The sequence below is a fragment of the Thunnus albacares genome, chromosome 2 (genome assembly GCF_914725855.1).
Source record: "Thunnus albacares chromosome 2, fThuAlb1.1, whole genome shotgun sequence".
Lineage (NCBI taxonomy): Eukaryota > Metazoa > Chordata > Actinopteri > Scombriformes > Scombridae > Thunnus > Thunnus albacares.
The window spans coordinates 13,440,036-13,552,387 of record NC_058107.1 but is presented as its reverse complement, the minus strand read 5'-3'; the positions used below and the strand labels follow the sequence as shown (position 1 = coordinate 13,552,387).

Below are 112,352 nucleotides of genomic sequence, written 5' to 3'. Positions count from 1 at the left end.
AAAACACTTAATCCCAGCGGCAAATGTTGGCAAATTCCTCAATACCTCAACTTAATGTAATACTATGAAAATAACTGTATAAGAAAAATAATCATCTATTATACAGTGGAAAATATCACAGATTAATATTAAGAAAGCAGAAGTATAACTGTTTAAATGATGTAACATCCTGTGTAGTGATTAACAACATATTCAGGCCTCCAACAATAACAGTGGATTTTATGCCTTTTTTAATTGGTCTCTTTCATCTAATATATTTACCAGTGATTGCTGACCACCTGAATACAAACACCTGGCAAATACAACATGCTCACATGATATTTCCACATTTAACAAGTTGATGGGGATCATATAAACACACCATTAAACAAGTGACTGGCATGCAGTGGATTTTGGGTTCGATGCACAATCTGAACAAAAGGGGCCAGCATTTCTAGGCTGCGTCTCTCTGAGCATGGGGAATTGGACAAGTTTGTTCTGTAACGATATATTAGTTCATGAAATTCAGATTTCAAATGAAGCATGATGCACAAGTAAAGTTTTGAGCCATGCTAGCAGCATGGTTTTATGGATAGTAGTTGGCCTATTTGAATTGAATGGATTGCCATGAAATTTTGTATAGACATTCATGGTTGCCAGAGGTTGAATCCTAATGATTTTATCACAGTTTTTCTGCTGCGTCACCATGAGGTTGGCTTAACAACTATGGATTTGTTAGGCTACAGATATTCATGTCCCCCTTAGGATGAGGGGGGTCTTTTGCAATCACCTGACTTTTCACCTAGCATTATCATCAGGTCAAAGTTTAATTTTGTACACAACTTTGGTTTAAGACTAAATATTTGCTAAACTAATCACATTCCCATTGGAAGAAGGCTCTGGGACGAAACGCGTAAGCGTTTTTCTATTGTGATGTGAGCTAAATAAACAAGTGAAATGTTATTATTTTGTCCTCCTTGAAAAGAAAATTTGAGATGTGCTACCTTTTTATATTTTTGGAACATGCTCACTGGATCTTGGGTTTAGCACTCCACTGATAATCTCATTGTTGAAGCGCAACCTCCTTCTCCAATTCAGACATTCCCATTAGCTTTGGCTGTACTAGTGCTAATTAGCAATATTAGCATGCTAACATCCTAAACTAAGATGGTAAACATCACCATGTTAGCATTGTCATTGTGAGCTTGTTAGCATGCTCGTTAGCGACATTAGCATTGAGCTCAAGTCACTCTCTCTACAGGCACATAGAGCCACTAGCATGGCTGTAGACTCTCATTGTAATTCACATCTACAATATGGTAGTTTGACCTCAAATGATAGACAAATAGTTGATTTAGTCCTAGCACTGTCAATTCTGTATGAATGTAATTCATTGGTAAGAGCAATGGAATCCCTCCCGGATGAAATTTGCTGTAAAATGCTCAATGCTCAATAAATTCCTTTGATCCTGAAATCCTAAAACTGGCAGTTGGTCATACACCAGTTAAGGTTAAGTTGTTAATATGAGACTCTATGACTGAGTATTCCTGTTTCTATGACTAAGCTAATGTTCATAACATTCTTGTTCCAAGTATGGTATCCCTCTCAGACTGAATGAGCAACCTGCATCAATTTACAGAAGGCTCAGCTGCCAGCTACCTTCACTGCATGTGCAAATGGTCCTTTTGATATAGTAGAGGGAAAACAAACTCAATACTGGCACTAAAAAATAGCCATTTTTGCTGACATCAAAATGCAATCTTAACTATGCATTTAATTTTGGAATAAGTGATGTCTTAATTAAGTTTTGAGGTAGACTTCAAGTTTATCCAAGTTATTCTAACCAGGTTATAATATTGACATGCATCAACATGCTTCTTGCAGTAACCGTCCAAGAATTATTCATGCATGGACACCCGGCCAGCATTTTTGTTCAGTATTATTTGTGAATCAAGTGACCTAAATGTTCAGCGTACTTTAGAAGGCCGTATGTAAGAGCTTTTATGAGTATAATATGGTTACATAGGGAGAAACAGACCACACAGCCAGTAGGGCTATACTTTGAAGCTTCAGACTGTTTGTCTTGGATCCTTCTTGCTCAAATAAGCAAAGTTTTGTTTTAGTACTTTTCTGCCACCTTAGTGCACAGTAGCTTCCTAAAATAGGCCTACCAGAACCAGACTTCCCTCATATGCAGATTTGCAGCACAAATCACCTCTGTTAAACTTGTAAGGACCTTCGTGACTGTGCCACTTCCACAAATATGCAAACAATCAACTGGCATTCAATAATTTCCATGAAGACATTAAAGACGGGACTGTTTTGAATTGTTTTGTAGTACAACTTTCCACCGTCAGTAGCCTCACCTTTTTTATGAGGTGTTTTACATAATTCATCTCAGTAGGAAGAGAATGCAGATTAGATGTTCCATTTACTGTCCCTGAGGTGATCTTTGTTAGACAACAGCTTACAAATCATTTGTTATGGTTTCCTCTGTGAAAACAGTAGTTAATCAGGTGCCGGAGGGCTTTGGCTGTCTCAATGTCAAAAACAGAAGGGAATCATTCTGCTTTGAAGGAAGACCTACTTGCTCCATTTGCCTCTGTGTTTTGATTACTTCTCCATGTGTGAAGAGGAAGTCCTTGACTGACCACGGGGCTTTCCATGCAGGACGGCAAAACCTCATAACACACCAGTGTCATCTATTACAACTCTGCTGGTAGAAGGATGGTAGAATCACCTGAAGGCTCAAAGCTGAATGAACATTCATCTTTGAAACGACTGCAAAGCCAAGTTATTGTAGTGCTGAATTCCCAAACTGTTACCTGATGGATTAGCCCTTTTCCTGTGCCGCTTTCCAGTCATTCTACTTCATGGGTCACCCCCAGACAAAAACCCCACTTTACAGGGAGGTGGAAAAAGAGTAGCAGAAAATGGGGGCCAAGCGGGTAGTTGTGGTGAGCTAAAATTGCAGACTAAAGCATATCTCCCAATAACAGAGCCCAGAGGATGGAAGAGGATTCCTCCTTGTGTTATTGTTTCCCATGTTCTTCCACCCCCAGTAATATTTTCCAGATTAAAGCATGCTCCCTGCCCTTACTCCAAAGACAGACCCCCAATTTCACAGGAGAAAACCAAAGGAACCACAGAATGGGAGTTGTATTTTCCACTGCACGAGATAATGTGTTGCAAATTGTGTTGCGCCTGCATTCAGCTGCCAAAGTAGAGAATTATTTCGATCTTCACGGATCATTCATTAAAAGAATCAATGTCTGCTGGAGACTGAAATAATAATTAAATATCATCAGACTTTCAGAAATGATCTATTGATGGAGAACTGACGATATCTTCCTTAGTTTATTAGATTCTACAGCTTACAGTGACGTTATATGATTTCAAGTTATATAGTTAATGAGTAGATGCCTTCGGAAAGATTTTTATAAGGGTCTTATACCATCTGGCTGCAAAATGTTTACAGCTATAACCTAAACATGGCTTAAGTGGAGCAGTGAGGCATTTCCTGGACCACATCAGAAAACTAGACAAGCTTAATAGTCCCACACTTCTGAACAAACACATGTGTACAGTTAGTATCCTCTCAGCGCAAGCTGCTCACAGAGGCCAGTGTTGAGCTCATAATTTGGCAGAGTGTCTGCAGGCTCTTTGTACTGTAAGGTCAGACTACAACAGAAGACCAGCTCTGCACTCCCACTTTGAACACCAGCAATCTTTGTCTGTTTAGTTTGGAAATGTACCTTGGAAACTTTCTGTACACGTAAGCTGGTCTTTCAGTTCCACCTCTTCGGTTCCAGCCATGATTATGAAAGAGATGACCCTTGGATTTTATTTACCTGGTTAGATCATTGAGCTAAATAGAGAAGATGCATGGACAAAACTACAGCAATAATTGATTGTTTGGGTTCCACTTGAATGAAGGCCTGGGAAAGTTATTCTGATTCCCCCCAACTTTCCTGGTTGGAGCCCCTGGCAAATGCATGTTCATCTGTGTAAGACATAATGTGAAACTGGGGTCAAATCTGAAGTGTGCACTGTTCACTACTGAAACCTCTGTGCCACTGGCTCCCTGCAGATGGATGTGTGCAGCGCCCATTTGAGAGTGTCAATTGTTTAATTTCCTCCACGTGGCAGAGCACTTAGTCATAATTATTGTCCATTTGACAGATCGTTAATGTCACATGTCATTGGTGAGGACTCGACGATGGGACATAAAATGCCTGCTGAAACTATTCAAAAGTTACATTCATCCGGTAACACCATTCAAATGAAACATTTTATTGGTTTCCCTTCGTAAAACTGGCAGCCAGTTTCACTTTGGAACAATAGGGTGCCTGTCGATTGAATTGTCTCATCAGTAAAACTTTATAACATTAGCTGTTCCTCCAGCGCAATCAGGCAGATTTCTTTTCCAAAAGCCCCGTTCCTGTACCCCTGCCTGGATGATCTTAAGGTAGTGGTTTGCTAAATATTCACTCAAAAGCTTTTTTGTTCTGCACATTGCTGTAGTCAGACACTTAATCAAGCCTTAGCTCTCATTTGTGTGGCTATTTATGGTAGATGCCATACTTGATTATAGCCCCATTTGTAGAGAAGAAGAACACAGTCTGTTAATTACCGAGTTACTCAATTACAGAGAAAACAACTGGAGACCCTTTACCTTGAAGATTATGTTAAGTTCTGAGCATTATGCTCATTTTAAATTACCTCTCTGTCTAAATACCTCAAATAAAAAGAGAATAACAACAGTTACCTAATGTTTGTCTGTCATAACGTCCATGTACCTCAAGCAAATATTTAGTCTTGACAGTTTTGCCAGTATTTAGTCAGCTATTTCCACTGGCCGGGCTAAGCATTACATATTAAAAGGCCAAAGCCCCAGACAGACATTATTACACTAGTCTGTCTGTCCAGTCTGCCCAGATGATGTAAATGGTGTTGAGTCTTATATCAACATACAACCTTAAATGTTTACAGCAGATTTATCTTTAATGTGATTAGGCACAAGGCCAGATTGGCTAATTTACTGACTCTAGATTCAGTCCAAAGTTTGCATCCTCTCTGCTTATGTCTATATATTACGCAGATAATGTTGGACCTCTGCCATCAAACCTTACACAATCCTCTACACTGGCTGAATATCCCTATTGTGATGTAAGTGAATTATTATCTACTGTATGTTTTACAGCTACTTCACAAACCACAGTCAGTGTATTTCCAGGCACTTAAATAACCTGTTATTGCCAACTCTCTGTAGCAACCTGATTTATTAAGCATTCTTAAACCCAGCTTCCTCTTTTCCTTTGAGGTAAGGATTCTTACACATCAAGCTGACAGTCAGTTTGGCCACATTTGACTGACAATCACTTGTAGTTTTTGTAGTCTGTCCAACATTGTTGGCTTTAGATGGTCCCTATCAGTAGCTGTTTGACATATTCAGCATGCTGAGTTAGAGTCAGAGGAAATCGCTGAGAATGAGCTGTCTGACTGGCTGTTCCTTTTCCTTTGCATGTGCCTTTTCTTCTTCCACATGCAAAACACCATGGACTGACACACCAGTCCAAAGCAAAGCAAACCTCAGTGAGGAAGCGTTTCAGACACTACCCAGAGCAGAAGAAAAACACTGTTCAGTGTGGAAAAAACTACTTTTCCCTCCACCACATGTGTCTGGTTAAAAAAAAATTGTTTGACTTATGACATTGTGATCTTACATCAGATTCCTAAAATAATGCTAGAATTTAACTTTCAGTGAAAGCAAGAGAAATAAACAAAAGTGCTCCTAGTGATATTCAGTAGAGTTAGTGCATTTATAATATAGAATTTACACAGCCTGAAAGTCAACATTAGTATAAAGGCAAACATAAATGTAAATACATACAGTAAACAGCAATCACATGTTTTTTTCTTTCTTTTTTCCTGTGGTAAAAGAATCCCTGACTTCACTGTGTTCCCCCCACATTTGAAACCAGACCTACACTCATGCATTGTAAACATGTCAGTGGCAGTTGTTAATGTCAATGTATTTTGTGAATAAGCAAACAGGCAAAAAAATATGTCTCAAGTTCTACTTTCTGTTTGTTTAAAGGTAGGCAAGAAAAAATACATGTGGTCCATGCACACTATGCTGTGATATATCAGTTTTGGTCAATACAGTGGCAGTAGGTTGCAGGGATAATATAGACATTTTTGTAGATAAAAAAATTTAAAATGCCTAAAAATTCTCAAGAACAGAATGTTCTTGCCGGTCTGTGTAAAGTTAACAAAGGCTAGTACTAGAAATATGCTATGTCTGTGCCATGAGATTTTGATTTGAAGCCTGACGTTTTTTGTGCCTGCTTTTAATACTTCTTGCTCACAAAAGTTAACAAAAAACACTTAATACGCTTTATAGGAAATGTTGTTTTTGAGAGTGATTCTTGCATTCCCATTCTCAATATTCTTTTGACAGATAACAGCCTCACTGCTTTGTAATCGTCTCTCTTTTCCTGTGCATCTAAACTGTTGGCATGTGGTAGCTAATCTTTAACCTGTAGAGCGCTGTAAAGTTAGCCCGCAGTGACTATAATGTTATGAGTATAAAATGTGAGAGTTTATACCTACAGTAAGTAGTGTAAGTTGTTACGACCTATTGCCCCTATCCTTGGAGTTGCCATAGGGGTCACAGACAGCACGTTTGAACCTCGGCCCTGAACAATGAAGCCGGAGAGCTGATGGAAAAGTCATCTCCAGTGAGACAGATTTTATTGCTTTCCAGGCTTGCTGTCCTCTATGAGGTCATTTTAGTGGAATGTACCAGAGTGTAAAGTAAAAGTCAGGTCAGAGTACTTGACCTGTTTGTTTTTAGTCTTACACTTAAAACTTTCCGTTTCTTTAAACATGCAGAAAATCAGCTTGAATTTCTTTACTCTCAGCCTTACTGGAGCTGGAACTCTGTACTAACCAGCATGGAGCTTGTAAAAGAACAAGGCTTGTGTCAGCATCCGTGGTGTATATTAAAAGAATGCAGAAGACTCTGCTTCAGGAAAGCCTTCATTGCAAAATGAAAACCAATTAGGGTAGTAAAGTTGTCGGAGATGGTACAGCGAGCTTTGGCAAAAACAGTTCTGTATCAGGTTTTACAGACTGATCAAAGTCTGCCAGTTTTCTGTGTGAAATATGACAATTTGGACTTGTGGCAATCTACTTCGCTGTAAATTCCGTACAGTTTACAGTTTTGTTTTGTTCTCAGTAATGAGTAAAACGGGGAACAATGTCTCTCTGGACCTTTTAAAAGTCTCCTGATAAGAATCATAGTCTGCTTTTGCTGCTTGAGCAAAGGTGAGAATTGCGGCAGACTGGCTTAACTAGTGCTCACAACTCTGCCAAAGTTTCTGATCCAGTGATTTTCAAACTAAGCCAGTGATATGGGAGGAAAAGTGCTTACAATATAATTTACCAAGTTGGGATGTACTGACTAACTCTGGAATATATTATAATAACATAAGCTGTTTGTCCCCAAGATGCATCTGTGGTAACTTGATTTTCTAACCAATCCAGAAGATCCAAGAATCCAGATTAGGTAACTCCAAATATTAGACTAATATTTTATTGATTTTGCCTTTTTATAAGGGACAAAAACATTACTTTTACTTTTGAGGCTTGTCTCGCAGCAGAGGCTGAATATTTTATGTGGAATTCATATTTTAAGTCACATTTTGTGCCACAGCACCTGTTATACGGCAACGAGTCAACCCTCTGAAAATTATGCCTACCTCTCTGATTTTCTGAAATTAGGACAAATCATCTGAAACTACATGAAAACAGTGTTGAAGGTTTTCGGTTTCTGACAAAAAAAAAATTCCCTTCAGTCCCTGTATGGTGTGTGGTTGTACAAGGCTTGCCATGTCTCAACCACGGTGGCAAAGCCAAGCCTAGACTTTGTTCCCCTAAATGACTGACTGTATGTCCTAAACCTACACTGCAGCTCATTTGTGGTAATTTCTGTTTTGGAAGGATGCTGCTCATCCAAGTTTTGATCAAAACTTTAGATTTCACCAACAGATGTGAATAGTTTGCCAGATAACATATTGCACATGCCAAATGTTCCACAATTATTGAGGTGTAATTCACTCAAGTGCTAGCTCCTCAGCTGCTCTGGTGGCTGCAAATATGATCAAACAAATGGCTTTACCTGGAGTGTGCAGTGTCTTGACATGTATAAAGGGGACACAGTAAATACATTGTGTGCAGCTGTAAAAAGGACTTGCTTACACACTTTGTGCAATAGACTGTGTCTCCCTTTTCAAATGATCCTCTGGTGCTTACAATTGATGGGCTGACCCTGATAGATGATAGAGTTGATGAAAGCTTCTCGGCACTAGCCATAGCTATTCACTGGTCTTTTTAAAATATAAAATTCCAACATCATTTCCTGAGTGTCTTGATTTATTATCCACAGCTGACTTCCATTTATGATTACTTTTTTTTGCAGCTCATGTCTGTGGTCACTTATCTCCAAGGGTTATTTGCAACAACAAAGAAACAGCAAAGCAGTTACAGTTTGTTGCCTGGGACAGTACAGCCATGAATTGTTATGTCTCATTCTAAAGTCATGGGCATTTGTTGGCTCAGTCTGTGTTGTAGAATGTAGAGAGGACAAGCTAAATATAAGTATGTATTGGATTTCAAGAAGCATGAAATGGTCAGTGCTGAGAGGAAAGCACACTGTAGCAGTGCTCCACAGGATGTCGCAGGGCACTACTGGTTGTGATGGATGGCATTCAGCCCCCCACCCCCAGTACCACCCCATTTCCTGGGGTCACACCACTGGAGGTCACGTCTCTCTGGAAGCCAGCCACCAGCGCTCTCAATTCCAGGAAGAAAAACTCTGATCTAATACATCCTAGACACTCATAAACTGTCAAACGGAGCCAAAGCAGAAAATGTGAATGTTGGACTGACGATAACTTAATGATGATTCTGCCAAGACAAACAGCGTTCATAGCGTGGGATGCTGTCTTTTGGTTCCCTCCAAAATTTCTGCTAAAAAATATACCACACTGAGTAAGTCTTAGAAGTGGTAGAACATGTCTTTATTGGACTCCTTTTTAGTTTTACCATAAAGGCTCATTCTTTTGTTGTGAGGTAATTCTGTGTTTGTAGTTATATAGACGGTATATCCTGTGATGTCAGCCTGCAATTCGCTCTATGTTCCCTTCACAGATATGTGGATCTGTTTAGTGTCTGACTTCTTATCAGAAGCTGGAAATAACCGGTTGCAGCTACAGCTGTTATGTTGCATAAATAGAATCTTTGAAGATTATTACTGTATCTAATCCTTAAGCATAAATACGTATACAATATTATGAACAATACCTGCTATAATTGATTTAAAATCTTTGTTAATATCTGAAATGCAGTCTCCTGTTGATGAGATTTGACATCTCCTCTTGAGTCGAATCATTACTCAACAGGTCATTCAAAGTCATGACCACAGTTACTCCATAGCCACTGTGTGGGAGGATCAAGACACTGCCAGGGCCGTTTTTGGCTTTCCCTTTACCTCTGTGTCTCTCTGCTATTTATGACTATGATATTTCCATCTCTACTCTGCTGCCTGTGCCATTCCAGAGCTGTGAATGAGGTGTTGGGAGTGTTGTACTAAGCCAGTTTCAACTTGCTGGTGTTGATGTATTGAAGGTATTTGTGTATTAAATCTTATCTTGAAAATGAGAAACACTAGTGTCACAAACGTCTGCAGATCCTAGAACAGCTGTCAACAACACTTAAAGGGAACAACTTGAACTTTAAAAAGTCATTTTACTGCTCTGTGATTACAGACGTAGGCTAGCAAGGCATCTGGTTGAAAACAGGGAACACAAGTGTGGTTCATGTTTTTTCAAGTTTAGAGCATGGGTTCTGTCTTTTCTCTGTTTTACATACAGTGCATGATCTATTCTTTTAAAGCAGCATAAATCTGTTGGATATCTGTGAAATATCTACGAAAGGTCTTTTGCCATTTACCCAGATAGCGATCCTTGATTTTCACTGCTATTCTCAGACGCTGCATCTCTATAACAAAGACCCCACCCGAGAGTTTAAATCTGAAAAATGATATTCATGGAACAGTTTATCTTCTACATAACATGGTCTTATTTTATCTTGCGGTGTAGCATGTGGCTCGTCGCCACAGTGGTATTTTTGTAGATAGCCTACGGTGCTCACCTTGCTGTAACTGCCTCTAGCTTTGGCGTGAGAAAGTACTTCTTTACTACCAGTTCTACACAGCATGGGTTGTGTCTGAGAGTAATCACTGGAGCAAGATTGACAATTACCTGTCCACCAGGGCAGTAAATCTCAGCAGAGTGATTAGTGAACAACTGCAGGTCTGGCAAATGGAGGCTTTGGACCCACTAATGGAGGAGGCACGAAATATCCTGAGGGGGCAGCAAACTTGCTTGCTCTGCCAAATGTTTAGCACGGTGGTGGAGGGGGAAGTTGCAGAGCTGCTGATGCAATGATCATATCATCAGGAGCTTATTCATTTACTCGAACCTGCTGTAACTGATTTTTTGGTCACATGGAGGCGTCAGAAACAAGCTGTAAAAGCAACATGACATATTTTCACCCTGTTCAATTTGTGTCCACCTAATGAAATATTCCCTCTCCTTTTACTTCTGTTTTACTCACCACCAACATCAAGGGGAAATATCTGACTCTTCGCTGCTAAATGCTTCATTATGCTCACCAGCTAGTCGCTAACTTTGACTGTCTGCTGTTGTGCACTGGACAAGTAGCTGACAGATGGCTTTTAGAGCTATTTTGATGAAAACAGCTGGCGTCTGAAAACTGTGTTGACTAAATTTGGTGAGAGCAAACCAAAACATTAAAGTTGCTGGCCAGAAAACCAAAACTGTGAGCTCAAATTCTATATAAAACTCTGTAAAGCTGAGGGAAACTGCAGAGACGGGTGATAATTATGTGTGGGTTCGTCACTATGAGCAACCCTTTACTTATTACACATAGAATTTTGAGCCATTGTCAATATAAAAGTATGTATTATAGCAGCTTTAGATTGTTTTTGTTTATAGTTTTATTCAGTTTCAGGTTTTAATGTAATTCAGTTTGCACACTAGTTATGTATGCTTAATTTTCTCAATGTACTTCAGTATTTGCAACTACTGCTACCAGTATATTGTCATTAACTTTCTTGAACCTTTTTATATAATAGATTTTATGCATTTAAGCCTGCAAAGTCATTTTGCTTGGAATAAAAAGTGAGAGTGTGAGGAAAAAGAAAATCTGGCATCAGTGGGTCTGCCGTAATTCCTGGGCCGATGTGAATGATATTAACTGTAAAACCGAACCCAAAACAGTAGCTTTGAGACTTTATGGAATGCAACCAAAAAGCTGTGTGGGTTCTCTCTCTTTTTTCAGTAGTGGTAGTCTTTTTACCTCTTTCCATCCGTTGCTACAAAATGTTAGGATTTGATACTAGTCTCTTTTTTCCCCCCATCTGCAGTCCCAGGGAGTAATGGAAGGAAGCAGGGCTTGGCTGGCGGACTGGGAAGCAGGATGGATGGAACTACTGTGGTAAGCGTTGTGGTGATGAAGTCAGTGTCTGGCTCACATTAAAACTCAACCAGGCGCATGTACTCGCACAACAGCTACATCTCAGCCAACATGTTTAGAACACATGAAAGTCTTACCATGCATATCGACAAGCTGGTTTAGTTCTGCATCTCCTGTCTGCAGGTATTTATAATGAGGGAGAACTGAGGATGGTTGGCAGAGCGAGATTGTCCCAGTAACAGTCAGTGATGATATCACTGGCTGCACATTCTACAGACAGTCATATTAAGTCTTCTACAGGGCTGTAAAAGGTTAACACCGGTCCAAAACTCATTGATGTTTTTGGCAAGCTATTCCCTTACGTGTGCAGGAAATATTGTCAAGCTGGCTGAAAAGAATGATGTCAAGGAATATACCACACAGTGTGATTGTTTTTTATTACCCCACTGAGAGGGGCGATAGCTTGGAGGGGAGTTCTTCGTTTAAACAGTATTTCATGTTGGTACAGGCGTTTTTGCATATTGCCATGAGCTCATGCACACTCTGACACCTCTGCCCCAGATATGAGCCTCTACCAATGTTCAGACCAAATATTCAAATATTTCCTTTTAAACAAAAAAAATACAGTAGTGCAATTGAGAACACAAAGGTAAAAAAGTCAGGGCACATGCATTACAAATGATCTTTCCGTTTTTAACACACAAATTAACCCAGATGAACATTTGCGTGCCATTTCTGAATGGTCCAAACTTCTGTGGTTTTTCACTTACTTTTTAAGATTTTTATATATGTATATTTCACTGCTGCTATGGCGACAAGTAAATATTACCATCTCATCCTTTTTCATCTGTGCACAAGTAATTTCCAGTGGGGCATAGGGTAATGCTCTGGGTAAGAACATGCTGCATACGTTGATTATCACATTTATTGGCAGTACAGCCATATGGGGAGAGAAACTTAATATGTCATCTGGAAAATACGCTACACTTTCATAAATTTCTCTCCACACTTGAGTGTAATGTTGACAAAGTGTGTGCTAGCAAATTCTATTAATGGTTTTTAAACTTGTTGCCAACATCATCAACTGCAGTGTGCAGCCTGATTACATTTACATTTTTGGCATTAAGCGGGCCTCATCCTGTGCGAATTAATAAGGAGGCAGGACTCGAGCACAAGCACACGCAGAGGGGACGTATTACTGTTGAAGGGATTAGACCAGTCTAACTAGTACTCAAAACTCCGCTTTATCTTCAGTAACTGATTCTATGCAAGAGAAATGATTCAAAACTTGACATTTTTAACAATCCGGCAATAAAATAAAACTGTCCTATATGACCTTGCTTGTGGAGTCTTGTCAAGCTGTCCACATCCTCCCCTACTGCTTCACCATTAACTTTAGTCACCACATCATAATTACTCATCCTTCCCACACAAAGTTACAGACAGTATAAGCCTCTGTCGTTGAAGCATTACTCATGTTCATTACTGGTTCCAGCTGAAAAAAAGAGTTTGTGTTCTTTTTCAGTCTTTGTGCTGTGTCAAAGAAAAATATTTGGGAAATTTAATTCAACTTCTTGGTTGAACAAAAACTGACCTCATGTAATGATTTTATGACGTAAGTTAATAAAATCATGCTAGTATTGTTGTAACTTGGCCTATCTGTGGCTGTTGCATGACAACAGATAATTAACGATGCTTAAAAGACACCCACCATCCAAATTCAAAACACTCGAGTGTAGCATGCTGCAGTATCACTTATAAACTGATGGACTGATCTTCTAATACATTTACCAGCATTAGACTATAAACTGTTGGATTACCTGGATTAATTGATTGTTTTGGCCCAATCGTTGGCAGCACACAAAATTGATAAATTATCACCTCATAAAGTTGTTAATGTCAAAAGTGTTCGCAAACAGCTGCATATTTATGCATCCAGCAGATACGGAACACATTATCACCCGACCAAGTCCAACATTACTTCTCCTTTTAGCTCAGTTTTGGATTTTCACCAACTCCTGATGGGAATATCTGACTCTTCAGCTGCCAAACGCTCCACGTTACCTTGTCGCTAACTTTATGTGTCTCTCCTGCCTGGTGCAAAGCAGGTAGTGTACAATAGGTTTAGCAGAACATTTTTGCTACAAAGAGCTGCCTGCTGTGTTTGGGAACAATGTGAGACTGAACCAAAACAGTAAAGTTGTGGGCCATAAAGCCAAAACAATGCGCTGAAAGATGCCAAATAGCTCCATAAACAGAATTACGTGGTATTTCTCTGTGGGTTAGTCGGCACGAGTGACACCTTTCCCATCATGCATACGAATTTGAGTCATTGTTCATAATAAAAATATTGATTAGTGCTGTTTTACGTCTTTAGTGTTTTGTGATGCTGGGAAACAATGACTGATTTGGCCTCTAAAGGCGCATTAGATCAGGCAGAATCTAGGACATTGTGAAATGTTTGACAAAACTTTGACTTGAAGCATTCTTTTGTTTGCAGGTTTAATTTGTTCATGATGGTTATGGTCTGAGCTCCATTGCTTATACCTACTAACAGGCAGTGGTGTTGTGCTCATTAGTGAGCGGAGCACAGCGAGTCCCCATTTCTCCTGACATCCTGACTGTGTAAAGCAGTAGGGGAGATGGTACTGGTAGCCATCGCTCAGCCTTAAGCATTCATTTCCACTAATGCTTTGTGTTTTATAGTAAAGAGGAAAAGGCCTCAAGTCTGCCTTACACTATATTGCACATGTTGCTGGGAATTTGTGAAAGTTTACGAAACCTTAATGAATGACTCGCTTCCAGTTTGGTGTGCAGTCCTGCTGTTTTTCTCAGAAAGTAATGTTGTTTCTTTTTCTTTTTTTTTTCTTTTTTTTGTTGTTTTAATGTTATATGCTACCACTATTCGTTCTATTTACATGTATCTGTTGAAGTCTTAATGGTACTGCTGCTTTACTTATTTCTCATGGTTCAGAAATATTGAAGATGCAGCACAGATTGCTTTAATTAGCTTCACATGTACCATAGTTGAAAAGAATTACGTTTAATAGCTGTTTGTTTAGAAACAGGCCTTTCAGGAAGTTGTTCTTGGGGTCATTACTTCCATGGAAAAAATGATGTTAAACTGTTTATGGTCTATATTACAAAAAAGATTTAAATATTTAGTATATTAATTTTGTTATGTGATGATAGCATCATATGATGGAGGTTTTTACATTTGTACAGCTGGTCAAAACTATGGTAGCTGACCAGTGTTTGATAAATTACTAACAATGAGTACCATGTAAACATCCACTCACTAATGTCAACTGTCCATTCACAGTGACCAGTAACTTCTATCTTCCAAGATGACCACATCACCAAAACAGCAAAAAGCAAAACAACCCCAGGCAGCCTCCCACACACACACACACAACACCGGTGTCAACAATCACAAACACTCAGCTCAGCTCAGCTCAGGCCGCCTTGACCCTCTCTATTACTCATATCCAGGAAATGAACTGCAAAAAAATGTATTACAGATGAGATGCATCAACTTTTCAACCTTGTCAGTTACATGGCAACAGTGCCAAACGTAAACTAATCCCATATAAAGGTGTTTACGTAGGTCAGTTTTGTAGTCACTTCTCTGCCAACAGCCACGTGTCTGTTTATAAGTGGGGTAATGTTGAAGCAGTAGATTGAACTGCTCTGCTTTATTTTTGTTTTTCTCCTTAAGTCTAACTTAGTTATTACAACCAGCAGCATAATGTATGACAGTGATGACAGCTAAGAGACCAGCAATACCCAGCACTGAAAGCAAAGCAGTTCTGAAAGTCAGTCTAAAAATTTAGAGAACAATCTAAAACCTGCTCCATCTGCTGAGCAGCTGAGGTATTACTTGAACTAACTACCATAGATTTACTCCAGATTACATGTACCCAAAGTGAACAAAAAACATCATTTTAAAAGACTGTTGATTTGAGGCACTTTATAACATCAAGATTCAGTCTTATTTTTAGGCTTAACAGTGATGGTACCTATTCATGTTATGCCAAATTTATCAACGTTCATGGATTTTGTGATACTTTTCATAAGGTAGTAGCTATCCCCCTTTTAGATTTCTAGTTGTAGTGCATTGTGGCAGTGTTGTAAATCACTGAGCAGTGCTGTGTTATAGTATTCCCTCCTGATGATTTTGTCTATAAACAATTTCTCAGTTGAATTTCCAGATAATTACTATATCATGATACACAACATATCAATATTATGATATACAATATACATAATCCACAACAGATTTTATCCATCCGTCCATTTTTATCACTCACTTCTACTACCTGTGTTCGCTGCAGTTTCAAGTCTTCAAGATTCAGGTTCTTGGAAACAGTAATGTATTTTTTCCCCCTTAAGTATCAGTTTTCCTTCTTTTTATTGTTCCTTGCTTTTCTGAGTATAAATCCTTGCACTGGAGATGATGGATCTGGTGTGGAGTTTCATATAACCCCCACCTCCCTTCAGTGATGACCAGCCAGTAGAAGTTACGAGTGCAGCAGCAAGGACTAGGTCAGAGACGAGACCGATTTCTAGTTGATTGAAGGCAAATGTTTTGTGTTTGTGCACTCATGCTTTTGTTGTCGTCAGATTGGACTGCTGCAATGTTTCCTCAACTTCATTCCTCGACCTTTTACCAAAGCATATCAAATGTTTTCAGATTGATTTCTTACCTTTAGATACAGCTATTAGTTTTACATTAATTCAGCTTCATTCTCCAGTTACTGATGACTAAGATCATGGTTTACTGTTAAGTATGGTTCAATCAGAGTAAATCTATGGTAATCTTTAAACTACTGTAGTTACTGTAGTGCATTTTCATATCCATGAACAGGGTCATGGTTTTTCACTTGTTGACTCAGTCATACCAGAAAAAAAGGTATTAATGGTAGGAGAACAAACGGTTGTTTTAGTAAGATGAAGATATTTTGAAGATAAAGAAAGATGTGATTGTCAATATTAGAATAATTAAATGTAGTTGAACCAAACAAGTCTTAAAGCATACAAATATGCAATGCTATATTTATCACAGTAGCAGCTGAGCTACTGTATTTATGTTATTGTTCACTCAACACACTGAAGAAACAGATAACAATAAGCGACACATATAAGTAGACAAAATAGTCAGACCGAGTGAGAAAGATTATTTTGGGTTAACTGAAAATTTCTGTTAAAGTAAGCTGCAGTAAAAATGCTTGTTCATACGATGCCATGAAGATTTTGCTTGCATACAGTTCATGTTCACTGTCAGATTAATATCTAATCTTAGGATTAATGTGTTATTTACTCATGTTGGGGCACATTTTTGTTGAAATATTATTGTCAGCTACAAAATGCTGTTTGACAAATGTTAGTTCAGGTTCTACAATATAATAAAGGTTAAATTAGAACTGCAGAAGGGTAATAACATAGACATTTACAAAAGTGTTGTCCATTTTATTTCTACAAATATGAGACACTCATTTACAGCAACAAGGATTTATTTGTTCAATCTGTAAGAGTAGGGCAAACATTTTACTGCACTTCTGATGCAACTTCCTTCCTCAGGTTTGTATATTGACAGCACAAGATTGATTTTGTTAAATTATTCCAAAGGTGGAAATGAAAATATGACAATGTTGTGTATGTTGTCATGGAAAGGCAGGAAAGGCGTTTGTAGCTAACGCCTCACTGCACAAACTCTTAAGTGCAGTCAAACTCTGTGATCAGTGTCTCTTAACTGCCTGAAAACATTCTTGTTTTTACTTGTAACAGCAGCACCAGTTGTATCACTGCCTCAGTGAAGGCAATGGTATCCACTTAGACACTCGAGTACATTCAGAAAGGCACCTTTAAACTTTTTTACATGATAAAAAAAAATATATAAAAGAGTACAAAAACACTTTAGATAAAACACTGTCACACTTATGTTTTCACAACATAAATAGCTACAAGCCACTGTTACAGGTTCGTCATTACAAACATGACAGAAGGTTGTTTGAACCAGTGACGTGTTGAAGTGGCTTAAATAAATTAAAATAAGGGGGGAAACCGAAATCCTGCAATTGTTTGTCAAAACATACAATTTCATTGCTGTTGAAAAAAACTGGCTTATACCTCCAAATGAGGGCTGCAAACACATTTTCATATGAGAATACATATGACCCAGAATTAGATATTCATCATCTGAAACTAACACACACACATACTAAATGATACTAGAACATTAACGTTTCTGATGGATAGTAAATAACTTCAGTGCTTGGTTGACAAATTAATTACACTTTTCCAGACTGCATTTTCTGTATACGACATATTGATTAGAAAGAGGCACTCTAGGCATTTTCCCCAGATAAGGTTTCTGGTCAAAAGATGAACAAGATAATTAGTTCATCCAGCATGTGTCAGTCACTTCTCATCCTGGATATTTTCAGTCACAGATTAGGGTACACATCTTCATGAAATCCAATGATTGACCATGTCCTCTTTATCTTGTATTTTAGAGCTTCTTTGCAGGATCTAATGTGTCCAAGGCACAGGGTTTTGGTGTAATTGCCTTGTGGTTAAGAAGCACCCAGAGGCCACTGGGAGGCAGAGTCATCTGTAAAGCAGCACAGCAGCTCAGTAGGGGTACGTTGAGATAGAGATGTAGATGATGAAGATGCTCTGGTAGGTAATGCGGCCCTGCAGCGAGATGGTGGTGGCCTGCACCTTGAGTCGCACTAGTCCTGGTCTGTCAAGCACCCGCAGTGTGAAGATTATTCCCCTGCCTGCTTCGTCTCTGATGCCAAACACACGGCCCACCATACCCACCTCCGATTCTTGCTCGAGTATGGTAAAGGATGTACGATCTTGTAGGACACCTGACTCTGAGAAAGCTGACAGTCGTACTACGTTGTGATTGGCTGGTATGCCTGAGGGAAGAGTGAGCAGCTTGTACTGCAGGAGCAGAGGAGAGCCTCCTGTGGCGCAGTCCAGAGAACAAGGCCTATAGCATGTCCTTTAAAAGATCAACATGAAGGAGGAAAGTGTCACCATCACATCAGCATTAAAATATCTTCTAGCGGCTAATATTTGCATGCCTGCAGTATCTTAAGCCTAATGTTTGTGTTTAAACAATGTAGAATATGCAGTTTACCCTGGACTTCTGCCACTCTGGTAGGATGCAGGGCAGGGCGTATCCAGGCACTGGTATCCTCCTCTGGTGTTAAAACACATCTGATTGTGTCCACATTGAATGCCTTGTTCTACACACTCATCGATGTCTAATGGTAGAGAAAAGGAATAAGAGGTTAGCTGTAATAACAGAAGCAAGTACGAAAGTTATGTAGTTAGGAACAGTTTAGTGAAACTCACCTTTACAGCTCCTGCCGTTGGGTAACAGCTGGTAACCTTGGGGACACGAGCATTGGAAACTGCCGATTGTGTTTCGACACTCATGTTGGCACGGCTTCCTGAGCAGACACTCATCCACATCTGTGCAGAGAATAACAAGATGGTAAATGTGAGACTCAGGAATCTTATTGAAATAAAGGCTGATGTTTTTGAATGCTGTATATGACTTATTTGTAAAACTACTGTTGATGCACACTCACCAACACATGTGCCGTCTCTGTTGGTGTATCCTACAGGGCAGCTCTGTCTGGTAATGCGGGATACTCCATGAGAACGAGACAGGATTGGCCTGCCTAGAGATGACACTAGTTGTGGACGAAGTCTTGCCCTCACTCTGGTCCCATTGGTGAAGGTTTGTCCTCTCTCCAACCCCGCACAAGAACGCCCATCCCCAAGCAGCACAGTACCAGGGGGACAAAGGCACCTGAAGCTGCCGGGCACATTGCGGCACTGGTAGGCACAAGGGTTTGGCATCTGAAGGCATTCATCAATGTCTGAAAGGTAAAACAAAACTCTAATTAATTCATTATAATGAGTCCCCATTAGTTCACTCATTCATTCATTAGTCCCCATTAGATTCTCGTTAGTGCAGTGTATTATGAAACAGACACAGCAAATGTCCTACCCAGACATGGGAGGCCCACTCCCTGGGTTCGGTAACCCCTGGGACACACACAGCCATAACCTCCGATTGTGTTCTGACAGATCTGAGTGTAGCGACACATGTGACTTCCATCCTGACACTCGTCAATATCTGAAAAATACACAGTCGACAAAAGCATATCAACTTAATCAAATTTTGGAAATGAGTTTCATTTTTAAAAATCAAAATAACTGATACCATATTACCAAAACCCTTAATAGTAACAAATGAACCATGGTAAAGATGTTTTTAAGCCTCCATCGCATGCTTGTGGTGTTATTAGGACTACAGAGTTTCTTAAAATTAAGACCACATTACTATAAACTTTGTTACATCCTGTTATAAAAAGGATCTCGGTTTCTTCAGTCAGAGGTGTTCTCTTTGTTCTAATTAATAGTCTTTTTAAAAAAGCTTCCTTTGCTTCCTTTGTGAAGGAGAAGCAGTGACCTCTCGCTATTTAGTGCCTTTGAGCAATCCAGCGGGTTTCCTTTGAAATCTGACCTGGTGTTACACGTCAAATGCAGTGTAGACGGTTGGTGGAGGCTGCCAATGTTATCAACATTGGTGATATCGTCATTTCCCAGAAGGCAAAAAAACAAAAGAATCATTGTCGTCATCTTTGAAGTTCTCTCACTCCAATGTCATGCTAATGTCTCAAAATGAATGTAGTAATGATTTATGTCTCCTCATATGCTACCATTTAACACCTTCTAAATAAATAAAGAAAAGAAAAGTATAACAGTCACTGACCCACGCAGGCTCCATTCTCTGATTTGGTCATGCCAGCTGGACAGCTGTCAAAACACTGGTATCCTCCCTCTGTGTTACGGCATTGCTGGTGAGCTGGGCACACATTTCTCATGCACTCATTGATGTCTGTAAAAGTGCAACCATTACAACAGAGCTGTTATTGATTGTCAATTATCCCCTGGCTGAAAAAGTGTTCCAGATGTGCTCATAAGGTTTATTAAACAATAAACAGAATTCAGTTATTTAGTTACAAACAGTTTCATAAATCTAACAAGCCTTGATTTGAAAATTTGAATTTCCATGACTTTTGTATGCTCTTTCGGACCTGTGGAAGTCTAACTATGTTAGCTGACTTACCAATGCAGCGGTGTCCTGACAGCTGGTATCCAGGGTGGCAGATGCAACGGTACGAGCCCAGAGTGTTGAGACACTGATGCTGACATGGGGAGAGAGCGGACTCTTGGCACTCATCCACATCTGAAACACACGATTTGACACATCTGGTTTCATCAATCTACCATGGACATCAATTGTATAAATGTGTATAAGATAAGAAACAACATTTATCTTTATTGATTACTGCAGGAGTAAATAATTTGATTCAACAGGGAAAGGGAAAGAATAACTTAATCTCTGTTAAACTATCTGCTCAACATTTGGTTAACAGTGACTTGCCTTCACAGCTGGTTCCTGTGATGCTGGGCTTAAATCCTGGTCCACATTTGGCCTGGCAGCGATATGTGCCCAATGTGTTGACACATTGCTGGTTGTAGTGGCACATGTGGGAGCCCTGGGCACACTCATCAATATCTGCATGATATTAAAAATGTAGTTAGCCAAAGGATGAGGTTACATGGGGGAACGGGGATAGAGGCTTAAAGAAAGATTAAGTTGTATATAGTACCTGCTACTTAATATTTTCCATTGGGACATTAACAGAGTTTGTCTGGTAATTAGTCACACAAATTCCAGCGAGTGTGTTGTTTTTGTCTCACCTTGGCATGTGTTGGTGTCTGTGGAGATGGTGAAGCCAGAGGGACAGGTACAGGAAAATCCTCCCATGATGTTATTACACGAGTGAGAGCAGGGAGACTGCAGTGCACACTCGTCCTCATCTAATAACAACACATTTAATCACAATAATAAAACTGGTACAGTGACAACTGCCCAAATATAAATGTTGCCAAAAGATAAATGAGGCAGAAAAAGGGAAAGCAGCATACCAGCACAGTAGGAGGCCGTGTCAAGAATGAAACCTTTAGGGCATGTTTCTCCATAACCGTCTGCAAATAGAAAAGTTCAGTCAGTGTTACATGTTTCAACATTCAAGTCCAGCATGTGATGCTGAAGTTTTATTTCTTGTAGAAACCTGGTATATGAAGGCTGGCAGTGATATGGAAGTCCAAAGTGAGAGTGAACATGTTGTAAACGCTGTTCATCCCGGAGACATTCAGCAGCTGGAGCAGAGGGCCCTGGCGCTCCTCCTGGCCCTCATAAATAATGGTGTGATTGCAGCGCAGCACCATGGGGTTTCCTCCTCTCTGGTGGGTCTGCGATGACCACGAGTACAGCTGCCCTTGGCCCGTCTGCACATATGACTCGTCAAACTCCTACGGGAGGAGACAACAAATCAGGTCAGGGAGTTTGAAGAAGAGCTCAAGTGTGTCAGTGACACATTCTCTGGAGAGATATGTTTGAGGTCTTTTAAATACACATTGTGATGACAGTAGTGAACAAACCTGTAGGCTCAGATGAGAAGTTGATAATGAAGGAGGAACAAATCCGTTAATTACGATGTCAATTAGTAAAACTCCCTCAGAATCCACACCTCTGGCGACATGGGTCAAACGAAGAATCTCCCCTGGTTAAAAAGATTAAAAAAGGTAAGATCATCATTCATTTACAAGCACAAGATAACATGCTGACATTGTTAAGAAATAATAGCTTTCATGAATGTCAGTGGTAGTAAGTGATGCCATCTGCTGGTTGTTTTGAAAACTACAAAAAGTGAAAGTAGTCATAGAGGGAATCACTGGTCACATAAAAACTTCTAAACTAAAGCCTTTCTTTTTAGTTTGTCTGTATGTAGTTTTCTCTGCAGTCACTCAACATTGTTTATACAAAAGTTGGTATGAATGCATCAATAAAGTATCTACCTGCCTGCATGATTTTATTATCAGTATTTTAATCTCCTAACAGGTGAGCAACAGGCCTGTCTCCCAACCACTTTCTTAAGATTTGCATCACCATAAAATAAAAGACCTTCACATATGAATGATGTGCACACATGTATAAAACTGATCTTACCAGACTCAAACTCCAGCTGAGACTCTTGTCTGAATTGGCCCTGAGTGAAGGAGTAGCCGTTCTTGGCTCCTCCGTTCTGCAGCACAGTGGTCCAGTAGATGGGAGCAAACACAGACACCAGCACCCGGAGCAAGGGACCTACAACAGAACAGCATCAATAAGCTCCTGACCTGTTACAGCACAATAGAAATACAGTATGTGCAGGTTACAAGATTAAAAGCGCATTCCACAAAAAATGTCATAAAAGAAACCAAAAACTGAATTCACTCTACCTGAATTCACCTTCATCACTTACAGTGTTTAGTGACTTTGTTGTAAATAAACAGGCAAATAAGACATCAACCTGGGTGATGTAATGTGCGACAACTCACCCACACTGGGAGGGATGTTGTCTAGGCGGGCCTGCAGAGTGCTGCTGCCCTCTTCCATATTATCTGTAATGTTGGCCTCCAGGAAGGACACTCCAAACTCTCTCTCATTCACCATTCCTATCAGGCTGCCTCTGGTCTTGCGAGGAGTTTCACCTTTCACCAACAACCACACCACATGAGTCGATACATTTACATTTAATGCCGTATCCCTGTACATACCAATAAGCTTGCGTTGTATTTATGGGAGATGTCCTTTTCAAATCATATCTACAAATTAAATGAGAAAGTCAGTCCTACCTGGACAGAGACCGGCTTGACATTTCCTAGAGTCAATACTGGGGCCGCTGCATGATCGGCCACCATTGACTGGTTCTGGGTTGTTGCATAGTCTGATCCGTTCTTGGAAACCTTGTCCACAGGTACTACTACAGGGGCCCCACTCCTCCCAGTTAGAGTAGCCTCCATTGACTGAGTCACAGAGAAAAGAAGAGAAGTTTTGGTTCTTAGTAGCTCATTTGCAGAAATAGTGTGTATATAACCAAGACAACCCTCAATGACCTTATGATAATGTCTTCTCTAAGGGAGAAGGAAAGGGGAAAATCAAAGAAGAGACACAGAAATCAAAACTTCCATCAAATGAAAGAAATATGCTAAATTAGTTATTTGAAATAGTTCTTAGACAGGGAAGCCTGGCTGTGTGAGAGGTCCAATGTGTTACTAATGTGTTATTAATTTCATTCCCTATTACAATGTGTGTAATTATAAAGACAGAACTCACTCTGAACCTTGAGAGTAATGGTCCTCTCAGCTGTTCCAGCTTCACTCTCAGCCACACACTGGTATTCCCCTTCATCTGCAGCCTGTAGATCAAACAGGTAGACGAGGAGAGTTTGATTTAATTGGCACTCTGAGGAACAATTATCCTCTCTGCCAAAAACCTTCAGGACAAAACTGCGTCTTAGATCACATATAATTTTTATGATAAAAGAATGCTGACTTTATAGTAGAAAAACTGACAATTTCCACTGGGCAGTCAAGAGTTTATCCCATTGAATTCTTTGTCATAATAGATATTGTTGGGCTAGAGAAAGGAAATTTCACATTAGAGCGCTCTGTGGGAAGGACAGTCATCTGTCTGTGAGAAAGTCTCAGCTGCAGGCTGTGCAATTACAGCAGCAGTTAGATACATAACAAGGTTATGGGCAAAGGAAAGGAGGGCAGAGTCTGGGAACATCCAGCTCTCTCTGTTCGTCTCCTCCCTCTGTTGCTAATGCTGTTAGCCTCTCCGACTGAAGCGCTTCCAATCTGATTTAGGTGGGAGCAGGACGCTGCAGGACAGTCACACACTGTTCCTCCACCCAAGGGGACTGCAGATGAAGCTTGGTTTGGCTGAATACTGTTCCATTGTTCTCCAAAACAAGAAACATTTGCTGATATAAGTAGTTTGCTCAAGGGGGCTAAATAATTCAAACTTGAGTGACTTGGTATAACAAAACTTGTCTAGAGAGAGGGTAACTGCTGCAACATGAAAGAACTAAAGGGGTAAAGTGAAATTTGTATTTACAGTGATGCTGTAAATGACCAAGGATCCGTTGTGAAGTGTTTGCATCCGGAGGGAGCGGAGAACTGGTTTCCCATTTCGGAGCCAGCGAAGGGCTGGGCTGGGGTCTCCATGGACTGGACAGTCGAGCACAGCAGAGCCACCCTGGATGACTGTCTGAGACATGTGGGCTTCACCTTTCAACACTGGAGGCTCTGAAGAAACAGCACATATTTATAAAATGGCAAACATCAAGTTGATGTCACTATCTGTAGAAAGTTACATTTATGGTCCCCTGTCAAGAAGCTCACCTCTGATGCGGACAAATGAGAGCGCTCGGATGGAGCCCACACTGTTTTCTGCTATACACACGTATGTCCCGGCATCAGTCATAGTAATGTTCTCAATGATGACTGAGCTCCTGCCGGCATCATCTACAGTTGCACCTGGAGCATATTTGATAAATCAGTGCCAACTGAATCAACATGGTTGCATCAGGAAGAACATGGTTCAATTTTAACTCACAATATATTAGATTGAATATCACAAAACTTAAGTTGTTTACTATTTCATATCATTGTGATCAGCAGAAGCTGCCATCCTGAATAACATGTGAATTTAGTAACAATGTCACTGTAATACTTAGATAGTACTGAGGTGCTGTGATGCCCTGGGCAATACCTGGGTAGGGACTGTTGTTGACAGTCCAGGAGATGACAGGAGAAGGTGTTCCCTGAGCGTGGCAGGACAAGGCCAGGCTCTGCCCTTTGTTCAGAGTGACATCACCTGGCAGCTCTTTGAAGACAGGCCTCATGTTGATGGACAGGTGGATGTTTTGTCTCACAGAGCCTGCTGCATTGGTGGCCACACATGTGAACACACCAGCATCTCCCGGCTGTGTGAAGAAATCAATTAGAACTCATTCTTAGACCCAATCCTGCACAGAGATTGTAGCTCATAATGCAGAGGAAACCATGGACTTTATTTAGGCTCACCTCAGCCCTCTCGATAATCAGCTCTCCTGATCGCAGGACAGTGAATTTGCCTGGAAAGTTGGGCACAATGGCACCATCCTTCTCCCATGATACTCTGGGTTCTGGTGAACCCTGAGCAGCACAGGGCAGCAACGCCTGAAATCCTTGAATGACTGATAGTTCTGTCTGCGTAGGAGGAATCATGGGTGGGACTGAAATGCAACAACATCATTATTTTAATTGAACATGTTATAGTCTGTCTTTAAAAAACTGTAAAAGAGCCATAACTCACCTTGAATAACCAGTCTCATGTCGTGGCTGGCTCTGCCGGCAAGATTTTTGGCAGTACATGTGTACAGGCCTGCGTCACTGCGCTGGGTAGATGTAATTGCCAAGGTTCCATTGGCAAAGACGTGTATATGAGCACCGTCGACCAGAGGCCTCCTCTCCTTGTGCCAGTTAACTTCAGGTTGGGGCTGCCCATCAGCGACACACTCCAGGCTGACTGGCTGGCCCAGCACAGCAGTGTACTCCACACGAGGCACACTCAGCACCGGTGGAACTGGAGAAACAGGAGGTGAACAGGTATTCATTGTCATAAATGTCAAAAATGGATAGCAGGGATCAATTAAGACCAGTTAAAATATTAGCATGACACACAATCTGATCACAAGGAGTAAACATGGAGAATCAGCCAATTCCTGGGCAACTGGTGCAATATGGAGCATCTCTCTAAATGTGTGTTCATCAATTCAATTCAATTTTATTTATATAGCGCCAAATCACAACAAAAATCATCTCAGGGCACTTTTCACATGGAGCAGGTCTAGACCATAATCTTTAATTTACAAAGAGAGAGACCCAACAATTCCCCCATGAGCAAGCAATTGGCGACAGCGGTAAGGAAAAACTCCCCTTTAATGGGAAGAAACCTCAAGCAGAACCTGGCTCTAGGTGGGCAGCCATCTGCTTTGACCGGTTGGGTTGAGAGAGAGAAGGGGGGGGGGGGGGGGGGGGGGGGGGGGGGGGGGGGGGGGACACAGAGAAGCAGAACAGCAACAGCAACAACAACAACACCAATATATACATGACTAGCAGCAACAAACAGCAACAGCAGGAACAGCTGGTGAAGGACAGAAGGACAAGATAAGGGTGAAGATATTGGTTGTTAGGTTAATTAAATCTGCAGCAGCCTGGTTATGCAGTGCTTTCTCTAACCACCAACACGCTCTGAGAGCAAAAGTCCATATTACCTTGAAGGACTAGTTTGGTTCTGCCCACAGCCACACCAGCTTCATTTTTTGCCAGGCACTGGTAGGTCCCCGCATCACCAAGCGTGACACGAGAAAACTTCAGGGCTCCATTTGAGAGCACAGCCAACCTGTGACCTGTAAAACAAGTCACATTCACATGAGAATGAAAATTTGCAGTTTGACAGTTTGATAAAGCTGACTGCATGGCAATATTGCTATTCAGTCATTGAGTACTAAGTACGTACTTTTTTTTTTTTTTTTTTTTACAGAGCACAGTCATCTACTATTGGATGTTGTCAAAGTGATTGTGAATGTTAGGAGAAAAAACACACAATACAGGGTGTCCAAGTCTGTGGCAGCATCTACAGTACAGTATTTGTCTGATACAGCATTTATGATTGATGTTAAAACTTGTGCTTGTATTTATATTTTGTTACCTGCTGCTATGGGAACCCCCTCTCTTTGCCAGGTGATGGAAGGTCTCGGGAATCCTTGAACCTCACAGGGCAGAACCGTCCCATGATGTAACACCACTTGTACTTCCTCAGCCATTGGCCTGATCTCTGGGGGCTCTAAGTTCACGGGAGAACAGACACTTTGTTATATGTGTTGTTATGTTTTACCAGAAGTTTTCTAAAAGATAACGTTAACACAGTGACTTGCAGCTACTCCATGAGAGTTCACCTTGCACAGTGAGAGTGATATGTTTGTGAGCCACTCCAGCTGGGTTTCGGGCTGAGCAAGTGTACCTGCCAGCATGACTTGGCACAGCAGCAGTTATCTCCAACACTCCTGCATAAGTAGAAACATAAATAATTTAATGTCACATATGATGAATTATATTCCTTGCCTTGTGGCATTATTATTTCAGTAGACCATGATGTATGATAATATGAAAAGGCCACAACACTTCCTTTGACACCTTGTCTTACCAGTAGGAAGCACACGATAACTTCCTCCTCTGGAGCCCAGTTTGGCTCCACCCTTTGTCCAGGTGACAGTGGGCTGAGGGCGCCCTTGTACATGACAAGGCAACACCACCGGAGACATTTTCACAGCCGTGATTGTCGTGACATCATCTTCAATAGATGGTGGGACTACAAGAGCAAAGAGAAAATTCATCAGTTAAATTATTTGAAATCATTCTTTAAAGTCAATAACCTCAATATAAATTAATACCTTGCAGGTTGACCTCAATGACCCTGCGCTCCTCTCCAACTTCATTAACGGCTGTACACTCAAAGTAACCTTCGTCCTCATTGGATGGTGACAAAAGAACCAGGGACCCAGAGGACAGTAACCTGGACAGAAGAGCACGACTGTGTCAGGTTTTAAGTTCTTATGGCTATGGGATTTGTGATGTGTGCTTATTGTGTATTCAAGGAAGCAATAGCCATATACATGTAGCTCTGTCTTTACCTGTACACAGCAGGCTGCTGGCTGATATCTAATGGAGTCCCATTCCTTTTCCAGGATACTTTAGGTGGGGGAATACCTGTAGTCTCACAGCTCAGCACGGCTCTAATCCCTGTGGTTACTGTTACATTGAATGAACCTGGACTGATTGAAGGACCCACTAATAGAAGACAGAAGAGATTCAGAAATGTTGACTACAGTCACTGTATCTCTGTGTTTAAGCTTAGCAAATTTAGCTGAAATCAGAACAGGGACTATGCGTAATAAAAACAAAAATCTCTTTAACTCTTAAGGTCTTTTGCTATATTTACCAAACACCCGAAGATCCATCCCTCGGTGATCTGATCCAGCCTGGTTTGACACAGTGCAGTAGTAGCGACCAGCATCACTCAGCTGAACCTCATGTATACGCAAGGAGCCCTCTGCTAACATGGTGTACCTGAAAGAAATACACAGCATGCTGACTTTAGAGTAGTTAAACTTCATGGTCCCTTATTGTGATCCATAAATTCACTTTTCACAAGTGAAACCAACTTCATAGCTGCAGCACAGTGTGTAGCTGTGTTTGTGTTTGAAGAATTGAAAATAAAAAAGGACAGATCGCCCTTTAGATGTGTTGAAGCAAAACCAAAAAAATTAGGACCTACTTCTTGTTATCCTGATTTATAGGGAAGCCGTCTTTTCTCCACATGATTGTAGGAGACGAATCACCCTCAACTTCACACGGTAAAACTGCATCCTGGCCGACATGTGCTGTCACCATTGAGCTGCTCTCCTTTATTACTGGTGGTACTAGAGAAGTATAAAAGTATATCCATGTTGTCATTTGCGTTAAACATGTAGAACTATTTTTAACAATCAGTGTATTGTTGTACTGACAGGCTGACTTACAGAGAATCTCCACTGTGAAAAAGAGACTGTTGCTTCCAGCCATGTTGGTGACCACACAGCTGTACTGGCCGCTGTCCTCAGGCCTGACTTCCTGTATCTCCAGGTACTGTCCCCCTGCCAGCCGCTGAATACGACCACCCAGCTGATGAATGGAAGGAAAAGAAACAACGTGTTTGAGTCAGAGGAGATGGTTTTTAGTTCATCTGTTTTTTGAATTTTTGCTGACCCTGTACCTGAATTTTGACCTCATCCTTGTACCACTCTATATCAGGAGGGGGGTCACTGTCAGCCAGGCACTCCAGGGTCAGGTGTCCACTAACTGGCACTGTCAGTGTCCTCACATCACCAGAGCCAAGGAGGGTCGGTGGGACTAAAACACAACCATATATTATTAGGTGATGGATATAAATATGTGATACAAAGTATGTGGTGATTCTCATGTGAATAAATAGATTTATACAGTATAATCACCCAAACAATGGGAATAAGAATGTTGCACAGTATATAATAAACCTATCTGTGAAATCCATCAATAGACTATATAACTCACTATATGTACATTATGTCACATTGCGTGCAAGATACCACAGCTGGAAAATGCTATTGCCAGACCAAGTCTGTTTTTACTTTTGTGCATACACAGACATGATATATTTCCTCTTGAACAATACACAAGAACAGCTTGTGTCACCTTGGACTCGGACCCAGTGGTTTTTTCCATCCTCTCCTGCTGGGCTGCTGGCCAAGCAGGTATACAGACCTGCATCCTCGACCTTTAAAGACACAACATTAATCAGCTTGAGTGCTTCTTACATAACACTGGTGTATCTGAAAGGACTGATGCTGTTAAAACTTCAGTTTTCCATTCTTATGCTTTTTTTTGCATCTTTTACTTTATATCTATGATGAAGATAAGGTTAAATTAGAGGTAAACCCAATTCTTGAGCTTCATATCATGTACTTTTGGTTCTTGTATGAAAAGAGTTGACATGTTAAAGTTGCAACAGGCAACTTTGCACTTAATACTCCCTGTCATTCAGGGACTGGAATGGATTTCCAAAAAATGACAATTGAGTCAACAGAATCCACCTTTTTGTTTATAAAGCAAAGATGCATTTTGAGTTTCCTTCTTTTGAGGTGCATCTCCTTGGACTTTAGTTTTCTCTTCACAGAAAGGTTAACCATTACTTATTATGAATGGAGCATAGGCTTACAGCTAGTTTATGCAGTCTTTTACAATAAAATCTACTGTAGCTTCAACTTTGCAAAATTATCAGACTATTGTTGGTTTGTTATTTACCTGAATTTTGCTAATCCTGACAAAGTGTCCATCCTCCTGAACAATGTCACTCCGTTCCAAAGGGCGACCATCCTTGAGCCAGCTGAGGGTGGGAGGTGGGACTCCTACAGCGGAGCACTCCAGCTCCAGTGGGCTGTTTACTGCTATGGTCCGCTCCTCTGGAGAGCTGGAGCTGGATATCTTTGGAGGCTCTGGATTAGAAAGAAGGAGTGTTTTGGCTAAATTGTTCAAGGAGTTTACAGTGACTTTAATTTAGATATTAATTAAATTTATAGATGGTTTTGGGATTACCGAGAATGGTGAGATTAAAACTCTTTGTGCTGCTTCCAGCCTGGTTACTGGCCACACAGCTGTAGAGACCTGCATCTGAAGGCGCCACGTCAGGCAGCTGCAGCCGTGTCTCCTGTCCATCCAGCAGCAGGTTGCGGTGAAGTGACAGCGGCTGGCTGTCCTTCATCCAAGTCAGTGTCGGAGGTGGAACGCCACGAGCCTCACAGGTTAACGTCACCAAGGACCCCTGGACCACTGTAACCGGCTCCACTGGTTCAACATGATCCACACCCGGGGGCACTACAGAGCGTACACACACACACACACACATCTTTGTGAAACCCTGTAAAATGCTCCATATCAACTCTAGGAAAATTCTTGTAACCAAAGACCCATGTTATGTTAGGTAGTGCTATAATTTGTTTGAGTTTTGTGAGACTGGAGGCAACTACTCCAGCAAAGCAAACAGTTTATCAGGTTTACTCAGCTGTTAGGGATTAGATTTATGCTATAACTACAGTAGGTGGTGTGTTATGATGGTACCTTGGACCTGGACATCATAGTTGAGCTCAGCAAGACCAGCTCGACTGCGTGCTACACATGTGTACACTCCAGAATCAGACAGCTGCACGGGAGAAATCCTAAATCATGAGAAAAGGGGAAACTCAGCATTAACTCACCTGTAAATATATAACATCTTTATGAATGATCATGATTCTATTCAGCTTTCTCTATGTATTTTAAACTGACCTCAGCACAGAGTTGCCAGAGAGGAGGCGTGTACGGGGAGAGAGAAGCAGGGCTTGTCCATTCTTCAGCCAGCTGATCTGAGGTGGAGGGTTTCCTGTTGCGTGACACTCCAGAGTCACAGCGCTGTCCTGAGTGACCTGGACCTCTCTGGGGACGGTGGTCTCACCAGAGATAGATGGTGGGACTGTGATGAAGCAAATTAAACCACTGTTATGATAATCAAATAGTTGTTTTAGTCATTTTTCAATCAAAAGTGTAAAAGGTTATCTGGTTCCAGCTTCTCACATGTGAAGATCTGTATTTGCACAATTTGGTACAGTAAACTGAATGTCTTTGTGTTTTGAATCAAAAAATCATTAGTTGCATTAGTTTTTGTCCATCAACAAACTGTTGAAACTGACCTAGTACAAAGAGTGTGTAGATCTTGCTCTCCTGGCCAGCAGGGCTGACAGCCAAACAGGTGTATGTCCCAGAATCCTCAGGACTCAGTCTCAGTAAGGTTAACGTGCTGCCATCAGGGGTCACACTGCCAAATTACAAATACACAGCATGTTTTCTCATTAATACAGTGTATTTCAGCATCAAATTTTCCTATATAAACTGACTTCCATTATTTGTCTGCCCTACCTCTGAACCTCAAAATTACTTTCCCATCATCATTATCATCACCGTCCCACGTCTTTCTCACAGTCACACACATAGAAATACACACACACACAGACAGACAGACATTTGTCTCCTGCTTTCTCTGGCTGGTGCAGTTTCAGTGACCATATAAACTGCTGAGCAGCTGTAAAACAGCTGTTCTTACTGTTCCCCATGATGAAATTAGGCAAGGGACTGTAAATGACTTCATTTGTCTGTCAACAGATCGCTCTGTCATGCTCATAAGCTTGATTGCTGATGCTTAGTATTTAATTTCCCAAACATTTAGGGAATGACAAGTATTGATTATTGCTTGTAAAACAAACTGAGCTGCTTTCATTGAGCAAAAGGTGCGAAATTAAGTTATACATTATATACACAATTGTAATAACATTATTATTAGTATTACTTGATACAGTTCTGTCTGCATTTAAACCCTGGCATTAAATGAGGACTGTGAATGACTTACGCAATGTGACGAGTGTCTGATCCCTCTAAAGTCACTCCATCTTTCAGCCAGCTGAGGAGGGGTGTGGGGATTCCAGTTGCTCTGCACTCCAAGGTCAGCTCCTCTCCCATGGGTGCACTCACATCAGATGGGTGGTCAGAGTCCAGGATGGTAGGCGATACTGAGTAGGGTAAAAATTACTGTTAAATGCAAATAAAAATAATTCCTTTTCTTGATGATATGTATAATTTTCTAAGGTGAGTGTTCCTCATTTTGCTCAAATTTCAAATAACTCTTTACCCTGCACTGTGAGTGTGTAGTCTTTCTGTGTTTGTCCCTCGCTGTTCTTGGCCACACAGGTGTACATCCCAGCATGAGACAGGGTGAGAGGTCCCAGCTCAAGCCGGTTCCCTCGAATGGACCACTGCCACTGTAGACTGCTCTCTGGAAAGCAAACATGTTCACTTATACCAGCTGTCACACATGACAGGTTCATACTATTCAAATTACTCCTATCATTGCATTCTTCTTACCGATAGGAGTTCCATCTTTGAGCCAGGTGATGCTGGGCACAGGGACCCCTGAGGCCTCACACAGCAGGGCCACATGGGAGCCCAGGGTGTAGTTTAGAGACTCCTGGAGAGGCCCATCCAGGACAGGTGGAACTGTGAAAAAACATTTGTATTATAATTTGAAAAATTCTTACCACTCCCTTTTGAAGACAAAGTGTTACTTTGAGAACACTGCAGAGGTATTCTCACCATAAACTGTCAGCCTGAATGTCCTGTCGATCTGACCAGCCACATTGGATACTTTGCAGGTGTAGGTGCCACCATCGGCCATCTAGGAACCAAAAAGGGAAGGCAGTGTGGTGAGGGTGGGCATGTAAGTGAAAAGGGGACTTGGATCCTTCCTGCATTGCCAGCTGACGCATGAATTAAGAGTTAAGTGGAATAACTTGGAATAGGGTTAAAACACTCTCTCAAAGCAAGGGTGAGCTGGCGCCTTGACATGTATGCAACTGTCTCCAATTTTCTGAGTTGTTTCCAGTCGGTGTATTTTATGGGATGAGTATGTGAACACTGAATAACGCACAAAGGGCTTTGGACATTTAATAAGTTAAGTGTGTATAAAACTGGAAAGTGAAGTCAATGTGGGCCCTGTAAAAAAACAGTTTGAGTCATCAAAAGACTTTTATGCTTTGTTTGCAGCCTCAAGCATGTATGACGTAAGGACATTTTTCCTGACCTGAACTCCTATGATCTCCAGCTGGTGACGATCCATCTTCAGTCCATTCCCTGCAACCAGTTGCAGCCCGTTTTTATACCATGTGACCTCAGGCTCAGGAACACCGTGGGCCTCGCATCGTAGGGTGACAGAGGAGCCAACCTGCGGGGTCACCAGGTCTGACTCAGCATCAAGACGGGGCTTGAGGGTGGGCAGTACTGTTGGTTTGTACATATAAAGAGGGCATGATCTCAGTGTGATTATTCCAAATTGGTATGATTCACTTCTAAACCATACTCGGTCACAGCTGGCTTGCAGAAAACTAATTTTTTTTGTCGAGACACTGTGTTGAGATTTGATCATCTGTATATCTAGCTGAATTGTGCAGATGGGTCACCATGTGTTCCCTCACCATAAACCCTGAGGAGGATACTCTTTTGGTCCTGGCCAGCTGAGTTGGTGGCTGTGCATACGTATTGTCCTGCATCTTCCAGCCTCGCCTGGGGCAACTGCAGCATCTGGCTACCTAAAGTATTAAAAAATAAAAGAATAACATAAAATTTGAAATGTACTACAGCATCTGTGCCATAATTAGATTCAAATAAAAGCAATTCTTCTAATTAAATCGGGTCAAAGTTGAGAAAAAAGAATTATTTGAGTATTGCTGGTTCCTGAGGTCTGACCTGGCAGAATGTGGATACCAGTGCTGAACTGGAGAACTTGTCCGTCTCTGGTCCAAGTGATCTCTGGGGGAGGGTATGCTTGGACATCACAGAGCAATGACACCATGTGGCCCTTGATCACACTAACCTCCTCCTCCTTCTGGCCTATTATCCTTGGAGGCACTGAAAGACAAACCGACAGTTGCATTGTGCATGTGGAGGGCACGTCATCATAAAAGTGTTTGGATTTTGGGCTTTTCATCTCACCTTGCACTTTCAGACTGAAGAGCTTCTCAACTGTTCCAACTTTGTTTTCAGCTACACACAGGTACCCCGCCATGTCTGAAACCTGGACACTGAGGAACTGAATGATAGGATTGGATTGTTATTCCTCAATACAGCATGTCACAGTTGGATCTATTGGTATGCTGGTATTTGTCTAGATGTCATCACTGGCTCACCTGGAGTTGTGTCCCATCCTCACTAATGAAGTGCTGTGAGTCTGTGTGCATTGGCTGCCTGTCTCTCAGCCAGGATATGACTGGAGCTGGGTGCCCAGTCACATCACAGTGGAGGACCACAGTGCTGTTGACCACTGCTCCTATTTCCTCCATAAACTCCTCTGATGCCCCCATGATCACAGGAGGTACTGAGGAGGTGAAACAACAGACGTCAGAAATTATTTTGTATCATTTCCAAATACATACCTTTTAATTAAAACTAAAATATGCACATGTGCTTGCTTACCCAGGACCTCCAGTCCAAAGTGCATGCGGTCCTCTCCTGCCTCATTGACAGCCTGACATGTATACTTTCCAGCATCTTCTTTCTGCACTCGGGCAATTTGTAGCACCTGTCCACCTGAGGGGACAAACCCACAAAACAGAAGATTTACTCATGAATATGAAGTCTCAGTCACATGTCTGGTTTAAATGAGATCACACAGGAAGGAGTTTCTGAAGACCTGGAAGTAGTATCACTCCATCAGCAGTGGTGAGCTTTCGGCCATCCTTATACCAGCTGAGCTTGGGTGGGGGTATGGCGTTACTCTCACAGGACAGGCTGATGGGATGACCCAGGACCACCTCCCGCTTTTCTACCATGTCATCGTTGTTATCATCATCCTCGTGTCCCAGACCCCAGGCTGCTTCCCTGTTAGTCACACGGTGGAAGACTGGGGGAACTAGAGAGGGGAGCATGTTTTTGTCAGTGCAGTTTATATTATTTCAAAATTTTCAATTCCTAAAATATAAATCATAATTATACTATGAAAGAAGTCTTGTATCACATCTGCAACTAACAGAAAATCTACTAAAAGTTTTTTAGTAGATGTTTTCTTTTAAAGTGAAATGTCTTGAAGCACAATTCTGAGGATAAACACACATATTTAACTGAACACACCATGAATGGTGACATGAAAGTCTCTCTTGTCCTCCCCTGCAGAGTTAGTGACCACACAGGTGTACTGCCCTTCATGGGAGAGCATGGCGTTCTCTATGTGGAGGAAGTGGCCACTTTCCTGAATGCCGGCATGGGAGTTTCCGGTGAGCAACTAAAGGATAAATAAATGAATAAAACATCAGATGATATCATCTAGGTGAAATATTGTGCCTAGTATCTGTGAGTTTCTAAGAGGCATTTAGATTTAAATGTTGTAATGTTACTACATGAATGGACATTCAATATCATGGTGGGTTTGACAGGTCAGACAATCATAATGCCTTTAGCAGGTGCTCAAATGTCTGGCTTTTAAAACTTCCAGCCTGTATTGTGTTTTGAAAAAAAAATAACACCTCCAACCCCATTTTAAAAATTCAAACATGAATCTAAATGTTATAAAACATGTAATCCCTTCACCTAATCCTCCCTAATGGAGGCCCTGCAGAACATACATATACAACACACACACACACTGAACGATGGATGTGGCAAAATATTTCAGCTGCACATGAAAATACCGTAGGTCAAGCCAAAAACAAACAAAGCACTATTATTACAGTGTTTTACGTCATCACATATCTTCACTTTATGCTTCTTTTAGTCATTTGCTATAATTAACCGGCTTACTCATGGCTCAAAATCTGGAGTGGAGGTGGCTTGTGCAAGCGGATGTAAGTCCTATTGAGGTTGTTGTAATTCGTACTGGTTGCCAGTAGAGGCTGATAGAGGCTGGAACATGCACGTGAAAGCCACTTGAGAAAGAAACGTTTGCGGTTTTAAGAGATGCAGAGCTTGTAAGGATGATACACCAACCTGTCCATCTTTGAACCATGCAACCTTGGGCTCAGGGAAACCTTTAGTGAGGCAGGAAAGAGTTAAACTGCCATTGATCCGTACTTTCTCTTCCTGACCACCAAAGGTCAAGGATGTAGAGTCACCTTCTATCTGTGGTGGGACTGATTAAGAACAACAGACATATCATTACAAGTTTGGTTTAAGCCATTTCATCTTGTAAGTGTGTGAATCTGTCTTACCCAGAACACTGAGAGAATAGTGCTTGACAGCAGTGCCGGCTGGATTAGTGGCCCGACAGGTGTAGAGGCCAGTGCTGTCTCCCTGTGCTGATCCCAGTCGTAGAGCCTGCCCGCCACGGGTGTATGTCAGCTGGGGACTGGACACAATGGGCTGGTTGTCCTTCAACCAGGTGATACTGGGTGTGGGTGAGCCCTCAACATCACAGGGCAGGACGGTGGGGAAACCCAGAACCACTGACACCTCTGAGGTCTCACTGGGGCCCTTGATGGTAGGGGGGGCTGGAGAGAAAGACCGACAATACATCAATGTGTAACAGCCAGTGAGATTTATACTGAGGGACCCTAAATACCCTAAAAAAAGCCTCCAAAAAATTAAAAATATATTATGTTCAATACAGCTCTTTCCTAAAACAACTCTGCTACCACAGCACTTCTGGAACAGTAATCAACTCAAAAACCCACTAACTTTAGTTAGTGGGTTTTTGGGTTATTACTAAGAGATTTTTTATTTTCTTGGTACTTTTCTTTCTTTTGATTTTCTATATAGAAAGAAAATACAAATGCTGAATTCAGGCCAATGTTGTTGTTACTGTACAGTTTGTCATAAGACTGTCTACACTTTATTGTAGTCAAATAGAATCAGGGGAAAGGTAGACACCTTGCACTGTGAGTCTGAACTGGCGCATCTGAGTTCCTGCATTGTTACTGGCCAGACACTGGTATAGCCCCTGGTCCCTCAGCCGTACTGACTTCACTTTCAACACTTGGCCATCTTCCAGAAACTCCACATGTGGGTCTCCGTCACGGGACAGAACCCTAGAGAGAGGAAGGAACGACAGATCAGATCAATACAACGGGTACTACATCCTGTGTGTAGTGCTGAATGTCACATCAATAAACAGTGATGCTTACTCTCCGTCGCGGCTCCATTCCACCCTGGGTGCTGGTTTCCCGCTTACTCTGCACTGAAACTCCACTTCCTGGCCCAGCACTACAGTTAACTCCTGCAGCCGGGATGTTCCTGAGATCACTGGCGGAGCTGTGACAGTACACACACAACAAGGACAATGAAAAGTGAACAGATTACATCGTTAACAGTGTTCATTCCAGATAGTTAAGCTGTTAATGAGGTAATTGTCATTGATAAAATGCAAGTTTCATTAATTAAACTGTTAAAAGTTCCTTGGAGCTTTTATGTTTGCTTATGGTAAGTACTTTCCTGAGCTTTTATATGTTTTGTTACACTCAATACATGTACTCTATTATTATACATCTTAAATATAAGTGTGCTTGCTGGTTAATAACCTCACCTTGCACCACTATGTGATATTCTCTTCGGGCTTCTCCGGCTGAGTTTTGAGCTGTACAGGCAAACTGCCCTGCATGTTCTTGCTGGACTCTGTAGATTCTGAGCAGCCTATTCCCATTCTGCAGATACACCCCAGGACTGTCCACCTGGACATAAAGAAATCAGTACAATGATCGCATAGTGTTACATTGTAATTACAGTGATGACCACTTGGTGGCATCGTACAGCTAGATATAGTCAAGATATTGTATGTTAACAAGTTTTACATGTACTGTTAATGTGAAGACAAAACTCACAGGATGACCATCTTTACTCCAGGTAATTATTGGTGAGGGGATCCCAAAGGCATCGCAGCCAAGAGTGAGAGGCTGCTTCAAGGTGACAGTGAGGTTCAGTGACTCGCCATCATCTTGGATCTCTGGGGGAACTGAAACAGCACGGGGAGAGAAGGAACATTTGTGTTTTCAGTGTTTCACAGTGACATTCATCAACTGTGGGTATTTCGTTAAATCTCACCATTCACTTTCAGCCTGGTCTTTCTCTCCACAGAGCCTGCCTCATTGGTCGCCACACACTTGAAGTCCCCACTGTGACTGGCAGATGCTTTGCTAATTACAAGAGCGCCATCCCTCGCCACAGAAAATTCTGATTGTTCAGGGTGTATCTCCAGGCCATTCTTAAACCAGCGTACCTTGGGATGAGGTGAACCTGCAGGTGCAGGAACAAGAAGAGATTTTGGAGTGAGTTAAAAGTTAGCTGTATTGATTACTGACAGAGAGAAAAGTTACTTCCACCTCTCTGCTGCTCTATAAGAGAACTTAATGGGCAAGCGTCCCAGACTAGAAAAAGTCAGGGCAGCAGGGGAGACCATGCCAAAATGGTTAGAGTCCTCTCTGCATGCAAGCTTGAGAGTCACATAAAAAAGTAAGATATGGTATTTGGAATTAATGTATGATGAAAGATTTAAAATGCTAGCATCAAGATTTATTACCAAACAGAGTCTTGAGCAGTAAGAATAGGAGTGGTTCAAAAAGCAGTTCAAAGGCACTGATGCGTACACCCAGGAGCCTGAAACAGATGTGTTCTGTGGATTACTGGGTGAAAAAGAGCCGGAAATGGTCAAGAGGCGAATGGTGGAACTGGGAAAAGGTGGAGGGGCGGATCTTGCACCCAACACAGTTGACTCCCAGGTCAAGGACAGAACAGCAATCAAAGAGAACACAGTGGAGTGAACCAAATGCCATGGCTCTGTCTATTTACAGAGGTGTTACATATAGAAACACCACAGACGAGGAAGGGACATCAAACACAGCACCCTTCCCCAATCCAGAAAATAATAATAACCACAGCAGATGTAGCACAACCAAAGGTGATGTTATCGTCTGTTGCCTCTCTGAACACATGTTTATAGTTAAGAAGCTCTGAAGTAAATTCATTATCTCATTGCTGGGAGGAAATGCATACAGATGTTCTGTTTTATATGTTAACAGATCTCATTAGTAGACTTTGAATTTATTTGCTGGGGCTGACGAAGTCTGAGATTATCTCTTCCATGTGTTTCTCAAATAATTACCTTTATCAAATGCAATGCGCTTGTTGGTGAATTAATAATATCTTTCTGGTAGAGAGTGCGTTTTATCTCTCTCATACAGATAAATCTCTTGAGAACAATGAGGGGATCCTTGTTTCCTGCTGCCGGCTGCCTCTCTTGAGTGTCAAGAGCATCAAGCATTTCTGTGTGAGCCCTCTGAGGCTTGGTACAGTCTCCCTGCCTGCCTGTCAGGAGGTATGACTTGGATGGATTGAGGGCTAGTGTGGCTTCTCCTTCCTCTTCCTGTGCTTCACGGTGCACCTCAGACATCTCTGTCCTTTATCTGCCAGCAGCAGCCTGTAATTAGGATTCCTCTCCCAGCAGGCCCTGACGCAGAGGAAAGCAGATGTGGCTCACTGAGGCAGCAGGCAGACTGATGTTCCAGCTGTTGCTCCACATTAGACGCAGTCCTCACCTTCTCTCACCAAGCTGGTTACCATGGCACAGCCCCACACAAACAATACCTGTTTGCATGGGCTGTCAGAGGGCAAGTATCCATCAGTGCATCTGCAGAACACTCACTGTCTTTTTGAGAAAACAGCAAGCTCTCCACAGCCCTCCCGGATGCTACCTTGTTCGCACAGAGATGTTAAAATATGTAGACAAGAACTTGTCTCTGGGTGCCAGGATGAAAAGAAGCTGTACCTTTTATGATGGCAGGAATTGTTTTTTTTTCCCCAATGTGACAACTAAAAGTCTATGGTGACAGTGAAACATTCCTTTGATGGTGCACAAATACACATATCTGTCCTACATTTAAAGTGGAGTTTTCTTTTGCTACATCATAAAGACAATCCTAAATAAAAGACAACACCGCATCAATTTTAGGGTTTCAGTCACACTGTGAATTGTGTTTCATCTGAACACCAAACCTTTCACTGCCCAGTTCTTTTCTGTCAGTCCAAGGCTGACTCAGGCTGTGTGAATCATTTTGTACCTTCAGCTGGGCAAGGGATGATGACCTTGCTGTTTGCTACTTTCTCCATGATGGCATCTCCAGGTTCTGCAAAGGATGGGGCCTCTGTGAAGATAAAAAAACATGTGAACTACTGGTTCAAAGTGGAAGGGCAGTTGATATAGTGAACTTGAAGTGAAAGGTGTAATGAGAATTAGTCAGACAGGTTGTGTTATCAATAGCAGTTCCATTGTCAGTAAAGAAGTGAGTGAAGAGAAGCCTTTTAGTGCATCTAAGCGTCTGCTGTAGGTGTATGATTTTAGACTTCTCACATGCATACTTCAAATCAGCTAATACCAACCTCAGGCTAAGTGTTAGTGAAAATGGATCATCTTTTCGTTACGGGGAAATTATGCTCATAAAGTGACTCTTGGGGTTCTGACTTGTGTGTCCCCAAATTCCTAATTAACACGTTAATTAATCCATTGAAAAAACAGGCAGACCTCTTATACAAGTTAATAGAGGCTTACATGACTGCTTATCCTCTTGCAGCATGGAGCTGCTGTACTGTACCTCAAGGGAATGAACCTCTAAAGACGAAGAGAGTCTAAAACTGGGGCACTGTCAGCGTATATAAATGCTCAAATCACCAGTGCTAAGAAATCTTACAATGCAAGCATGATTTAAAATATATTGTATATATTGCAGGGTTTTGTTAATTTCTGTTTACTCTTAAGGTGAAAATCAGAGCTGCAATGGAAGAGAAGAACTGAGGTGCAGGTATTCACCGAGAACTTCCAGCTTGATCTCCAAGGTCTCCTGTCCAGCACTGTTCCTGGCTACACATCGGTAGGTGCCCTGGTCAGCAAGACTGACCTGCTGGATCCTGAGGGGCAAAGTGTTCTTGACCCCAACAGGAAGTCCATTGTGAAACCAACTGACCTCAGGGCTTGGTTCTCCCTGGACCACACATGGCAGAGTCACTGTTTGGCCGATCAGGGCTTTCAGGAGGGAAGGTGCCGGCTGAATCCTGGGTTTAGCTGAGGACAAACAAACAAAGCAAATACATATCTTACCACATCTGTTAAGCTATTTAGATATTTTACATATCTGACATAGTTTACATACTGTAAATTAGAAGTGATGTATTCACATGACAGTGTTTTGAAAAGGGAAGTTTTAAGGTTTCTGACTTTCTAATGAAACCCCACAGACTTACCTTGAATGTGTAAATTGTAGCTTAGGGATATGTTGCCTGCTGGGTTTTCTGCAGTGCAGGTGTACAGTTTACTATCAATCAGGCGCACATCAGTGATCTTCAGAGAGCCTGAAGGCAAAACAGTGAACCTGGGAAGTGGTTAGGGGTCAAGGGCAAAGAGATGGAGAAAACACAACACTTTGAGTCACTGAAGATCTACAGCCTGTTTTGGGACAATAGGCGTTCCTGTTTTGAAGTACTATTTTCCTCTAATGTCCCATTTTCACCTCAGAACATGCGTACATCTGTAAGACCACAAATATCACAAAATATTTACACTGGTTGTCCAGTGTCAATAGTATTGGGCAGCCAGTATTATGTACTATATGACACTAATATATATTTTGATATCAACCTTGAGAGTTGTGTATGTCTGTGAGGACACATTTCCAGATGCAATTTTGCATCTGTTACTATTTTTAGTAGAGGAGGATGAGTTGATGAACAGATTGAGACAGTGAATTCCCAGTGCGGCTTCTGCCAGAGGCTGACTGATTAAGTGGTACAGTAGTATGTAAAATGGTAAGTTAATATGTACAATTGTTTAAGTATGGAGGAAGGAATAGGGCCTAATGATACTGTAAATTTGCCAGGGTGTTTTTGATTTTAAATTAGGATATTTTCTTCACTTTAAGAATGAGTCAGTAAGCTCTAAATACAAAACAAAAGTTGCAAAACATTGTAAAGCTGTTGTTGGTGTCTTTGCATTTGCTTTGTTTGGTTGCATTGAAGAAAAATGGTAAATTGTCAATGATAAATGGATCTGTGATGGATGAAAGCTAGGAACAAGAAAGCATTCAGTGTCAGAGTCCAGACTTCTGCCAGGGTCTAGTAATCTCCCCAATGAGTTGTTAGTTTCACAATTACCATTGTCTGGGGTAATTACAGTATGAAAGGGTAGCTGAAGTTTGACCTGATGATGTCACTGTAGGAAAGGTCAGAAGCTTGCCAAAATCAATGGATTTCTTCCTGTTGGGAACAATAATGTTGCACAGCAACTACTGTTTGTTATATCTAAACAGATCATTTCAAAATCAAAAGGTTAGCCTGATGGTGGTGCTAGATGAAAGGTCATGCAGGTCACCGTGTATGTTTCATCCTCTTGGAAACAACAATGTGGACAGCAAAGTTTATCCCAATCCAGCCATTAGTTTTTGAGATGTTTGTCACAGACAAACAAGTGGACAGATGGAGGCGATCACATACACTAACCTCCACTCCAAAAATATGCTTTGTATCAAAAACAACAGCAGTTAAATGTAGGTAAAAATTAGTTAAATGTAGGTCAGCAACTTTAAAAGGGTGTGTGGTAACTTGAATTGCACCAGAAGCTATCCAGCTGTATAAATGCATACTTATTATTTACACAAATGTGAACACACCTCTGTGATTTATCTGAGATAAGTATGTCTCCTAAGCAACTGAATTATAACAATAACATGTTCATGTAAGTGGAAATGAGCTGGAAGCACAAAGGGCTCTCTATTTCAGCTGCACATATGGTGTAATACGGCTCCCCCACCTCCTCAAACAGCCTTAGGAGAGGCAGCAACATTCAACATCCGAACCAAATGACTGTCTCTGCAGTGGTCAATCTGTGGTCAGACTGCAGTGTTGTTGCTCGGCAGTGCTGTGCTGACGACTGACACAAGCTAAAGCACACAAGACATGAAACACCCCTCTCGCCTATCCATCAGTCCCCACATTGGTGTCAAGTCATCTGTTTACACAGTCTGACATAAGGACTAACTGGGACAAATTGGCCTCATCAGGATTAGAGTGAGTCTGGAGTGAACAAATCCACTGACCCAGTGAAGAACAGCTCTTTGGTCTTAACCCTCTTCTGTCTTTTTGCTAGTAACCTAAATGCATGGTTATAGCAGAAATCTGGCCGCCCACTGATTCAAGTTATTTCAACAATCAGCACCCCCTGGTCATTTCTTCTGACCTACAGAGTGTAGCAGGAGAGAATGAGTCTCCCTTTACACAGCTTGCTTGTTTCCGCAGGTCCCACATATGTAAAGCATGGGCTGATGTGGGGGTTGTTCACAGAGATGTGTTATTCTCATCAGTAAAGAGTCAGCATGTTGTTTTACTGCTGAAGCACCCCAGGGAATCCGAACATCAGGCAGACAAGGCTTGTATCTTCCTCTGTCAGTTAGTTTTCCTCCCCTCTTCCTGGCATCCCCTACGCCAACCCCACCTTTTCCTTCTTCCTGGCCCCCACGCAAGTCATGCTATATCTGAGTCAGTCACCACCACAGCTTTCAACTCCCTCCGTCATTCTTCTCTCTACCCAAAACCAATTCGGTCTGGTGTCTGGCCCAAAGAGTCTGTCTGTCATCTATCCAGTCTGTGTCCCGAGACAGCCCGCCTGTCTGCACCCAGAGTGACCACACATGAACATCTGGGACCAGATGTTCTTCTTCAGTTTAGCCGACAAGTGAAGCCCGCACACAGCTCTCTGGCAGATTGTTGCTGTTGCTGCTTCTGCCTAGCTGCCCTTCAAAAGGAATCACTAAATGAACTCCAAACTTTAGCAGCAGCTTTGAATGGCAGCCAGTCCCTCATTAAAGCTGAGTCACATGTTAAATCAGGGGTAAGGTATGGTGAGAACTTTTGCCTTTAGTTACATGTTTAACTAATTTTACTACATCATTGCCAGAGTGAGGTAAGACTTCCTCTTACCCAGCTGTGACAGGGGGTATGGGATGCCCATTTCTGCTCCATGTGATGAGTGGAGAGGGACTCCCCTGGGCCTCACAAGGTAGAACAACCTCTGTCCCCACCTCTGCAGCCATTTTCACTGTGTTGTCATGGCCACTCACTCCCATTATCTTGGGCATGGCTGTAAAAGAGGGAAAACCAGAGGGAGTATCATCTAGGCTCTTGTTCAACTAATACAGACATTTTGACTCAGAACATGATCTGCAGACATCAAACACTGGAAAACACTGCTCTGTTTGGGTGACTGTGGTCAAACATTTATTTGCCTTACTGTTAACACTGAGCTTGATTTCTCGGCTAGCATAGCCCACAGAGCTGGTGGCAGTGCATATGTAAATGCCTGCATCGTCGGCGGTGGGGTGGGGGATGTGGAGGTATCCATCAGGGTCAGACTGGAGAGAGGCGCGGTTCCCGGGCAGAGGCTGCCTCCCCTGGAGGAACGGCAGGCATTAGACCAGAATATACTGTAGATAAAAGCTGTCCACACAAGAGCGTAGGGACTCTAAGCTTAGTTTAAGGTTTACAGCCCAACCTTTGATGTCTGATATAATTACAGAGCTCCCCTTTAGCTCACTCTCTATCTCAAATAGGCGCACACAAGAATGCAGCCTGCTGCACACGCACTTGCTTTGAACATAAAATTGCTTTTACAGATTCACTTTTATCTGACAAGAAAATAAATTTACTTGACTAGAGCACTACTCTGAAAATGTTTGGGGAAAAAGCAAAGAAGAAAAATTTGGCTCACATCAACAATATGTAGGAAACAACAGCATGTTGACCCAACTTAGCAATGCTGACTATGTAATGTGTTTATTTTGCTGTGTTTATTTTTTCATGAGCAAAGTTTGTGCTCTTGTATAAATGACTATTAGGGATGACAACAGTTTATAGAAAAGGCATTTGATTGTGCCTGACAGGATCATATTGTGTCATAACATCCTCTGACTACCTCTGCATTATTTATAGCATTTCTGCTGTAATTTTAACACAATGTCTGTGAAAACTAGGCAGATGTGTAGTATGACACATGCAGTCTGAAGATAAGGTTCCTGGGTGGGTAAATGATGTTGTCTTTGGCCTGGTGCAACAAGCTTGAAGGTTTTCTCCTCAAGATATGACTACTGAAGTTTTGTATTAGAAGGTGCTGTGAGAAAGGTTTTAAATAGCTTCCTGGGGTATAATAAAAAACTGAGTGATTTCTCACAGTCAAGCCACGGTATGGTAAAGTTGCCATGGTTACATCCTTCCTGGTCAGGTTAATCAAATCTTGATTGCAATGCAAAATGTTATTGTTGGTGGTGTTTTTAGAGTGTTCTAATAATATTCTTACAAATCAGAGAAAAATAAGGCCAAACTGGACTGAGGAAGAGAAACTTAAATTAGATAATTATTAGAAGATAATGTATCCATAAAATAATCTTATTTAATTATATCAATAAGGAAGGGATCTTAAGGAATATTAAGTAATTCATTAGAGAATTCACATTAAGTTGATTACCTTTTTTTATTTATGAATATTTCTTAAGGACATGACTGACGAGAATGCATTATTAGATGAAGATAAATACTCTTTTACAGTCAAGCACCATTATGCTAGTGCTGATTACATTGAGAGCGTGCTGACAACTTGTTTGGCTCAAAGTTGCACTGAGCACCATATGAAAAATCTAGATCCCATCACCATTGCAGGACTGTATACTGATCTTTGCTTAATGTCTTAATGATGATTCATTTTCAGATGAATGGACGCCAAGTGTGATCTTCTGTGTAGGATGTCGTGGGAATCAGAACTAACCCATTAGTCACGCATGGATTCATGAGATACAGCCAAATAATCATAGAGAAAAGTAAATTTGGTCTGCGATTGTGACATCCTTACCTTGGACCAGGCAATAGCTGGCTTGGGAACTCCGCTAGCCTCACATGATAGTGTGATGGCTACACCCTCGTTGGCTATGTAGTGGTAAGGACCAGCGTTGATCTCAGGGGGCACTGTGAAGGAAGTAGGTCACAAAACACAGCTGTCTGACTGGCCGTGAAGAAGCGGGCCCACAGCATTATCGCTGGCCTTAGCTAGCCAGCAGAATCAGCGCTCCAGGCATTTCTTCATTACAAACCGATGATGAACCATAATCTGGCCTGTCTGTCATTACTCTCCCATGAACAAAATGACCCCATTCATCAAAGCATGCAGTAAATTGAACCCTCTCACTATGATGACAGCAGGTGGTCAAGTCATTGACGTATTATTGTTTTCCACGCTTAGTCAGCACATTGTTTTCCTGACTGTCTAAACCTGCCAGTGTTGGACAGTGTGGACTTACCATGGACCTCCAGGCTGACTGTGATGTTCGTGGAGCCTGCTACATTCACCGCGGTGCAGACATATGTCCCAGCATCTTCTGGGACGGTTCTTTCAATGTACAAACTACCATCACTCCTCAGGAACATTCGCCCATTCAGCTGAACCTGTGCAAAGGGAAAAAAAGGACTGCTGTCACACAGAAACATGGAGATTATCGATAAAATGATCCATATTCAAGAGTTAATTACCAGCCAGGCTTACAGGTTTTCCATTTTGGGACCAGTGTCTTTCTGGAAGAGGTATTCCATCCAACAGCATGCAAGGAATACTCAGGGACTGGCCGATACCAGTGGTGATGATCGGGGGACCTTGGGCCAAGAGAGGGGGCTCTGCAGAAACATGCAAAGTAAAGACAGAAATACTAACAGCAGGAACGCATGAAAGAATTTAAAGGCCACACTCAGCTTTGAAGTAGCTGCCATTGCTTCTAAACTATGTGCTAGTGCAGAGATATAAAAGAGCCTAAACAAGCCTACCCAGTCCAGTGACACTAACTCTGGCTTCAGTTTTGATGGTTCCAAACGGGTTCTTTGCCTCGCAGATGTACAGCCCTTCATCATCCAGCCAGACACCTGAAGTCAAACACACAGTAAAACATCAATGAGGACACTTCATCTACAGACATCCAACACACTCTATACCGCTGAGATGAGCAATATCTCTACACATTGAGAAACAGACCAGTTTATCTAGAAGAATTAGTCCACACTAGCAGCAGTTAAGTCCTCTGCTCAATAATAAGTGGTATTATTGGTTTGACTGCGCTGTAATTAGGAGTTAAAAATAGAAAATAACGGGATTAATAGGTTTGGCCCAGCTGCTAGCCTGCTGACACACATGTCCTGCTCAGTAAATTCTCCGAACATCACATGTTGGAAGATCAACATATGATTCAATTCTTGTGTTTAGATAGTTAGGCTGATGTTTAAGTGGGTGATGACAAGACATTAAGCATTAAAGCAAAAAGTGAGGAGCAGGAGGGTGAGGGAAGATGGAAGTTTGTGAGTGACACACTATGGACATACATGTTTGGTAAGACAAAAACAAAAAATAAAGCCCTCTGCAACAGATTGAGCTAATTAGGTCAGACGGCATTCATAAATGGAAACAGTGACAGAAGCAGCCCATGCAAATATGTCTGTTCCTCTCCAATATAATATTAGGCACACTATAAACATTTAGTCATTTAGAAGGAGCACAAAGGATCTCCTTCAGTGGCTAAGATTAAACATATTGCAGGCGGGAAGGCCTCCAGAGTTCACAACTTAAATTCCCTTCAGCCTGATGAAAACACAGTGAAAGAGAAATGAATGAACAATGGATACTTAGTGTCTTAGTTAGAGCTATCTAACTTAGTAATGGCAATGATATCTTGTTGCAGCTCTCTAAAGAAAATGTTTTGAATTTGATATGAAAGGCTGCACCTGTTCTATGTATAATCACTGAGAAAATTTCAGTCATGCCAGTCAGTGAAAGGCAACCATGAAGTTGTATTAGCCAGCAGTGCAGACCAAAGCTCAGTGTTGTTATAGTGCTCCGTGAATAACTCACTCTGGATTAGAAGGAGTCCGTTCTCTAGCTGCATTGTTCGACTGTGGCTGTCTGTCCTTGTAAGAATCTGCCTGCCGTCCTGTCTACGCCAGGTCACTGTTGGCTGCGGGAAGCCTCGGGCAACGCAGGGGAGGGTGATGTTCTCCCCTACGTTGGCCGTTACATCAACTGGTGCCTCAGAGAACAATGGGCCCGCTGTGGATTGGAGAGTGGTAAAAGATGAATTTCCCTTTGTTTAAATGGAAGAGAAAAGAGAAAAAATAAGCTCTGTCTAACGTCTTAGTATGCAGACGCTCTCACCTCCAACCTCCACACTGACAGTGCCAGACGAGGTTCCGGCAGGGCTGCTGGCTACACAGTTGTACTGACCAGCATCCACTTCCTGCACCCCTCGAATGTGCAGAGTCCCGCGGTGTACATCCTGCTCAACAAAAGGAGCAGAGCCCACCTCAAGCTCACCTGCAAATACAAACAAAATAAGCCTGCTGGTCTCTGACATGTCATATTCATGTACGCACTGTGTTTGACCTTAACTTACCTTTGAACCAGTGGACAAGAGGCGAGGGAATGCCCTCGGCTTGGCACTCCAGAGTAGCATCACCCCCAACAGCTACAAGCACAACCTGCTGTACCACTGTTATTCTAGGCACCTCTGAAGGAAAAAATGGAAATCTTAAGATGCAGTTCAACTTTGAATTTTTTAAAGGATTCTTATCTTACAGAACATTTGTATGCAATTCTACTATATGTTGAAATAATAGTAAAGTATTATTTGCCAGAAAAAGCTGCAGAAAAATCTGCAGTAATTATAAAAACTACGCTTACATTTCACACACATTCTGTTTCAAGAGAGCAGGGATAGATGCTTTTAGAGCAGGCAGACAGCTGAGCTGACAGGATTAGATGATCTACAGTATCTTACAAGGCTCTCGCTGCCTTGACAGATCAATGTTGTTAAAAATGACATTCAGAGACAAAAGTGTGTATAATACCAGCACGCCCCAGGAAGAGGCTGCCACAGTCCATCAGTGTTGAGGTTTGTGTCAACCACTAACTGACAGCCGTGACTGAAACTTCAGGCCTACAACTGTCAGCACTCACAAAACAATGAGAGAAATATCCTATTGTGTGAGACAGGCCAACATGTGGCCACACTCACTCAAAGCAAGTGCACAACTCATGCTGGATATTATTCACAGATTTATTCAAATTGAAAGAAATAGAAGCAACACAGACAAGCAAAATGTGTTGCCTTATTTGAAGTCTGAAAATTAATGCTAGCATAAATTATTACTCTGAACAGAAATTTTAAAAAATGTAAATGAGATGTGGTAAGAAGAACAGTTTGGGTAAATGTCAGCCTGAAATCTGCAGCAATATGTTGACTTACCTGCATAAGTGAGTGACACAGACTGAGAGGCAGTCCCAGCCTCATTGGTTGCTAGACATGTGTAGCTCCCAGCATCCTCTGGGAGAGCCCCTCTAATGGTCAGAACTCCAGGTTGGTGTAGACTAAACCTGTATCACGCAATCAACAGAATTCATGTTTGTTGGCTCTTCATGATTGCATGTGCAGATGTAAAAATTAAATTCATCTCTAAACCTTTCTGCTGTTCTTGGGCATCATGAGACAGATGTTTCTTTGAATATGCATTTACACAGACACATAAAGTCCTTGTGGCCTGAGAAAAAAGATTTTACATCAATAGATGTAAATCTCCAAAATGAAGCAAACAAGATGTGGCATTCGCGCATGTAGTTAAAGTGGAAAGTAATGATTCTCAAAGTCCTCTGTGCCAGAGGTGTTGAGTGGGCTGAGAGTTCCCTTACCTCGGCTGATTAGTGAGGAACATGTTTCCATGGCTCCAGAAAAGTTGGGGAGGGGGGGAGCCGGACGCTGAGCAGACGAGGCGGATCTCATCCCCTCGGGAGAAAGCCTGGCGCTGGGGGTGAACTACCACAGACGGAGCCTCTACAGTTGGAGTGAAGCACAGGCAAAAGGCTGACGATGACTCAGGGTTTTGTCACTGCTGCATGATGTCATTTATAACTTCCCATAACAAGTTTAACAACAGTAAACATCACTGACGTGGGCTACAAAGCAGTTAGCAGTACTCCATGTGTGAGATTACAACTGGCGGACCATAGTGAGGACAAGTTTCACATTTGCTATTTTTGAAATTCATCACAATCATCTGACGCCATGCCCACAATAGAGGCCTCAATTTTCTACAAGCATCAACTCTGGCTGATGAGAAACATTTTCTGACAAGGAAGTGGCTCAATCCGACTGTGGGGAGGTTAAGCCAATAATGGAAACCAGATGACGGGGGCCTGAGAGGAGCCATGAGGCCCCGGTGAGTTAAGTGTTTAAGCAGATGACCAGTGGGGTTTCATCCTACTGTACCTGGGACAAGAAGCCACACGGTGATTCTGGTGTCTCCGTGGGTGTTGGTGGCCACACAGTGGTACTCTCCAGCATCTTGAGTCCGCACCCCGCTGATCTGCAGGGATGAGTCGGACAGCAGCTTCACCCTCCCTGTGCGGGCTCGGATGGTATGACCCGCTCGATGCCAGGTCAGGTTGTGGCGCATGGAGCCCTCCACCTGACAGGACAGCACAGCCATGCCTCCCACTGAGGAAGTCACATTCACTGCTGGCTTTAGAACCGGAGGAGGCTCTGTTTTAGTGGAGAAACAACCAAAACATAAAACTGGTGTTATCAGCGGTGAACAAACATTGCAGAAATAGTTTACTTTTAATACAAATGTTTATGCTGGCATACTTTGAAGCAAGTTGATGTTTTAGCCATGAATCTGTGATAAAAAATGTCTGGAACTGATTTCAAAGCTTTGCCATGACTGTGATATATATGCATATACAACGACTGAGGAAGCGTACGCGCTCGCATGTTGTTTGTGTGTGTGTGACAAACCTCTGACAGTCAACTGGGTTAAGGCATGTCCCTGTCCCGCACTGCTCTGTGCTATGCACTCATACAGGCCTTCATCCTCAGCTGAAGTGTGGGCAATCTCCCATGATGCCTTGGCAGAAGTCCTGATACAAAGACACACTTGTTTCATTTGTTGAGCATGACAATAGCCACACAATAATATTTTATGTCAAATTCAACACGTATCTCTGGCACATACACACTGGGAATAGTTTTCACCACAAGTCAGCTCCATTTCATGAATGTAATTCAAAGCAGAGCGTCAACACCAAGAAAGAATAGGTGCTTTGTTAATTTTTCAACATGACACAATCGAATATGTAATGTTGTTAAAATTGACTGTGTATACCTGTTTCCTGACAGATGAGACAATAAAATACAAGCATCAACCAGCACTAATGCTTTACAGACATGCTTACTGCTAAGAGTGCACAACATGTAGTGAGTGACCTAATTAGTGTTTTTTACAGCAGGTAATGGGCACATGAAGCTGCAGCATTTGAAGGTGGGAGAGCCAAATGTTACATAGTGTAAACAGAGGAAAGACTCACTGAAAGAACTTTTCCTCTCCCAGGGTAATCCCACCTCTGATGAATCTTAGCCTGAAGGGAATGTCACTCTCCACCGAGCAGCCAATTGCAGCGGGCTGCATGTAGAAGCCCCTCACCACATCAGGCATGCTCACAGCTGGGGGATCTACACAAGGGAGGAAACAGGTTACAGGTCACGAGAGAGATTGATGAGGTGCAAGAGACATGGCAGAGTGGCTTTGGAGATGTGTCTGAGGGGAGAAGTTGTCTTGCCTGGAACAATGTTGGTGTACGAGACACTGGATAGCCTCTGGAAGCGGTAGCCCTCCTCGTCTTTGCCGGTCACCTTGATGAAGAAGCTCTGGGAGGGGGTGCGGAACTCCGGGAGACTCCACAGCCCTTGCTGGCCGAGGTCAGAGGGCAGAGGCACCGTGATCGTGCGCAGAGAGCGCCCTGAGCCAGACATCAGCTCCACATGACTCAGCTGTCCTGGAGGCTTCAGGCCTGTGCATTTCAGCAAAACATGGGCTGGAAGTCCTGAAAGACAAAGAAAAGCCATCATGAAGTCTTCATCTGCATGTGGTCTCAGTCAAATGACATTCAAGACACTGACAGAGACATGAAAAGCACCTTTTATTGGCCTCTCCCTGGTGTGGTTGAACTCTGAAACAGGTACACTTGAAAAGCCAGCCCGGAAGTCTAGATTGCTGACTCCTGTGACCCTCAGAGTATGGCGTCCACTGCAGCTCACCTTTAGGAAGGAAGCAAAAGCATGAGCCCACTGCCATAAAATAGTGAGAAAGCTATAATTATGAATTATTCACCAGAGCAGTACCTTCAGTTTCCAGGCTCCAGGTCTGGGAAACTTCAGGTTGACAACACGAGCAGAGTTGGGAATGTTCAACAGCTCTTTAAGGCCCTGATCCACACCAACTACACGACCTAAAAGAAGTAAATGAGGGAGTAACTTTTTAATGTGAAATACATGTCATCCCCTGTGTGGGGGACTAATAGTATTGTTAGGTAATATGGAAGAAAGAAAACAGAATTAATGTGTTGTCTACCGAGGGGATCGCTGAGCTCGATTTGTGGTGCCGGTCCACTGAGCGACACGGTGACCTCTCGGAGGCTGGGGTCAAAGGGCACTTCCCATTGGTTTTCCTGGGCACTGTCATGGTTGGACGACAGCAGGTGGACCTTTAGGGCCTGAACTGTCTCTTCTACCCACTTTAAAACCTAGCAGGAGCAGACAAAACGCCATCAATGAACTGTAACGGAGCGACATCTCACACTACGGGAGACACATTCGCTGGTAGATGAGGCTGGAAACCATCAAACTGTCAGAGATCCCCTCTTAACTTAGAAAGACAGGACGAGGACAGGAAGGACGTGACTGTGACCTTTCTCCAAAAGCACCCCCCCCCCCCCTTTCCCAAGCAGCGAGCTGGTCTTTATCTTTGGACTATTCTTTCATTGCAAAAGTATTCCTCAGAGGGATTTTGCCTAAACAAAGGAAAAGTGAAACAGCTCAACTGTCAAACTGATAACATGCAGTTTTCTGCACTCTCAAGCATGTATTCCCAGAAGAGTGTCTCTCACAGTGGAAGTCTGTCATGCAGCAGTCTCCCTCCTGCAACACAGCTTTCATGAATCATAAGACTTCCTCAGAATAGAAAGCAGTGGTGGATGTGGGGGGATGTGCCTTTGTTTCAGAAATACACTTTAATTGTATATTACACAGTATCAACCTGACTCATGTGCGGGATCAGTAATGGACAGAGATACTGTTTCTCACTTTTCTGTTGAACTGTTTAAGCTTAAGAGGCCAGATGAAGAGGCTCACTTCTTAAATGAGACATTCCACCACTCAGAGCAAAGATTACCCAAAGTCTGAAATAATAGTAGACAGTTTGATTATATTTAATGGCAAAAACAGTCATCACTTAGACTATAATATCCCTTGGTGGCTCTCCAGAGATATATCTGATGATATAGAATTTCAGTTTAGACAGGTGCTTGACCCTTTGGTTATAATCATTATCATGTTATTGACTAAGAATACAGTTTTCCTTTTGTTTTCACTAAAATGAAAACAGAAGCAGCAAAACCCACTGACATTTCACAGAGTCTCGTTTCAGTGGCCACAATGGACCAAATGTCTTCCATCTTCCAAATGCTTAACAAGCAACTGCTGTCTACTATTTGTTTTGACCTCAGAGAGGCATTATGGCTGAGCTGCTTGTGTAATGAAAAAAACTGAAAAACTGTAGTTATCTGCATGTCAGTCCAGTTCTATGAGTATGTCCATAGCCCTCTAACAGGCTTCACTATTGGTTTGCCCTGTGAGGCTCTACCCTGACACCTGAGAAAGATCTTTGCACTCACTGCCCAATCGAGGGTTACCAACCATACAGCACCCTCCCCCTATAAAGCGCAGCACACTCGCTGTTCATCTCCCTTTGGAATTCAGCAACAACAACTGGGACCAGCTGGGCTTGTAGTTAGAGGGCTACACACATACTCATTGAACTGGAGTTACTTTCAGGCAACTACTATTTCTATGTTATACGTGCTCAGCCCTCTAACAGGATTCACTATTGGTTAAAACCTAAGGCAAAGGCAATTAGGGATGAGATGTATTCCAAGCTGGGCCCTAACCGACACTAGTCCAAACCCAGTCATAACCAAGAAACAGCAGCAGCCCAGCAGTCAAGCACCACCTGCCTGAGGGTCTCGCACCGGACTACAGAAAGCCAGCAACAACCTGGACGCTTGCCAAGACACCTCAGTCTGCTCCAAACAAGGTCCCCCCCAGACAGTGCAACAAGCACTGAATGAGACACCAAACAGACACCCCTGAACAGCACTGTAGAGGACCCAGTACCTCTGGTGGAGTGTGCCCTCGGACCCCCTGGTGGAGGGCAACCCACTGCCTCATAACTTCAGTGGATCACATCACAGATTCAGTGAGCGAGCCATTGCACAGACAAAGGGGCCCCCTGAGCCTGACCCCTGTGGCAAAAGAACAACCCATCAGACTTCCTGAAAATCACCTTATGTTCCACATAACAGCAGAGTGCGTAGACAGGGCACAGGGTGTGAAGACACTCCTCCTCCTCATCAGTGTGAGGAGGGGGGAAAAAAGCCCTCAGGTGATTGACCCTCAACCTGAACAAGGAGGTGATGACCTTGGGCCATAAGGACAGATATGGATGCAGTTCCACCAACCCCCTATCACCACTGATCACTCGTAGAGGCCACCGCGGCTGGGAGACCCAAGCCACTCAGTCTCACCCTCCCTCTCATCCTCCAGACCATGAGGTGTTGTCCCAGAATTGGATGCGAGAGGATCCACAGACCAACACCGCTATTCTAACCAGGTCTGGGAACCTGGATGGACACCACCATGATGTGCTTCCCACTCAGCTATGAGACGAAGAGGTGCAACACCTTCTGGATTGCTGTGAGCTCCAACAGGTTGATGTGGCAGGGGGAGCTCTACCACATGCCTCCCACACTAGTCTGGCCGAGGGTCCTGCCCCAACTGGCCAGGGAGGTGTCCGTGAAGACCTAGACATAATGAGGATGCATCCCAGCCACAACCCTCGAAGAGGTGGCTGGGTGAGTCCCAGAACACCATGTCTCTCCATGCCAATGCGAGGATACGGAGCTTGCACTGCTTTTTTCTGGTTTGTGTGCAGTTGGAGCTGTGCAAACCAGCGTTGGCGATTTCTCATGTGGAGCAGCCCCAGGCACACCACCGGGTGGGCTGCTGACATCATCCTGAGGAGGGACATGACGCTTCCCACCGGCACCAAGGCTGCGGACCTCACACATCAGGTCAGCCTCTGACAGTTGTGCAGTCATAGCGTGGGAGTCGAAGTGCAACCCGAGGTAGGGCATCTGCTGGCTCAGGCTGCAGGGCACCCTTGCTGGGGTTGATGGTGAAGCCCAGCTGCGTAATATGCTGGATGAACAGCTGTATGAGCTTCCACCTCCTGCCTGGATATGGCGAGAATCAGCCAGTCGTCTATTTAGGTCAAGATTCTCACGCCCCTCTCCCTGAGCGGGGCCAGCGCCATCTTCACACATTTAGAGAATGTGCACGGGGCCAGAGAGTATCCGAATGGGAGGTGGCAGTATTGGAAGATCTGTCCTCCCACCATGAAGTGCAGGTACTTCCTGTGGCACGGCAGAATGGGGACATGGAAGTAGGTGTTGGTACGTGGTCATCTGGCTCGATGCATTTCAGAAGCTGTCTGACCATCAGCATGCAAAATGGTCTCTGTGTTATGTGGCCATTCAGGACGCACCAGTATTGGTCTCATGTCCCCCGATTTCTTGGGCACCAAGAAATACGGGGAGAAGAAGCTTGTGCGTGCCTCTAAGTGGAGAACTGCAGATATGCAGCTATTTCCTCCTCCAAGGCTGCCCTCTTGGTGGGGAGGGAGAGCGAGGTCTGAAGTATGCCACTGAATGGAGGGTGTTGGTGGCAGAATGGCAGTGTGTAGCCCCACCGCAGAGTTCTGTCCAGCCAGGTGAAGAGAGGGCCGCAGAGCTGCACCCACACCAGGTGACAGTCTGTGAGTGGCAGAGCAATGGGTTTGGCGGGGAGAACTAGAACAGGCCTGCCCATCCTGACTCTCCTGCCCCAGGATGGAGTGGGTCCCCTGCAGAAAGTGCTGAAAGGCAGCCAAGGTTAACAGTGATGCTGCCGCATCCCTCACTTCATCCCCGATGAGCTGTATGATGGTGGAGAAAACTTCTTTTTGGGGCTAGGTTAAGCCCTCACCTCTCACTTAGGCCTACCGCACACACTCGGTGAAGAGAAAACACTCATCTTCACTAGCTGTGGGCTATTTTGCCTGGAAAGTTGCTCTGCTGCCATCATGTTTTGGCCACCATCTTCCTTCAGAGCCACAAAACTAGTTGGGATAGCCTGTAGTCCGCTCCCACCTCTGATGTCACATGTAAACACAGAAGTGGCCAGGCCATCATGGCAGTGTTGTTATGGATGCCACGACTTTTCTTGGCAAGACACACCCTGCATAGCATTCAAGCACTAGGATTGGCCAGGTGTCCATGCTCGTGCCGCTAACCTGCTATTGCCTACCTGTATGCCTAACTGTACAGTCTCTATGCTTGACTCAAACTGTTAAATAATGGTCCTTCAGAATTAAAGAGTTAATAGCTGGGAAAAGAGTTAATAGCAGACTAGCAGCGTGAGCATGGACGCCTGGCCAATCCTAGTGCTTGAATGCTACGCAGGGCATGTCTTGCCAAGAAAAGCAATGGGATCCATAATAACTTATCATGGCTGTAATTATCAGTGGGTTTGGGAGGGAACAGCTGTTCATCCTGGGGCTGCTTCACTAGGGCGACCTGAGGGGGAACCAGAGGGTGGGAGCTACATTCCCACAACAAAGTGAAGCTGTAATGGTGGCAGCTACCAGTGCTAACAGTGGGTTCTGGAGGTGTTAGCGGCTCAACCTTGAGCCACTTACTCACCCACCACCGTGGGTCAGGACAGCGTGATTAGCGGTAAATGCTGTATGAGCAGCGCCGCTCATGAGGAATGGTGGCAATTAGCTAGCCAATGAGACATGAATAGCCAATTAGCTGCTAACACAGGGTGTGGGAGCCCTGCTCATGATGTGGAGGCTGAGGAAGAGTGAGCGTCACGTAGCGTCTTCCCTTTATTCACCTCACCTGTGGAGGAAAAGGGAACATCCCGTCTGGTCCAGGTGGGACGCCTCTGATGTCTATCAGTGCTAGACATCAGTGTCTGAGACAACCTGTGTGTCAGAGTGTGTAGTGCTAGAATAATTTCTCTTTAGAGCTATGTAATGAGTGGAGAAATGCCCTTTATTGTAAAATGGTTGCTGCCTCTGGCTGGAGGCAGCAGTACGGACAGGTCTGACACCCCCGCCGTGGCCAGGTTCGCAATGGGAGGTGGGAATGGCTGGGCAGACCCAGGATGGCTTGCACTGGCGATGGACCTGATGCTGGACCTCTCCCCATGGTGATGTCTCCAGCCGGTCAATCATAGTCTGGATGTCCGGGCAGAGCAAGAGTCAACCTCAGCCTGATGTCACTAACCCAGGCAGCAGAAACAGGATTGGTGCACATCTGCCGGGAGCATAGCAGAGGCACATGAGACGCAGGGTTAGCTAGTAGACATGACTTCTTCTGCAACACCAGATGGTGAAACACGTTCATAGGTGATGATCCGTTCTCAAGGTGGCTGAGTGAAAAAGGGAGATGAGCAGCGAATGCGCTGGCGGTTTATAGGGTGAGGGTGCTGCATGGTTGCTACCCCCCGATTGGGTGGTGAGTGCAAAGAGCTTTCTCGGGTGCCAAGGTGGAGCCTCATAGGGTAAACCAATGGTAAAGCCCATTAGAAGGAAGAGCATGTACAAACATAGAGCATTTCTTCAGCGGGCTCTTAGAGACATCGGCAACATGTTTTAAGACATTTACAAAAATGGGCAAAGACTAAAACAAGGAAAGCCTTTGATAATTTAATTATCAGGCCTCCACTTTTTGTCTTTTGGGTCCGCTGGGTGCTGACAGCAGCTGGTTCCTCTTGCCATTTTACAACTGGAAACAGCTGTAATGTCTGCCACATGTGCAGCCATCACCAGCAGAGCAGGAAACTGCTAAGAAGTGACCTATATCTGCCCCAGGATAGTGTCTATTGCTTATGCAAGAGAGCAGAGAGGAGTGGGCATTATTCTGGCTTCAGACCTCAGATAAAAGGAAGTGGAGCACAGAGATGGGATGACTGCTGCTGTCCAGAAAATAGTGGGTCTTGGGGAGCATGCTGAGCTCTGCAGCCACTCCCTGTCTCAGCCACAGGGAATGCAGAGGATCTAAAGTCCTGTGAAACATCATCCGGCGTGTCTCAGTTGAACGGGCTTACAGGGCTGTTACAGGAAGGACCCCCCTCTGCTATTCATAGACGCGTGACAGATGGGCCAAAGAAGAAGGGTTAGCTAAGGCCTGGGGCGATACTGTATTGCTCTCACTTTGCCAGGTACATTACCTGCTTCCTTTTAGACGACCTGAGCAGCAAAAGAAATAGGTGCTTGTGCTGTGGTTTAAGCAGAACAGCATGACTCCAGACCTCCCAGTGGGCAGGGGTCAGCTTAGTCCTTACCCAGGTTTAAACACCACAACCGCCAACATTTGCAGGAAGATGTCCCACTACAAATCAAGGTTATTAGAGCGAATCAGTCCCAGATGGACCCCCTACTCCTTCTCAGTGGGAGTTTTGACACACCTGCTGAGTCCACCTGTATTTGAGAGAAGCAGTTTTACCATAGATGGAGCCTTTGTTTAGCACACTGAGGAAGACGACTAAAGATAAATGTTACCTTGGTTTTATTTTATGTCTAACAACTGTTACCAGCCCACTACTGCATCCATCTAATGAGAAAACCACAAGGACAATTTTATAAATGACTCTTCAAGGACCTTAAGTGTATGAACAGAATGCTGAGTGAAAACACACAACAACTGGCCAGATCCTGTGCAGAAAAAACTACATCTTAATTACATGATTCTTTAAAGCCCGGAAAGCTGACATCACAGCAGACATTATCTGGAGGCTAAAGCTTCACAGCCCTCATTTTTGATCAGTGCTCCAGGCTACTGATGACTAAGGATGGCATCATCGCCATGAAGAGCACAGATCATGGTCCAAGTTCGACAGAACATTAGTAGGGTTCTCTTGTAAACGGTCTTGTTAGCAGATCCTCTCGTCGATTGTAACCAGTCAAATTTAAAGTGTGTAAAGAATGTGATACGTAGAGCTGACAATGAGCTGTTGTGTGAGGAGTTGGAGCCAACTCCACTGGGCAGCTGTGTTGGAAGGAGGGAAGCCATGACAGATCATATCCTGGGATTAGAGAGTAAAATAAGCAGTCTGTTTTCCCTCCACTCCCCTCCCCACCCCTCCTCGCCGGAGACCACAAAAAGACCCTGTATATTTGATTTGGCTGCACTTTATTAAACTGCTATTAAGAGGGAATATTTTGGTTAGATTTGTAGTACTTCTGAGGTTTTTAAGGATTAAAGGATTTGCATTAATTTGGTAAAAGCATGCCATCCAAGAGCTATAATCACATAGGTCTAAAAAGGACTGACATACATTCAATGTGGATCCAAGAAAAAGTAGTCCTGAGTATGCAGATGTTTACATGTAACAGTACACTAAGAACATGTCAAGATACTACAGGCTAGTTTAGCAAAAGCCATCTGGGGTTGAATGTGAGGGCTAGAGTAAATTTAGTCTCCTATTCCTTTATACTACTGCAACACAAAAATGACATTCAAACACTCCTTAAACAGCTGGCAGGATTATTGAGTGATAATGAACTGAGCTGCCCCACACACAGGCATTGTATGTTTAGCTACATGCAAGCATGACTTGACAGGAAACAGACCTACACACACACAAACACATTAGAGTTCAGAGGTTCAGTGGGCCACCAGTGCACAGAGCTGCTGGCTCCAGCTCCACGCTGCCCAGCCATCTCCTGTGTTGACATGCAGGATACCAGTGTCTCTTCCAGAGGAAACTCTGGCTTCTTTTACGTCTGCCTGGGAAGTGAGTCCCGCTGTCTTTGGCTTCTTAGACAGGGCTTGTGTTACATGCTGCTTCCGATATAAAAGAGTCACTCATCCGTATCATATGACCAGGAAGTTTAATATCAGCTTTGGAATCATTTGACTGCACTGAATGAAATTGCTATTATTACATCAATGAGTCAAACATGGTTTGTTGTTTTTTTGCTCCTGCTTATCTTGAGATATGACTCTTTTCATATTTATATAAACCACTAAATTCTACTTAAGGAAATAATTTATTGTGGATATAAGGGTTTGAGGAAAGTAACAGTCACTGCAGTGATCTCATTTAAATTGCAATGTCCTACTGTCATTCTCTCACCTCATTAACCTGCTGCTTGTCCAGGTGAAAGATTTGCCCAGAGGAGGTGGCAGCGATCTCCTCATAGGCTCTGTAGCCAGGCTGAGAGCGGTCCCCACAGTCTCCAGTCAACACAAATACCACCTGAGAACGAAGAGGGCAGGAAAGTTAAGAGGATTAATAGTGTTCAGTGTTTGCTTTCTACAGACTCCCTTTCAGTTGGCTCCAAAGTGACGCTAATGCTCATTGTCACGTAGAGCCTGAGACTGAGCAACTTTGAAGAAACTTTCCCCCAGTTCAGCTGAGCACTGGGGAACTTCATTGGAATGTAGATTTTTCACAGCATGCCATTGTATTTCTTTTGTTACATCATGTGATGAGATAAATGAGAAACACTGCAGACCTATTGTGACTTGTAATTAAAAGTTGGCTGAACAACTTCTTTAAGCAACGCCTACAGTATTCAGTAGTAATATCAACTGTCAAAGGCATTTCAAGGAATGATCAATTCCAAAAGTTTTTATAAATCTAAATAGATTGTATGTTTTTATACGTTATGTATCATATGATCATATAGGCAATGGATGACACTGATATTTGACATTTAGTAAAAGGCCAACATGAGATATACTATAAAGTATATACAGTATAATATCAGTCAGTATATACAGTATACAGTATATGAGTCTAGCCGTGATCTGTGACATCCACACATCCCAGTTTTTGGGACTTCACCTGTGATTGGCGAAGCTGTATCAGCTGGAGAACATCTCTTTTGAGGCGGTAGTCTTTGGCCCTGGCATCGGTAAAGACATAGATGAAGGATCCAGGCAGAGAAACCTCCAAGGCTTTCTTTATGGCTCCTATACTCATCTCAGGGCAGTCGCCCCCACCCTGGGTGACAGAATCACACATGTGCCTCATCAGATACTGCTGGAAGAAATCAACTCTAAACGTCATTCAGACTTATTTTATACTTGAATAACTGTTATGGTTCAGCTTTTGGGATTGAGTTTCCATTTAGGGCAAACATTACATATAAATATTTAAAACATGGTACTCATTAAAGCAACACTATGTAATTTTTGAAAGAAGCAATACAACAATATATCTTTTAAATATGAAAAAAACACACCATTGCCTCCCCTCTAATTGTACTACTGTTACACAATGTTATAGCATTTACCATTATCAAATAAAGTCCCTTGTGACCTTGTCTGTTAAAAGTTACATAGTTAATAGTCTGGATTAGTGTGGAACAAAACAGTGGTCCCAGTTCTATAGAATAATTCATTCATATGTTCTGTTTCCCACCTGGACAAACAGTTCTTGCAGATCCTGCTGGAACTTTTTGGGGTCAGTGGTGACGGACACAGGGCCAATATCTGCAAGGTTGGAAATGTATATCATCAAAGATGCCAAACAGAAACTAAAGTGAACAAAATTGAATTAGCTAACCTGAACATTTCTGGTTGCTATACAGAGGTGTACACCTAAGAATATTACTCACATCCTAATAAGGGCTTAGGTCTAACTTCAAACAAAACAAAACAAATAAATCAGAACAAAGGATTTAGCTGTCCCCCCTCAGGGAGTCCAGAATCTGTGAAGAGAAAAGTCATCTACAGTATCAAAATTCCTAACAAGCAACAGCCTAATCTATGAGGACCACAGTGATGCCCTGCAGTTGTTGTGTTAGACATGAATATCAATCACACACGCCATAAAACAATAGAGGTTAGATTCACGTACTGACAAAATTACAGTGTACAGGTTTTGTTTTACACAAATCCTTGAAATTTTGCCAAAGTTTGGATGATGGCAGAATAATCATTTTCTGCAGCTGTAGTCAGCATGTTCTACTCGGCAACTTCCTCTGCTCTCAAGCCGCAGCAGACCCCAGCATGATGGATAAGAGTCTGTCAGAGCTTGGCACTTACTTGGACGCCTTCTGGGGCCAATCGATGGAACAGTAAACATTGTACAAAAGACAGAGAACACACTGTTTTTGCTAGAAAACATTGCTGGCCATAAAACAAGCTTTTCATTATAGTTATTATAGAGAAGACGCGCATCAGGTAGGGTGGAGCCTTGTGACTTATGTGTCTGTTTGTTATTCAGACTGTCAAATACCATTTCAAAGTATCTTTGTGAGACTAATGACACAGACCTTGCAGACATGTGTCAAGCTGATGACATTTCTAACTCATTCTCAATCTATTTTCCAACAGAGAACAGCTTTCAAGTCCTCGTCTCATGAGTGCCTGTAAAACACTGACAGCCCTGTCACGCCTCTTTGTCAGCCACCACAGCTTCTTTGCAATCTTGGAAGTTTACAAGGTCCCCAAGGGCAGGGCACATTAAACACAGACAAAATGTGTGGTGTTAGTGAAGCCCACCATCCCCCCTGGCTGGCTAAACTGGGGGCTGTGAGGGTTTTCCGGAGGGTAGGATGGAGGAGAGGGAGGGGTGGGGAGGGTGAGTGGGGTAGGGTGGGGTGGGGGGGTGATTGGGGTAATTACACACAAGCAGACAGCATATGCTTCTCATCAGTGCTCAAACACCCTCCCCCATTAGAGCACTCTTATTTTCAAGCTCCAGTTTTCCCATATAGGAGGGCAGATGCAGGGGGCGAGGAGCCTTACCTGTCCCCCTACCTCCTCACTTTGAAAGTTCATACAGTGCGTCTGTCTGCTTGAGTAGTCTTCTATCAGTTAGAGTTCTTGTGCTGCTCCATAAACCTCTTTAAGAAGCAGCTATGGGCTACAACATGTATAACAAGATGTGACATTTGCTGCAACTTGTTTCAGTGATCTTTTCAAGTTAAATAGTGTAAATGACAGCCACAGGGAACACTATCATATCAGGGGCAATGTAACCCACAATGTTGTCATGTGAAGTTTGTGATAATGCAAAAAAACAGAAGCCTGTAGGATGCTGTGTTGCACAGGCATGGTCACATAGTGGTAATTTTGGCTGATTTGTTAAATATCCATTAAATATTAATTATGTGCATTAATTGGCAAATAACATTCAACATGTAAGACTAACAGAGTAACAAAAATGTGTCTGATTGTTTCAAGAACATAGTTTGTTTGATCAAAAAGTACCTGGGTCATGAAACGGCACCAGAACAAAGTTTTTGATGGGTCTTGTCCTCCGGTTGAGGGTCTTCTCCAGGATCCGTGAGGCGCCCTCTATCACCTGTTTCAGATCGTCGTACATGGAGCCGGTAACATCGAACACAAAGGCCAGGGTCGAGGCGCTGTCACCGGATCCATCATCCTCCTCAACACGGGGGACTGCCAAGAGCCTGTGCGCGCTGATACAGAGCGCCAAAACTAGGCACTTTAATAAGACACCGTTCATTTTTTTTTTTAAATTTACTGCATCTGTCTGCTGGAATGAGGCGAATCAAATAAAAGAGAAAACTTGAAATTTAAGTTTTAAAAAGTTTTGATTTCAGAGCAACTCAAACAAGTCTGGGATTGTTTCCAAACGGCAAGAGAGAAATCTGGAACAATACGCCTCAACTGGAACACATCAAAATCCAGTGTAAAATACTTCCACAGCAGTACATCCGTGCGTAAAGTTTGGAGGAACGTGTGGACTGGCTCTGTGTTGGAGAGCCCCTGGAGAGCTGGTGCTCTGACGCTTCAAACGGGGGCGGAGATGGGTATTAAAAGGTTCCCGAGACCCAACCTGATTTTTTTTTGTGTGTGTGTGTGTGCGTGTGAGAGAGTGTGTAACTCGACCCCACTGTGATTTCCAAGCTTTAACCCTATCCAACTTTCCCCTCCGATTCGATTTTCTCCGTAATCGCGGTGGGCCCCTAGAGACGCGGTTTTTAACAGCTTTACGCACATTACCAACAGAGTCTGGAGCCTGTATTTTGGACATGGCCAGAACATTGTCTCAGCAACAGCCTCGTTTTTATAAATAGCCATCGTTTATATTCAGCTGACACCAATCTAATTTTATACATAGCCCACCCTGAGAAATATCCCCTTGCCATATGAATGGGAGGAATAGCTTTACATGCCACACAGAAATGTCCTCTTTTACTTTATTGCTGATCTAGATAGAAACACTGTGTGTAATTTATCATTAAACATTATTCATATGCACTTGTCTGGCCATGATAAATCAAATCTAGTCCAGAGAGATCAGACCTCCCGAAAGAAGGCAGCCGTGATCTTCTGAATGTAAATAATTCAGTGTCTTCTTCCAAAGGTTTTAGAGGCCCAGAATAATTCTCTGACAAGAACCACTTATCTTTTACTGCACTTAGTTTCTACATTTGAAAACATCTAAGAATAAATAAATCAAGGATGTACCCAAAAGACAGAACAGTCTCCGGGCAAAGCTCTGGCCTTTCTGACCTCCTCCGCTTGATATTACTTGTTCTTGATGAGAAGAAAACAGAGAGCAGGTCTGAGCAGGCCCGGCGAACAGACAGACCCAGCCGCTTCCACACAAAAGCCACCGAGCCTCATTAACCCACCCATCAATGCCTAGACATCACCATTTTATGCAGTTCATTGTACATTATACATCCATACAGTGCAAGCTTACACCACAGAGCAAGTTGGCAAGTAAGATTCTGTGTTTTAAAACATAACAGGCACTAAAGCTCAACATAACAGTGCTTCTTCATAGTGGGGTATCTCAGTGCAATACTGGATTGATAATGTAGTAAATTTGACATACAATGCAAGAGGATGTGTGCAGTCTTGGATTATTTTCTTGAAACTTGAAAGTCATTGTGAAGGATCAACATTTTACAAATAGACATTCGAGCAACAGTCCACTTATGCATTAAAAAAGCAGCTTCTTAAAATGATCCAAAACTAGTATGTAAAAAAAAAAAAAAAATCAAACACATATATTCTATCCATATCTTATACAAAGACTAAGAATACAAGCAATAGAAAAGTTAGTCACTTAAATGCATTTTATTCTGTGCTCTTATACTGTTAATCAACAGGTAAATGACATTTATCATTTAGTAAATTATCATTTGCATAAGGCCTAAAATCAGTGAAGCAGATAAAACATCTTAATGCTCTAACTAAAATAATCAAGAATGATAAAAAGGTATCATCACATGCTCTGGCCTCACACAGGACAAATACAAAGTGGACAATTGCAACCACAGAGCTCGCAAAAGCTTTACAACCAGAATTGATGTCTGTTTGTGCCTCTCAATGACCAGGGCTTTGTGTGTGCTGAGGGTGGAGTACGATGCTCTCAAAAGAAATAATGAGCCTCAATTCAGATGTAAGCTGGGAGAATTGGCTGTGTTGCTTGGTCATGTCATTCAGGATGTGGCAGTGCAACACCGCAGACACTAGACGCTCGTGCTAACGAGGAAGTGAAAACACAATAGGATGCACAGACTGCAAACATAGTAAAATAATCCATAGAAAACTTCCGGCTCCTTCAACACTCTTCTTCAAATAAAAACCCTGTTTTCTCAGGAAAGGAAACCTCCGAACGTGAGAAAAAAACAAAAACAATCCCACAATAATGAAAAATACAGTGCAATACATTTCAACAACTTTGATAAAAATAAAACTTCATTCCATATTTATGAGGAAATTCCCATAAACGCAGCAAAGCAGAAAATAAATTACCATTATATTTACATTATACAATATACACTATACTGCTTTGTAATTAAGTTAGTGTTCACGTTATAACACATTTTTCCAGATTCTTCCGGGTTTAGTCTCTCCATGTGGTGATGAAGCAGCAGCACAGTCCCTCTGAGCAGTTCATGTGCATCCCCTGGATTACAGTATGTGAACAACACACACACTAACACTCTGAGGGAATTCGGTTCCTTTGTCTGTCCATGGTGAAACCACAACACTGCGCTTGCAGAGATGCTACACAGTCCACAACACTAAACAGTGTACGCGGTGCCACATAGCTGCAGAAGCACGGATAAATGACTGAGGGTTTGAATTCTCCATCACATCAGAAGATATAGATTTGTTCACAATCCTTAGTGGAAATGTAGACAAACAGCTACTGACACAAATGTCGTGCGACAAAAGTTGGCAGTCCACTTCTGAGTGAGCAAGTTAAATGGGAGACCGTGTGGCCTCCTTCCGTTACAGGTGTGATGGTGCTGGATTGGCGTGTTACGCGCAGGAGGATGCTCCGTTGGATCCATCTGAGAAGGTTTGAGAATGATCACCATTGAATAGATGACAGTGAGTGGTGTCATGATACCTGGGTGTTTTCAGAGCATGTGGAATAATCGCTAAACAGTGCTACTGCATGATCAAAATATGTATTCACAAGCTCACTTCACAGTTGACAAAACACTGAGCAGGATGTCAGCAACAATTGGCAGCGGCCGGTGCATTACAGTAGGCAGTGAGAGGAGAGGGCTGTCTCGCTCTTCACTCAGCACTGCAAGACTATTTGATTGCCAGCAAACAAGTGGGCCATTTGAATAATTCATAAGAACAAACTGAGAGCAGAAAGAAGGTTCTTCACTTTGGTTTCAGCCCACAGACTGAATTTCCTTTCTTTTATTCTTTGCTCGGATGAAATGAGAATTGCACAATATTATCTTTGAGTCAAACCTGGGACTGAAAATCATGCAAGCTTAGGAATATGCAGGTACATGCTCATTAATAACCCACTCACCTTACATTCCTACACAAGTCCATCATAGAGTGACAATGCTTGAACAATAGAGGGGTCTGCCTTTGAGCCTTCCTGAAACTCCTGCAGAGTCAGCTTCCCATCTGCATTCTGGAAGAAGAATATGAGACAGAATGAAACTGAAGCCCATTAATGCTTTCACACAGAGGCACCAGCAGGGGGCAAAAGAGGCTCTTCCAGCAAAATCATGTTACTTCTGTTCAGTGCTGTTGGACTGATCTTGGTTCGGTGCACTTGGATGGTGGCCACTCTTTGCCAACACAAGTCACTAAGTGCTGCTGTGCTGCACAGCTAGTTCAGCGGGCTGATCTGGCAGTAGTGGGCTGACAAAAAAGCCCATGCAGGCTGCATCTTATCTTTCAGTAAAGCAGAGTAGATTCCTGGAGCTGAGGGAATGGGCATTAGCACCAAGGACTAGTGGTGGAGGAGACTATATATGATGTTTATAGACTGCAGGCAGTGTTAGTGATGCTGCGATGGCTACAGCTAACAGCCCTAAACTTAACAATGTCCATGTCAAAGCCTCAAGGGTGGCAACAAAGGCACATTCAGTTCAATGATAAACTAGCAATCATTTCAGCTCTTATACCAGCATCTGGAAAAGTTAATTGATACACTGTACATCAATACTGCATCATCATTATGTATTAAGATATTTAAATACTAACCTTGTCCATCATCGCAAAGATACGGTCCACTCGCTTTTCTGGGGTGTTTTCTTCTTCAGGCAGCTCCACAGTGTTCCCCTAAAATATCAAATCATTACACTTTGCACCATTCAAATAATTCAGGTTCAAGTGTCTGATGAAAACTTACCACCATCTGATATATGGCATCTACAATGTTCAACATCTCATCGCGGGTGATGTAGCCATCATTATCAAGGTCGTATAATTTAAAAGCCCCTGTATAGAGAGAGATGTTAAAATATATGGGTTTTACTACAGCTCTTAGTAAGATCAGAAAGTTACTGTGACCTCAAAAGGTAAAAACAAATGATTATATTCAATTATATATTTACATGGATTACAAAGCACAGTGTTTTGTTTCTGTGGATCTGATTCAAACGGTGAAAGTAGTGATTCTGGATTTAAATAATGACCTCACTTTGTCAAAAGTTTCGAACTATGGATAAAGCTAAAAGTTAAAGTTACAAGTTTTTCTAAGGTGTTCTATTTTGAAAAAAGGTTGGCAACACGTTGGGTCATGACCCCCAGCACGCAGGAACCTGCTGTATCTTGCAAATAATCTTTTATTTGCTGTTCTCTAGGAGCCAACAAGTCCTCTTTCATATGCAATGCATAGCAGTCAATCCTGAATCCTGTCATTTGAATGTCAAAAATAGGGGTGGAGGGTGCATCTTCTTACATCTCAGCTTCTCATCCAGAGTCCCCCGAGAAGTCACTGACAAGGCCTGGATGAACTCAGAGAACTCGATGCGTCCATCCTACAGAGAGGCAAAGGGAGAGAAAGAGAGAGGAAATGGCCCAGAGACAAGATGAGCATCGAACTTCGCACTTGCTGTAGCTTTACTTTCATGAACTCCTTGCTTTTCTTTCAAGATGTCCTTGCTTCATTCTGCTGAAAATGGGGCCAGACATTTGCTCCAAGTCAGCTGCTATTTTTGCCCTGCACCTGGCTCTCTCCTGAGGCAGAAATATGTCACCTCTGGTCATTAGGAAGATGGATGCTACTGGCTCATAGTCTAAAAGTTAAAGCACACAAACATTCAACCACTGTATATTCTATAAATCATTTTTCCAATGATTCGACATCAAGAATAGGCTTGGCAGACAATTCTGTCCAACAAGGTAGAAAATACTATTTTTTGACATTTATTTCTTCTCAGCTTTGTTAGAATGCAAAATCTCACCATAGCAGCTCAAAATTTCCAATTATCCTCCCAAAGTTGTGGCCTTCAGCGTTGTACTGTGCAGCCATGCATTGTGCAGTGGATAAAAACATCTGCTAACATGGATAACAATCAAATTTAAATCGAAAGCACAAAGTGGCTCAAACGCTGCTAATTCAGACTAACTCATCAAGTTATGGCCTCCAGCCTCGAGTGACTTCATGAGACTTACTCACATCAAACTTTAGCACTGCAGGCAAGAAATAACATTCATATGACAAGTGAAAACAACAGCTTGTGGACAACAAGCAATGCATATAAATGAGCGTCCTGGTAGTGGAGCCATCAGCCTCTTGTTAGTTCATATTCTCACCAGGTTTTTCCGACATTCTGCTACAACACTTCCCTTAATGTAAGCGCTATGAGTCCAGCCACAGCTCTTCTATCAGATGAAAAGTCAAGCACTCTTCGTTGGCCTTAGGGTTGGGTGACTTTATCTCAACCAGACATCTGACCAGCCAGACAAAGCTGAAGTCATGCATTGCTGATTACATAAGTCATAAAAACTGTTAAGATCAATGCATTCTCTAACTACGGGGTGCCTAACGCTAATGAAGGTCATAGATAAACATCAGACAGAGGGGTTGTCTGATCTTCCTGACACAAAGCCTCTTAACCAAAGTCAATAAACCTCCAGGGGCTCATCAGCATCCCAGGAGCTGCTCATCTACAGTTGGTCTTCCAAAACACAATTTGAATTATCTTGTACAACTGCAATGTGGTGAATTATTTTTGACATATCCCGCTTGTACAGTTTGGCCTTGTTAAAACTTGCTTTATGTTCATATCCTCAAGTCCTTTGAGGATGCGCCCACATAGCAGATACAAGGAAGAGCTTCATTCTAAAAAATACATGTGGACCTTTTGAAAAAATTGGCAACCACACTAAAAGCTCATTTCTGGCATGAAAGCGAGGGTTACAATTAAGCTACGACTCTGTTCTTTGTTTACAAAGTACCAATTTTTGAGGACAGAATAATCTGTGCTGTGGAAATACCGACTGACAATTTTCAGGCAGAGATTGATTTTAAAGTCCTCCAAAATGTGCAAAACATAGAAGAATTCTGTTATACAAAGAACAAAAATAGAGCAATAATTACACATACAATCATTTGTAGGGTACAGAAATGTATATAACATGTCCTTATTACATATTTTGATTATACAGAACTGCAGTTCTAAAAAAAAAAAAGTAAAAAGGGCTCTGGAATAATAACAGCAGCAAAATTAATATGATTTTTATACCATGTTGCCCTTTTATTCTGTGCAAAGCTCTGACTGAAAGAAGGAGCTGTTGTTCTCACACACTGGCTTGAACTGAATAAGACTGAAAAAGATCTTCAGAGGAAGCTGCAGCCTCAAAAGCTTTACAGACAGTCATTTTTAACATAACTTTCCAAATCTGATTCCAGAAAACCAACCAGTCTCAAACTATTCTTTTTGAAGTAACAAAGGTAGATTATATTGTGCCTAATAATAATAATAAGATAACAGAGCATATTCATTTCATTACAAACCTTATTTTCATCAAATACATTGAAGACAAAAGAGGCAAACTTCGTTGGATCTCCAAAAGGAAAGAACTGCTTATATATCTTCTGAAAGCCCACGGCATCGAGCTGCCCACTTGGACAATCTTTAATGAAGCCTTTGTACCTGACAAGAAAAAAAAACCACACAGATATAGAGAATCATTTAAAGAGTTAACAAATATACAAATGTAAATACAAACTAGTGAGCAATGATGATAAACTGGAGTCACCTCTTCACTTCTACAGTAGGCATTACTGATTCAGTTTGAAAGAGAGGGCTAGATCAAAAAGGTAAAGTGCAAAGCTATTTGTCTCATTCACAGATAAGACGATCGACCTAATCCAATAGCAAGCCCAGAGTGGTTAACTCTAATCAAATTACTCTCTAGTCCTCTTTTGATAATATGCATGGCTGATAGATAAGTCTGAGAGTTTCCTCTCGCCCCTGGAAATGGCATATCAAGAGAGCGACTTAACATCTCTATTAGCCTAAATATAGAAGCATTTCATAAGCAATTTCAAGTGCAGTCACTCAAAGGTAGGCAGTTTCCTTGTATATATCCATAAAGGAACACATCAGCCTCAGAGTCTAACTAAACTGTAATAGGTCAAGGAGCAAACAAGAGAGTGCTAGCCTTTACAAAAATAAAGGAGGAAATAGCAGGGAAATAATAACACTGTAGTTATAAAAAGCATTGCAAAAAGCTTTTGCTCTTGATCAACAGCAAAAATGATGCAAGTTCACACAAGGGAGCACTGCGTGTTCATCTGTGATTCAGTTAAGGCTGCTCGAAATAAGGCTGGGCTGTAATTAAGGCCAGAGAGAGTGTTCTGATGAAGAATGAAGGCCAGGACAGATATTTTCCACTCACACGCTGGCTCCTCACTCCTCTTAAACTCTTTACTTTTAATCTGCCTCGGAGATAATGAAGCAAGCCCCATATAGTCAAAGAGAAAGAGAATCTGTTTGAGGAGCAGCTGGGAAAAGTTCAGCAAGAAGAGAAGCGAGAAGGGACTAGAAGCATGTAATTCTCACATTTGAATTATCTGCTGCATATGCAGGGGAATGAAAGCCTCACACGCTATAATGCAGAATTGGTATTCAAAGTGCAGAACACACAATGTGTATCATAATCCAAAGCCAACCCATTTCACCTGAATTCTTTAGTCGTTTTTTAATGTGCAACTATATCATATCCAGCAATATAAAAAGGTTCAGTTGTATTGTAACATACCGTATAGCTGTATGCATATTTAAGAATACAGTATAAAATTGCATACATTAAGGTTGTATCTATCTATACAGTATATGTGCACTAGAATTCCCAGTAAAGAGACCTTTCTCTTGGTGCCACAGGTTCAGCCAAAGCACATGAAAGGCTGCTGTCACTGAAAAATCCTATCATCCACAATAAATACTTTCATCTGCTAAGTAAGTGGTGTCTCCTTTGCTCGTATTCAATAATTTCATAATCAGACAATTTTAGTTTATCACAGAAAAACTAGAATTAAAATGATACTCCAATACTCACGTACAGTTTCTACTTACAGATATATTTCAATGAGAGTATATGTTTATAGGGCAGAAATTAAACCATTATGAAGCAGAAACCATTACGTCTGACTAAATAAAAGCTTTTAATATAGCTTTTCCCTTTTGACTACTTCTCTGTGACCATTCTTTTCCACTTCAAGAGCACCTTAAGAGTCCCTGGACTTACCGCATGTGAAACTGATTAAGCAGTTGGTCTCTGCATTTATTTTGTGTAAAGTTTTTAGTGACAGGTTATTTCAACTATCAAATAATTGTTTCCTGTTCATAATACAGGCTTGGCCACAACATACACTACTTCACCTAATGTTCATAATAGTTCAGCAAAGTTTAGGCCTATTACATATTTGTGTCATTTGTTGTAATTGTTTACAGCTGTTATTTTACAGTTTTCAACCAAATTTATGGGATCCTTGTCAAAACCATTTCTTTGTTATGTGCTTACGTTAAAAAACAAATAGCTGCTATATTGTTGTTGGATTTTTATAACTTCTCAAGTTAAAAAAATCTAGTATTGGTTAGGCTCTAGTCAAAGTCTTCAATATGTACTTTAAGTTTTGATTTACTAAATTATGTCACTGAAATGTTATTATTCCTCTAGCCAGTCAATAGTCACATGAATTTGCTTTATTGGACAACTAAGGCCGACTACTGCATTTAACAGAGTATCAGCAGAGTTACATAAGCAAAACACATATATATGTACAGTACATTGGTACAGTACATAGGCAGTGTACCAGTGTCAAGTTCGCCCAGTGTCAGCAAATCATAAGAGCCATGATCAGAATCACCTTCATTTGCCAAGAACACATCATGTACAAGAAATCTGACTTGATGACACTGGTGCTAAGACACATACACAGTCAGATAGTACTTGAAATAGTGTAACAATGCAACTACATGCAGTACTTGTAGGGACATAGCAGACGTGACATTGTGCATCAGACCACACTGGGGAGCCAGCATGAAGATAAAGTATTCATTACTGGCACTGGCTCCTTCTCCTTGGCATCTACCATGGTGGCTTGCTAAGGATGTTTCTCTTGCTCCTGCCTAGCTGGCAGGAACATCACTGCGCTATGGCATTTTGTTATTGATTTCAGGTGAGCCTCGAGCATACTAATGATGTTCCCTTAGAGGAGAATTAGAAAGGGGAACAAATTTAATGCACAACACAGGCATTTATCTAACCCTGCTAATTCTTCTGTGTCTGTGCCTTTGCTCTAATTACACGCCATCTGGCATTTCCCCTGGTAAAATTCCCTCTCATCCCTCACACTCAGCCGTGTTGATTGCTGCTGATCTTCAAGTGAGGAATCATGCAAAGTTTCCTGTGAAAGACAGTGAGAGTGATGGTGAGCAGCCGGGGCAGCGGGGGGGTATTCCACCCCAGTGCACTCAGGCAGCCCCAGAGACAGGCCAGCTCCGAGGCACCGGACCTGCCGATGCCCAATGATATCTAATGCTGCTGCTGTTACTGTGTGGCTGTGAATGTGCCCTGGCTCCTTAGCCCCCCCCCGGTAAACCCCCTAACTGGAGACATGAGCAGCGACTAGCTCCCGAGGCGGAGCTCTTTTCATGCATGCAGAATTAGGTTGTGAAATGCAAAACCAAAGCAGGAGAACTGAAGTGCACATGAACATGGAAGAGTGATCACTTTATTACAGTGCTCTCCTTTTTCGATATACACTACTCTTTGTTTTTCATTTCCAAAGAAACAATAGCCCAGAAGCACCATGCAGCGAACAAAAGCAATGACTACGCTCATGCTTGAATCATCTCTGTAATGAAGATGCATCGTTTCTTATCCTCGTGCCCTTGGCTGTCAAACTGTGACTTCAGAAAAACACTCAAAAATTCACACCTTAACGGCGATGATCACTCTCACCGTGTAGTGTGACTTATCCTGGCCTGAGGTATCTCTGCTTCATGAATGTGTTTCATTTTGATATGTGTAAGTACATGTTACAACAATCTAAGTACAGGCTGAGATCAGACAAAAGATAGACCTCTGCGAGATGATGCAGGTGTGGGTCACACTGACTAATAGGTAGAGAATATGACAGGGAGGATTACTAATCGCCAGCTTTGTGGAGGCTCTGTGGCCATGTAGTCATTAAGTGCTTGGAAGTGAAACAACCTTATACCCCCGCATTCTTCTGTTATCATACATCCCTTTTACAAATAGAGCAAAAATGTTGTTGAGGAATGCATCATGGAAATGTTTGTATCAGTGTTATCAGGTTTGAAAGCCATTCGGTCTCAGTAAGGCTTCAAAGTCGTTCTATTTTCAGAACTCATCTGTCTTCAGGGTTGTGTGAAGGAGATGGCTTCAAATTAACTATCAAACCAATTGTAAATACACCATTCATGGATTTCTGAAACTAAATCCTGGGCGAAACACATCAAAGTGGGTTTTGCAAGTGGGTCAAGATAAGGCCCCCTGTTTCTTACGAGAGTCGCCGGTAAAATCACAAATACTCGTCTTTTGACTAGCCTCACATCAAGAATGGAAAAATTCTCATTAAAAATGAATGCACACACTTACCACTGCTGCACCTCTTTCTCTGTAACTGTAAGAGAAATAAAAAAAAAAAAGTGGCATTAGCTTAGATGAAAACTTTGGTTGCCCTAGAAAAAAAGTAGCTTACTTTTGGATACACAGAGGAGCCAAGTAGTAGCATCATTTATCATCCTGGCTCAATCCTTTCTAACACATATCTTCTCACTTGACCAAAACTGTTCAACAATATCAACATGCAATTAAAAGAAACTAGCCATGTTTAGTTTAGTGTAGAATGCATCGATTCTAGTATATTATCAAAGGGGGTGAAGAGCAATGATCTATCCAGGCCAGTAAGTACAGAACAAGTGGGAGTAAACCCGAGGGAACTGCAGAAAGACAAGAAAGGCTGAGGGAATGAAGGTCAGCCACCGATTTAAGAAAGAGAATAGTTTAGAATACAGGATGTGTTATCAAGCCCACACAAGCACCATCATCTACCAGTATCTAATCAACCAATCCCTCATGGCTCTGCTCTTTACTTTCTCTCAAGTAACCGAAGCAATTTTCAGCCTCTTGGCCATTGGGATTACTAATGAAAACAGGGGGTGAAATCAATAGCATTAGTTTAACCAGGTAGTCCTTTGAGAGAGACTTTCTGAATTCCTGCTGCTCCGTCTACTACCACCTCTGTTGGGCCTGCGGCAAAGCAAAACCACAAAGAGCTGGTTAGTTAATCGATAACTTCTTCTACTGTAATGTTTACCTGTTGAGCAGCTCGCAGTCATACTACAAAGGCATAGTCTACATCCGGAGAAAACAAACTAAAGCTAAACATTTACTTGCCACAAATAAGAATTCAATTACTATTAACCAACACCCTCACATTGCAGGAGAGAATCATACAGAGGCTATCAATAAGGAGGCCAAGTCAGGTAGACCTCGCCCGCATTCATCTCGGCCTCAATTTGTACTGCTCGGCGTTTCACAGAGAAACCCATCATGTGACCCGTTGCCTGGCACTAAATGTCAGGGTCAATCTCACGACTGTCAGCCAAGCCAAGCTACCATTAAATTGGCCTCGAAAGTCAATGAAGTCAAAAATTGAGGCAATTTACCATGGCTACGATTTAATAAAAAATTATGACATAACTCAGTCAAGAGGCAATGGGCAATAATGCAATCAGCCCATGCAGGAGAGTGCAGGATCCACTCAGCCGGTTTGCCCTGCAGGGTTTGCTAGAACACATCCAGCTTGCGCTCTGTCACTGCAAGCCTTTTCATGGCTTTAACAACTTACAAATTGTCATACTACTACCCAGGCCTAGCCTTCACCTACAGAGATTTTAATACGACTGCTGGTCTTTCCATGTGATACCAGAGCACTCATTTGGAAAACCATTTCTGGGTTGAAATGGGATTTTTTCAAGCATAGGTGAGGCAAGTCTTTTCCACTGTTTTCACTTAGAGAAGGGAAAACACTGGCTAGTTACCGAGTCTTTGCACAGCTTGATATTGTCTTTGGCCAGGAAAAGTGTTTTATTGAGCGTACAATGTCATAATGATTTACTTATGAAGATGTCTCTGCATTTTCAAACCTGCTACAAAGCAGAAGACAGACATATAAAGATATTCTGTTGAACTAACAGGCCTTATTTCTGGCCTGGCCTTGTTAGTTGTCGACACAGTGGGCATTATCTGCGAGGAAAAAAAGAAACCTACTTCTTTTACCACTGAAACAAATAGACACATAGGCAGAGAAATTTACTAAGTCCCCAATCTGTCAAGAACTAAAAGAAAGCGACGATTAAAATGGCAGACAAAGCTTCTCATGGGAGGGCAAGAGTGAGAGAGAGAGAGAGAGAGAGAGAGGCAACAAGATGAAGGAAAGCAGAAATGATAGTGTCTCAGTCAAAAAAATAACAACGAGGGAGAATGATCACACTGAGAGAGAAAGCTTGGTGCCCCTCTCACTGATGCTAACCAGATAAGATCCTAATTATACTATTCCATTCCCTGCTCAAAGAGGGCAATTAGGGGATGAAGCGAGAGAGACAGGGTGAAAGGGTAAGAGAGAGAGACACCGAGAGAGAGAGACACAGAGAGAGAGACAGAGAGAGAGAGTGAGTGTAAAGGACAGCAGCAAGCAGCCCAGCCCAGCACGAAGCCCAATCTTCCTCCACAGCAATTTCCTGCCACAACAGCCTTCCTTGGTTCTGCTGTGGAGAAACCCACCACACAAATAACACTGTCATTAAGCAGCCAATGGATGTCAACTCCCACCCACACCTGCACACTGTACTGCTCAAATAATAATAATGCTGGGCTCCAGAAATAACACACAAATGATTAATATAGTGTTTTTCAAGCAGACATTGTTCTGGTAATTATCCATGTGATCTCTGTTCAAATTTGATTGAAAACTGTGGGGGAACAAATCTTTTTTTTTTTTGTTCAGCAGGAGATTATTATTAATAAGCTTGCACTGGCAGGGTGAGAAGACTGAATGCTTTCAATCTGTGATGTCCTGATAACAGGACAACAGGAGCAAGATGAATGCGTGCACTCGTAATGTTGTGAACGGACAGACTCAATAGCTTTCGACTTTGGTCGTTTCCTCCCATGATCCCCTCATTTCTGTCAGTCTCTGTGCAGGAGTGCCATTTATGCATGTATTAATTCAGACTCTCTTTATATTCTATATCCATCTATCTCTGTATTCATATAAACATATTTACACATACAGGGGGTCCATGAATTGCACGTCTATCTATAAAACCTGCAGCTTGATAGCTGATACAAACTCAGCATCTCCATATTCATAAATCCCTTCAGCGTGACTTAAAGATGCTGATTACAACTTTTGCCAGACCTTAACCAATTGCAATTTGCCACACAACATTTAAATGTAAATTAAGATCAAACGGGGAGCTGATTCCCAGCTGACATTTAGTTGTAGCTCTGTTCCGTCGATAATGAGAAACTGGTGTGGAATCCCAATATACATATAGTACCAGCAGGCAGGACCATTTACTGTACAGCCTGTATGGAACACAGTGGGTGGAAAATATGATTTGAAAACCACAGCAGTAAAATTAATATTAGGCATTCCTGTCACATACTGTTTATAATTCACATGGTGATGACTTTTAACTTTGGCCAGGATGTTCCCGAATTGGCATACAGGCTAGCTGCAAAGAGTTTCTGCACAATTCCTTTCTAAAGACGAGCAAAAAGAAAAAGATCTGAAGACACTCACAGTAGGTTTTCCTTGTCAACTCCTCCACCACCTCTGGCTTGAGCTTGCTGTTTGATTTACCCATGATCTTCAGCTCTCCTCCACACCTTCAAATCCACCTTGGCACGCAGCACCTGTCACTACCCCCTCTCCAGTCTGCTCCTCTGCCAAAAACACACATAAACGTAGGCCGGTTTAAGAGCAATGACACCGGTGAAATTGGTAGAAACACGCTTTTGTTTTGTTTTGGTTTGGTTTGGAGAAAAAAGAAAATGCAGCTCCCATTCAAGCTAAGTGAGTCTATCGTTCTGTGTAGTTCACTCTAGCTGTGGTCATGATCTGCTCACTCATCAGCCCTGGCGCTCCAGACAGACGAGTCAAACTCCAGGGGCCCTGAGATGAAAGGCCGGCAGGTTGTTGAGTCTATAAGAGCGCTGAGTGCCTATGTGTCCGCCTCATTTCTTCACAGCAGTCCGTGGGCGAAGAGTGGCGTTTGGATGCGTTGCTACCTTCGTCCTTGGATACAAGAGTCACTCAGTGGCTGGGTTAAGCACGCTCACTCCCTCACAGTCATCCTCTGTTCTTCTCACTCCTCCCACCCCTCCTTTCCCACCACTATCTCTATTGCTCTGGGTAAGTTACTGTAGAAAAGAATCCTCCCTCTTGACAGCTGAGATAAGGAGGTGTGTAAACTAAAATACAATGAACAGAGCTCGCCTTGGATGCACCCTCATGCACTCTGTTCTCACTCAAAGTGTTAAGTCTAATCCCTGGAATTTAGATAGACATAACAGTTCAAGAAAAAGTAAAAAAAGGTTCCAGTAATAATTTATGGAAAGCAAAAAGAAACCGAGTTTCTACATAGTTGTACAATTATAGATGCCAAATGAACAGCGAAAAAGGAGATCTGGTCTTGCTCTTAAAATAAGCATGTGAGTTGTCTACCAAGCTTATAGGCGGATTTGAAGAGTGACAGTTTTCTTTTCTCCTCCATTCTGACTCATAATTCTCCCTCCTTCCTGTCCTCACGACAGCATGCTATGGTGATTTCCTCCTCTCTGTCGCAGCAGACAGGAGATGAAGGATAATGGAATTTCTTTGTATCATGGGCCTGGTGCTGGCATGCACTGATGCCTAACCACAGCAGCTGTTTGAGCCACAGAATAGGGGAAGATACAATGTGTAATAGGCACCTTCACTGCAAACATCTGGTCTCTGTGTCCATGGCCAGTGATGTCCTTCTGAGGGATGCCACGCTGGTAATCATCATCTTCTGTACACTCAAGCCTTGTGGTCCTGGGTATGACTATGAAAATAAACAGAATACAGACAGACAACATTACAAAGGGAATGACAAGCATGTGCTGTGTTTTAGTAGAAACTGACTGTGTTGTCACCTAGGGCCACACACTCTTGACTGGAAAAATACTCAAAAACACACAACGACCTTTCTAGAGTCTGCCAAAGCTGCTGAGAGTAGCCAACAAGCATAGCAGAATGTGGAGCAAGAGGGAAGAAAGGGAAGAAAAAAACAGCACAACTTAAAGCTAAATGAATATTAAATGAATGGCTGAATTAACGCACGTGAAAAAGCGCTTTGTTTCATGTAGTCATAGCTGTTATGAGAGAAACGCATGCAGTCGCGGCGGCAGCAGGTGGGATGTTGCCTGGCAATGCCATAGCAACACACAGTTTATGGCTACAGTACAACGGCTACAGTGCGAGAAGCTTGCTAGTCATTGTACGCGCAACATTTGGTACCCATGCTGTTCCTTGTAGCTAGTTGACTTAAAAAAAAACTAAACCGAAAATACACATAAAAATGAATAAAAGCTCTTCCTTATAAAGCGACTGAAAGGTTTACCAGAGCAGGAGAAGTGGAAAGCACAGCCGTCCAGTCAGTCCCCCCAAACAAAGCACAGAAGCCGCTGTCCAACGTTGTCTTCCTCCTCCTCCTCCGCCGCCGAGTTCCGGAGCGACTCGCTGCTGCGCGGATGGCCGTCCGTGCTGCTCTGATGCCGCCGTCAGGGAGTGACGTTGCTGCTGGCTCCGACCAGCTCAGCTCAGTCAGTGCTTGAGAGGAGAGACACTGACGTCGCGGCAGCGTTGGTCATACACTAACTCTTTGTATGCTTGAACGGCCTTTATACGTGTCATCTCGGACACAAACTTGACTGCCTAATTCATATAAACTCACTTTTTCACCCGCACTGCATTTTCGGGAGAGAGTTTAGAGGAAGATATGTCGCCAATGTTACTGACTGAGATAGTGTTTTAAAGATGGCTTAAATAGGGTTCAAGCATGGGCGTAGATTTGGGTATAGACAGTAGGGACATGGCCCAACCAATATCAAGGTGTTGCTGGAATGTCCCTACCATTATTTTAACCGATCTCAAACAATCTAACGTGTAACTACACGTAATGTTCTGCAGAGTTGCCAGATGTGTGTGTTTTCCGCAAAAAAGTGCGCCATTATTATAAAGAGTGAAAGAGCAGGGTATGGGGGATACTCGACCTGATGATCTGGCAACCTTCAACTTCAAGCTGTGCATTGTTGACTAGTAGCAGCCCGACAGCAGCAGCAGCAGCAGCAGTGGAGTCAGTGAGGTGGAGAATCTGAAGCAGTTAGTATTTATAGTTTAAACGTTTCAAATGTCACAGGACTGAAAACGACTTCACTGGATCAAACTAAGATCATTTGATAATATATTTAATTAGGTGTTGTAAGCTAATGTGCGATTGTTTCTCAGACATGCTGTTTAATTAAACAACTTTATTACTATTGGTAAAAAAAAAAATTCCTCCCAAAAGCAAATTAAGACAGCTGGTCCTTTTTTAAAGAAGAACCAATGTGTCAGTAACAGTTGAGCTTAGTTAATAAGAAGGTTCTGTAATCAATCTTTGAAATTAGTGGGAGAAATATTTACTATTTAATGCTATCTCTCCTTTTCTCCATGAGTGGATCAAGAGTAGAGTTATTATTGCATGTGTGTCATTAAGATATGAAGACATTATTTATAAGCTACATTAGCCACAGCTTGTCCAACTGATTTATGACTGTCAGGCATCATTTCGTTATGAAAATCCTGTCAGCAGCAGCCTGAGCAGCACAGAGATACACAGACAGGTGAGCTGCAGCCTCCCAGGTGAGCTCTGGGGTCATAGTGAGAGATCTAGCCAAAAGTGCAGGACCTGAATGAAAAATATTACAAATAGAAGTTTCTGAGATGATTTAAAAGAAGGACAGGTGAGATTTGAAAACCTTACAGCAGCTAGTTACAGAGCAGCACATTACCTACAGGTTTCTATACATTTATTTTATTGTAACATTTATTGTGACAGTCTATGATATGTTATTTTAAAATATTAATTTTGGTCTCTGATTTATACTTAAGTAGTCTATCAATAAAATAAAATGCAAAAATCAGAGAAGAAATCATGATACAATGGTTCAGGCAAGTCAGCAAATGCATATTCAGCAAAGTAAACATTTAGCAGAGTCAGGCTGTTTATGTGTGTGTGTGTGCGCACATGTGCCTATGAAAGAGAAAAGAGTGATAGAGAGCAACTACGCATACACAATTATCTTGGCCGTCCGACAAAAAAGGTCCCTACCAAGGTTAAAACCAAACCTATGCCCTTGAAGGTCTTATAAATAGCTGCTTTTTGTTTGTTATATTATGAGTGGGCATTCTTTGTAATAAGGCAATCACTGTACCACTGTGTGTAATTAATTTTATGATGCATTTGAAGCCTTGTTTTACAGGCTCATTATACAGCAATATTTTTATGGATATTAATGGCTTCATGTCAAAACTCCAGTAATTAATCGCTAGATTATTGTAGGGCATTGAGTATGTCCATTTAATGTGTTTTATCTCTAATGATTGGGGTAGTTAGCAATTTACTGTTATTTTTTATGACATGTTATTAAAATTCAAAGCAATTTAGCAATACACTTTTCATAAGTTATGTGGACTCAGATGAGACCAATTTTCCAAAACTGACCAAAACTGATGCAGCAGAGGCCAATATAGTGTATCTTGACTTTTAGTCCTTGGTAAAGGTCAAGCTCCAAAAATCCTAGCATTCCCATGATGCAACAGTAGCATGTTTTGTTACACCCTGTCTGTTAAATGTCTTTCAACACACAGGGTGTAACACAGTTTGTGAAACAGACTTGATATTAAAAAAATGAAGTCTCCAGCCCAGTTTTGAGATTTTGGCAGAATTTTAAAAAGCTCCCTGAAGAGCCACAGAAGAGACACCACTGTCTTCATGACAATTAGACTGATATTCTCTGGAAAACTGAAGAGTGCCTTTCAGTAATTTTCTGTTATTTCAAAGTTTTGCTTTGAAATATTGCTATAATAGTTATTTACGCATAGGCTATATCATTTTACAATGCATTTGGGACAATACAGAATTTGTTGAACCTCTTGTAAGTCCTAGAAAATAAGTCTAAAAGGTTGAGAGTAGGATGTCAAATGGAGAGAGTATAGCAGGAAAATTCAGGTTGAGTCCATCCAAACATCCAAACATAGCCCACTATAATTACTGATCTGGAGAGCACAGGGTCAAGTGAGAAACAGTGCAACATGGCAATGCAGAAAAGTGATTTCAGATATACAACTTGCTAGAGGAGAAGGGAGGTAAGGAGCTGAATGGTTTAAAGCAAATGATTAATGTTCTTCAATCTTCACATGTATTGATTGCTTATTAGGCTACAAGCAGGAGGCAAGGACGAGTCATTTTCCCACGAGTCTCAATTTATCACATTTGTTACTCATGCTCGTTACTCATGTTGCTCGTGGTCGGTTGCAAACTTTGCAGTAAGACCTTTTCATGTGCAGCTTATTAAAATTCTGGTCCTTTCAGCAGCCTGCCAACAGATGTTCAGTCATAGGATTTGTTCATTAACAACCGCCACATCATCAATCTATAGCCCAATAGGAGTTTTCTGCCCATTCATGAGAGGGTTGGATCTAAATGTAGGCTGTGACTCGGCCAGTTTAGTATTCAGTGCCCTTCCCCGCAGTCCCTTATTGCAGTCAGCTGCAGTTACAGTAGTCTCATAGGAATAGGGGCAACAAGGCTGAGCACAGGAGAAACAGGCCATGTTAAAATGGGCTAAATTAATGCAAGATTTACTAATCTTTTCATGCTGTAGATCTGAGAGCAGGTGGTGCTTGAGTAAAAGCTTGATTCTATTTAGAAACAGAAGTTAAGTTCGACTCTGGCTGTGTGAATTGATTACTCGTGTTATTTGCGGAACACAGTTTACCACAAACCACTTAGTCCAATATAGAGCTTGACTACATAAATTCTTACTTAACTTTAGACATCAACCTTTCACTACACACAAATTTGGGTGCTTTGAATAGCAAGGGCATCAATTAAGGCATTTCTCTAAGTATGATTGACTTTTATTTTAGTGTGTTTTAAATGATAATCACCTTAGGACATAGTTTATATTCTTTTTTTTAGCTTTATCACCGATGAAAGAAAGAAAATGCAACACATTTTAGGTCAACTCATTCTTATAGATCACAAAACAGTGTTTCTAGAAACAGACATCGAGAGTGAAACATTTCACGGTTGCTACTAACTCCCATTTGTTTTTTGCTTAGCATCTGAAAGTCTTTTAAATTAGAAAGTGTGGACTTTCATTTGCAGACTAATGCAGAGCATCATCATTGACACAATCATCTCTCTCCTTCCTATCAAAATGCACATTACAAAAGCACTTCCCCTGAAAACGATTATGTGTAATTACTTACACAGATATTTGTACATTTATCAGAAACCACACACCATGATCATTAAGTCATCATCAGTGCAGGGGCATCATTAAATGCCCCTGCAGCGTCTTTGCATCACTGTGATATGCTGACATATGCTAAAACAGCTGGAAGAAAACCACTGCCTGGAAAATGTGTGTGTATTTTGTTGTGCCACTGAGTGTCAGCTACCACGGTATTGCACTACAGGCTGGAAAGTCATCATCTCACGGCTGACAATATACCATCAACACAGTATTTGTCTTAATTAGCAGAAAAAAAACCACAAGAAAGTCCATCACCAGGAGGAAATATTCTTGAGTTTCTTAGAATACAACTTGCAGAGAGAGTCGCTCATATATAAACAAAGCACATAATGATTTAGAGAAACATCCATATATTTGAAAAACTGATGTTACGAGGCCATTTAGTGGTGATATTTTTATGTATGGCTGTAACTTTGATTCAACATCTGATCCATCACAATGACAGTTTTATAAATAGTCACATACCTAACTTCAAACAAAAAGCTTCCATGAGTCAGACATGGAAAGTGTGCTGGATTTAAGCAATGTCCTCTGGTTATAATAAGTGATTACTGCCAAGATTAAAAATAGCACGGTCAAGCCAATAAGAGATTTGGTTATTTTACTGGTTGTGACTCAGCCTGACACATCTGTGCCTAGTAAGCAGGATTTCCATGCCACCTATTGAAATGAATATCCTCGTAAATAAAAATTCATAAAAATTATCCAAGCATCAACGCTTATCATCCATACAGTTAAAGATAAAGAGTTCAGATGATGGGCTGTCATAAACAAGAAGGTGAACATTTATAGTTTTTGCACACATGAATCTTTTAACAACAGTGTGACAGATGGAGAGAGCTACAAAGAGCAGCAGATGAACAAGATACAAGCCAGAGCCACTCTACATATATGCATCTCAAAATGAAACACTGAGAGGTTGGTCTTCACAATATAAAATCTAGTTAGCCACATGTCTATCCAAGATGGTAACAAGTAACATACTATTTGGCATATTTGAAATGATATTCCTAATAGATTTTCACATTTATATGAGAAGCAATTCCCAAAATCATTGCAGGGACAACAAAACTTCTTTCCATCTAACAGAGCAACAAAGATAATCAGTTTTCTGTGATGAACTTAATTCCACAAAGAACTTCCTCCTTCTTGCAACCAAACATTTTCCCGAGGCATCATCTGTTGTGCCCACTCGAATATCCCATATGGCTAGATATATATAATTTAAGACATCATAAATATACAATGCCTAACCTCCTCTGAACAGACATGGGTATGAGGATCCAACAGTGCTTATCACAGTCTGTTGTGCTCAGTAAATCCAGCAGGGCAGTGAGGTTTTAGTGGAGCAGCGATGCTGGTGGAATGCCTGTGACACCCAGCTGTTAATTCAGACTGACAACAGACAGATATCTGGCAGACTAATAGCAGATGGGGCTTGAATCCTAGCTTTATGGAGATAAACTATACCCCCTCAGGAAGGAAGGGAATGAATAGGAGGAGAGGAAATCACTTTTTCCCAGTATGGTGAAACAACATTTTATCTGAAAGGTTTTAAAAAAAAAAAATCTGCCTGTTGCTGGGTGCTGATATGATATATCATTATCATACTGAGTGTTGATTGGGAACAGGGGGGAAATGTTGCCTATTAAGCAATAAAACTAGACTAACAGAGCCAGCCAGCATTGTTGTAGAAGTAGGACACAATCTGTAGAGCCCAGTTTTACTCTATTTGTATCATCAAATGCACAGAAAGTAGAAAAGCTTGGATAAATCATAAGAAAATGTTTAAAATCACTACTAAAAATTGGATCGGGAGGGTCCCTAGGAAGAAAAAGAAAACTTTTCAGTTCACACTTTAATTTTGTTATTGTTAGCCCTATTTCCACTGTGTATCCCCTGCACTACATACAACGGTAAGAAACTTAGCATTAGATGAAGTTTTATGTCTGTGTGGACACAAGGGATGTGATTTTGTTACACTCTTGTGAAAGGTGTGTGCTGATTATTTCTCCAGTGTCTTTATGTAAGTCCATCCACAGGATCGTGTCTGCCCTCTAATGGCTACAAAAGGCAACAACACACTAGTTTTTTTTATGATAATAAGGATTAATTCATCAGTGATTGCAGCTGTGAAAGGACTAAATATAAATATGGGATCCAAAAGGTGGATTTTGGTTCCTAATTCAAGCATGCAGCTGCAATCACCGATTCTCTCTCATCATCAAAGTATTTCAAATACAAAAAGTCTTTTAATAGTTTGCTCAGTGATGAAAGGCAAGAAATTACACAAACTAGTCATAGTACACACAAACACACACACACGAAAAAGCCAACCAATGAGAGCTGGCCTCTTGGTCCCACAGCAAATGACGTGTGTCACTCATCAACTTTGTCCCTACTGTTTACCTAAACACATGTTGCTCATACCCTCTCGGCTGGGTCCCGTCCTGCTGAGTAGGAGTATCATATATTGTCCTAGTGCTAAAGCAGATCAGGTAGACGCACAGGAAGAGGGGAAACATGGGTTTTATGACTCTCCTCTGTCTGCTGCTGCTGCGGCCTGGCTTCGCCGCTCTAATGAGATCTCCATTGGACGAAGTAGGAGGAAAGCTGCGGGTGAACAGGAGCACTGCGGTTAGTGATTTCACTGCTCAGGACTTCTGCAAAGTACATTGAACTCTCCAGCTCTAAACTGTTTATCATCTTGTGAAAACACACTAACCTGCAGAGAGTCATAACCATGTTTTACTGGATTTACATGATGACTACTAAAAAACAAAAGCCTTAAAATATGTTTGTATTTTCATCCAGTGTTTGGGCCACATAAATTTAGTCCAACACAGTTGTTTATAAAGGACCTAAAAATGGTGTAATTGTGTCATTCCACAGCTTTTTCATCACTCTTACAGTCAAATGGACATAGTTTCTTATTCGGGTTCTTCTCCTGATGCCTCAGGTATGAGTGTCTATGGCTGAGCTGTAAAAATAGTTGAGGTACATTTTTAACTACAAAACAATATATACATAAGCAGCTGCTCTGCTCTCTGCTCTGCTCTGTACTGTGTCTTCTCTTTGTTCACAGAGAGTGGTCGGCAGCGTCGGTCAGCTCTGTTACCTGATATCACCCATCTGGAAATGCTGGTGGTGGTAGGACCTGATGTCCAGCAGGTCCACAAGCAGGACACAGAACGATACATCCTCACCAACCTCAATATTGTAAGTGTGAGCACAGTAATTACAGTAAATAGTCAATGATGGTTTTCTGGATTGATTGCCATGAGTGTGTATGAAAACCTCAAACATGCTTGGGTAGTAAATTGAAGTATAGATAGAAACTATTAACAGCATTGTAAGGCTGCAATGAGGAGTAATCAATAAATAATGAGGGCAAGTAAAAAGCAACACAAGTGAGAGGGCAAAATCTGATGTATGTTGAAATGTTTACATAACCAGCCACAGAGAGTGCGCTGTCATACTATAGCCCTCTTACACACTGAACATCCTGAAATGTATTAATCTGACTTGTATTCCAATTTCCACCCAGGCCTCAGAGCTGTTGAGAGACATGACGCTGGGCGCCAACATGAGGGTGCACCTGGTCCGCATGATCATCCTGTCAGAGCCAGAGGTCAGCAGCTCCTTGTTACAGTGAATGTTCAGTTGACAAGAACCTGATTGTGTGGGATTTAAGCTTACTCTTCAAATGGATGAGATAAAAATGGTGGATAGAAGATTAGAAAGGAGTCCATTGGATGATCATTTGGATTTATTTGCAGCCCCTGTGTTCCCTTTTCTAGCCAGAGATCCAAATGTCTACCAACATCACCTCTTCTCTTAGAAGTGTGTGCGACTGGGGCAGAAGGATAAACCCCTCTAATGATACAGACCCACTACATGCTGATCTTCTTTTGTACATTACAAGGTTTGCTGCATGTAGCTTCTGTACTATAATTACATCTTTCAAATTTTACAGATAAGCAAAAAGTGTTTTATAATAAATGTATCTTCCATCACACACAGGTATGACCTGGTGTTGCCTGATGGGAACAAGCAGGTCAGAGGAGTAGCACAGCTGGGTGGGGCTTGCTCCAGTGAATGGAGCTGTGTGATCACGGAGGACACAGGGTTTGACCTGGGGATCACTATAGCTCATGAAATTGGCCACAGGTAAAGTAAAGTCAAACAAGTGTGACCACAGAAACACCCATATCTGTTTTATGCTTTACAGTATGGGAAAATATAAACATTATTTATTTGTTTTTGCCTTCTGCTTAGGACATTAATAAGAAATGCATAAGATTGCATGACATTTTTCAGTTAGATATAGTATACTGAATTACTATAGTAGTATATTGAGTCTTTAGAGTTGCAATACTAGACCCTAATTGACAGAAAACACCAGGTCTTCAAATTTAAATGGGTAAGTGAGTGGAAATTCTGTAATCTGCAAATGTATTTATTATTTAGTAATTTATTCATCAATTAGAGAAAGAACAAGTACATTGCGTACTCTAAAACAGACTGCAAAACAAGATAAAGATTTGGAAATAAGAAATAGCAAACCTTCATAATCCTAAATATCACCAATCAAGCAAAAATGCATAAAATCTTGATTATGAATGCTTTATATGTGTCTGAATAGAATAAACTTTAAATGTTTATAATAAATGAGGTTCAACTTATTTTTTACTTAATTTTACTCAGTTTTGGAATCAACCATGACGGAGTGGGAAACACCTGCAGCAGGAGTGGGTTCATGATGGCCTCTGATGGGGGCTACAACAGTGTGGATCTGACCTGGTCGCCGTGCAGCAGACAACAGCTGCTCACATTCTTCAGGTGGGCCAACCTGTTCAGAGCAGCTGGGCTTGAAAATGTCTCTCATTCATCATGCAGATCGGGCACTGTTGAAAGGGCATTTCATCTATAAGTCATATCTTAATGTTTTCCTCTTAGGGTGATGGAACTGATTCCTGTTTTACATTTTGAGAATGTCCGATGTAATATTTGGTTTTGGATTTGAAATTCTTTAAAACTGCATTACATGTTAAAATACACATTGGACTGGACTATTTTCCTTTTTTCTCCCTGAGCTGCTGTTGACACAAAGGCTCAGTGTCTTCAGTATGACATCACTTACCTCACTGGTTAACTTGCATCACTGGCTAATTTAGTCACTCTCAAACTCCAACACTGTCTATACTTTTCAAAGCTTATGAGAAACAAAGAAATGCATTATATTATGTGGTGCACCAGTTGAATGCAGTATTTCTTGCTGTTACTTTTGAGACAAAGAATTGTCCTTTTATTTGTGCATAATCTGCATTTACCATCAAAGAATCATTCTGTAAATCTATCAGTGTGTAATATTATAGGTATAATGTTATGTGTTTAATGTCTGTGGAATTGGGAATGAGATATTACCTGCACTTGTGTTCCCAGTGAAGGGAAAGCTGAATGTGTAAAAGACCTTCCTGCCCTGGGAGGCACCCTACAGGACTGGAAGCCTGGTCTGTACTATGGAGTTGATGACCAGTGTCGAATAGCTTTTGGAAGCACTGCAAGAGCCTGCTCTTTCACCAATCCGGATTTGGTAAATCACCTGTTATTACAGCTTGATACCACAAGGTGGCAATACATACAGCATGTTATTACATCTGTAGTCATGTTAAAAACATTTGTTTCCTTCTCCATTAGCCGGCTTGTCGTGTTCTGTCCTGTCACATTAACCCTAATGATGACAGCTCCTGCAAACGCCTCCTGGTTCCACTGCTGGATGGGACAGAGTGTGCACCAAATCAAGTACTCCTCTATGACTATTGAGCAATTTTGGTGCAATCATTGACATTGTCATTATTTACTAGGCCCAAGCTTGTTTCTCACAAGGTGCAATCCCCTCTTTTGCAGTGGTGTTTAAAAGGGCGCTGTGTGTCCCCAGACGAGCTCAGCTCCTCTGCAGTGGTGGTGCATGGCTCGTGGTCTAGCTGGTCTGAATTCTCCCCCTGCTCACGGACATGTGGTGGGGGAGTCACTCACCGCACACGCCAATGCACCAACCCAAGGTAACAGATGTCATGCAAACATCCGTCATAGTCAGACACAGTGCTGAAGATGATGCATGATGACACAATATGCTTAAAGTTTTACCACAAAACTATTTGTCATGTCTAATTTTTCAGACCTGCTTTTGGAGGGAATGATTGCGAGGGTCCGGATATTGGGGCTGAACTTTGTCACCAACAAGTGAGTTCTCACTGGCAATGTTTACAGTGAGCCTCCATACAGTAGGTCAATACTATTTACTCAGTGGCTGATTTTGTTCGTAGTTCCAAACGTGACGCTCCCATAAAAACCCTCAACACATATTAGCTTTGATGGGATGACTTGCAATATACAGAAAATGAAGTTTAAAGTAAAACTATGATCAATTTTAGGTGAGGAGAAATACAAAACCCTGAAAGTCATAACAGCGGTTTGCGGCTGTGGGTGCAAACCTGTGAGTTTTTAAAAATCTGTGTTACCACCTGTGTTGTTGTAGCCATGTGAGAACACCCAGCTGGATTTCATGTCAGAGCAGTGTTCTCAAACAGACCGCCATCCTCTCTACCTGATACCAAACACTGCCTCCTTCTACACCTGGATCCCTGCCATAGGCTTCGTACAAGGTGGGCCTACAGAAAAAACAAAACATTTTCCATCTGAAACCCTATATTTCTGAAAACATTCTTTCCTGTGAACTGCTCTTGTCATAACCAGGGGATGAGCAATGCAGGTATATGTGTCAGTCGGATGGAGAAAACTTCATAGTGAGCCGCGGCTCTCAGTTTGTGGATGGAACTCGATGTGAGTCAGACAGCCCGCCTCCCTTTGGCACTACAGCTGCTTGTCTCAGAGGGAAATGCCAGGTAGAGATGACTAAACTAGATGAAACACACACCAGAGAACAGATGAAATGTTACTGTTATATAGTTCATGTTTTAAAACAAACCGGTTGTCTCTGATAAGCTGTTTGGCTGCGATGGTGTGCTGCACTCTGGGAAAGTGAGGGATGTGTGTGGGGTGTGTGGCGGAGATGGATCATCTTGCAGTTTGACTTCTGACTCCTACACTGGTGGTCAGGCCAAAGGTAGTAAACAACAGCATATTTTTATTGTACACATTCAATGGCGGAAAATTCATTCACTTCTATCAAGCAAAAATATGGACACTTCACTATTTAATACATGTACATGTACTGTCTTCTATTCATTCTGTGATAACTCCATGCTTTCTGTTTCAGAGTACACCACCTTTCTCACTCTGCCAGTGAATGCCACACAGGTTCATATTGTGAACAGGGCACCTCTGTTCACTCATATGGGTGAGTGGCATCACTTCAGGTTTAAGTTTTACAACAGAATTAACAGGGCCAAAACTCTGAATTTTTTTTTGCCATTTGCGTCCACAGCTGTAACAACTGGGGATCGGTACATTGTGTCTGGAATGGAAAGCATGGCACTCAATATGACCCACCCATCCCTACTGGATGATAACCGGCTAGAGTACCGCCTGCACCTGACCCCTGACCTTTTGCCTGAGATGGAGGAGTTGCTGCTGCCTGGACCGGTGCAACAGGAGATAAATATACAGGTCAGGACAGACAAGAATTTTGAATAGAAAAAATACAAATTGTACAAATATAATAAAATAAATAATATAATAAAAATATTTCACATATAACTTTTGAGAAAAAATAGTCAGAAATTGAATGTGGAAGACTTTATGTGCAATATCTGACATTTAGAACTAGTTTTCTCTTGCCAGGTTTATCGCAAATATGGAAAAGAATATGGAGAGAAAACAAATCCAAACATTAGCTACCAGTTCCATGTTCCTACCAGAAATTACATGAAAGACATCACACCTAAAGGCAAATGGGTTGTCTTCACAACACCCTGCTCTGTCTCATGTGGATCGGGTATGTAATTGTTATTCACATCAAGTCATACAGAAAAGCACAAAAAAGAAAGAAGCGGTGTTCCTAAACAGAGCTGTGGTTTCTGCTCATATTATCTTTTTTTACAGGTGTACAGAAGCACATATATGTCTGTGTAGACAGAGACACCAATGACCATTTGGAGGAACATAATTGTGATGCATCTCCTCCAGCCGTACCACTTCAAATAACCTGTCAGCTCCCACCCTGTCCACCTAGGTTAGGTTCTGTAGCACTGACATACACATACACCTCTGCACAAAGGGACATACAAAAATATTTTACTGTTTTACAGGTGGGAGACAGGCATGTTTGGCCCCTGTAGTGCCTCCTGTGGTGGAGGAGAGAGAGTGCGTCCTGTAGGATGTGTTCAGAAACAGGGAGCCGATGTTCTGAAGGTTCCAGATTCTGAATGCCCTCCTGATTCAGCTCCAAATGCTGTTGAAAAATGTAATCTTCAACTCTGTCCAGCCAGGTATAAAATCTAGTTTATTAATTAGTATTTATTGATCACCAAGACTGCATTTGTGAGGATCAAATAACCTCCTGTCCTGCTGCCTCAATTTCAACACTAACATTATTTGCATTTTGGAAAAAGGTTTTTATGTGAAAACCCACTATGTTTGCTCACAGATGGCGTGTGTCAGAGCCAGGGGAATGTTCAGCAGTGTGCGGGCCAGGAGAGGCCAAACGCGTTGTGTCATGTGTCCGGTCAGAGGAGGGTCAGGATGTTGAAGTGGATCAAGGCTTCTGTTCAAATCAAATAAAACCACCCGATTCTGTGCGCTGTGTGGTAGACGTTTGTCCCATTGGATGGGAGTCGAAGGGAGAGGTAAAGTGGAAAAAGACTAAAATCTCACTCTTATTTCAAAATGTGATGTCTAAACATTGTTTTTCTTCAGCAGGACCAGCCTGGTCCAAAGTCTGGTTTGTTGCCACGCTCTAGACAAGCTCCTGTGTATGTCTGGAGTCCCGTTATCAGCCAGTGCTCAAAGACCTGTGGCAATGGTAAGTGAAGACATACACCCACCTTCAGTCAGAAACAGCATGTCTTCATCAGATAAGGTCACCCAAAGTCTGATGCTTGTTTAGGAACCCTGCAGGTGTGGTTTTCCTGTGTGGACCACCAGACCAGACTGGGGGTGCCTGACTTCCACTGTGATGCTTCTACCAAACCTCCCCCTCAGTCTGAGACCTGCAACACCTCTCCCTGCCCTCTCATGTGAGACACACCGTAAAAAATTAACATACAGTATTTGTGTATAATGTAATGCAGTAGATATGATATTTGCCTGTAGTCTACAATATATCCATTTTGAGAAAGAAGTTATGTTGTTGAATATAATAAGCATCTGAAAAATGACACACCGTAAAAAATTAACATACAGTATTTGTGTATAATGTAATGCAGTGGATATGATATTTGCCTGTAGTCTACAATATATCCATTTTGAGAAAGAAGTTATGTTGTTGAATATAATAAGCATCTGAAAAATGATGGCAGAATGATATTTTTGACAACCAGGTGGCGCTCTAAGCTAGGAGTCTGCAGTGTAACGTGTGGAGGAGGGGTTGCCAAGCGGGTGCTGTACTGCGCTGGAGAGACAGAAGAGGGGGAGGAGGAGGTGGTGGAGGATGCACAGTGCAGTGACTTTCCTAAACCCACAGCAGTGGTGTCATGTAACACCCACAGTTGCCCAGCAAGGTAACTCAAACAGAAAGACACATTTCAGTTTTTGCAAAGGCAAAAATCCTCTCACCATCACTGTCCTTTGTCCAGGTGGAAGGTTCTGAGGACATCGCCCTGCTCTGTGTCTTGTGACCTGGGTGTATCTCAGAGGACTGTGTCTTGTGTCCAGTTCGTCCACAGCAAGGAGAGCGTGGTGCCAGAGGAAACCTGCCATGCAGCTGTCAAACCGGCCACCACAGTGCCTTGCCTGGTGCAGGTCTGCACCTTCAGATGGGAGGTGAAGCCGTGGAGCCAGGTACATTTCACAAAATGGATTGGAATATGAAGAATTGACTAGATTAGTTAAAAACAAATACCAGAAGGCACGGACAAAGACACATGAGTAGAAAATGTGGAATGAAAATACGAGCAAATAAAAAATTGTTAAAACATTGCTGCATCATTACTAGTGATAGTACAAGTAATATTCTTTACATTTGTGTGGATTATTAGTGTTAATTACTAACTCAAGATCCCACTTTAAAGGCCATATCTGTGATTTTACACGTTTTAGCCCTTTTACTGTACTTCAGGTCATGTCTACTTTATATCACAGGTAATCATTTCGTAAACCGTGCTACCATGTTTTAAAATTTTGAATGTACTTCTCTACCATTCCAGGTTGGTGTCCATTCATGTTTGTAAAGTATAAAAATTAATTTGCAGACTCTTCTTCCTTGAGTTATATAATCCATCATAGCGAACATCACGTTTTCAAAATTGTGGTCAAAGCTCTATGATTGTTGTGGTCATTTAGGAGCAGTTTCTTTCAAACCACATTACTACCAACTTCCTTCCTTGACCCAAGACATACACCTCTGTACTTAAAGATCACCGCCAGACATGTTTTAAGATGGTTATAAAATACTTAACTTTGAATGATAATTTTTCTCCAATATGGTTTTTCCACATAAAAGTGTAATTACCACGTTAAAATCTTTAAAATTACTCCCATTCATTAACAATCCCAGAATCTATGAATATGCAAATATTTTTCATTTCAAAAGTTTAACAGCTGGTCACAAGATGTCTCCTACTTCACCAAAAAGTCAATTTCTCAGTGTATATGTACTGGAGGTTTCAAGTTTCCACATCAAATTTGTGTAAGTTGAATACTGGCTCCAAACTACTTTTCTCCTTCAGCAGACTCATGTAAAAACAGTTTTAGTGTCAAACTCTGTACATACATCATTCTGCACAGAGAAGCTAAAACAGGCAAAAGAGATTTTTGAGTGGATGGGGACTTTAAATAATGTATTACTTGGACATTCAGTTATTTGACGTGTCTGTAAATACTGTTTACGCATATTGTCGCTGATATCACTGTTTTTTCATGCTCTCCAGTGCTCAGTGCCCTGCGGATACGGGATCCAGTCCAGAGCTGTGTCCTGCATGGGCCCCTCTAAGCCTGAACCCCTCAGCCCTCTGCTTTGTATGCACATGCCTAAGCCTATCACCATCCAGGGTTGCTACACGGGCAGCTGCAGAGACATACCTTCTACCTCAGATGTCACCCCTGCTGTACATACAGAGAGACCTCTCCCGTCTCCCACCCCGAGCCACAAAGATACACCACAGCACCACGCAGGCCATATTACTCCAAGTCCAACAGAGACAATCACATATCCGCAGACCACAACAACAAACACTGTGACACCCAAACCCAGTTAGTAGGCACAAACATTCTGACTCTTTACCCATTCTCATTAAGAGCTGAAGGCAGCTGCAGTATAATCATTACAGTGTGTATGCTCTTTATCAGGCGCATGTGGAAGGCTACTCGTGGAACAATCAGGCACAGTGGACTTGAAAGACGTAACTGGCCGCTGCACAGTATCCATAGGTCGACCCCTGGATGAGGTCATTCACATCAAAGTAGAGTCCAGCTCCTTGAACTGCAGAAAGAGTGAGCATTATCCAATATGTAAAGGATTTCCTGTTCCATGAGTATTAAAGCAAAATGAATGCCTGCAACAGTGTGAATGTGTTCCCTACAGAGGAGTATGTGGCATTTTATGACCGACTGGCATTAGTGAGAAGGTGCGAGCAGGTAGCAGGTAGTGAGTTGACCACCAGAACCAACGTCCTGCTCGTGCGTCAGCATCTGCTCACACCCGGAGACGGGGTTGTACTCACCTACAACTCTCAAAAAAACATGAAGAAGACTCATCATCAGGGTAAGACATCTGATGGTGTATATCCAAAATGTATTCCATAATATCTCAAGATAGGATGGTGACTAATGATAATAAAATAATAAAATAATCACTTGCTATTTAAAATGAGTGCAACTATAAGGGAATTGTGCCCAATGTCAGAGCATATTACAACATAAAGACTGAAGTTTGAATCTAGGGAGGATGTACACAATATTGTGAATACTTGCACAGTATAATGCGATCCAATACAAACACATACAACAATTACATTGGAGGCAAAAATAATGTGAAGCATAAAAGGTTCTTATTTTGTGGAGATTGCCACTGATTCTGCTCAATTGTATGTTTTTTTTTTGGTTGTACAGTTGTGTTGGATTTTGTTGTATTGTGCTGTTATTTTGTTTCCCTTCATTTCCCTTATGAATTTGCAGGGGACAATAGTTTATCTACACCTTACACTAAAATGCAAACCAACAAACTAAAGCCTAAAAACTTACTAGAGTTGACTCCACAGCTGACACAAACTCAACAGTTTGAGTATCACAACTGTAGTATCCGTTTCTGGACTATCAAATTGGATTGCATTTGACTGTACAGGTGTTCATGATATTGTGTCTACCTCTGTATTTACCAAGACTTTATGTCTTTGACCCACAGATTGTGACATACAGCTGTTCTCTCCCAGCGGTGAATTCGAGAATCCGACAACATCCAGCACAAACCACACCTGTCGAGTCCTCATCAACGCCCCGCCTTCAGTGAAGATCAGAATCCAAGCGCTACACATAGGATTAGTATTCAACACCACCAACTTCCAGTCTACATACATTATGGTGCCAACAAGCTTTTTTAGCATGTGCTGTTGTTCCAATAATCTTGTGGGATGAAAAAAAGGTGCAAGTGTATTAATTACTGCAACATCTTGTCTTGTGTGTCTTGTTCAGATCCGGGACATAGATGTCTTGAAGACCAACGTGTTTAAAGGCCAGCAGCTGTTTCAGTGGCACTCCTCTGGAAATATGGCGGAGATTGAATTTCATGGAGATTACCTATATTCCAAAGGGAGCTTCAGAGCTGAATATTCCTTTATACGTCCTTGATGCTAAATATGAACAATGTTGAGGTGGTTTGGATGCAAACTTTTGAAGTTTCTTTAGCTGAAACATACTTGAGTTTTTTAACATAAAATAAATACCATGAAGCCATTCGCTTCTATTCTGTTGAATAGAAAAGTAGAAAAAGAGACTTCGTTTTCATACCTGTATGTACTAATTATGTTGACCCGAAATAAATGATAAACAAATTAAAGCACTCTTAACTCAATCTTTAAGTCAAGAATGACATTATCATTCTGAAAACTGCACAATGACCTGCAAGGGTATAAACAAACAAACAAAAAAAACATACAATTAGCAGATTATGTTCATGTAGTGGTTTTTATATATATATATATATAACACAATATATTAAAATATAGAATTACCATCATAGAGAATTGTTTTTCATCTCAAAGGCAGTGCATTCACAGTCACACATTTCACTCCTTAGAACCTTTCCATAACAGGTTTTCCCTCAGTTCAAACACACTCAGTACATTGTGCGTCTATGCCAGCGTGGCATTCTGCCACAACTCCGGCACCGGTTCAGTTCCAGCTCAAATACATCCCGGTGGGACACAAACACCATACCATGCTACTGTGTAGGATCACTGCTTGGCTGTAGCTGTGTCTTCCAGGAGAGCTCTCATGTCCAACAGAGCATCCTCTACAGCTTGGGCAAACTTGGCAGCATTAGTCTCCTCACAGCTGTTGAAGGCCGTGATGGCGATGTTGATGTGCTCATCCATGGGATTGTAACACACTCCATAGCCATCTGGCACCATTGGACCAAAGCACATCACACAGTCTGTCTTGGAGCCAACCTGGACACAGAGACGGGAGAGATGAGGGCAAATACGCAAGCAAACAAATATGATGAAAAAAGAATCATTTGCTCAGTAATAACAGAATGTTGATTTTTGTATATAAATATACCTGGCTGGTGGAGAGATTGTAGTGGTGAGCCACAGCAAAAGAGGTATCCATGAATATCTCAGGCAGAGAGGTCAGGTCTTCAATACCCTGCATCCTCAGCCCGAGAAGGTGTCTGTCTATGGCTTGTCCATGGATGGCCTAAAAAAGGGAAGTTGAATGTGTCAAACTGAGATGAATCAGATGATGTAAAAAAAGGATTTATATGTTGATGAACACCAGTCCTCACATCGTATGTGTTGTCCTTATGTGTCTGAACAGCGTTCTGCAGCAGTTCCAGCCTCTCTGTGTTCTGTTGGTGACATTAAGTGTTCAGTCAGACAGCTTACATGCTGTATACTTTACATTTACTGTCAACTCCTAATGGTTTAACAGTACCTGTTTAGCTGGGTCTTGCATTGCGTGGACGAATTTAGATGACTGTACAGTAGTTACACGGATTGCATCTGTTCGCCCATATTTGAACATTCGTAATGATGCACTCTCATAGGTAGAGCAGCACATATTATACATCCTACAATGCAAAAACAGTATACACAATATATGAATGAAAGTACACTCGATGGCTATGTGCACCATCATTTCTGACTATAAAAGGGATTTCTTACCTGAAGTAGGCAAGTTGAAGAGCCATTTGCACAAAGGCATCCGGACTCAGCTTGTGTTGTTTTGGCACATTTTTTCCAAAATGAGAGAACATAAGCACCTTCACGTCCAAGTCATGTACCATTCTAATGAAACAAAGAAAGGAGTAAGTTACTCCAAATGTCTGACATCAAAGCAGAAACAATAATAATAATGATGATAATAATAATAACCACAACTGCACTTGACATACATGTTCATATTTTGTTTGGCTTTCTCAATGTCTCTCTTGACCTCAGGTGTAATGTTAAAACGAAGTTTCTGAGGCATGGACAGAGGAATCATGGGGGAGCGGACTATTTCAGTCCTTTGCCTGTTGAGAAAATGTTAAAAACTCAACTCCAGTTCATTTAAAAAATTGAGAAAACAAGCATCTAAAAATGGATAGTAAACTTACATGAATTTAACAACATAATCAATGAGAAACACAATGGGTGGTCCCTCAGCAGGCGCATGTTCATACACCAGTCCACATGTACCGTCTTCACCGACAATGAACTGAGGACGATTTACAAATACATTCAAATTCTCAACCATTACCACAGTCCTGTTTATTATTTTAAATGTAAAGTTCGTTTGACTCAAACTTACCTGTAATGTCTTATCAAACCAGCGGTTGCCGCTGTTCCAGCGAGCCCCTCCTCCATGCAGCATCTGGGCAGCCACACGGCTCTGGTACAGCTCATCTGACACCCGTGGCATTGGAGCATCCAAACACACTGTGAAGATGCTTTTCTGGATGGCACGGACTGACTCTTTATTCGTCTTATCTGAGGGGAAAAAAATGCAAAATGAACTATTCACCGAGGCCTTTATGATGATTTTTGATACTGATATACCATTTCGAGTTAGAGAATAAATCTAGCTGGGCTCTCTGCTCCATTTTTGTGTCTTGTCTCCTCACCCTTGATCAGATTGTTATAGGCTTTTCCCCAAGTGTTGCGGTGCTGTGATGTTAGGATGCCAATAGGCTCCTTGTTGGTCTGCAAAGAAGAGTTCCAGATCTTCTCCAGCTGCATGTAAATCTGATCCACTGTCAGCGGAGTGCCATCGCTGTTGTACACATCCAAGACAAAGAACTGGGAGAGAAAAGCCAGACAGGATCATTTAGCATAGGTCCACTGTTCTTTTCTCGCCATTGCACCAATAATGACGTTGTAAAATGAGTTTCTGTTAAAATATTTAACTGAAATATTGAGAAGTAAAAGAAGGGGAAGAACAGCAGTGCCACCTAGAGTACCTGGAAGTTGTGGACCACAGTGATGTGGGTGGGAGGTGTTTTCCCGATGGACTGATTTACAACAATATCTCTCTTTGGTCCAGGGATACGACAGGAGGACAGGATTTGGTAATACTGGTCCATACACAGCGGCTTCTTACTCAAATACTCTACAGGCAGAGTCTCACTGTGACACAGTTTCATAAATTAAATGCAAATCATGATGATGACAAGCTTTTTGTTATAACAGCATGATATTTGGTTTATTCTTGGTCAAACTCACGTGTCAATCATTTTTTTAAATTCCAAAACTCCAGCGATCAGTTTGGCAGCAAACCTGCGGAAGAGACATCGCCGTGTTACAGACAAACATGATAATTCTCTGCTTTACTGATGCCACTGAGAAGGGAAAAAAAATCAGTAATCAGCTCTGACTGGAGACACTTTCAAGCAAATGTCGTCCCACATTACCTAAAAGTGCTACTGGCTGACACATTATAACATTATAACAGCCCACTGTACCCGCACACTTAAAACTGGCTTTGCTGGAGTATTTCTCCATGGGGCCACTATGTTGACGGCATATCCCATAGGTCGCAGTAGTCAAAAACAGCTGAGCAATGCTATGAGCCGCCACAGTGCTTTAAATAGCCAGCATGCAGAGGGAAGCCTGTGCAAGGGTCGGCTTGAAACTCCAGCTTCATATGAGCTTGTTTATACTGTACTTCAACAGAAACTAATCACTTCTGGGAACAACTTTATTAATGTGCTTATTAAGTGACTATTCAGGTTTAGCAGATATTGTGGGAACAACATAACACTACAGGTACTTTAAAGCATACATTAAAAGTACCGACTCTTCTTTTTCATGAATGTAGAAATGTGTTTAATAGGAACAGCTTAGTAACTGTGGCAGTTTCTAGATGTGCTTCCTGGTTTCTCACCTCATCTGTCCTTGGCGATCGTGGAAGTGCATGCGTGGCAGGACAACACCAGGGCTGGTGTAGACTGCCACCGGCATGCGGCAATCTAGATAAGCTGTTTGCATCCACCATTCTGATAGCTACATAATAACACAGTAGAAAACAGTAGTAGTGAGAGATTTGCATTGCAAACAAATACTACAAATACATACAATACACCGAAAGATCCAGACTACTTCCTGAAATGAACTTCACATTAAGTCACCATGCAAATATTTCTATTATTTCTATAAGTGTGAATTCATGCTTTAGTTGAGTTTGAAGTGTCAGGCAAATACTCAAATAACTTCCTCCACTGGTATAAAGAAATTGAAATTGAAACCTTCCATGGTGCATTTAATTATGGAGGACCTTGATTCATACCTGACCTTTACGCTGAGTGTGTCCACCCTGCTACATAAAAGCTAAATAAAACCAAATATCTACCCAGTTGTCTGTCTTTCGGGCCCGACGTTCCAGGCCTCTCTGCAGCCTTTCCCCAACACCACCCTTGAGGAACTCTTCCACCAGCTGCCGTGTGTGTTCCAGCTCCTCCTCGCTTACGATAGGCTCCAGCATGGCCAGGTAGCGCTCAAAGGTCTGCTTCAAGGGTGGCACAGGCAGCTTAGGTAAACCCTCCTGATGAACCAGGGACCTCTCTGGGATCTGTGTTACCGGTCTGAGCAGGCGACATGGCTTCACCATGCCTGGCCGCAGCTGGAAAACATGTTGGTCAGATTAGGACATATGTGATATTCAGCACTATGATTGAATATCACATAAACAAAATATTACTAAAGGAAGCCTAACATTTACAACTATGATTTATAACTTTGATCAAATATTGCAACTGACTAGGTGGCAATACTGCAAGCTCACTGCTGTGATATGATAGTGTAATGACTGACATTTAATCTCAATATCTCACTAGTTGAATCAGAAGATGAATTGAACCACAGAGTTGAATGATGCTGACTCATAAATCCAGTGTCAACATGTTGTTAAATATGAAGTGTGTGCAACAGAAGCCTTGGATAGTAAATGATTAAGTGTACATGGGTTCAAGTAAGAAGTGGATTTAGTGCTGTAAACAACATTTCAAATTATTCACAAAGACAGTAAGATGACTTGGTCAGTGTAACTGACACCAAAACAACTAAGTGAAGGAGTCATACTATTTGTTTGTACCCGCTGGTGTAACCTCTGCCAGCTTATAAATAGAAGGTTGACACAGTTGAACCTTTGGAATGAAAGCTAAAACAAACAGACATGAAAGCAAGAAATCTATCTGTGTGGTTATCAATTAAATAGTTGATCTGATACGATGGTAAAATTTCAAAAAAAAAAATTGGAAGAACTTTAATCAAATTTTAGATTATTATTTATGAACTCAGCAGCAGCAGGAATGTGCATAAATTCTGCAGCAGTAATATAAGTCATTCTCACTTATGGTCATATAAATTTAATTAATGTCAAGAAAGTGTGAATGCAATACAGAACTTCTAGTAGACGTTTTTAAAGTAAAACTGTTATGAACATTAGTATAAAAACATTGTTGTGCGTTGTTTTTAGCAACACATGACACAGCAGTGAATATAAAGAGAATGATTTCCTCTATATCTTTCACACAGAAAACCCACCCACACAAACACACTTACCTAAACACATGCGTGCTACAATAAGAAAATCTAAGCCAAACATGATGCCTTTTTCGTTTGTTTGTTTGCCCTTTCGTCATTCTTGTTATTGTTGCTGCTGTTTTGTCTTTTTTCTCTCTTTTTATTTCGGTTTGTTTGAGTCTAGTTTTCACTATAGTCTTGTGCTCTGTCATATGTTGCTCATTTTCATATCAGTTACTTGTATTGCACTATAAACTATACTTTTTTAAAAAAAAAAAAGAAGAGAGAATGATCAACCTAAGGGGGCTTTGAAGCGAATAAAACTACTAGTGTCGTGCTGTTTCCTGGGTCCGTTTCGTAGCATGCACATTAACCCTCGTCCTACTAACATATTAACCCTCATCCTACAGCCTCAAGGGGTAGAGTGGGTCGTCCACTAATCGTAAGATCGTCGGTTCAATCCCCAGATCCTCCAGTTTGCATGTCGAAGTGTCCTTGGGCAAGATACTGAATCCCAAATTGTTTGAGTGTTTGTGTGTGAATGATTAGACTCCTCCTGTTGAGCATGTTGGCACCTTGCATGGCAGCCTCTGCCATCAGCATGTGAATATGTGTGTTAATGGGTGAACGTGGCATGTAGTATTAAAGTGCTTTGAGTAGTCAGAAGACTAAAGAGGCGCTATATAAATGCAGCCCATATACCATTTACCAACATCTTAACCCTCATTCTACCAACATATTTAACATACAGGGACTACCGACTTGGGCCCCCGTGGACCCCAAGAATAAATTGCTGTAAGAAACAACCAACTTAGCAAAATGTTGACTTATTTCTTCTCAAAACATTATTAGTTATGTAATTAATTTCATCTGATGAAACAGATTATTATTATTTTATGAAAGTTACAGTTAATTTGTATATTGTGTAAAATGAAAATATACACTTTTCTTTGATACAAATTGCAGCATTTATCCGAAGTACAATCTTTCCACAAAGCCTTTTAACAGAGTGCCCCAGCCCCCGTACCTCGATAGTGTGTGGCACTTTAAATTAGGTCCCATGGCAAACATGAATTCAATAAATAGTTCCATCTATTAAAATTGCAGAGGCGGAATTGGGTGCTTTTGACTGGGGTCCCCGCGACCCCAATACATTGGTATTTATAAAAGCGTTAATTAAGACAGACAGAAAAAATGATATGAAGTTATTAGGAACAAATTGACTGACACCGTGATGAAAAGTTGCCGGAGTAGAATAAAGCACCTGTGAGATAAAGTTTACGTCTGGGGTCTGCGGGTGCCCCAGTCAGTAGCATTAAGGTTAAGCTAACGTCAACGTTATGCTATCGGCTAAAGCTAGCTGACGCTATGCAAACTAGCACAACGATACGCTGCTAAACGCTGAAAATGAATAGTTTGCCATAACAAATAACGTGCAGGACATTTTGCCAGCCAACAGCGTTGAGGCATGAGTTACATTTTAACCTAATATTGTCACATTGTTGCTGTCCTGCACAAGCGCCCCACCCCCTTCACACAGCCTGATCTGACGCTGTAAAACCAAACGTGGCGACTGTTATTACGCACTTAAAAACACATTTAGACTGAAAAACAACACACTCACCACGGCTCTGACAAAAACACTCAACATCTTGTCAGATAGACGCGCATAAGTCTTTATAGATGGAAAACCTTCGGGCAGTCATGTCTCAAGGACAAGCGCACTGTCTATTCTCAGCTGCCCGCCCCCCCTCGGACCCACCGAGACAAGACAACTGCGAGCTCTTTAAAGTCTTGTTTTTCCAAGCAGAGTTTGGTCCTGTACATGCGTGCATGCTGTTTCACAAGTGTTTCACAAACATTTTGTAGAAATAAAGGCTGCCTCATATCATTACCCTATTTATTTTATTAGCTAGAGGAAAATGGATTCCAGTGATCCATAACAACTATTAATAACTAGGTTATGTTTTAGTTTTAGTTATAGTAGAGTCATACATTAGGTTAAGTCTATATGATATTCATAATCTTAAAATTATAGTCTACCTATGGAATAAAAAACACGGCAAGGTCATTATAAACCCTATATGTAAATATATGATATACTCACTATTACACACTTCACTATAGTGTTATAAGTCACCAGGAGAGATTCAGTTTAAAGCCAATACATCAGTGATGTTTAATTATTTCAGTTTTATTGATAAATGAAAGCAGGCCCTGATATAAATAATACATTTACAAAATAACATTCTGCGTTGATCTGGTGCATGAGGCTGTACAGATCTGTACGAGCCACATGATGGAGCTCGTCCAACATCTTTCCAGAGAAACAGCGTTAACTTATTTCTTAAGGAAATACAAACCAAAGACAGACTCCAGCAGCCCAAACGAATCACCAGAAAATAAGATCTAAAGAACAATTAATTCATACTGTGTGAAGAAATGATATCAATTGGCACTACACATGTGAGTGTGCAAATGTGAAGTGGACATGATTTCTCTATATAATCACATTTCATCAACATGTTTCAATAACAGAGCATAGAGAGAACTGCAGTCGTGTCGAGGTTTATTTGAAAGCAATAAAATAAAACGATACAAAGAAAAACAATCATACAAATCAAAATGCTTCGATTGCTCTGGTCCAACCGCTGCCTGTTAACAGTGTATGTTTTAAACAAATTGTTTGAACGGCGAATATTTGCTCAAGGTCCGTCTGCTGCCAACCCACAAACTCAGATAGTCCACCTGAACCCAGCACCGAGATCAGGTTGGAGATGTTTGTGGTGTCCAACTGGTCTGAGTCTGAGTGTGTGTCATCATCAGTCCTCATCCTTTTACATGGCACTGGCCCAAAGTCTGGCAAATAAAACTCTGGATCAACAATATGATAACTTGTGTCCATCTTTCGCTTTTTAGTGTAGCACTGCGCGCCCTGCGGCTGTTTTGGCTGCGCGCAACAGTCTGAGTGGAAGTATCCATTCGTGACAGTAGTCACCACATGCGTGTCCAGGTCCAGGACAGTCTTTTGGTTGGCTTGTGTGTTTGGGATAGGTAACTCCCAGGAGGATTTGTCTGCACAACTCCAACAGGCTGCCGAAACCATGAGCTCAGAGTCACTTGGAGAAACCATTGCGCAGGCAGATGCGTCTTGGTGCGCCAGCTCTGCAGGCTGGCCGTTGGGCTGGTGCGCTCCGCAGTGCCAAGTGTCCGACTCAACCCCAGTAAAGTTGCAGTAGAAGTCATCGGCCAACTCCGTAAAGCTCCCAGTCAATTCAAGGTATTCTTGCTTTTCACGGACTGCAGCTACATCCTCATACTGATGCGTCCTCTGCGTTTGCGACAAGTTTTTGCTCATATAAAACTGCCTGGCGTTTCTCAGAACGTACGTTACCAGCAAGTTCTTGTGGAGCTTGATGCCTCCTCTCTGCGTCCTGGAGCTTTGGATTTTCCTCAAAGAAATGGAGATCAGATTCTGTGCGTCAAATGCACACTCCATCCTCAACCGGGCCACCCTTTCTTTCCTTTCAGTCTCTCAAATCGTTTGTTTCCTAACTGAAGAAATATGTATGTCTTTAGTTGAGATTCCTACTTGATTCGTGTAGACTGTGTCCATAGCGCTCCATGTCTTCCCAGTAAGGGCATGGATTTGCAACTCTCATCTTTCCTTGCCACGCCCTCACATAGACATTGTCCAATGGGAGGGAGGCGGTGCTTCTGTTATACGCAAATATCACTACTAGCCTCATTCAGAATGCACGTAGGAGCAGGCATGCTGCATTTCACTAAATGTGTTCTGGGCTTTTTAAATCTCAGTGCGGACAAAAATCAGCAGACTTTACTGTCCATATAGAATAGAACAGAATAGAATATAGTGGAGAGGAATAGAATATAATGGATTGAGTGGAGACTAGTAAAGTAGAATAGAATGGAGCAGAACAGAACAGGATATAGTGGAGAGGAAGAAAAGAAAAGAAAAACAGAATAGAATCTAATGGAAAGCAATAGAATAGAACAGAATAAAACATAGTGGGATAGAACAGAGTGTAATACAATAGAATAGAACAGAGTATAATAGATGGAATAGAATAGAATAGAATGTAGTGGAGACTGGTATATAATAGAATGGAGTAGAACAGGATATAACAGAATATCAGAATATAATAGAATATCAAACTTATTAATGGAGCTACAATTCAAATTCAACTTCAAACAGCTTTCTAGAGCGATAAATGACAGATGTATTCTAAAAGCCAAAATAAAATAAGTCAGCACCACAATGTAAAACTAGACAGGAAAAGTAGAATATAAGTAATGGAGAATAAACAAGTTAATAGGGTGAAAACCAGACAACTTTGGCACTTGCATTTGAAAATGTCAACATTTTCCACTTTCCTCAGATCCTCTGGATGGCTGTTCCATGAAGCACACAGCGTCTGAGGCTTCTCAGCTTCAGTGCTTCTATCCAAGAGGCATAAACCCCAACCCTAACCCCAAAGTCAAACAGAGGGGAAGAGAAAGGGAATCTAGTTCTATTCACTGCTATACAATACTATAACACACTATATACTATGCTACACTATACTTTAAGTATACTATAACTACAGTATATCCTGTACTCACTAACATATTTCCTCAAAAGCCAATTTAGTTACACACACAAGAACATACTGCGCATACACATATATATACAGTAAATTATGAATGTACTGTCTGAAGCTGACAATGATGTCATTATGACTGCCTCTGATAATAGAAATATTGTCACGAGGTAAAAGCTCTTTGCAGAGAGATTATCTGTCATCCGTGCCCCACATCTGTTTGTGTGTACACACACAGATGGCTGACATCATACTGAACACCTGGATATGACTTTGATTTCCTGCCAAATAGGTAAATCAGGAGGACAGCCACTATTATGGTTATCATGCTTTGATAATAGTGTAAATTGGAGCCTGACATATGTGCACTCTCAGGAATTTAGTTTAAAGGGCAAAGAACAGATTGATATCATGTTTTATGGTACAGAATGGTATGGCATAGCTTTGTAGTTTATGGTATGGTTCAGCACTTTGTAGTATAGTATAGTACGGTATAGCACTAATGAATAAATTAGCTTAATTTTACAAAGTAGGCTTAATTATATTAAGTAAGGAAGATGTTGAACTTTTGGTGTAAATTTTTGTGTCTAAAGTAATAAAAACAGGTATAGGAAAGCTGATAGCAACTAAATGTAATGATGTTCTTATGACTTAACAGTGGCTTGATCTGATGGATAGATGCTTTTCTCCATGCTGTTTACAGTATTCCTATATTACAATCACTCGATCTAAGTAATAATTAAATAATGTTCTTGATTATTAGCACTGCCTTAATGCCAGCAGTGTAAAGGGTAGAGATTTGGTAAAGAATATAGTGTTGTAAGATCCGATGCTGTTTAGTATAGTTTAGTGTATATTACAGTATATTGTATAATGTAGTAGTATAGAGTGAAAGTGATGTTTGGCACAAAACTACATATTTGGAAACCCATCGCTGTGTTTTTTCTAATAATCATAAATATATTTCTAATTATTATAACAACATACATAAAAAACCTAAATATTCAAGTGGGGATTACATTTCACCTTTAGAGCAAAAAGGATAAAAGTGTACAGTTTTGTATATTATGTTTTGAATAAAGTGATGAATTAGAGGTATCTGGCTAAAGAGCAATACTAGAGGGAAAATGTTAACACAAAAAAGTAAGGGGAAGGTGCCAAAATGTCACAATGAAAAAAACAATACAACAACAACTGTAGAGCAGGTTTTATTGAGCATCACTGGAGAGAAACCACAACCTACAATCTGTGAGAAGAGGAAGAACCAAAGGTCAGACAGAATGTCAAATGGACCTACCAGTTTTGAAAGCATTGTTACACTTGCAGTCACTCGTGTTGACTTGTGGAATATGAAAGTGAAAGCTTTGCTGGTTAAAAGACATATGATATTAATGGAGAGATTAAGGGTATTCATTTGATCAGTCTTTTACTACTATTAATACAGATCACAATACAAAATATCAATTAAGGTTAAACTGTGTTGAAAATTGCTCTATGTTAATATCATAAATACAGTCAACAAATCATAAGCATGATTATTGCGTGGCTATTTACAACAAAACTGCATATGTCATGTACTGTTCATCAACTAAAACACACAAACCTATGAGAGCTTCCTTGTTTTTAATATATCTCTGTCTGACATGGCCACTTGACTTAAGTAAACAGTAACAAGTTGACCAGGATTGTTAAGACAACAGAGAAGACAGTAGACCGCCAACAGAAGTCATTAGATGACCTTTACAGCACAGTTGTACACATGAAAGCCCTGTCAATCATCAATGACAAAACACATCCCCTCCACTCTGAGTTTGAGTTGCTCCCCTAAGGGTGATGCTATAGAAAAACTCCCGGCAAAGAAAAAGATCTGCAAGGGTTTTTTTTATCCCAAATGCAATTAATGTGGTCAAAAAACTACAGTAAACTTAAATATGGGAGTGTAGCTCTTCACTATGGGTACGAATGCACTGATGAGAGATCTTTGCTCCGTTAATGTGACGTCTTTATCTTGTGGACATGTTTGGGTGAGACCAAGGACAATTTTTCTGCTCCTCCTCGGCTGGACAATAAAGTTTATTCTATTCTATTCTAATCTATGATTAATTTACACCTCTAGCCTAAAAATATACAATGCCCAAACCTATAAACTGCAAAAACTGCAAAAAAGCTACACCTACATTTTCAGATAACTGTAATTGTTGATCTTTTAACTCTCATTGAACATTAAATATTCATGAAACTTTGTAAAATCAAATTAATAATATTTATCTTTACAACATACATGTACTGGTTACTCTTATTTATATAGTATAGTATATGTAGTATACTAAAGTATATTGTCATTGTTGGGAAGGTAAGTATCAAGTTCAATGTTGTGTATAAAATTGAACGTTTGCACATAAAAACTGACACCATTATTATTAATATTATTATAATTAATCTTTGCCAGTGGTTTGTTCTTTTTTATTTACTTTTTCTCCATACTGCTACATTGTAACCCTGTTATTACTGACACCAAATGAAACTGAAACTATGACTGTGACTGCAACTTGGATTTAGTATAGTATAGTATAGTATAGTATAGTATAGTATAGTATAGTATAGTATAGTATAGTATAGTATAGTATAGTATGATATCGTATAGTATGGTAGTGTACTGTTACAGAAGTGACCAGAAGTGTTGTAATATAAAGCAATCCAATACAACAGTTCTGTAATAATTCCCACTTTTCTAAAAGTTATAATTGTGGATTGTTGATGACATGGTATTAAGAGGTACTGATTCATACAAATATATGGTGATCTATGAGGCTATTGGATTGCGTTATATTGTAAGGTGTTTCTGATATGTTTACTGCTCCATATATCTAAATAAGGTGAAACAAAAATGTAGAAACATCTTTGAACCTCCCCCATTACAGCCTCAGCAGGATCGAGTTAACAAACAACTAAAACTTCATAAAACCTGAAAATTTAAGAGTGTAAGTTCAGTGTATATTTTAGGTGGTATAACTGTGCTGGAATCATCCCTATCTGAATTTGGCCAAACAAATCCTTGTTTTAGGACATCCCTGCTGAAAGTTACCATGAAATTCTTGCAGTATTTTTTTTAGAGAAAAAAAAGAAACTAAGTGCTCTAGTGAATGAGGACTTGGGATATTTACACATATTGTTTAAGAAGAGAACACTCTTACACATACATATACACTGTATATAAAGTAGCAGTCAAAAGTTTGGACACACCTTCCCATTCACTTGAATGAGAAAGTGTGTCCAAACTTTTGACTGCTACTGTACATTTGTTTCACCATAGAAGAAATAATAAATAATAAAAGTATAAAGAGAGAGTTAACATTATACAGCTTTAGTTTAGTTTGAGATATTAGCAGGTGTAATGTTGCAAAACAAAATTTGAAATATTTTAACACTTACCTGAACCACAGACCTCATTTTCTGCATAAGTTGAAACGCCTGCAGGTGAAAACTTTTCTATTTTTTAAGGACAACAAAGTGAACACATTGAAATGAGGCAGTAGTCACAAAACTCAAGTGGTGGAAATACTTTTTATTTGTTTGTTTGAGATCAGAAATATATCTTAGCAACTCCAACAAAAACAATAAATGATTATATAATGATAATGATAATGATATAATAATGATTTCATATTTCCCTGTTAAATTACTAATTAGCTAAGTAATACATGTGTTATGAGCTGAAATGAACAAAAAAAAATTGGTAACAGAAGATGCTAGTGTGATAATCCAACTCATCCTCATCTAACCTTTTTTTTTTTTTTACACTTAAACTATGTTTCTAAACATCCTAAGTATTATAAGTCAGTCAATTCAAACTCTTTGTGTTAATAAAATACTTTAAGTGCAAGATTAACTGACTGAAATCCTGGATAAGGGACTCAGCCCCGCCCATAACCCACTCCTCCCTAACTCTAAAACGTAGAGTTGTAAAAATTACACTTATGGTGCTTTGCTTATTAAGAAATGTATTGTTTTTGAGTTGACGGATGAGTCCTTAAAGAAAAAAATCTCTACAAACAAAGAGAATTCAGTCTTTCCATAATGTGTCCTCTTAAACACAGAGCTGAGATATGCAGCTCCGTAGAAGATGCACACAATTACTTCAGAGGCGGGGTGCTTTATTTACATATGCAATATGCATAAGCAAGGTTACTGTGAGGGTGAAATAACCGCGAGATAGAGGGAGAGAAAGAAGGAGGGGTTTGGTATGTGTGTGTGTGATGTGTGTGTGTACGTGTTTGTGTGTGTGGTGGTGATGGAGAGAGAGGGTGCGTGGGGTGGGTGGAAGGGGGGTGGGGGGTTGCAGAAAATTGGTGTTATCAATATTTAACCAACCCTTCCAGCATATTTATGGCAGACAATAGAGCAGACATGCAGCTGTCTCATGTGAGTGGAAGTGTATTTATTACAGACTGAAATCGAGGCTGTAAATAGGATGTTCATTGATATATCCCTGCCACACTTGCGTGGAATCAGGGATGAGCCCACCACTTGGTATGCCACTCTAATAGTTGATTCCTGTTAAAACAAACTATTAACATACTGTATCTACTAATTGCTCGTCACAACCCCGAGTGCATCACAAATATTCATTAGGGGGCTATTTCTACATATGGCAAGCAGATGTATGTAATTCAATCAGTTACAAAAAAAAAGAACCCAAAAAGCTATGAAAAGAGGGAGAAAGAAATAAAATGTCTGGAGCTTTTTTTTTTTTCTTTTTTTTTTTTTCACAGACCCATGGCCTCTCAGAAAATGTTTCCATGTGTTGTGTCTGAGCACACTGAGAGCAAAGAAGGAAAACATTCTCTCCTCCAAACCACATGCAACAGATTCTTTCTGAAGCCAAATAAATCAACACTGTGTTTCAGATCATGTGACACTTTTTGTGCTTTGTGTTATTCCCAACATATCCTGTTTCAACCCCCAACCCCCCCACCCCTCTCCCCCCACCCCCCCTCATATTCCAGCACTCTCTCACACGCACGCACAAACAAGGCACACACATACGCAAGACAACACATGCACATTCAGAGTTTCCATTTCCTGTGCGTAAGATCACCTGTACAGACAGAATGGCGTGCTCCAATGCGACATGCTCAGGCAGGAAAACAGGAAAGGGAGTTCAAGGGTGTCCAACAT

The 112,352-nt window shown here is 41.6% G+C and overlaps 5 protein-coding genes across 6 annotated transcripts; 1 reads left to right on the top strand and 4 right to left on the bottom strand.

Moving 5' to 3' along the window:
• Positions 1 to 17,039: 17,039 nt before the first annotated feature.
• hmcn2 (hemicentin 2) lies at positions 17,040 to 64,750 on the bottom strand. The gene is made up of 81 exons (XM_044366568.1): positions 64,097 to 64,750; positions 62,301 to 62,371; positions 61,722 to 61,880; positions 61,008 to 61,130; positions 53,119 to 53,290; positions 52,890 to 52,996; positions 52,685 to 52,805; positions 52,328 to 52,591; positions 52,076 to 52,220; positions 51,507 to 51,628; positions 50,979 to 51,251; positions 50,402 to 50,543; positions 49,962 to 50,089; positions 49,110 to 49,223; positions 48,872 to 49,030; positions 48,572 to 48,766; positions 47,497 to 47,592; positions 47,222 to 47,349; positions 46,980 to 47,124; positions 46,535 to 46,647; positions 44,924 to 45,083; positions 44,614 to 44,773; positions 41,887 to 42,014; positions 41,456 to 41,707; positions 40,710 to 40,793; positions 38,698 to 38,889; positions 38,478 to 38,608; positions 38,183 to 38,327; positions 37,785 to 37,911; positions 37,531 to 37,688; positions 36,873 to 37,151; positions 36,652 to 36,794; positions 35,800 to 35,950; positions 35,363 to 35,581; positions 35,146 to 35,259; positions 34,860 to 35,047; positions 34,666 to 34,762; positions 34,420 to 34,581; positions 34,149 to 34,262; positions 33,758 to 33,954; positions 33,271 to 33,352; positions 33,043 to 33,174; positions 32,810 to 32,953; positions 32,531 to 32,690; positions 31,818 to 31,942; positions 31,417 to 31,600; positions 31,210 to 31,307; positions 30,688 to 30,966; positions 30,397 to 30,587; positions 29,788 to 29,869; positions 29,330 to 29,466; positions 29,097 to 29,238; positions 28,853 to 28,997; positions 28,517 to 28,644; positions 28,209 to 28,365; positions 27,969 to 28,090; positions 27,722 to 27,886; positions 27,474 to 27,581; positions 27,227 to 27,361; positions 26,790 to 26,924; positions 25,829 to 26,098; positions 25,558 to 25,748; positions 25,244 to 25,457; positions 24,874 to 25,008; positions 24,587 to 24,777; positions 23,801 to 23,882; positions 23,320 to 23,490; positions 23,023 to 23,175; positions 22,652 to 22,789; positions 22,084 to 22,205; positions 21,714 to 21,954; positions 21,568 to 21,627; positions 21,340 to 21,459; positions 21,020 to 21,154; positions 20,702 to 20,821; positions 20,345 to 20,470; positions 19,577 to 19,705; positions 19,152 to 19,445; positions 18,913 to 19,032; positions 18,695 to 18,821; positions 17,040 to 18,556 (listed from the first exon to the last, which is right to left on the bottom strand). Exons 1-81 carry the CDS (start codon positions 64,353 to 64,355, stop codon positions 18,178 to 18,180), a joined length of 12,606 nt encoding a protein of 4,201 aa, XP_044222503.1. The 5' UTR covers positions 64,356 to 64,750; the 3' UTR covers positions 17,040 to 18,177.
• Positions 64,751 to 65,922: 1,172 nt separating this feature from the next.
• On the bottom strand, positions 65,923 to 80,767 carry ncs1b (neuronal calcium sensor 1b). 2 transcript variants are annotated; one of them, XM_044366552.1, is made up of 10 exons: positions 80,269 to 80,767; positions 79,598 to 79,710; positions 78,426 to 78,568; positions 75,212 to 75,236; positions 71,097 to 71,235; positions 69,036 to 69,114; positions 68,484 to 68,572; positions 68,336 to 68,413; positions 67,650 to 67,757; positions 65,923 to 67,167 (listed from the first exon to the last, which is right to left on the bottom strand). In XM_044366552.1, exons 3-9 carry the CDS (start codon positions 78,487 to 78,489, stop codon positions 67,659 to 67,661), a joined length of 573 nt encoding a protein of 190 aa, XP_044222487.1. In that variant the 5' UTR covers positions 78,490 to 78,568; positions 79,598 to 79,710; positions 80,269 to 80,767; the 3' UTR covers positions 65,923 to 67,167; positions 67,650 to 67,658. The 2 variants fall into 2 exon arrangements, with proteins under 2 accessions (XP_044222487.1, XP_044222495.1); XM_044366560.1 differs by lacking the exon at positions 80,269 to 80,767 and adding an exon at positions 79,989 to 80,064.
• A 4,040-nt stretch (positions 80,768 to 84,807) lies between these two features.
• Positions 84,808 to 97,629, top strand: adamts13 (ADAM metallopeptidase with thrombospondin type 1 motif, 13). Its single transcript, XM_044366533.1, has 29 exons — positions 84,808 to 86,869; positions 87,125 to 87,191; positions 87,318 to 87,451; positions 87,780 to 87,863; positions 88,033 to 88,157; positions 88,256 to 88,402; positions 88,940 to 89,074; positions 89,678 to 89,828; positions 89,933 to 90,037; positions 90,143 to 90,297; positions 90,415 to 90,478; positions 90,774 to 90,900; positions 90,992 to 91,140; positions 91,241 to 91,361; positions 91,515 to 91,595; positions 91,683 to 91,864; positions 92,039 to 92,192; positions 92,300 to 92,429; positions 92,506 to 92,685; positions 92,844 to 93,042; positions 93,113 to 93,218; positions 93,303 to 93,432; positions 93,736 to 93,915; positions 93,991 to 94,195; positions 95,284 to 95,605; positions 95,702 to 95,845; positions 95,937 to 96,116; positions 96,756 to 96,931; positions 97,043 to 97,629. The coding sequence occupies exons 1-29, from the start codon at positions 86,756 to 86,758 to the stop codon at positions 97,196 to 97,198; spliced, it is 4,203 nt and encodes a 1,400-aa protein (XP_044222468.1). The 5' UTR covers positions 84,808 to 86,755; the 3' UTR covers positions 97,199 to 97,629.
• On the bottom strand, positions 97,613 to 104,341 carry LOC122992671 (carnitine O-acetyltransferase-like). Its single transcript, XM_044366546.1, has 14 exons — positions 104,198 to 104,341; positions 101,402 to 101,671; positions 100,937 to 101,055; positions 100,276 to 100,329; positions 100,014 to 100,179; positions 99,678 to 99,852; positions 99,365 to 99,543; positions 99,171 to 99,271; positions 98,967 to 99,086; positions 98,737 to 98,859; positions 98,507 to 98,642; positions 98,358 to 98,420; positions 98,132 to 98,269; positions 97,613 to 98,019 (listed from the first exon to the last, which is right to left on the bottom strand). Exons 1-14 carry the CDS (start codon positions 104,222 to 104,224, stop codon positions 97,804 to 97,806), a joined length of 1,887 nt encoding a protein of 628 aa, XP_044222481.1. The 5' UTR covers positions 104,225 to 104,341; the 3' UTR covers positions 97,613 to 97,803.
• Positions 104,342 to 105,125: 784 nt separating this feature from the next.
• On the bottom strand, positions 105,126 to 106,240 carry LOC122970536 (immediate early response gene 5-like protein). Its single transcript, XM_044336708.1, has one exon. It carries the CDS (start codon positions 106,070 to 106,072, stop codon positions 105,194 to 105,196), a length of 879 nt encoding a protein of 292 aa, XP_044192643.1. The 5' UTR covers positions 106,073 to 106,240; the 3' UTR covers positions 105,126 to 105,193.
• Positions 106,241 to 112,352: the final 6,112 nt, after the last annotated feature.

Coding starts and splice junctions, on each gene's coding strand:
- hmcn2 (XM_044366568.1), bottom strand. CDS start 64,355: ATGAACGGTGTCTTATTAAAGTGCCTAGTTTTGGCGCTCTGTATCAGC. Junction 50,090..50,401: donor TTCCTCACTAATCAGCCGAG/GTAAGGGAACTC, acceptor TGCGTGATACAG/GTTTAGTCTACACCAACCTG. Junction 35,048..35,145: donor CTTTGGACTGGAGGTCCTGG/GTAAGCAAGCAC, acceptor TCACCTCCTCAG/TACCTCCTGTGATCATGGGG.
- LOC122992671 (XM_044366546.1), bottom strand. CDS start 104,224: ATGTTGAGTGTTTTTGTCAGAGCCGTG. Junction 101,672..104,197: donor GTGTTTTTGTCAGAGCCGTG/GTGAGTGTGTTG, acceptor CATGTTTTCCAG/CTGCGGCCAGGCATGGTGAA. Junction 98,020..98,131: donor ACAATCTCTCCACCAGCCAG/GTATATTTATAT, acceptor CTCTGTGTCCAG/GTTGGCTCCAAGACAGACTG.
- ncs1b (XM_044366552.1), bottom strand. CDS start 78,489: ATGGGTAAATCAAACAGCAAGCTCAAGCCAGAGGTGGTGGAGGAGTTG. Junction 71,236..75,211: donor GAGAAAGAGGTGCAGCAGTG/GTAAGTGTGTGC, acceptor TTTTCTTGTCAG/GTACAAAGGCTTCATTAAAG. Junction 67,758..68,335: donor TCTTTGCGATGATGGACAAG/GTTAGTATTTAA, acceptor TTCTTCTTCCAG/AATGCAGATGGGAAGCTGAC.
- LOC122970536 (XM_044336708.1), bottom strand. CDS start 106,072: ATGGAGTGTGCATTTGACGCACAGAATCTGATCTCCATTTCTTTGAGG.
- adamts13 (XM_044366533.1), top strand. CDS start 86,756: ATGGGTTTTATGACTCTCCTCTGTCTGCTGCTGCTGCGGCCTGGCTTC. Junction 89,075..89,677: donor CAGCTGCTCACATTCTTCAG/GTGGGCCAACCT, acceptor TTGTGTTCCCAG/TGAAGGGAAAGCTGAATGTG. Junction 89,829..89,932: donor CTTTCACCAATCCGGATTTG/GTAAATCACCTG, acceptor CTTCTCCATTAG/CCGGCTTGTCGTGTTCTGTC.